This window comes from Brassica rapa, chromosome A01, assembly GCF_000309985.2.
Source record: "Brassica rapa cultivar Chiifu-401-42 chromosome A01, CAAS_Brap_v3.01, whole genome shotgun sequence".
Classification (NCBI taxonomy): Eukaryota; Viridiplantae; Streptophyta; class Magnoliopsida; order Brassicales; family Brassicaceae; genus Brassica; species Brassica rapa.
In genome coordinates, this window is record NC_024795.2 from 2095410 (window position 1) to 2223669 (window position 128260).

Consider the following 128260-nt stretch of genomic DNA (forward strand, 5'->3'; position numbering starts at 1 on the left):
TTAATGTAGTATTTCCTTTTTTTATGTTGTATGTTTACATATTATTTATTATTTTCAAAATTATATATAATGTTTTTTTTACAAAATAGTAATGTTACATTATGGAGATAAGATGTCTTTTTTTTAGTGAAAAATGGTAGTCTTACATATGTTTAATGTAGTTTTTCTATTTTTTTATGTTGAAAGTTTACATATTATTTATTTAAAATAAAAATGTAAAATGGTAATCGTACATATGTTTAATGTAGTATTTCCATTTTTTATGTTGTATGTTTACATATATTTATTATTTTCCAAATTATATATAATGTTTTTTTTTATGAAATGGTAATGTTATATTATGGAGATAAGCCGTATCTTACATATGTTTAATGTAATATTTTCATTTTTTGTATTGTATGTTTACATATTATTTATTATTTTCAAAATTATATATAATGTCGTTTTTACAAAATAGTAATGTTACATTATGGAGATAAGATGTCTTTTTTTTAGTGAAAAATGGTAGTCTTACATATGTTTAATGTAGTTTTTCCATTTTTTTTATGCTGTATGTTTACATATTATTTATAATTTTCGAAAATTAGTAATATTAAAATGTAAAACTATATTTTATGCCACGTGTCATCTTTCGGGAGAAGTTTTTTTTGCTGATGTGGACGCTCTATGGAGCTTCAAAAGGTCCCTTTCTTTTTTTATGTTGTATGTTTACATATTATTTATTATTTTCAAAATTATATATAATGTTTTTTTTACAAAATAGTAATGTTACATTATGGAGATAAGATGTCTTTTTTTTAGTGAAAAATGGTAGTCTTACATATGTTTAATGTAGTTTTTCTATTTTTTTATGTTGAAAGTTTACATATTATTTATTTAAAATAAAAATGTAAATGGTAATCGTACATATGTTTAATGTAGTATTTCCATTTTTATGTTGTATGTTTACATATATTTATTATTTTCCAAATTATATATAATGTTTTTTTTTATGAAATGGTAATGTTATATTATGGAGATAAGCCGTATCTTACATATGTTTAATGTAATATTTTCATTTTTTGTATTGTATGTTTACATATTATTTATTATTTTCAAAATTATATATAATGTCGTTTTTACAAAATAGTAATGTTACATTATGGAGATAAGATGTCTTTTTTTTAGTGAAAAATGGTAGTCTTACATATGTTTAATGTAGTTTTTCCATTTTTTTATGATGTATGTTTACATATTATTTATAATTTTCGAAAATTAGTAATATTAAAATGTAAAACTATATTTTATGCCACGTGTCATCTTTCGGGAGAAGTTTTTTTTGCTGATGTGGACGCTCTATGGAGCTTCAAAAGGTCCCTTTTATTAGTAAGGATTTCAAAATTATATATAATGTTTTTTTTACAAAATAGTAATGTTACATTATGGAGATAAGATGTCTTTTTTTTAGTGAAAAATGGTAGTCTTACATATGTTTAATGTAGTTTTTCTATTTTTTTATGTTGAAAGTTTACATATTATTTATTTAAAATAAAAATATAAAATGGTAATCGTACATATGTTTAATGTAGTATTTCCATTTTTTATGTTGTATGTTTACATATATTTATTATTTTCCAAATTATATATAATGTTTTTTTTATGAAATGGTAATGTTATATTATGGAGATAAGCCGTATCTTACATATGTTTAATGTAATATTTTCATTTTTTGTATTGTATGTTTACATATTATTTATTATTTTCAAAATTATATATAATGTCGTTTTTACAAAATAGTAATGTTACATTATGGAGATAAGATGTCTTTTTTTTAGTGAAAAATGGTAGTCTTACATATGTTTAATGTAGTTTTTCCATTTTTTTATGCTGTATGTTTACATATTATTTATAATTTTCTAAAATTAGTAATATTACAATGTAAAACTATATTTTATGCCACGTGTCATCTTTCGGGAGAAGTTTTTTTTGCTGATGTGGACGCTCTATGGAGCTTCAAAAGGTCCCTTTTATTAGTAAGGATTATCAGCAATCAATCTTATTCAGGCAATCAATATCTGATACTTGATTTTAAAATATGCTTAATTTGATGACAAAAAAACTTATATATACTTAATTCATATTCTTTAGAAAGATTACAACTGTTTTATTTTTGCCAACTATTAGAACTATTTCTTACAGCTTTGAAAAATACTTACGAATTCTTAATTAATTTATATCAGCAAACTTCTGTCAGCTTCGTATCAGTTACTTATATATTTTGTAACTTATTAACAGGATCACAGACATATATATATTTCAAATATATATTGTGGTAGAATTAGATATGTTAAAAAAAGTTAACAAAAATTAAGTTCTCAAAAACAAAACACTTTGAAGTTTATGGTTGTAAGAAAACATTTTTTTTTTTTGGCAACGATTTTTTTGTAAGAAAACATTTTTTTTATATATTTTGTAAGAAAACATTATAAAACGATTTAACTATTTAAAAGAGAAGTTAACTATATTATAATAGGTTGTCTACTCCATTCAGAACACATATATATATCTCAACCCAAAAAGTAAAGTTATGTATAATTTGCACAATTGTCTTTATCATAAAAAGTTGTAAGAATGACATTGCTAGCTATTAAAGTAGAATTTGACTTTGGATGTTCGTCACTTCTATCATAAACAATCTTCTCAGGTGACTTAGGCTCGTGGTATACTTTTATAATTTTGTCAACAGGTTCATGGTATATGATATTTGTTTTATAGTTGACATTTTTCTTTTGATGTTAACAGATACATAAAATGGTTATTTTCTTTTGAATTCAAATATTTTAAAATTTATATGTATTATTACATATATAGTAGAAGAAGTCATAGTCTTCTTTTCTCATGTCCTACAGTTTGATTATTTAAAATGTAAATAGCAGTTAAAATTATATAAAATTGGTTGATCATATCATATATTCCTGTCAGTTCTATAATTTGTTATTGTCTCATAATTTTACACAAAAGCCACAAACAACGACTGTTTCTCCTTCTGTACTCTCTCCTATATGGGTTTTTTCTCCTTTCAAAGCTAATAGTTTATTGAAATGACACCAAATTAAAAACCTTTCAGATTCTTAAAAAGTTTTTAGATAATAATATATTTTATTTAATCCTTATGATCCTACTTTCTTCTTAGTGTACATATTTTTTAAACTGATGCGTTGCATGATTTATGAATGAATGTAGGATACCAAAAAAAAATACTCATTCAATCAAATATAGAGTCCACGGACGTACCAATTCGATTCATGGACTCGTGAGTGCATCCTACACTCCTAGTGGATCTTACTGACTTATAAAGCCCACATCTCATTCCTGGCCCATATATTATTTTTTTCCGGTTGCAACTTGTCATTAACATTCAGTGTACCGTACACCCAAAACACAGGATCGCAACCGCCTCGCGAACAAAGCCTCTCCCGGAAGCTTTAACTGAATCATCAGTAACAAACTACTTTACGAGCAAGGGCATATCCGTCATATCGTATCAACTTCCCGCTTCTTCCCCTCTTCCTCTTCTTCCACACTCACTTCCCGAGACGAAGATACAGAGAGAGAGAGAGAGAGATCGAAGATGATGAGGTTTATCATCACTTGCTTAGTCATCGCTCTCAGCGTCTACGTCGCGTACCACGGCCTCGAATACGACCACGGCTTCATCCGTCTAACGACACGCTCTCCGGGAAACCGCACCGGCGTCAAGGCTCCCGAGAAATCTCCCTTCGACGATAACGACGATCTCATGACCTGGTACATGGAAGACGATTCCGATCATCAATCTTACTCGCTCCACTACGACTTCTACCAAGACTCTTGCCCCACCGCCGAGCGAATCATCACCATAGGCATCAGAGAGGTCTACGCCGCTAAACCTAGCGTAGCTCCGTCGCTAATCCGCCTCCTCTTCCACGATTGCTTCATCGAGGTCAGATCTTTTGATTAAAACTCTTCGATTTAGTAATTACGATAGATCTATGCGTAGAATCGATTGATTTTGGAGTTTGTTGAAGTTGGAACTAAGGGAATCGTATTCGTTATATTAGGGATGCGATGCTTCGGTGCTACTAGACGCAGATGAATCTCTTACTTCCGAGAAAGAAGCGTCTCCGAATCAGTCTTTGAAAGGCTTCGATGTGATTGAATGGATCAAGTCTGAGCTGGAGAAGGTCTGCCCTGGAGTTGTTTCATGCGCAGACGTACTAGTTTTAGCTGCTAGAGAAGCCGTTCTTATGGTAAACTCTCTCTTTTGGTTTGATACATGTGTTCATATAAATCTCTGTAAATCTTGAATCTGTGTCTTTGGAAAACTCTTAAGGCTGGTGGACCGTTTTATCCGCTGGAGACTGGAAGGAGAGACAGTGTAGTTGCCTTTAAGGAGATCGCAGAACGTGAGCTTCCTTCACCACAAGCTAGTATCTCGGTGATTCTTGCTAGGTTTGGTACTAGAGGATTCAACGAGAGAGAAACCGTCAGCTTATTTGGTATCTCTCTCTCTCTCTCTCTCTCTCTAGCTCTACATTGATAGTATTGTGTAGTCCTCTTTGTGAGATGATCGTTTCTGATGCAGGAGCACATAGCATAGGCATTACGCACTGCACATTCTTTGAGGACAGGCTATACAACTTCTCAGGAACCGGGAAGCCTGACCCTGAACTCGATACAGGGTTCCAGCAAGAACTGAAAACCAACTGTCCCTACTCTGCCTTGGCGCCATCCCCTAGCACCGGCGTAGGACCGTCCATCCCTGCATCAGATTACGGTGGCGTGAGCTCGGCAGGGGGGAGCGATGGAGTGGTAGACTTGAGCTACAACAACGAAGGAGGCGAGATGAATTTCGGAACACGCTACTACAGGAGACTGATGCAGAAGAAAGGGTTGATGTACGCTGATCAGCAACTGACGGGAAGAGAAGAGACTGAGATGTGGGTGAGAGCATACGCTTCTGATACGCAGCTGTTCCGACGTGACTTTGCCATGTCCATGATGAAGCTATCGAATTATCATGTCTTGACTGGTCCTCTAGGTCAAGTCAGAACCACCTGCTCCAAAGTCCTGCCAAAGATCTGAACGATTGATTCTCTCTCTCTCTCACTTTATTTCCATCTTTTACAGTTTTATATCTTCTGGAATCAACTATGAGCTTGTGACATTCATTGTGTATATTGCAACAGCAACATTTACAGTGGTTTGACAATACAATATGATTGTGTATTGTTGTTCAATAGGAAATTTGTGTAACGCAGCTAAACTCATTAGTCCCCAAGTAAATAAGCCTTTTAGTTTGGCCCATATATATTAAGCTCACCAATTTCTAGCTAGGCTCACTAGGTTTGCTTTGCCCTATAATGGGTAACATAATGGAGTGGAGTGAAACGTAATTGAAGAGTTGATCATCATGGAGTGAAACCAAAAACCTTCAGAGAATCTAAATATGTCATGGTGTCATGGACCTCATGGTGGACTCCCAGAATGAAGAAGATGTCTCATTCTTGCATGGACCATTGCAACTTTAATGTAAGTCATCCACTGGTAAAGAACTTGTCCACCAGTTTGTGCTTGGAGGTAACTAATGGGTCAGCGTCGGGTGGTTAGAGTTTGTGTATTTAATGCTTAACCATTAAAAGTGACCTGATCTATAAGATTATCATGATTAAATTAAAATTTGAAAAGACATCTAACTTACCAGAATTCGTCATGTAGTTCTTCTTATGGATTTTGTGAAAATAGTACTTCAATGCCTAAAACTTATAGACTATTGGATTGTATTGTATTCTAAAAATACATTATAAAGGAACATTTCTATATACAATGCAGAATCATGAAAAATGCCTTTATTCAATTAAATGTCTAATTACGTGTTTTCTAAATTGGAGTTTGATTTCACTAAATCGTGTCTCTCCAAGTCATAAGATTGATTATGATCGGATCTTATCGATCCAACCAATGAGCAAAAAAAAAAGAAGTCCACACCTGAACTCTAACATTTCTGATTCCTATACAACTTAAATTTCTTGTTATCAAGCTAAAACTATACACACACACACACAAAAGAGATTAAACTCTACAACTCTTGGAAACACACACAAAACACACAAATGTGAAAGGAAGTGAAAAAAAGCGAAGAGAACACATGGAAGGACGGGAACATCGAAGTCGGGAGCATAGGAATTATCAGCAAAGGGATCAGAAGGTGACACATTTAAGAGCCTAACTTTGCAGAAGTGTGTAGTTGGTCGAAGTGCGTGTTCTTGCACGTGCGCACATGTGTGAATTTGTTGAACCTTGCGTATTTCTTTTTTTCGTGCACACGTGCCCACATGCATGCCTGATTTTGCTAGCTATTATAGAGTTTCCTTAAGTTATATCAATCAAATCTATTTTTTTGTTCTTATTTTCTTATTTGAACTTACATGGCATGTGTGCAAAGCACGGATATCACTTGCAAGAAAAATATCTGAGAATTTAATCTTTATAATAAAATTTTATATTCAAATCTACTCAAAGCTTAATTATAGTATAATGACACCAGGACCCCCTTATTATAAGATTAAACTCTCAGAAAAGTGCCATAATTAGGAGGTTTAGGTAATAATTAAATTAGCTAGTACGAAAAGGAATAGAAAATGAAAAACAAAGACAAAATGTGAGGGCATGTGATATCATAAAAGCGTAGTCAATAGACCGCGGATCTTCTTTGTCACCACTTGTCTGTCGAAGTCGCTTTGACCCATGCACCATCTAATTACTTCCACTAATACTACAAATTAACATAAATAAATCCAATTATAAACATATAATGTATGATTAATGGGCATTTATCTCTGCTAGTCCAGTTTTGGGAGAATATGTCACGTGCAAACTTTCTATTAGTATATTTTTAATAAATCAAGTATTGAATTTTCACTCTAGCTAATCAGATATACGTCGGTCGTTTATTTTTTGATGTCGCTGAAATTTATAAATAAGCAGGTTGGGTTTTGAATTTTGATCAAATGAAAAATGTATGGCCACGAACGTTGCATGTCATTCCCATGTTACATACTGCCAATGTAAGAAAAGAGTAACAAATTAAGTATGACAGAATTTATTTATACAAATTTGAATCGAGTTCACATGATGCGAATTTGCAAAGGTTGAGTGTGCCTAAATATCGCCGACTTATCCATTAGATTTTATTAATGTTATTTCGTTCATATATGTTGCTGTAATAACGACAAAACAAGAGCCAAAAATTATTAGACCAACCTAAGGTTTGAAAATTAATAGGCGGAAGAAGTAGGAGAGGCTGATAATAAGTTAAAATAAGATATAACTTCGTATAAGACCAATAAACTGAATAAAATTAAGTAGAGATAGAAAGATAAATACATATAATGTACATGCATGTGTATAAATTGAGTAGATTCTTCACGCATTGTTTTTCTCTCTAAACCTTTCTCAACAACACTATCTCTTTCTTGTCACAGCAGTTCAATCTCAAGAACGAAAAGAAGAAGAAAATGTCGGGTTCGTCGGAATGGAGTAGTGGATGCGAATCAGGATGGACTCTGTACTTAGACCATTCTGTTTCTTCTTCTCCAAGCTCTTCTTGGTTACGAGACTCCAATGGGTTTGATAACAGAAGAAGAAGCAAAGACTCATGGAGCCAAAATTATGTGCATCAAGAAGAAGAGGAAGATTTATCAATGATTTCAGATGCATCTTCTGGCCCAAGGAATATTTGTGAGGAAGGTTCTGTCAAAATCTTAAACAATGTTAGTCCTAAGATACAGAGCAAGAGAGAAAACAAAAGAAGAGATTATGAGAAAATGAACTCTCTGCTTGATGACACTGCTAGTTCTCATGTAAGTCTTTTTTTCAAAGAAAAATCTGTAAACCCATGTGAAATAATAGTCCATTAGTTATATATCACTCTTTCCTCCAAGGACAAAGATCAATCTACTTTCTTTTTTTTTGTAGTATGTATATATTAAATCCGTAGCCACATTTACATCACATATATTTCCAGGATTAGTTGGCCTTAGCAATGATATAAACAAAGTATTTATATGTATGATCTTGATAGCTTCTGTTTTGTATATTCTTGTAGATGTTGGAGAAAAGTAGTGTGGGTGGTAATAAGATAGAGCAAACCTTTCCAGAAAGTACATTGGATTATTCACAAGGCTTCTCAGCAACTCACTTTCAGGTTTCTCTCTCTCTCTTCACTCAGTGAGATTCTGTTTAAGCACACGTGACTTGTCTCAAGAGACTCAAGAGACTCACTACATGTGTTCGTTTGCTTAAACAAATAGGACAAAACAGCATTCCAAGATCACTATGGTTATTTGCATACGGAAATTCTAAATAACCAGTTAGGTAATATATATACTTGTTTACTCTTTACTCTTTACTCTTATGAAGCGTATATATTCCAATCTGACTAAAACGTTATCCTTGTTTACTCTTTACTCTCGTGAAGCTTTTATGGATTCAAGTAATGATTAAACTGAATCTTATAGTCCTTACGAAAGAAGTGCTATAAAAGAAAACCACAAGTGAAGGTATCGGAACGTCTAAAGATAGGCCCTCAAATCTCCAATGGATCTGAATCTTTTATCTTGTGATTTGTAATATCGTCACAAACGAGTTTTTCTCTCTTCCAATTGCAATTTTCTGTCAGTGTAATGTAGCAGTATTTTCCCTCCTTTTACTGCGGATCATTTTCAGCTCAAACAAACAGTTACTAACAATATAATATATATAGATAGCTTAACTTAGTAGCTTATAGACTGAATATTATGCAGCAGAATATTGATAACACGAGGTTCACGTTGAGTGTACAGTAACATGCGCGTATACTCATTGATCAAACCTAATTTGAATCGGTAAATTCTCAACTTAAAGGAATAAGAGTCTCCTTTTCAAAAGCATTTTTACTGAAAAAATTAAATCAGATGTGTCTTTAATTACAAAAACATACTTTACCACACCACAAAGCTAACCATAACTAGAACTATTAGAAATATGTGATGCAATATAGGGAAAATACTTTGGTGGCACAGAAAAAAAGCAATAAAAGAACGAAAAAAAGTCAAGAAATGTAATAGATTTAGTGCCAAGAAAGAAAGACGTGGGAACAAAAGTCCGGGAAGTCGAGGTATACGTGGGACACATGGCGCAGGCTAATCTACTTTCGTCCCATAGTGACCTAGCTGGATAATCACTTATGTTTGCTCTTGAGTCATAGTTTTTTTTTTTTTTTTTTTTTTTTTTTTTTTTTTTGCTAACCGAGTATCCTGGCCCCACCGAGGTGGTCCAGACTAGAGACCGAAGTGAGCAAGGACGCTGCCAGGGCGTCACCATGTGGCTCACCGTGTAACGGTCTTCGGTCTCGGATGCTGCAGCCCATATGTAAATTCCGCAGTGGCCAAGGCTCGAACCCAGGGGCGGGCACTCCAGCTGGAGTTCCTATACCACTAGACCAAAGCAACTTGGTTTCTTGAGTCATAGTTATATTACGTTTTATCTAAATCTGAAGAACCATTATAAAACATAAATAAATAGCTTAAGGAAAAAATAAATTTAAATCTCTTCAAGAAACGCCGCCGAATCTTGTTATCTGGTCGTTGAACGAATGCATCCCTCTTAGACACAACTCTAAGACTCGAAGAGTTATAGATTCGATAAAACTAATTCTGAAGAGCTTTACAGTTTTTTACTTTTAAAGATTCAGTTACTTTAGAGTTCTGAGTGAGTTTGGAAGTGTCAACCGGCACAAGATTGGATGGGCCTGATTGCATTATGGTTCATCTGAACTTTGCCCAAACTAAAATCATGAAAAGTATACAATTCAACATAATTTTAGAATATTTTGGGAATTTTTTTTGAGTGAGAAAGAAAATTAGTTTTTTTTTAACACTGAAAGAAAATTAGTTATATATATTATGTTGCAGGTTATAAGGTTATGTATAAAGAATATAATAACTTTAAATTTTGACGACATTTTATATTGCCATTTAAATCTATCAGCTGAATGAAATTTGAATATTTGTCATGAACAAAATATGTATTTGTCTATTTGTTGACGTCTTTAAATAATTAGAAAATCCCACTATATAAAAGGGACTAATTTTGGATGTTATAAAGGATACCACATGGGCGAAATATTCTCAACCATTCATTCTGCCACGTCACGTCGACAGTGGGTCCTCCGTGTTTTATTGTTTTTCGAGTGGGTTTACGGTGTGTTTTGTTTTGTTTTGATTTGGGCTTTCACATGTTATTGGTTGGCCCAATCTCTAAATGGAATGACGTAAGTGATGCGTTGTTTTTACCGATTCCTCTTCTCGCTAGCACATTAATTAGTGAACCCTGTTTCTTAAAAAAGGTTTAACCATGTTAATCGTACATCTTTCATGGGAATAACCTCAATCATGAGGCGTTTAGGTGAGAGGAAACGACGAGATAGCGATTTCTTTAGGTTACACCGTGATTGGAAAACCCTAGCTTAGATCCTCTAGACTCAATCCAAGCCTAAAGGTTCGTCTCTTCACCTTCTCCTTAGATCTGCTTCATAATCATCTTTCTCGATTCGCCGATGCTTTGAATGGTTGACACTAGGCAGATTTTTGTAGATTTTCGATTCGTTGCACCGTTTCTCAATACCAATTGAGATTCGTGTTCTAATATTGCTGAAATCGATTACGAGGTCTCTTATCAAAGGTTGTGCAGAACCCAAGAAAGTTTAGATCACTGACAGTGACCTAGGGGATTCGTTTGAGATGTCAAGCTTTCACGTGGGAGGAAAGGTAGTGGACAAGGTCGACTTGTGTAGGAAGAAACACTGGGCGTGGCCTTTGGATGTTTGGCCGTTTGCTATCCTCTATGCTACGTGGTTGGCTACAATCGTGCCTAACGTAGATTTCATCGATGCTATGATCGGTTTTGGTGATCTTCTTGCTTCTCACATCTTAGTCTTTCTTTTCTCTATGTGGTCTGTGGATTTCAAGTGTTTTATCCAGTTTAGCAAGGTAAATCATCACTCTTATGCCTGCTATTTGTTTACTTGAGTTAAAGGCTTATGATGGCCATGTGTTTGTGTATTGATTCACAGGTTAACAGTATCATCCAGGCAGATGCGTTTAAAGTCACCCTAGCCAAGTTTTCTGGTTCTAAAAAAGTTGTGCCTCTTCATTTTCGTAGCCAAGTAAGCTCATTTGAGATTTTAGATTCAGTTGTTAGGCTGCCACTAAATAGTCTCGGTGACTGGTTTGGATTGTAAACTAGATTTAGACTACTTTAATGACTGAATATATGTAAAGTTCAGTGTTTACCTCCAACGAATGAACACACAGTCTCTGCAAAAATTAATAATGAATATATACCGTATACTATTTGAATCCTCTTTATCCTAGAATGCTTGAGGTTATTTCAGTACTCTTACTTATGATGTTTTATCAGTTAAGCCCTTTGATGTTTGCAGATGACTGGTTCGTCATCCTCAGAAGACATGGAATAAATTTTTTTTGACTTCAGAAAGCAGCGTTTTATGTACTCAAAAGAGTTAGGAGCCTTTTCCAAGCTTCCTTACCCCACAAAGAAAACATTTGGTCATTATCTAAAATATACTGGCCATGGTACATAAGATAAAGTTGCAACAGCCACTGAGAAGTGGGGAAGGAACGTGTAAGACAACTTATCACTTTTATATACATGTTTTTATTATAAGTTCATTTTATGGTCGACAATTGATGTTTTTATTGGCAATTCTTTTTTGCATGTCTCTTAATTTCTGCAATCAGTTTGTCTTTTTTTTTTTGTGTCTAACTAACTTTTCTTTTCCAAACATTTCTCTTTCTGAATATATCCAATCCAGAGCATGGTTGTTCTTTTTTCTTAATAAAATGTTGGATCCGTCAAAGCCGGATCCGGATCCAGATCCAGATATTTTAATTTTTTAGTCCGGATATCTAGATCCGTAAGTTTTATTAATAACTATTTCAAAAATAATAATATCTATATATAAAAATTAATTTTATTTAATATATTTCATTTTTAATAGTATATATAAATTTTATGTAAATTATGTAATATTATACATAAAAAAATTTAAAAAATTATATATTTTTTATTTTTAAATTATTGTTAATATTTTATATATATTAATATTATTTTTTATTTATTTTAAGGATCCAGATCTTTATCTGGTGGATCCATAATTTAACTATCCTTATCCGGATTCGGGGTTCTCGGATATCCGGATGTCGGATATCCTTCTAAAAATTGTAATATCCGGCGGATATCTGATCCGTCCTAGGCAGATTCAAAATTGAAAATCTGTTTTGTAATTACACAATGTGTTAAATGGAAAAATATTAAAATTTCATATTTTATTTTCAAATCAAACAAAAACATAAAAAACAAAAACATAAAAAATAAATAATCAGAAAACAGGTTAAATAGATATGTAAACATTTACAAAATTTAATAAAATATTAAAATAAAACAATTAACATATTAAGTCAAAAAATCAAAATCAAAATTTTAAATAAAAATATATAATCCGCGCGTAGCGCGGAAACGGACCTAGTTTCTTTAATTTCTTTTGATTAGAAGCTTTATTCGTATGAACATTTGATATTATCAGCTGCTGCATTATCTCTCATTAATCCTTTAAATTTTTCCATATTTAGAAATATTCATTACAAAAAATACCACTTTTTGGTAATCTTGTTTTCTTGTTTTTTCTTTAAATTCGTTTTGTGTGTTAATCATGGCGAGGGACGTCGATATCATGCCTTAATTAGCCCCCATATTGGTCTATATGGTTGTAAGTTGCATCTATTTTCTCTTCAATGTAGGTAGGTTCGAAGAGAGAATACTTTAATAATTCAAGGCAAGCTAAAGTATCTGCTTAACCATGCGATCTCAAGTTAAAATCCCTGTTAATTTTCAGAACCACACTTGGTACGTAAATTCGTCTAAACTCTTTGATTTTTAATTGGATATCACAAACTGTCATCACTGGATTACCATCACCTCGTTGAGTCAACTTTGATGAAGTGAAAAAAAAAACTTTGATGAAGTGAAGAAGTTCATAATATATATATACAGTCTGCATGTATATGGTTTCGTATATGCGATTTGTTGACACTTGCCCAACTTAAAGCTTGTGATTGAAAAAAGAAGAAGGTGGGTGCTCACATTGATTTCACTTTTAAGCCTAATATGTGAAATCTTAGGACTCTTAATATGTCATTGTTGTTGTCCTTCGTCTAATTTTCTCTCATCTATATGTACAATTTTACAGACATACATTAATTTGCCGACGAAATCTACCGCAGACTATTTTTATACTTTAATATAAGGTGAAAATTCAGACTTTTTGTATTAATTTATATGTGCATCTCCAATTATTACACTGGACTCATACCTTAAAAAGTTTCATTAGTTAAGATTATATATTAAAAGAATCATTTAGTGGGGAATTAATAGAAACTTGGCCAGGGAAAAATACAAAACCACTATGATCACAAAGCATTATTAAAAAAGGGAAAAAAATTGTAAAACATCATTTAAAATCTTTGGTTTAAAACAGCAGTTAATATAATATATGAGTATGATTTTATCTCTTTGGTTGTAGGGAGTTTAAAAACGCATATTGTCATAATATATAGTCTTCCAACTTAAAGTATGAGTTGAAAATATGTATATGTTCGGAACAAAATGTTTTGGAAATCTAGTTCCGTTGGTTTAATGAATATAACAACTTTAATTGGATACGAGGTTTTTTCTTCCCGAAGACTTTATTATATCCAAATAAAGTCGTTAATTATACTGAAAATAACATATCCGAGAAATATGTTAAGGTTCTATGAATATACAATGAAGCCTTCTTTGGTTTGGACTTGTAGTGCTTTTGATGACTCTGTCGTGTAGCCTCTTCATCCTTCTACAGTCTATATGTATCTCTAGGCTGGACTCTTCACCACATACCACTCCAATACCCGTCTACGTACGTCAAATTGATACCAGCATGTATGTAAGAAGAGTAAAGAGTTGGAAACAATAGTTATTTGCAAGAGGACTGTTGACAGCTAATACTAAGTAGTTGGGAGAAAGCAAAAAATGTAGGTGATCACATTGATTACACTTTGTATAGCTTGAAATTATAAATCGGACTCTCATGTGATCTTGTTGTTGTACTCGGTTGAATTCTTTCTCTCGCTCATACGTACATACAAACATAAATTATGTCGACAGAAACGGAGATCGTGAGTGTTCTTCAGTACCTTGACAACAAATCCATATTGGTCATTGGAGCTGCTGGGTTCTTAGCAAATAGTACTCTCTCTCTCCATTTTCTCTGTCTCTCTATACATTCATATACATATACATATGTATAAATCCTTTTCTCTTAGCAAATTGCTGCTTGGTTGTGTTGGTTTGCTAAGATTTGGCCACCCAAGATTAGCAAAGCAGAAAAAGTTGTAGATAAAAAATTTTTTTTGGATAAAAAAAAGTTGGTAGATAATTAATACTCGGACATTATCATATGATGTTAGACACGAACCTTATAACATATTATAAGTTTTCAAATATAGACTGCAGCATGCATGCGTGACTTAGACAATGAAGTTCACGCATTGTAAATACTCGTAGGCTTTTACCGATCACCATTTAAGATATCGTAAATATTTAATCAGTAATCAGTAAGTAATTTGTGGGATGATGTCCAAACAAGACTGCGTATATCTCCGTATTCAGTACAAGATGCGTCTTATATTCAGTAACAGACAAGTACTTTTCTAGCTAGACTATCTTCAAACTCGCTCTTAAATTTGTTAATCTAAAATAAGGTTATTTAAATTCAAATGCAGTTTTCGTGGAGAAGATATTAAGGGTGGCACCTAACGTGAAGAAACTCTATCTTCTTCTAAGAGCATCAACTGACAAATCTGCTACCCAGAGGTTTAAAGACGAGGTTTGTCCCTTCATACTAGGTTTGAAATGTCTGAGTTGCTATAGGTTTATTGTTTATTAAAAAAAACTATTTAACCACTCGATCAAGTTTTACAATTACAAAAGATCTTAACAATTAGGTAAGTTTGTACCCCCCCCCCCCCCCCCCCCCCCCCCAAAGAAAAAAAAAAGGAACTTATTTGGTTTTTAAACTTTTTATTAACTACATACATAATTTTTTTTATAATTTCTCTAACAAAACTAAACCCTAACCGTAACCCATATATAGTAAAAAAACAAAACCCTAACCCATTTGTCAAGAAAATAAAATATAAGATGTGATTGGTGGTAGGTGTAGATGATGTCCACTACCCCATTTATTTATACAACCCCAAATTAACATCAATCAAACGTTACTAAAAATTTTAAATCCACAGCTTTTAAATTAACTTATTGTACAAGTGCTTTCTACAATCAAATATCTAGAGCTTATTTTTTTTTCGAGCTTTCCACGATAAATAAATATCTAAAACCTATGAACTACTTTTCATTTTTGAGCATAATTTTTTGAGCTTTCCACAATAAATAATTAAATACATATTAATTTAATTAAGTTACATTCAAAAAGTATTTAATTTTATAAACAATGCAACCACATATATAAACTTATATAATTACTTTATAAAAAATAAAACCCATGTGTACTACTAATATATTTCTTAAAAGATTATTATAACTATCATTTGAAAATATATTTTATTTCTTCAATAAAATAATATGAATTACTATAATATAAATTTTAATTTGTATCTTTTAAAATCTTTGCTAATATATGTATACTATATTAATATACAATTAAATATATTATTTTGTATTTAAATTAATCAAAATTCTACACTCAAATTCTACAGCAATAAAATTTACAGCCATAGCAAAAATCTACAAAAAAAAAAAATCTACAACAATTTCTTTAAACCTAAAGTTGTTACTAGTCAGGCCCATAGATAATCATTAACTTAACAAAATTTAATAGTTATTTTTAAATAGTTATACGCAATTTTCAACTGAATGTTTTCATAAATAGCTTTTAATCTATTATTATATAAATTCTATAGTTTAAGTTTGAATAACAAATGAACTAGTATATATGTATATATATTATTTAAATACAGAAATTCATCTAAGATTAATAAAGCTAACACAATATAATTATTAAGAAGGTACTCTTTATATAAATAAATTATTTTAACTACCTATTACACATATATTATACTCGTATAAAAAAAATTATAATATTTTTCTTAAAAGCGCGTATGGACCGCCATCAATTGATGCTGATATAGCTTTTGAGGTGTTGAAAATCATTGCAGATTTTGGGGAAGGACTTGTACAGGGTACTGAAGGAGAAGTATGGTCCAAATCTAAATCAACTTAAATCTGAGAAAGTTACTGTTGTCAATGGGGACGTTTCCCTTGAGGATCTGGGTCTTCAAGACACTGACTTGGAACATGAGATGATCCACCAAGTTGATGCCATTGTTAATTTAGCTGCAACTACTAAATTTGATGAAAGGTACTGATTTTGATATCTTTTTTTGTTTGGTCGGCTAACTATATCTAACTACTGAGTTATTCAACCACCATATACACTTATACAGTACCAAACAAAATGTAAAGACTGGTTTTAGATCGGTAATACAACCCCTCAGCAATAGATTTTTGATTTCTTGTAAACTAAATATGTTATCAGTCCATTTAAAACCAACAACATATTAGCGCGACATCAACTATATATAGACCGTTTTTCAAAAAAAAAAAAACTATATATAGACTGATGATTTTTTTTAAAACGTGTATAGACCAATGAAAACAAGTTGCAACAGTAAAAAGTATATATAGACTATGGCATGTGTTCAGACAAGTCAGTAATTATAATTGATATATTTAGAGTACTAAAGGAATGTTATATCAACCGCAGATACGATATAGCACTTGGTATCAACACACTGGGTGTCCTCAATGTCTTGAATTTCGCCAAGAGATGTGCAAAGATTAATATCTTTGTTCAAGTATCAACAGGTATATACAAAAACAAAACTCTGGTGTCAGTGACTGTGAAATAAATTGTGTTTATTAGGTAGCAAATGATAGTATATTTTACGTACAAGGGTTTCTTCCATGTCACCTAATCTTTCAAGTGAACATAAGGTTCTAATAGCAACCATAATGGTGGTCTGTAATATAAGGTTTCTAAATAATTAAGATGATAAAATTATTGAAATCTCTTAAAATCTAAGAAACTTTCTCAATAGTTTCTTATTTACTATTGCGTTTGCTCTAATCTGTCCATTTTCCTGATCCGTATCTTAAGGAAAAGGACCCTAATTATATACGCTTACAATCTTTTATATTCTACTACCAATTCTTCAAAAGCGGATGCTTTAGAAGAGTATCAAACGATTAAGACATTTTGAGTTTATAGCAAGAAATAAAAGTGGTCACGTGGAAGATTAAATGGGATGGAACATTATATGGAAACAGAACAATAATGTAACATAGCTTAGATTATCACGATATTGACATGTAACTAATAACTACCAAGTACGTACCAAAAAAACTAATAATAACTACCCAGTACGAACCCCACAGTAGATATAAATATAATATGGTTTCTTCTTTCCTTCTTTTTTTTTTTTTGAGCAACACTCTTTCCTTCTTTAATAGAAGATCTACCAACATAAAACAGATAACTAATTAAACAACTCTCATATATATATTTGGAACACTAACAAATCTCATATATATTGCCAATTTATTGACTTTTTTTGTGCATATTGCCAATTTATTGACATTGATCACTGTTTACAAAGTAATCTGGTTTTACTGGATAATTTTTTATTTTTTTTAACTGATAAATTGAGAACATGGTGCGTGTTTTACTGGATAATTAAAACCACCAACTAACAACATTTATAATATAGCTTACGTGTGCGGGGAAAAATCTGGTTTGATAATGGAAACACCATACCGTATGGGTGAGACGTTGAATGGAACCACCGGCCTAGACATCAACCATGAGAAGAAATTGGTCGAGGAGAAACTTGACCAGCTCCGTGTCACTGAAGCCTCTCCTGAAACCATCACTCAAACCATGAAAGATATGGGACTCACCAGGTTCTATTCCCAAATATGTGTTGCAATAAAATGCCAATTGGTGTTAATCTTTGAAATGATTAATGACTAGTCTAAATAATATGATAGGGCAAGAACGTATGGATGGCCAAACACTTACGTTTTCACAAAAGCAATGGGAGAGATGATTGTAGGGGCAAAAAGGGGAAATTTACCACTTGTGTTGATTCGTCCGACAATTATTACTAGCACTATCAAAGAACCATTCCCTGGCTGGACCGAAGGCATCAGGTTAGAACACAGAGTTTCATTACAACATATTAAAAATATATATACGTTGTTTTGTATTTTTTTTGTACATGTTCTTAATCAAATCACAGTTGCAACTAGTAAAGCAACTTTAAAAGCTGAAAATATATCTTAAAACATTTAGATTTATATTCATAATAAATAGGACAAGTATATTAAAGCTTTTGTAAATAATTAAATGATTGTGATATTAGGCTACTTATGATTGTACCACTCTTTAATGTACAGGACCATTGATAGTCTAGGTGTCGGATATGGTAAAGGCAGACTCACATGCTTCCTTGGTGATCTTAATGCTGTTTCCGATGTGGTACGTACTTTCGTTCACATTCATCTTGTTCTACACTGTGCATTAACATTTCCTCGGATAGCATATACATATAAATTATTATCAACACAGTACAATACCACTATCTCAATAATCCATAAAAATGAATCAAATGTGCTCAAGGATTTCTCACACGTACATATGCTTTATTCTTTTTAACTAGCGTTCTACATCTTCTCTTCACATTAATTTTTAACTCTAGGATGAAAAATAAAAAAGAGCTTAAAAAATAGCATTACTTATCATCATTTAATGTTTTTATAAATTTATGAATCAGATGCCAGCAGATATGGTAGTAAATTCGATGTTAGTGTCGATGGCTGTTCAAGCTGGAAAACAGAAAGAAACTATTTATCATGTGGGTTCCTCGCTAAGAAATCCCTTGAAGAATAAGAAACTTCCTGAGATAGCATACCATTGTTTTACTACCAGACCATGGACTAACAAAGAAGGGAAGCTGGTTCGTGTAAGGAATATCGAGATTCTAAGCTCTATGGCTAGTTTCCACAGATACATGGCCATACATTACTTGATCCCACTAAAGGTACTAATTTTTTTAGATTTTGAATAAGCGAAAACTGGGTTCCTAATCACGTATATATGTTTCTTTTTGGTTTACTACAGGGACTTGCATTATTAAACATTGTATTATGCAAGCTTTTGGACAAAAGTTTGAAGGATTTTCATAGGAAGATAAACTTTGCATTCCGGCTCGTTGAACTTTACCAGCCCTACCTCTTTTTCAATGGAGTGTAAGTAACTTAATTATCAGTTTCTCTCTATGTTATTTGTTCTCTAATCTAATGTGGTTTGGGATCTAAAACAAATGTTGCGCAGATTTGATGATACAAACACGGAAAAGCTGCAAGGAATTGTGTTGAAGACAGAAGCCGAAACCGAGATGTTCTATTTTGATCCAACAGTTATCAATTGGGACGACTATTTTGTGGATATACATGTTCCTGGACTGGTTAAGTACGTTTTCTAATGATGTCATTTGTGTAACCTTTGTTTTATCATGTTCCAACGAGTATAAAATGTGTGAAAAATATAGTACTCGTTGATCTGTTTTTATTCGGCTATGTTTTCAAACTTGGGATGTTGCTCTTTTAAAATTTTAATTTCAGCATTTGCATATCTATAATGGAACTATAATTTTTCAATAAAATTTTATATGACGTCTTATGTTCTCTATATGAGTTAATAGTATCCATTATCCAATATTGAAAATAAGCACTCCTTCCATTTTATAATAATAATAATCTGAAAGGCGAATAACCTCTTTGACATGATGTTCTTCGCAACTTCATCATTGACAAAACACCTACCAGCAGGCATGTACCATTAGCCAACGATCAAGTAGCCAGCATGATGGTATATATATAAATGTTTTAGCAGGCATGTATTTTTTTACTATCATACATAATTCATAAGGCAATTTTTTCAAATAGTTTTTTTTTTTTAAGTTTTTGTCACAAAAAACATTCAAGAAAGAAAATGACTAAAATAACCCTGAAATCTTTAATTTTAATTTTAATTTTTAAAATTTTGAAATTTTATTCCTAAAAAACTTACCCATTAACTCTAAATCTTAGATTAGCTAACTCTAAGATAACAATATACTTTTACCTTTTAATAAAACTTGTTTTGATCATTTTTTTTATTGATGATTATTTTTGTGAAAATAAACTAAAAATAACTATTTTTAAGAATTTTTTTTTAATTTTTCATATGCATATATATTGAATAATACCGTTGTTATTAGTTTCACATCTAGGTGATATATGTTTTAATGATATACAGTACGAATATATATATTATAAACAAAAATAATTTTTTAAACGAAAATATATTATTATTTTGCATAATCAATAATTCAATAATAGACCGTGGAGTTCAATTATTCTTACAAAACAGAGAAACAAAAGCTGAGCGGTCTGGTCTGATGCGCAGCGTAACTTAACGTAACGAACGATGCCATCTTCCGCACCAATCTCATCGCCGTCTTCTCTCGCTCTCCTCTCAACCAAAACTCGATCTCCACTCTCCTTCTTCCTCCTCACTCCCCCCAAACCCCTAATCTTCTCCTCCACAACCAGAACCCCCGATCTTCCTTCTTCCCTTTTCGCTTCCCGGCGACCTCGCGATTTCATCAACGTTTAGATTCGATTCTTGTCTTCGTCTACTTTGTATATATGCATACACGATCTGAAACTGGTTCTGGGTTTTGAAACAGGGGAGGGATGAGTTCGTCGACGGTGCGCGGAGCTGGAACCGGAAGATCAGACCGGAGTACGGGTTCGACGACGAGGATTACGAAGACGAGCACGAGGAGGAGGAAGAAGAAGATAGAAGCTTGGATCTTTTACTTAGGTTCGTGGAGAATGTCTTCAGAAAGGTTTCAAAGAGAGCGAGGAGAGCCGTTAGAACAATCTTGCCTGTTTCCATCTCCACGAAGCTCGTAAAGTCTCGACCTTTCGAATTTAAATTGATGATTCTTTGTTGAGGATTTAATCAAAGGGACAACCTTTGTGCTGTTTTGTTCAATGTAGGTGGGTTTCTCAGTGAATGGTGTACTTATACTTGCGTTTTTGTGGATCTTGAAGGCCTTTCTCGAGGTGATGTACTCTAAAGATCCATGCTTTAGTCTTGTTGGAAGTTAACTAGGAGTGGATTGTTTTGTTGCCTTACAATTGATTGATGTATCTTCGTTATCGGTGTTGTTGAACACATGAGCTAATGTGCATATTCATCAGTGTTATATTACTTGACATAAGCAAAACGTTGAAAGCTTTTTTTTTTAATGTTGGATTGGCTTTTTTTTTTATTAATGTAATTTCTCATGGTTAAATGCAGGTAGCTTGCACACTTGGGACTATTGTATTTACGAGCATTCTACTTATACGGGGGCTTTGGGCTGGTGTAGCATACGTACAAGAAAGCCGCAACAACAGGATCAACGAACTCGCTGATGACCCTCGTGCTTGGAACGGGGTGCAACCAGCTTCTTGATTATAATTCGCTTTATGCTTCAGCAGAATCTCAAGTTTCTAGACTTTCGAGAGCCAAGATGGGCTAAGGTTCTCCGAAGGCAATAAAATCACAGCTGAGTTCTGAATCAGAAAGCAGTTACAGTGGATGGATGTTCATTTGCTATATGTGGTGATTTAGTAATTAAAAGAACAAAATGTAATATTTGTAGCATTTTACTAAGTCAGCTATGGAAGCTTGGCATGTAGCATTTCTTGGTTTTCTAAATAAATAAACGAATATATAGATCTCACCATTTACCTAAGTTTACTTTCAAGTTTTGTACATAATCAGATTTTGAATGGTTTTGTATAATATATAGTTTTGGGGTCAAATTTTTGTATAATACCTAAACAAGACTTTTAACTTCAATCAGTCGTAGGTTTAGTCACACTTGTTTGATTGATTTCTTTTCTCAAGTCTGGAAGAATGATTCAACAAAGAGAGTGCAGTCCTTGCTTTACTCCACTCGATCGACACCAAGTCAAAGCTCGCTGTAGCAAACAGTCCTCGATCGTCTGGTTTGTCCAACAGCATTCAGAACATTGGAAGGTGCTCTCCAATACTTAACTTCCACCTGTCCAGACATTTCATATGCAGCTCCCTGATCTATGAGAAAGCATATTTCAATACTTAGCAAACCCCTACCACTACAGTTTGCTGACATCTTCATGAATTACGCTCTAGCCTGAGTGTGCCTTAACCTCCCACTCTCCCACTACAAAAAGGGTGTAGATTGTATTCATATACGACAATCTCTAAGACTTTGTATATATTGTCTTTTTTGTTCTGTGGTTGTATACTAGGGCTCTGGTTGTATAGTTAAGATACAATTTGTTTATATGTACTATTTAGTCCTATAAATAATACATACGGCTCATGGAGTTTTCATAAGCCTATATGTTCTATGGGCGGTTATGTTCATTTTGTATAAATTAATGAAACAGGGTATGCATATAATTATATATACAACTACTTTTTCGCTTTGACTTAAACAATTTAGTTCATGTAAAAAACAATTTAGTTCAGATTCGGCTTGATTTATATGCCAGCTCCCAAGACTACAAATCTTTGCCTTCTATTGGATTTTTTGTTAGCTTTATATTATATATTTTAATCGTCACATGCTAGAGCATAATTCATGGGAATGACATCAAACTGTGAAAAGAAGAGTCAAGAGTTGTATATATATTATACTATTGGATTGGATTTGCTGTTAGCTTTATAGAATACATTTTAATCGTGTTATACGCCTAACTAGTCGGTTCTAATTAAGCTTTATAAAACTCACTATCTTTTTTTTTGTTAAAAAACTCACTATCTTAATAAGTACTTTTGGGTTTACCTTGAATATAACCCATTTTTCAGGAAGGATTTTTGAGCGAGAGACCTCGTAAGGGAGAAATGATAGAGATAATCTATAGAACGTTTTGTTATTAACTTATTATTAAAGAGTTTTGACAATAGAGAGATGTGAAGTTTATAAAGTTGATGTTAAAAGCGGAGGATATGTTATCTAGTGCACTTACAGATTACAATACATAGAGGCAGATATATTATTTTCACCTAAAACAAAAACCAACTAAACATCCACAAAAGGCTAAAAGTCGACAATAATGCCAAAAGATTAGTGGATGTATGAAATTCCACTAAGATGCATTTTGAAGTTTTGATGTTCTTATGTACCTTTTATTCCCACTTAGTGGTACACATATATACAATAGACAGAGACAACACAACACAATGCATATTATCAATAAATATCTTATTAATTTGTATACTTATACGTACCAGGTGGTGTATTTATCTTCTACCTCCAAAATAAATACATGATATTAAAAAAATATACACGCATGGGATTTAATTATATATGTCGGGCAGCATCGTCAACTTAGTATGGATCTCAAAACTGAGCTCTCAGAAACAATTTAAAACAAGAAGATACACACGATGTATAGTGGTTCAACTTGAGAGTTATATTTTAACATTGCGGTGGACTTCACTAAGACCAACTCCGTTAGGTGAACAATACTCATCTAGCGAATAAGCATAGATGCATGTTTTCCATGTGACGTTGTCCTTTATACTTCTACGGGGAAGTTCTAATTGACGTATATGTACAAATATTCGATTCACCAAAAATAGAGAACTAGACTCTTGTATGGAAGTCAACTGTCAGATGTAGGATAAAAGCATATGCATTACTTTGTAAGTAACGATCAATCTCATATTTTTTTTTTGATCGAACAATCTCATATAAATTTGACGGCACATCATATCCTCGCAAAACATGAACAGATCTCTATCTCCGACAAGAGAGATAAGTCAACTCCGTATATGATTCTATACAATTAGTTAGTCGTCAGCACCTGATAAGTCACGTCAATATGTATATCTATCTATAACATCAAGTATCGTATTCTATCTGCACCATATGCAAATGAATTCTAGAATCACATGTTTTACAGAAATAAATATTTTAATAAGTATTGTGGATGATACTAATTAATTACACTATAAATTTTCTAAACGTGAAAAGGGCTTACTACTAATGAGGTAATGATTATGTGATTTAATATTGGGTTAATCTATCTAAACTTAAAGGAAGATTCTAAGAGAAACAAGAGAGACTCTTCAGCCTAACTAAGAGAAGAGCATATTCGCTCGCATATTGCTTATTGTTACATATTCTTGTAAAGTAATTTACATTTATCCCATGATTTAATTATTATATATGTCAACATATCATATAAGTTGGAAATCAATAGACTTAACCTTTTTTATTTATCATTTTTAATTAGATGTGATTCTAAGACCTGATCCACCAGAAAAGACATTCAAGTTATCTGTTAAGACATTTTACAACATTTGTTTTTCCATTTCATAAGATACTAATTGTGCTTATCCTAACTTTTGTGTGCCAATAAACAAATGGACACACATCAAAATCCTTTTTAATGATTTCAGTTGTGGGCACGTATTATTATAATCAAATATGCATGCGGGTGCGAACTAAGTAGACTAACAACACATAATTAAACAAACAAGCTTTTTCTTTAAACAAACAAACTTGTCCAAATGTTTTCAGCGTTTTCTAAAATCAAAGAAGAAGGCTCGTCAAATCAAGGACCGTGGAACCTATGGGGGAGAGCATTATTAAGTGTAAGATACATAATATAAAAATATTTAAAATAGAGATATATAAATAAATATTAGATAAAAATGAGACAACTAATTATTATCTAAAGCAAAACAAATATGACAGTGTGGCACTTGCCACATCCCCATTCCACTTGCGTCCGCCCCTGGTAAAGCCCTAGCTAATGGCCTTCAACTCTAGACGTCTAGCCTGCTCAAGGAGCCATCGCAGTCCATGTGGAACTCATGGCAACTCTTTTTCACTAAGAAAACCAGCCGTATAAATATAAATAGAAACAACTAATTATCTACCCATTTAATAAAAGGGCCACAGGTTATCCGTTCTCAAATTATGTGGCTAACGAATTTGCGACAAACTAACGCAAAAGATATAAAATAGAATTACTCAACAGCCAGCAGAAATCAAACACGGACACTCAACATCTTCTCCAGAAGTTTTATATATTGTTGTAATTAATGTAGAAAATTAATTAATAAATTTCATGTGCTAACCGTATATATCTTCCATGTCATAGTGATCTATATCCATTATCACATACTATATAGGTTTTCACATATTTTGTGACTACCTAATCATTTAGCCAGACGTTACAAATTTGTGATTGAGTTTGTTAGTCGCCAAAAAACAGTAGGCCAGTTCATATTATCAAAAAAAGCAAAAAGAGAAAACGATATGATTTGTCACTTTAACACATGCTAGCAAAATACTTTTGGAACATATAATATGCATTTGATGTAGAGACTACGTGGAACTCATTGACAAAAAAAAAATTAGGTGGAATTCGAAAAAGGTTATAAAAAATAGAATAATACGTGGAAAAGTATTGTTGATTTTTGAAAACCTCTGACAGCGTCAGTGTATTCTATAATAAATTATGTCGACAAAAAAATTGGAAAATAAATTATAATCACATTTTTTCTGCAATTCTTTCAATCTCTGTTCTGCTATAAATATTTGATTCCGAGTCCAATCTCTACCTCAACATCATTCTCACAAATCTCATTTCTCTCGAAGTTGTGACCTTTACGGTAATAAAGCTTCGGACTTATCTCTCTAGCTCCCCTCCTTCCCCTCCTCTCTGGTCGTTTCGTTTAGGGAAGTGCCAATTCTTACCCTTCTTCTTACCCATCTCTCTATCTATTATTAATGTTTGGGACTCTCGCTTCCGGAGATATCGAAACCGCCAGATTGAGGCGTAATTTGGGGGTAACACGCAATTTAGGGTTTTCCTGCGGTGGATTTGAGGACCTGGGTATGAGATTGGAAGGCGACAACATGAAGCCACAAGGAGAAGGTGACGAAGAAGAAGATGAAGAAACGGCGTCGTTTGAGATTCAGCAGCATCCGTTTCAGCAGACGCAGAAGCTTGTTGTTGGGTATGCTCTCACTTCCAAGAAGAAGAAGAGTTTCTTGCAGCCCAAGCTTGAACTCATGGCTAGGTAATGAACACACACAACACAAATGTTGTTTCCTTTTTTCCTGAGACGACTGTTCTTATGTTTGGTGTATAAAACAGAACCGACAGTTTCTTTTCAAAATTTCAAAAGGATGGACTTTGACATTTTCGGATTTTCCCCTAGATTTGGTTACTATTGTTTTGGTTGGCTTTGCCTAATTCTATTGTGGAGGCCACTAGCTTATTGTCTTGTCATTAGCCCATGTGTTTTGTCCTTTGCTTAGACTCACACTTAGTATGCTTGTGGTATCAGGAACCTTTGTTACTATTGGAATATTCCTTGAATATATCCTTCTGGATTAGTCTCTGTTGAAGTTTTGACATTTAAAAAATAATATACTTGAGATGTTTTGCCTTTTCTATGGCTTGGAAATCTTCTTCACCCACATGGGTGATTTAGTTAATACAATGACTTGGTTCAACTTATAATATCATGTTTTAGAATCTCTCAAACAAGGATTTTTAATAGTTGAGGGAGAAATATTTTCTTAATGTCTTCAGTTTGACGTCTGGTCTAATATTTTTGCTTCTTTCTAATCAACCACATAGCTTTCATCCCTTTTTATTTTGTCAGCAAAGTTTTTGAACAAAGCGCTAACAGTACTACTTTTGTGTCTGTTTTAGGAGAAAAGGCATTTGCTTTGTCGCCATCGATTTGAACCGTCCACTTTCTGAACAAGGACCATTTGATGTTGTTTTGCATAAGGTTGGTGAAAAACTATAGGAATGCTTTTAACTGAGCCTTTTATTTATCAGCATTTCTGCTGGAAATCTAATGGGTTATATGATTATGTACTTGCAGTTACTGGGAAAAGAGTGGCAAGAGGTTATTGAGGTTAGGAGAATTGTCTGCCTTTTGGTTTGAGAGCACTTAAATTATTATTAACCTTTCATGTGAAGCTGGAACAATACATTTTGAGTCTAGTGTCTGCAAACACAAGATCTTTTTCGACAATCTCTCATGTTTTGCCTGACTTTGTTTGTAGGATTATCAGCAGACACACCCGGAAGTGACTGTGCTTGATCCTCCAAGTTCAATCCAGCGTATATATAACCGACAATCGATGCTTCAGGGCATGGCGGATTTGAAGCTCTCTGATTGCAGCGGTAATGATTCTCATTTGTTCTTTTGACACTCAAATCAAGGACTTCATTAAATTTATCTATAAATCCTTGTAGGCAGCATGTTTGTTCCAAAGCAAATGGTTGTCTTGAAAGATTCAGCCTCTAGTGCCGATAAAGTTGTGGAAGCTGGTCTTAAATTTCCACTAGGTACAACAACTTAACACACCTTTTGCCACTAAATGTTCTTATATGTTATATGATGATAATGATTACAAGCAAAGGATATGAATGGATCAAACTTACTTATTTCGCCTTTTGTCCCAGTTGCGAAGCCACTCTGGATCGATGGAACTGCAAAGTCACACCAGTTGTTCTTAGCTTATGATAGGCGCTCGCTTGCAGAACTTGATCCGCCTTTAGTCTTGCAAGAGTTTGTTAACCATGGTACTATTTGGTTTTAAGTTACACTTTAACATAATGTTGAATGCATCTTAAATTCATTATTTTTGCTGCTTGAAGGTGGAGTTATGTTCAAGGTTTTTGTGGTTGGTGATATCATAAAAGTTGTGAGACGGTTCTCTCTGCCAAATATAAGTAACTGCGACAAAGCCAAAGTTGAAGGCGCCTTCAAATTCCCGAGGGTTTCATCTTCTGCTGCTTCAGCGGATAACGCAGACTTGGACCCTAGTGTTGCTGAGCTGCCTCCAAAGTCTTTCCTCGAGGCCCTTGTGAAAGAGCTACGAACCTTACTGGTATAATAAACTTGCTTCCTTCCTCACCTTCTTCTCCTGCAAGTCTGTTTCTTATTGGTTGCTGCTTTGTTTTGAATAGGGACTTCGGCTTTTCAACATAGACATGATCAGAGAACATGGGAGCAAGAACGTGTTTTATGTTATCGACGTCAATTACTTTCCTGGCAAGTTTTGTTGTTTGTATTCTGAAGCTTTTGTGTAGTTTGAATATTATGAGCTTATGAGTCTTTGAAAATCTATTTGCAGGTTATGGAAAGATGCCAGATTACGAGCAAGTGTTTGTAGACTTCTTCCAAAACCTGGCGCAGGCCAGACATAAGAAGAGACATTGTAAATGAAGAAAGCTTGGAGGAGAGGTATCAGACTGATGTTGGTGGTGGTGATAAGAATAATATGACTAATTATGGATTTGTATAGAATTAGCTCTCCCTTTTTGGAAGGCTCTATCAGATAACAAGTTTTTGATTAGTGTTTCTGAAGTTTTTTTTTTATATATAATTTATAGACAAGTTGCATTGTAGTACTCATTTCAATCAAAATCCTCAGTTTCGGTTTAGCTATATAAACCAAACCAATTTATCACCTGATTAATAGAATTAGCTCTTACCGATAACAAGTTTTTGATTAGTGATCCTGAAGTTGTTTTTTTACTCTTTCTGTATCATATTAAGTGATGCTTAAAGTTTTTGCATAAAAATTAAGAAAATACAAAATTTAAATAATTTATCTTGGTTATATAATTAGTCATAAATTTTAAATGACATTAAATTCTATTTGGAAGAATCAGATAAGTAATAAAAGGGAGATATCCTCCTCAACCAAGCTGTCCACGTAGGCAATTTTAATCAACCAATTAGAGAGGGTGTTTTTGCCATGTCAAATATGTGTTGATTTTCTTGGGCTTCGACTATGTCAAATATGTGTTGATTTTCTTGGGCTTCGACTTACCGTGATTTTTAAAACATTCGAACCTAGCCCATTAGACCATAGACAGACCCAGCCAGCGACCAAACCATTTCGACCTCTCCCTTACGCGTCTCTCAAATCCTATTAACCTAAATCGAATCTTCGTCCCTTTGTCGATTCTTCATCTCCTTTGTCGATTCCTAATCCCTTTTGCTTTTCCTCTTCTTCTTCTTTGATCCGTTTCACGATCTGACCCTAAACAATCAATACAACTCCACTTCGTTCTCTCTTTACTCTCATTTATGGATTCGTTTTGCTTTTCTCCTTCAGATTTTGTTTATATAACTCTTAATCCGCATTTTCTCCTTCTTTTGTTTATACAACTCTTGATACGAGTCTTATTCCGATTAAGCTTAGTTGCAATGAGTTCCAACGGAAGTTCCATCTCCGAGAAACCAAAAGGCGTCGAGTCTGACTCCTCTCCTGGACCGATCAAACCCATCGGAACACCCCATGTCTCATCCAACCACTCAATAGGCGATCTCCACTCGAAGCGAGACAAAGGCGAAGCGTCGGTCACTTCCGGTCTGACCAAACTCAGCGGCAAAACTGCTGTCTCTTCCGGCGTCTTGATCGGCGTACCTATGTCGAAGAACCCCAATGGTAAGAACCCTTATCGTTTCATTATGAGATTATAATGTCCGTCTGATTACCAGTATAAAAAAAATAGAGAATCTGAAGCTATGAGGTTTAAAACAATGAGATGAGCAAAATAATTGTTTTTAGTAGATAAGGGTAAATAGAAACGCATGTGAAATTGTGGATTTTTAGTTCCCTTTTTTGATGATGGTAACGTTCGTATTCCTATGCAGGTGCGATCATTCACAGCACGAAGGCTGGTGTCTCCTCAGGTGTTAGAGGCAAATCTGCTGTCTCTTCCCGCGTTAAGGGAAAAGCTATTGTCTCGGCCGAAGTGGTGGCTTTCAAAGATGTGAAATACGGACCTCATGACGGCGAGTTGAGGTTCCGGTTGATCCATTTTTGGGAAGCTCGAAATGTTGTGTCAAAGGTGCTTATCGGTCTCGAGATGCTTCTCATCGACCAAGAGGTATAACCCAAAATCTTGATTACAGTTTAGTTTAGAAATTGAAACTTATCGTTCTAGACTTTACTTTGGCAGAGACTTTATGATTAGAAAATAATTTATGATTTTGGTTTCTTGGTCTCACTTTGGCAGTTTAGTTTTGCTAATAAAAAAAGAGAACATATTCCATTAAAACTTTGACTGATGAACATTTTAGATAATTTACAGCAAGTGTTTGCTTTTATTGATAGTACAGTAACTATAACTTTGTTGTTGATGCGTTTCTATGATTTCCTGTCTAGCATTTCTGATTTAATTTCTTTACTGATGATAACAGGAGACTGTCATCCAGGGTTTCATCCCAGCTGGGAGGATAGACACTTATTTGCCACACATGAGAGCTGGTGGCCTTTACAGACTCAACAGTTTTTTCGGTTCTCACAACAAGATTTTGTATCGTGTTGCGGAACCAAGTTTCACCATCACATTCTCATCGACTTCTGTCCTCTCTGATCTAACGGACAGTCCGGTTTGTTTCCTTGAGGACCGGTTCCGGATCCATGGATATGAGGAGTTCGATGCTGCCTGCGACTTGAGAGGGGATCTTTATGGTAAGCTCCCCATGTTATATAATGTGTTTAAATCGATCAAGTATGTTCAGCATTCTTTGTCTAGGATAATGTTTTGATCAACACTTACAATTCTAGGCTACATTTTTGGGTTTATGATATATAAAGCATTGAGTTTGTTTATTTTATCTTGCAGATTATGTTGGCCACATCAAGCTTGTGAATGGACAGGTTCTAAGTGATAGTCTCATGCTAGATGATGCCGAGATAGCTTCATCTCGCCGCGTCTTGCTCCATGTTCAAACACATGAGTAAGCTAATCTATTTTTTCCATATTCATATGTTGTCTCTCTTAACACATGTGTTTTGTATGTTATAGTGGTCCGGTGATGAAGTTATACCTATGGGACAAGGCTGCCTCGGATTTTAGTGAGAAATTTAAAGCATCTGGAGGAACCGCACGTGTTGTTTTGGTCACTACTTTAAACCCGAAACGATTTGGAGGTCCGTATTATCAACCTTTTTAATTTTTAAGCAGGACACAAGAGGGTCAAGAAGCCTTATCTGGTTAGGTTAGCTTTGGTAGTAGAGCTGCTTTTGGACATATACATATACATATGAGTAACCGCTAGGTTCCGAGATAGCAAATATTAGACATATATATATTTATACATCTCATTTACATTATAACTTTGCATATGTATTATAACAATGGATCTGTTATAGGTACCCTCGCTCTCTCTTCTATGACGCCATCACGTGTTTTCTTGGACAAAGATGTTCAAATAACCGAAGAGTATCTCACTTGGTAAGCATTCTATATTTAAATTTTGGCCGTTGTATTCCACATTGTATTTGATGTTTGGGTGTTGGCTTCAGGATGAACGCGAACTTATCTGTTGCCAACAGAGTTAACGCAGACGTTGTCACTAAGACTGAGACAATGACCATAGGCGAGCTCTTATTCTATATTCAGCAGGAAGATGCCAAGGTTATACAATATCAATGATTAACGCCTTCAATATGATAGTCTTAATCTCTTAATTAATTGTTTCGCATCTTGCAGGTTGCTTGGTTTGAGTGCATAGCAACTGTTGCTGATGTGGTGCACGGTTCATCCTGGTATTACATAGGATGTGGTGTGTGCCACACTAAGGCAACCAAAGGGCCTACCACCCTTATGTGTAAAAAATGTGGGAAACCCGACATTGTTGGTGTTCCACAGTAAGTGACTCAGCTGTACTTATTCTTATACTTTAATGCACTCATTATAACTCTGCACATGACACAGGTACCTGGCCAAGATCTCTGTGTATGATAATGAGGATCAGGCGTCTTTTGTGCTCCTCGGTGATGCTGGACATGAGTTATCCGGAAGAAAAGCTTCAGAGTTGGTTGCAAGTTATTTCGAGGTAATTACAACCCTGTGTGCTTATGTTATTTGAATCTATATTCTCCAAGATAGCTAGATATATATAGTGACAGTTGTTTAATGTATATTAGGCTAATGAGAATGTAGGAGATGACCACTTGGTTCCGGTACCTCAGGCTCTTATCGATACCATTGGACAGACTCGAAAATTCATTGTGAAAGTATCAGATCACAATTTGACAGGCAAGACCCAAGCTTTGACTGTGACAAAGGTTCTCACCCCAGAAGATCAAGAAGCTGAAGCCCAAGGAACTCTGCAGAATGGAGTTGCTGATGGTGAACCTTCCACATGCGTTGGGATTGTGAAGAGGGCTGCTGATAAGGTCGAGGCAGAAGACCCCAAGCGAGCCAGATGTGGCTAGGATGTGTTGAATCGTGGTTTTATGATTACTAAGACTCTATGCTTTGTTTTTTTTTAATCTCAGACTTTGTGTTTGCAACATTGAACTATCTTTCTTATTGTCTCTGCATAATGTTTTTACCTTAAGTTTGATGTTTGAGTATCTTAGTTTTGTTGGATTTGAAGCTTTTACGAATTTGGTTGTTTTAAGTCTTGCAGTTTACATTTACAAATGCATTCACGAATAGATTTTTTAAGAAAAAATTGTGTTCTAATCATTAAAGGTTTTGGTTTTGAGCAACCACGTAGCATCATGCAAATTTAACATGGCTTAGACTGTTGGTCTAGGAGGTTCAACTGATTCCATTATTAGGTTCATATTTTTTTTACAGCAAGATACTTAAGGACCTCAAGAAAGAGTTTGGTTGCAATGGTACACTGATTGTAAACACAATAATTGCATATAAATAAATATATTATCAATTCAAATATCACTAGAATAAATTATTTACATATGTTCAGAATATTTAATATTAAATCAAACATATAGGGTTTTTTATCAAAGAAAAAATATTTTATCACATAAAAACAATTTAAAAATACTCATGCATTTGAAATATTTAGTAAAAAAATGAAATTATATCAATTTTTACATATCACAAAAATATTTATTATAATAAAATTATACTTTTATTGTGTAAGAATATTAAAAACACTTATGTATATATACAATTATATACAATATATATAAGGAGATATATCTCTTTTGTTTTTAAAAATTATGATGTAAACTATTATTTTGGACAACACAATATAAATTATTTTTATATAATGATGATTACCAAATAACAATTCATTATAAATTACGATAGTATAATAACAAACCTAATTATTTATTTAAGATATGAATATTTTATAACAAAATATAAATTATTTTAAGACAATGATAATTCTCAAATCAATAAAATTTCTTTTTAATTAATTGTTAATTATATACTAACAGATCTATTTATTTATTAAGGATAATAAATCTTTAAGCTGATTTAAATTTAAGTATGAGAGTTCAGAGGTAAAAAATCACTTTACAAATTACAATATAAATTATTAAAATAAATATAAATTAATTAATTAAATAAAAACTTAATTATACCCAAATAATCCGCGCGTAGCGCGGATAAAAGATCTAGTAACAAGATAAAAAAAAAATTATACACTACTAAAATTGATACTGAGGGAGTAAAATTTTAGAGGAGTTGCATTGTACTCAAATCCAATCAAAATCCTCAATTTCGGTTTAGCTAAACCCAACAAAACCGATTTAGTTGGTTTGATCAATTGATTTTTTCAACTCTTCCTGTTCGTCTCTGAAAGGCTCAAACCTTTGCCTACCATCTCATCGGCTCAAAGATGTCTCTCTTACTCCGAACTTTACCTCTCCGACACGCTTCATTTTCTCTTTTCCTCTCCGCCACGGCCATATCCGCCTCAAACGCCGCCGTTTCATTCCTCCTACCCAAACCGAGAAGCCTACCGCGAAGAAGAGCCTTCTGCAATTCAGCTGCCGCGGCCGCCTCAGCTGACGCCGTTGTAGTGAAGTCGAATCCTTCTCCTCCCTCTGTTCTCAAATGGGTTTCGCGCACTGGGCTTTGCGGTGAGCTAACAGTAGACGATGTTGGTAAAAGAGTCCACCTTTGCGGATGGGTCGCTCTTCACCGAGTCCATGGAGGTCTCACTTTCCTTAATCTTCGAGATCATACCGGCATTGTCCAGGTCTTCTCAATCTCAGCTAAAGTTTTCAACTTTAGTGTTAGGACAACGATAGATTAGTGTTTAGAACTTGATTCTTAATTTGATTAGTTAATGGTTTTAACTTGTTCTTTGGTCCGAAATGATTAAACTTGATTTGAACCTGTTCAACTTATTCACCTAGTTTGTGTAATGCAAGTATGGATGTTTGAGGAGTTTTATGCTAAGTTGATGTTTGAAAGTTTTATAATTTTTAGGTTAGGACGCTTCCGGATGAGTTTCCTGAGGCTCATGGCTTGATCAATGACATGAGGCTTGAGTACGTTGTTTCGGTGGAAGGTAATGTTCGTGCTAGGCCAAGTGAGTCCATCAACAAGAAGATGAAAACTGGAGCCCTTGAGGTATGCTTTCTCTTCTCATTCAGCTTAGCCGTATGTTTTGGTTTTCCAGAAAGTTGATAAGTGTAGTGTGTTGGTTGCATTAGGTAGTTGCAGAGCATGTTGAAATATTGAATCATGTGAGGTCAAAGCTTCCCTTCCTAGTTACTACTTCAGACGAGACAAAAGACTCAATTAAAGAAGACATTCGCTTAAGGTGATATATTAGCTCCTCGAATTGAATCTGTAAGTGCTTACTGATGGTATTGGCTGTTTGTTTGTCTGATGTTAGATTCCGATGTCTTGATCTACGCCGTCAGCAAATGAAGAATAATATTGTTCTTCGCCATAACGTGGTGAAGCTGATTAGGAGGTATCTAGAAGACATGCATGGGTTTATTGAGGTATAGGCTCAGCTAAAGTTTTCTTTGTGTATTTAAGGTTTTGGATCTTACCCAGTTTTTTATTTTTAAATCTGGGTTTGTTGTTTGTGTTAGATTGAAACTCCAATACTCTCTAGATCAACTCCTGAAGGCGCACGAGACTATCTGGTTCCCTCAAGAATTCAGGTGAACTTACTTCTTTTCATCTTGATTTATTTACCCTTCAGAGAGTATAAGCTTTCATCATAGCTTATAGATCTGATTCTGTCAAATATCTCTTTCGAAGTCAGGAACATTCTATGCTTTGCCACAAAGTCCGCAGCTCTTCAAACAAATGTTGATGGTCTCTGGTTTTGACAAATATTACCAGATAGCAAGGTATGTATATGACCTTTGGCTCTTAAGCTTGGCTCAGAATGAGACCGTTCATCAAACTTCATTTACCATAAAAAAATGGACTGTTCATGCAAATGAGTTCTCTCTCTTGCCTTCTGTTTTGGTTGATCAGATGTTTTAGAGATGAAGATCTAAGAGCTGATAGGCAACCTGAATTCACTCAGCTTGATATGGAAATGGCTTTCATCCCTATGGAGGACATGCTGAAGCTGAATGAAGATCTTATCCGTAAGGTCAGGGTATCTTGTGTGACAGTGATGCAAGAATGTTGTCTAGAAATATGTGTACAAACTTGTTACTTCCTGATGTGTTGTATGTTCTGTGATTCTGTTCATCATTTCTATGTGGATCTCTTTACTTTGATATTAGTTTGATGTGCATTTCTTTATAGTTTGATCTTCTTGTGCAGGTCTTTTCAGAGATTAAAGGTATCCAGCTACCTAATCCATTTCCAAGATTGACGTATGCTGATGCAATGGATCGATATGGTTCAGATAGACCAGATACAAGATTTGATCTTGAGTTGAAAGATGTAATATTATCTGCATCTTGCTTATTTCGTTAATGTTACAAATACAGAAGCTTTGAAGTATATTTTAAAGTGTGAATTCTGAAACCGCAGGTGTCAAATGTTTTCACAGAATCGTCCTTCAGAGTTTTCACGGAGGCCATTGAAAGTGGTGGAATCATTAAGGTGTTATGTGTGCCATTGGGTGCTCAAAAGTATTCAAACTCGGCTCTAAAAAAAGGAGATGTTTACAATGAAGCAATGAAATCTGGAGCCAAGGGTCTGCCTTTCTTGAAGGTGTTGGATAATGGTAAGTAGATATATCATGCCTATTTTTTTTCTCTGTCATACTTTGTACATTCAGCTCTGATGAGGTTTTAAACTTATGACGCAGGCGATCTCGAGGGAGTTGCAGCATTAGTGTCTAGTTTAGACTCGGAGAGTAAAACAAACTTTGTGAGACAATGTGGAGCAAAGCCTGGTGATCTTATTTTATTCGGAGTGGGTCCTGCTACTTCTGTTAACAAAACCCTAGACAGGCTAAGACTCTTTGTAGCCCATGACATGGATTTGGTCGACCATGTAAGTTTCTCAACTAGCCAGTCACTTCTTTTTTTTCCTCTTGATGACAGTAAATCAGATTAATTCCATTTCTTGTTTATTATATAGTCCAAACACTCCATTCTATGGGTAACAGACTTCCCAATGTTTGAGTGGAATGAACCAGAGCAGAGGCTTGAGGCGTTACATCATCCATTCACAGCTCCAAGGCCTGAAGATATGGATGACTTACCTTCTGCACGAGCTCTTGCCTATGACATGGTCTATAATGGCGTCGAGGTACATAAACAGCTTAGCCATTTTCTTGAACAATGTTTGGTAGATCTTTTGATATACTGTCTCGATGTATGCTAGATTGGTGGAGGAAGTTTAAGGATATATAAGCGGGATGTCCAAGAAAAGGTTTTGGAGATCATTGGCATCTCAGCTGAAGAGGTGAGAATCACTTTGTTTGATTATTACAGAAAAGCCTTTTCTCATGCTGTTTTCTACAAACAGGCTGAAGCAAAGTTTGGCTATCTTCTGGAGGCTCTTGACATGGGTGCTCCTCCTCATGGTATGTCAATAACTTGATGATTATGATGATGCTGAACAAGATTGTTCAAGCATGGTTGATGAGCATTTGGTATATTGTTTGCAGGTGGAATTGCTTATGGATTAGATAGGATGGTAATGATGCTGGCAGGTGCGAGTTCCATAAGGGATGTAATAGCTTTCCCAAAGACAACCACTGCGCAATGTGCCCTAACCAGAACTCCCTCGGAAGTCGATCCAAAGCAGCTCCAAGATCTCTCCATCCGCACCAACTAATAGCGATCTCATCACAAGCATCATTTATGTCTTTAATGCTCTGAGAAGAGGAGTAAGTAGAGATGTGGTAGTGGTATATCTCTTGTTAAAGCTCTTTGTCCACATCTTCAAGGTGGTTATTGATTTTACAGAAATTTGTATGAATATCACTTTTTGAAACGATATTTGCAGAAGTGATTTGCAAAATTCCCACTTGAATAAGTGATTATAGAAAACAAAATATATATTTTTACCCACAATAGCATTTTTAAGTTGCTAATTCTTTATGTTCCGTAAGAGATGTGGTAGACTATGCAAAATTTATTGCAGATTACAGGAAATCCAGGTTTCAAGTCCCGGAGAGAGCGGTTTATTAAACAATTATGTAGACTACAGAGGAAATGCTTGCAAGGGATCTTCAACATGGTGCAAGTACATCTGGTCAGGCGTGGATCTTCATAGGACTGCTCAGGTGATGCAGTTAGGCGTAGGTCTTCATAAGGCAGATAGTATTGTCGGTTGTCGAATCGTCTATGTAATATTTCATATATCATAATTGTAAGATCATAATAAATCAGCGAAAAAAAAAGAGATGTGAATCTTGGTCAGATGATAATGTCTTCCGAGTTTCTACAGCTTCATACATGATATATATAGCAAATGTGTATAATGAAAAGAAAAATATGTAAAAAAACGAATTTAATTAGTTTGCAAACGTAAGATAAGAATCTGGATCAATTTGTTTTACTGTGAAAAAAAAAATCTCTATCAAATTAAAAATTATCGTCTATATATCCAAATTATGTTTTATATTTGATTGAATTAGGTATGATGGTTGACTGTCGTCAATTGTGGCTATTTATAACCGGTATAGATGATTAATTCAAATCTTAGTCTTAACTCAAATTGGAATCAATAAACTTAACAAGTCCAGTTTGATTTTCAAAACACTGTTTGCAACCCCCAATTATTTTGCTTTCTGATCTTAATTTCTGGTGATGGAGGATTTCACCAACACGTGGAGTCTCTGAGATCATATGGCATGGTAGTCACATTCTTTAAGCCGGCTTCACTTACCAACTACGCCATGTCAGTCTGACACAGTCTTTAGGAGATTATTAATTTTAGTGGTCACGAATGATAAAAATTTCAAGAATACAATGAGATATTTACGTTATCATGGTTATAAGGTGCACACTAGTACAACTATATATTATTGACAAACAAACAAAATTCATTCATCATGTACAACCGATGCAATGTGACTACATCAATCAAAATAAAATAAACATATTAGAAACTCCAAGTTTCAGTTTTAATATGTTTATATGTTACTATGTACAATAACAAATTAAGAAACCTAAAACAATAACTATTGTAATATTTCCATTCTTTTTAATAGTTACTAGATCGCAAGATTTGTTTTTTTTTCCTAGAAAACCATATTCAAAAGTAATACAAAGACATTAACTTTTATTTTATAGAATTATGTTATCTAATTAAATGAATAATTGGAACAAACATTATATTGTTTATGATATGGAGATGCTTTGTTGATTATGGAATGAAGTAAACAATTAATAATTGTAAAAAAAAATAGTTTAACAAATTATAAGGTAGTAAGCAAATTAATTGAGTGTTTTAAACAATGTTTTGAAAATTAAACCGGAGTTGTTAGTCAGAAAAAACCAGATTTGAATTAGTTTACTGATCCAAGTTGAGCTAAGACTAAGATTTGAATTAAACCATCTTTACCGCTTAAAAATGGTCACAACTGACGACGTTCAACCATAAAACCTAGTTCAATCAAATACAAATCATAATTTGATTAATTTGGATATATAGATGATAATTTTAATTTGATCCAGATTTTTTTTTTTTGTAAAAAGAATTGATCCAAATTCTTGTCTTATGTTTGCAAACTAATTAAATTCGTTTTTTAACATTATTTTTCCTTTTCAATATACACATTTGCTATATATTATCATATCACATACATAACAAAATAACTTTACATAATAAAATGTGGTTATTTAAATAGCTAACGCAATACTTTTCATTACATATTACATTTTGTTTCCTTTTCATTATACACATTTGATATTTACTATTATTCTATAGCTTTAGACATGATTGTTGCTGTTTCAGACAGTGCATACAAGAAGATACCAGTTCCCACGTAGCTGGCAAATCGTTGGGCTCTTCTACTGTTAATATGAAGCTTAGTTTTCCGTGGGACAAGTGAAAGCAAATCCATAGCCAAACTTGAAGATGAATATACAATTTTTGAAACTAAGTAGCAGAGACAGACACTGATGTTTTTAGTTTTTACTATGACAGCTGAAAAAAACAGAAAACATTCACATTAACTTATCCATTTTCTTTCTCCATTTACTCTGCAGCCATCGCTTCTTCTTCATCTTCTTCTTCTTTCCCTTCTATACTTATATCCGGCAGAGTTTGTGGATCAGTGAGAGCTTCTCTCTCTTCTTGCAACATTGTGCTTTCAGGAGTATCATCTGCTTCCTCCGTTTGCTCTGTTGCAAAATGGTTTGAACTTTCTTTCTCTTCTGTTTCCTCATCACCTTCAGACGTTGAACTCTCCTTCACCACCTCAGTTGTGTTGGACCCAGAGATGTTTTCAACTAGAGAAGACTCTGAAGTTGAGTTCCTGAACTCATCTTGAATGGAAGATGTGTTGGTAATGTTTGCAGAAACAGTGATGTTGGCATCAGTTTCATTACGGGTTTGCTCAAGTTCGACGACATTCTGTAGATCAGAGGATCCTGAAGGTGGTGCACCATCTTCTGTTTTGTCATGTTCTTGGCTACGTTCTTGCATGGTTCTTGTTTCATTCTGCACAAACCCTGAAGCTTCAAGAACTGCTTCTGTCGAATTACCATTAACTGTTTCACCTCTCAGTTCAGTTACAGCATTAACTGTTTTCTCCGCAGAATCTTTGCTTTCAGCTTCTCCTAACTTCAAGACAGGCTCCTTCTGAACCTCAACCTCATTTGTAGTGGTATTGGAACTGTTCTCCTGAGCTGGTCCTGTTGAATTTCCATAACTTTCATTCAACTTCTCAGTGTTCAGTATCCGAGACTCATGAGACACTGCGCTGGAAGCATCATCAGCCTTGTAATGCTCCTCGCGTGCCTCATTAGTCTCTGCTTCTTTCTCCTTCTCTTCTTGAAGCAATTCATCATCCTTACTTTGATCTTGTTCATCAATATCATCTTCTTCTTCATGTTTGTTTTCTTCCTCATCCTCTTCAACTACTTCCTCTCCTAGCTTGTTCTTATCTTCTTCTTCTTCATCCTCCTCATCTTCTTTCTCCTCTTCCTCATGAGTACTACTATTCTCTACTCTACTCTTGCTCTCTTTCTCTTCTTCTTCTTCATCCTCCTCCTCTTCTTCCACACGCTTCTCTTTCTCGTTCTGCTTATGATAACCGGGAAGAAGATCTTTTCTCCCAAGCTTCACCATCCCTTCTTCATTCTCTAACAACACCGTCGATTTCTTGACATCTCCCTCATAGAGTTCCTTCTTCTTGTCATGAGAATACTTCACTTGATAGATTAGCCAGATGCAAACTCCAAGCAGAACACATATCTGCACAACATGCTTCCCTTTGATACCTCTGCTCCCTCTTTGGCTTCTGCTAGATGATTGTTTCTTCATCTTCAACAAACACTCTTAATCTTCTTCTCACACAGTCTATACAAATACCATACTCAGATTCTTTAAACCTGTGACAATAAAGGAACAGCCTTTACAGAATAAGACAAGCAAATCACCTAAATGAACATCACAAGATGTGACATGCAAAAGAAAAAGACCAATTGATTGCAACCATGATGCAAGTTAGTAACAGAGTTACAGAGAATAAACCAAAGTACATAACTTTGAAAAACTAACCAGGAGAATAAAGCTGAGAATCTAGCAAGTTGTAGGAGAATGGTTAAAAGGAACATCAACTAAAACTTGATCTTGAAAAGTCAAATCAAGAACCCAAAACAGCTTAAAGTTGTATATAATCAAACCAAGAAGATAGAACCCACAAAGAGTATGAATGCAGGAAAAGAATCAGATTCGGAGACAGCAGAAAGTAAAAATTGAAGCTTTGTAAGGAAGAGAGTACCTCAGAGTTTGAGAGATAGTTTTACCTGAGAAAGAGATTGAGCTTTGGTTAAATCTACAGAGAGAGTTTATTAGGAAGGGAACAAAGAGAGAATCTTTGAAGAAGGAAAGAGTGTGAAGGACAGAGGTTAAGGCCCAGACACCCAGACAACGCAAAGAGAGTGAAGCGATGACTATTGTCTGCTCTCTCTCATTTTTTAATTATTTTTGGACTAATTTTGGATTTATGAGAATCTTATATTTAATATTATCTTTAATAACTGAGTTTATCTTAAAAAGAAACAGTTTTCAACACACAACCTTTGTCTAATAAAATCATTTATTCATATCTGGAAAAGAATAATATGAAATAAAATCATTTAATCATATCTTTTAGAATTGTGAAATGAAACTCCAGTGGTGATGTAATGTAACTGTAGATATGGTTTAAACACACAACATTTGTCTAAAGGAACAAATTATAAGAAGAAAAACAAATATTTTCAAAAGAAAATACAGCTTCTGGCATTTAAAAACTGAAGTGTGTGATGCTTATTCAAATTAATCGTATATAATGATGATTATTACAAATTAATCGATTAAGATGGTTTGTAAGAAAATGCTTCTAGCATTAAGAAACTTAATGCGTGTATCGGTGTATGAGTCATTCTTGAAATGGTCAAAGTTGTCTAGAGATCGGATCAAGACTACATTAGTCTAAGAAATATAAAGTATGTGTTTTCTTTGTTGAGAGCTATTAGTCTATTTATTACACATTTGATATCGGCTAATATATTAAACATGTATAAATATTTGATTTAGTGCTTAACCAAGGATTACTTCTTCGCAAACCATATGATTAAGGCAGAGTTACACCTTGAAATTAATCAAGACCTATGCCTATCTTAGATCGGCCTACCGAAACCAAAAATTAGGAAATATCCGCGACAAACTCCTCTATACATTGTCTGCACATTCACCATTTATTGTAAGCTTCTCACGTTATCATTTGATCATGCACTCAAATTTTGATTTTATACAAATTTTTAACTCCATCTTTGTAGGAAAACAAATATGTCTTCTCATGTACTGAAGTAAGAAAAATGTTACACAACAATCTTAACACACATTCATCAATTGAACTTGAAATCAATATGGTTTAGTCCCAATATAATTGCCTGCGGGGTCATAGTTACACACAATAATACTTGCACCATTACCACACACACCCTTACCACAACCGAGCCGAGCAGATCCACGCCACACGACCTGCGTGTAGTGTCCACAAGCCGAGTCGTGGCACGAGTTTGAGTAATAATCATAATACGACTTTTCATTTATCCACATTGCAACAGCCTGAGCCGGTGACATGTCTCCACTTCCCATTGCAAGGTTCTCTCCATATGGTCCAGAGGAATGCTCGAGGCTGCATGGACCGGATGCTAGTTGATTTGCGTAGTCCTGAGCCACAGTGGCTAGGCCAAAGTCCCATCTTAGAGGCTTGACTCTGACCATGGCTCGGGCTACGTTGTGTGGTCTGAGATAGCTGTCTGGAGAGTCATGGGACTGCGGATACTGATAATATTGTGCGAAAGAAACATCGATTTGGGTCAAGTAGATGGTGAGAAGTAGGAGAACCAAGGCTTCTATAGAGACCTTACGAAACATTTTAATGATTTTTGTGTTGTATGTCTTGTAAAAAATATCAACTATAATTATTGCGAGATGACTCTCTGGTGTGTGTTGTGATGGATATTTATAGTTTCTTTTACACTATACTGTATACTACTACATATATAGAAATGATAATTTAGAGGCCTAGTTGGTGTCACGTTTTCAAGTAAATATGACTAGCGCATATATTTAAACAGTTTTCAACACTGTGAAATGATGTACGCACGTTATTTAGGGTTAGGTGTACAAAAAAAATGGTGGCATGTTCGTAGAGTTGATAGTGATGACTTTCTCTGTCGGCTAAAGGATGATGGAACAATATCTTTAAAATTATTCATTTCCGCTGTGGATTGGATAGTACAAGAGAAAAACTAAGGGTGGTGGAACAATACTTATAATTCAACGGTTTAGACATATATATATCTAAAATGCAAAATGAGAAAAAAAATAATGGTTCAAACGAATATATTATATCTAGAAGATATGATCCCGCAGACCAGAAATTTTTGATATATATATATATATATATCATACAAACAATTCTATTATTCTATAACATACGTTTTTCCCATCTTTCAAAAAAGTATGTGAACTTGATTACAAGTTACAACAACGGTTTCTATGTCAATCTAACTGTTTCGTTAGATATACTAAATAGCTGCTGGGAAAAAGTCGCTACTTTTTATCAGTCTTCGTTGTTATATAGTAGAAACCATATTACAAAGTTAAGCTAAAGGTTTGGAAAGGATATGACAAAGATCAGCTAGAGGTTTGAAAGTGGTTGGCATATTTATTCTCTCATAACCCTGTCACGAAGAAGTGTCCAAATTATTATAAGAAAATAGAACAAAAACTGTCATTTTTTAATATTACAGTCTATGAATTATATGGCAGTCTCCTTGCCAAAGCAGCCGGATGACGTGCCTTTACAGACGATGTCAAAGTAAAAATATTAATTATTGCAAATAAACGTTGTCCCGTCTGGCTCATGTTATCTAAAATTCACATTATTTCTCTATAGTTTTATCTTCCGAATATCCACAATGAATTACAAATCACTTTAATATGAATTAGTTAGCATATTAATTTACATGTAACACTGTTATTTCTCCATTCATCGGAATAGTTTGTACATGCGCAGATGAAGAAGTATATATATATAGGTTTAATTAGATAATTCAACCTTTGTTTTTTGAATATATAAGTTTTTTTTGATCAACTAATATATAAGTATATTTATAGCTAACTCTTTAGTGATTTTAAGGGAATTTTCCTTTTAGTAGTTAAGATAACCTTTAAGTAGTTTTGATTGACTTTTTTTTGAACACATATTTTTTTTTTTTAAAATAGGTGTAACACGAGAACTTTCCAAAAGGTCACCCATATACGTTCGGTCAATCACGCTTAACTCCAGAATTCTGATGAGATCTAGTGCATTCGCGGAGTTTTGATTGACTAAGTACATATATCATAGAGATATATCTACGCTATATTTACAAGTAAAATGATATTTTTAATATTGAGCAAACATAAGAAAATTAACATTTGTGTTTGACATTTTTACACTTAATTATCTTGCAATTTACAAGAGAATTAAAAAATAAAATTCGTTGTTAAAAGAAATTCCGAGTTTTTCTTCATTAAATACAACATTATAATATTGTATATAAAAATACCCTAAATATATGTTTACGTATAAAAAAAGAAAAAAAAGTTTACGTATAAAACAGAACAAAAAGAAGATTTATACATATAGCAAACAAAGCAAGTGCCGTAGCATTGCATTTTATTATTTCATTATAAAAGTCCAGGTATATATATGGTACAAACGAGAACCGGACCGGACAAACCAATCATTATTAGCTGACAACAGAAAATTGGTATGGATAAACAACATAGAAACAGTACAGTACATACATGTGTATAACATATATTTCGAAACATACTCAAATGATGGTTTTAATTTTTGTTTCTCCGTAAGGCCACTCACCAACCCAGTTACCGGGAGGATCATAGTTGCAAGTAATAAAGGTATTACCATTGTTACATCTCACTTTTGCACATCCCAACTTCACCGAGTTTTCCCACACAACCTGCGTATAGTGGCCGCACACTTTGTTCCAAGCACATGTGTTGGAACCATAATCGTAGTCAAATTGCTCCTTCACCCACATTTCAACTGCTTCGACGCCTGACAGGTTACCGCTGCTCCAAGCGATGTTCTCTCCATAGGGCCCACCACTCGAGTGTTCCATGGAACAGCCGACGCTTTTACGCTGGTTCGCATGGTTACGGGCATAAGCAGCCACCTGGTTGTCCCACCTTAAAGGACCCACCCCAACCTCGGCTCGGGCTTGGTTATGAGCTGCCAAAAAGTCTTGTGGCCTGTCTTGGGCTCTTAGTGGAACAATAGACAGTAGGAAAATGGTTGCTGCTAAGATTATGTTTTGAGATGGGTTAAAGATTTTCATCTTTTTCGTTTCTGATGTTTAGAGTTTTACAGTTTTGGATGATTTTAAAGTGAGGATTGTAGCCGAGTTATATAGTAGTTGGCATGGAACCTTGTTGAACCTTTTTTTTTATTTCCCGAAACACACTTGTAGTTTTTATATTGTTATTTTTTCTTGCAAAGAAATAAATACAAAATTTTAGGAAATTAAAGTTCGAAAAGTACGCGTCTGCGGTCTAACATAGTTGGCCAATTGATTAAGAACATATATGACATATTCAAGAGTTCAAGGTAATTGGTCATTAATCTCTCTAGTCTCTAGAACATGTGTTCACATATTAACTGTAGTGGATAATGAAACTCGAATTTGAATGCATTGATCCTTCGCATTCTACGATGACTAGTTGAATAATATCACTAACTATGTACAAATACTCAAGTCTAAAATATACTGATTATACATTTCCGGATATTCTAGCATATACTTTATAGATAGCAAAAAAACCTATGTTTAAGATGTGGTGATGTATTTAAAAATATAAAAAAAATGGTGAAGTGAGGATGAAAAGACGATTATTTAGAACATGTGGGTAGAAGGACGAACGTCAAGACGGTATCATATGTTGATCATTCGAATTTTTTTACTAATACTTCAGAGAAATAAGGAAATTCTTAAATTATATGTACCACATATAGTTGTTAGAGTTTCACATCGCTGCATTTTTGTATCTTCTCATCAATGGCGGCCAAACAATCTAGATGATACAATAGCCATCACGATATTTAAATTAATCTGTGATTATTTCAGTTCATCAACTCTCCTTTTATCAACTTTCTGGTGGTGACGTTACAGAAGCCAAGACGCAAAAGCGTAAATTTTTTCTTAAGACGGTACTCCACAATTAATATTCTCTTCTTTTTTTTTTCTATACAAGGTCACGATGATTAAAATTTTAAGCTCGATTTGAAAAAATACATAGAGGCAACCGAAAATATAGATTAAAAAAAGAACATTCGAGCCCTTGGTACTATCCCATGTTTTTCTAGTCCATATTGTAATATAGTAAATGCTTCAACAACGTTCATTTTCAATGCGCTATGAAAATATAGCGAGGACTTCTGCTTTAAAAGGCAGAGAGAGGATCACAGACACATATGGACCATGCACGTTCGCATCAACGCATGCATGCACGATCTTGATAGATGATGGTCATATATATAGTAAGTCTTACAGCCCCAAATATTACCAGGAGGGATCATAGCTGCAAGCCTGCAAATGATGAAGGTTCGACCAACCATTGGTACTTAGAGCATCATTAACCCACAAACCCATTTGGGTCTCTTAATGAATATTTTAATAATTAAATGTAATTAAAAACTTTAGTTAAGAGACACATTGATTTTTTCACTCCAATGCTAGTTTCTTTTTTTAGGGTTTCTTAAAAACAAAAATTTTAACATTGCAAATCAAATCAGTATACAAACTCTTTACATCGCAAATCCAACACTACATCAACCTTACAAGAGTTTAGTTGAGTATATAATAAGAATCAGGGAGGAGCATGATTTCTCGTTTTAGAGTATATAAGACCAATGGATACTATTAAACTCAGAAAAAAGAGACCGAGTGAAGAGAGAAGTAGTGTACTTGAGCGAGTTTGAATGGGTGAGCTTCTTCTCCCCTCGGGCTTGCATGATTGCTTTCTTCAACTCAGTAGGCACACGTTCATCTGATTTAAAATAAAGCTGAGCGATTTCCAACCATCCCTTGCTAGCAGCATAATGAAGAGCAGTGCCACCACCATTGTTTTTTGACATTCACATCAGCACCTGAACACAGACAAAAAAAAAACAAATCCATCATCAAACGTTAATGAGTAGAAGAACAACAAACTTTAACATAGAATTTATATGCAACAAATCTATCGAACTAAAGTGGGTGAGACAAGATCACAAAACTTATTTAAAGGAAGCTAACAAGATTGCAACACAAACCTCTAGTCAATAAGATTTCAACGAGCTCCGCATTGCCTATGCTAGCAGCAGAATGTAGAGGAGCCCATCCTTCATCATCCTTACTATTGATTACAGTCTTTGATTCATCTACACTTGATAGCAACTTCACTATCTGCAAATCCCACAACCATACGCTTTTAATATATGACTTTTTCTCTTTGTAAAACCCAAATCGCTAACAAACTTGCAACAACACAATCCATAATGCTTTTGTCTAACTATAGATTTTAGTACCAAATCGCTAACACAACTTGCAACAACACAATCCATAATGCTTTTGTCTAACTATAATTTTAGTACTTGAGGTAAAGGAAGCAAACCTGCGAATGACCGAACGAAGCTGAGACAAGGAGGAGGGAGCGGCTGTCTTCGTTTCGGAAACACAGAGATTTCGCGACCGTCTTCCTCCGCCCGTAGATTCACTTCCCACGACTCATTCGGATGTCCACACAAACACAAATTCTCCTTCTCTACACAAACAAACAAAAAAAAAATCAAATCTCCCAAACAAAAAAGACCAAAACTTTCTTGTCCTGAATGCTAAACCAGACTTACCCGGATCGCATTGAGAGTAGAAATCATCAACATCTGCAAATTCGAAAAGAAGCTCTAAGGAATTCGGGAAATTGGAGAGAAATCAATTAAACCCTAAAAGATGAGAAAATGATAACCTGGGAGGATTTACAGAGGAAAGGAGATGAAGAGATTACACCAGAAAAGTCCTACTCCTGCCATGGCTTCTTCTTCTTTCTTCCTTCTTCACGATAGAGAGAGCGAGAAGAGACGTCTCTTCTTTTGCTTGATTAAGAGACGTAGTTTCAAGTAATTGCTATTTTTCTTTTTTTTTTAATTCTAAAAACACTAAGAGACGGGCTTAAAAGACCCCGTTAATGGTGCTCTTACACCTGACTTTGGCACACCGCACACCTCACTCGGCCGGGCTTATAAACGGGCTGGGCCTTAATGGACCAAACAAATCCTGCCACAATATCCATATAATATTGCCACTGTCAGTAAGGCCCTAACTCATCAGTTTTCCTTGTTGTCACGAATGAAATATATTATGATACTCTCTCTGTTCCTAAATGATTCATATTCTAGAGAAAACTTTTATTTTAAAAAAAATATATTTTATATTTTTAATGTAAATTTTGTTAATTAATAATGAGAATTTGTGAAACTCAAGAACATTAGCTGCATTTTTTAAAATTTTATTAGTTTTAAAATATAAGAAATATAAAATTACAAAAAACTATATATTTGTAGCTAAGTTTTAATATGTTTTATTAAAAAATGTGAAAATTTTAAAACATGAATATTTTAAAAAAAGGAAATGCACGACTCTCGTAAAATAAACAATGAGATACTATATTGTATGGGAACCTTTTTTTTTTTTTTGTATGGGAACTTGAGTATCCTTTTCGCTCAATAATTTAAAAGACACTTGCCGACCTAATAAGTGGCTAATAATGAGAAGCTTTCTTTGAATCATATAAACTGCCGATACAACTTTTGATGATAATAATGAATTATAAAAAAATAATTTAAGAAAAAAAAGAAGCTAAATTATGGTACTATACTACATCATACAGTATACTACACGTTCAGATTTACAACGACGACATACCCAGAAAAGCGTTTGGTAGTGGGAGAATCCGTATCGGATCAAAATACTGTCCGTAGCGGGAAAAAAACAGCATTAGCTAATGCTGCTGCGTCAGCAACAAACAATAAAAAAGGACTTCTCTTACAAACAATTAAATTTCCTAAAACACCCTTCCTCATTTAAGGTACGTCGCGCTCACACAAAGGGTACGATTGTCATTAAACATCTTAGTGCCAGGCCCCTATACTATATTGGCATATGCAGAGTATCTCCACCGCACGAGCTCTTTGGTTTCTATCATCTCCTTGCTTCGATTTCGCCTTATTTTAATCTGAGCTTCCACAACTTTAGCCATTATTTAATTGAGTTTCGTTATTCTGATTTTGAAATCTCTGTCCTTGAAAAAGAAAAAAAGTTTAATTTTTTTGGAGAAGGTGATGAAGAGAGGTCTGTGAGTGTGAGCTAGGGTTTAGAGAGCTGTTGTAAAGATGGCGGCGGAGCTTGTGTGTTGCGAGGCGAACTTCTTCATACACATAGCTGTGATAGCGTTTCTCGTCTTGTTCGCTGGGCTCATGTCTGGTTTGACATTGGGTCTTATGTCCTTGAGTCTCGTTGATCTCGAGGTTCTTGCTAAATCCGGTACTCCTCAGCATCGCAAATACGCTGGTAAAAAGCTTCTTACTTTTCTCCTTTTGATGCTTAAAGTTTGATTCTTTTTTTTTTTTACTCGTATGGGTTTTGCAGATAGTTAATAAAGTTTGATACTTTTCACCAATTGAAGTTTTTTTATTTAGTTTTACTATTAGATCAATACAAGAACACCCTTTTAACGGTTTTACTATCAGTGATCGCAGCTGCTGTTACTAGCATCATGAAAAATCTTATGTTAATGATGGGAAGTGTTTTCCTTTTTTTATTTCTGCAGAAAAGATATTACCAGTGGTGAAGAATCAGCATCTGTTGCTTGTCACTTTACTTGTATGCAATGCAGCTGCTATGGAGGTAATGTTTAAAATATTATATTATCCTTTGTTGTGTGTTTATACGTCTTGAGGAATGTTTGATGCTAATAATGATTTTTAATCATTTCAGACGCTTCCTATTTTTCTTGATGCACTTGTCACGGCATGGGGTGCCATTTTGATCTCAGTTACATTGATTCTTCTCTTTGGTGAGGTAAAGATTGGCCTCTCTTGTTATAAATAATCAATTTTCTGAGAATTTTTCAGTCATATTCATGTATCTAAGATGTTAACATTCATTGTTCGCTTTACTTCAAGTGCAGATTATACCTCAGTCTATTTGTTCACGTTATGGTTTGGCCATCGGTGCAACAGTGGCTCCCTTTGTCCGTGTCCTAGTCTTTGTCTGCTTACCTGTTGCGTGGCCGATTAGCAAGGTAAGTAAATTCACTTCACCTATCTCTTCAGGAGTCAGTGCCTCATCCATCATTATACTAAGTTTTTTTTTTGTCCTTTGAATGATCCAGCTTCTGGACTTTCTATTGGGTCATCGTCGTGCAGCGCTTTTCCGAAGAGCTGAGCTGAAAACACTTGTGGACTTTCATGGAAACGAGGTATGCAAATTGATCCCATCTTTAAGATGGTCAAGTTTATTATGTATCCCTTGTATGTCATGTTGTTCGTTTCTTTCAGGCTGGGAAGGGCGGAGAGTTGACTCATGACGAAACGACAATCATTGCAGGAGCTCTTGAACTCTCTGAGAAAATGGTCAAGGATGCAATGACACCAATCTCTGATATATTTGTTATTGATATCAATGCCAAACTAGACAGGTCTTGTTCTGTGATTCCTAGGAGAACTATCATGTGAGAGATACACTTGCCTTGAGTCTTTATTCTTCTCATTTTTCCTTTGTTATAGGGATTTGATGAACTTGATTCTTGAGAAAGGGCATAGCAGAGTTCCAGTTTATTATGAGCAGCCAACAAACATCATTGGCCTTGTTCTGGTGACTTTCAATCTTATGCATTAGTTCCACATTTTAAATCACATACACAAATACTTTCCCTGCTTCTAACCATTCGTATATTTTAATCATTAGGTAAAGAACTTACTGACTATCAATCCAGATGATGAAACACCTGTCAAGAGTGTCACAATAAGAAGGATTCCAAGGTGAAGTATCCGAACCTAAACTATTAATCCCACTGAGTATGATACAAAAAGGCTGATGTCTTGCTTTTTGTTTAGAGTACCAGAAACCTTGCCTTTATACGACATATTGAATGAGTTCCAGAAAGGACTCAGCCACATGGCTGTTGTGGTGAGGCAGTGCGACAAAATTCACCCCTTACCTTCTAAAGATGCTAAAGACGGTAAGCTGTTTACATTAGTTGGATACAAATAAATGGTCTTGCTGAGTTTCAAGTTTGAGAATCTTTGCTTTTGTGTCTTAACAGAGAGGGTTAAGGAAGTACAAGTGGATGTGGATGGTGAAGGAACTCCTCAAGAGAGAATGTTAAGGACTAAGAGATCGCTTCAGAAGTGGAAGAGCTTTCCAAATCGTGCAAGTTCGTTTAAGAGAAGTAAAACCAAGAAGTGGTCAAAGGACAATGACGCAGACATCTTGCATTTGAATGGCAATCCGCTGCCTAAACTAGCCGAGGAAGAAGAAGCTGTTGGAATCATTACTATGGAAGATGTTATTGAGGAACTTCTGCAGGTAAAGTGATGTTGCCATAAGTTTTACCAAATCAAATATTAAAAAGTCTTTCTTCACTTGACTGATTTATAATTTTGGGTTTGTGGTTTATAGGAGGAGATCTTCGACGAAACAGATCACCATTTTGAAGACTCGTGACAATGTATGATCACTGATACTGAATGGTCATGTCCTTGTTTTCAGCCTGAGTACTTTGTTACTTGTCATGCGGCTGTATCAATGTAGGAACTAAAAATGTTTGTAATCGCGGTTTTAGAAAGTAATACAATGGTTTTATGTTATCAGTGTGATCAGAGTGATGAAGGGGTTAAAACGGAAAAAAAGTTTATGTATTGAACATACATTATCGTAGGAGTAAACAATCTCTGTATCCATCTCTTGTATAACATCCACTTTCTCTCCCATTCAACCAACATTAACATTCTTTCCCATCTCACTCTTCTGAACGTGTGCAATAGCTTTTGTACGGAGAAGAAGACCTAGTCCCTATCATGTTTTCTCTTTTTCTTTTCTCTCCTCTTCTCCTTCCTATCTCTTTTCTCCTCTTTTGACTTGTGCCTCTTACTAAGTTTCTGCTTACGCTCTTTTCTTTTTCTATGAGTACGCTCATGAGCTTCATCATCGGAAGAAGAAGAAGAATCTGTGTGATGTCTCAATATAGGCCGTTTCTCTGGCTGTGAAACTAACTTGCATTCTCCTCCTGTATCAGAAGTTCTTGACGGTTTCGGCACAGGAAGACAAGGGAATGGTTCATCCATCTTAGGACCAACAGAGCCTCTGCCACGCTTGACCCTATCATAGACCATAATCACAACTTTTATCAAACAAGAGCTCATTCAAATTCGTTTCATGATTATAGAGGTAATAAACAGACACCATCTACAATCTAGATCGAGTGTAAAGGACATACCTTGATTGGAGAAAAGTCTCAACCTCGACATCTCCCAACCCTTTTCCATCATCACCATCACGTTGGCATCTTCTGTTTCTGCTCTGGCTTGACGATGATGAAGAAGAGCCAGCAACATTCTCATCAACTGAAGTGCATCTCTTACCAAAACTCCTCCTATCGCCCTCTTCACTTTGGCCACTGCCACAGCTCTCTTCTCTTGATTTTCTTTTGAGCCTCTCATCAAACTCAACCTCTGCGCGTCGAAGCCTCCACATCTCATCGGTCTCTACAGCTTTGTTTGCTGCATGGCGCAAAGGAAGTAACCACATAAGAGAACGAACTAAACAAATATGAACTCTAGTGTTAAAACAAAAGGGAGTATACCTTGTTGAACACCAAGAACAGTAGCGGTGAGAAACCTAGAGTTAGGTCGATGCCTAACATTAGGCTTCTCAAGATACGCTCGGACTCCTTCCTTCTCAGCTTGTCTCCTCAACTCCGCTGCTTCTCTTAACAGAATCGAAGCTATCCGATTCTCAGTTTCCAGATCCATCTAAAAGAAAGTTGAGACCTTTAAATCTCCCAAACCAAGAGAAGTGATTAAACAAACAAAGGAAGGATTTTTCAATCAAATTCGACCACTAAGAATCATAAAGCTTTCGAATTTATGTTCTTACGACTCGAAATCAACGAGAAGACAATCCAAAATTGGCTCCACAGAGAAGGGAGAAGCAGTAATTTAGATGGAAGAGGAGATTGCTTACTCAGATATATCAAGCTTCGCACAATCGTTTGATTCCTCGGCGTTCTCGCAGCAGGCGCAGAGAGAAAAGGTTAATTCGTCGGTTTTAAATCTCAGGCGAAGAAGAACAATTGAAATTCGAGAATTTTCTCGTAAACCGAACCAAACCGGAACGATTGGAGTAAACCGGGTTGCTTTCCCCCCTCGGACCAAACCGAAGAAGAACCCTAGTGGCTAGTGTTGTTAATCAAGTCTTACATAACATAACCCACAACAAATTTTCTGTGTAAAACCATTTTGAGCTCAGCGTGAAAAAATGTCGTCAATTTCTTCAATGATCTCTTCTTCGTATTCATCCTCTTTCTTAGCCTCTTCAAGTTTTAATCGCAGGTGCGTTGACTTATTTTTTCTAGGAGGATGCATATGAGTTACACGCTCACACTTCTAGTAACCAATGTTGGATTATGTTTTTGAACAATGCAATTTGCTAGCGATGATATTAACTGATACAAACAGTGGATAGATGACCCAAAGGTGATACAGTAAGTAACTATAGTTACTTTAGGCTTTACTCTCCAAGTAACCATAGTTTGGTTAGGTGTCTTATCTATATACTATTAAGCCTTATGTAAGCGGGAAGAGATGTTTATCACGGAAGAGAGAATGATGATGAGAGTTGGGGTGGTAGTAAGAGACAGAGTCTGTAATCTGTTTTCTTTTTCTCATTCAACAATAACATTTGTCATCATTTCTCTTGTGTTTGCTTTATTGCTTATTTGTCCATCTTTACAGAACTCGAAATGCTTGCTTACCCATGGCCAAACGGGTCAACACGTGCAAATGCGTTGCAACCCCGCAAGATAAGATCGGTAATACTTGTTGCTCTTTGAACACATAACTCTTTATCTTGTTTTTTTTTTTTTGTTTTTTTGCTGTAATGATTAGTAAGATCAGGTATCTCAGCTGTTATATCTGTTGCTTCTAAATGTTGTCTTACTTTGTTTGTAGAATATAAGACAAATGTGTCTCGGAATTCAAACATGTCTAAACTTCAGGCTGGATACCTCTTCCCGGAGGTTTGTATGATTGTATCTGTTTCTGTCTTGTTTACTTTGTGATACTTGTTTGCAATATGATGGTAATACTTGAGGGAATGGCTTCTATTTCAGTATAACTCTTTCTGCTTGATGCATTGTTCCCTCTTTTTAATAAAGAAAAATGTTGGTGTGTACCAAGTACGATTTGTTAAAAAGTTTGCAGTGATCTGACATTTTGAATAAGCCACCTGTGCAATGCGTTATATTATCCTCTTTGTCTCTCTCTCTATATATGATGCTCCTCTCTTTTTGGAATTGCAAACAGATTGCAAGAAGAAGGTCTGCACACTTGCTGAAGTACCCAGATGCGCAAATCATAAGTCTTGGAATAGGTGACACAACTGAGCCCATTCCAGAAGTGATGGGGCTGTTTGTTTTACCATTTGTCATCTCCATCCAAATGATTCATTTGTATGATCTATTCAGATGATCCATTCTCATTTTTGTGATTGTTTGTTTGTCCAGCCACATGGCTCATCTAGATGAATCATCTAAATGGATCTTATGTTTGTTTCTTTATTTTCATTTCCATTCAAATGAGTTTAGTAAACAAATTATCAAAATACCCTTGTGTTAGTTTAATCATATGTTTGATATTAATTTTAACTATATTACATTTCATTATTTAGTTTAATATATTTACATTAGAATTATTTCAAAATTAACAATTTTTTTTGCGGTTTGGCAGGAAAAAAAGTGTTTTTCGGTTTTAGCAAGAAATACGTTTTTCGGTTTCGGTGGAAAAACAAGATTTTTCAGTTCTGGCGGGAAAATACATATTTTCGGTTTTGGCGAGAACACGTTTTTGCAGTTTTGGCGGAAAAAACGTTTTTGGCGGAAAAAAGCGTTTTTGCGGTTTTGGAGGGAAACATGTTTTTGCGATTTTCGCGGGAAAACGAATTTTTCGGTTTTGGCGAGAAAACGAGATTTTTCATTATTGGCGGGAAAACACGTTTTGCGGTTTTGGCGGGAAAACGTGTTTTTGGCGGGAAAACACGTTTTTGGCGGGAAAATGTGTTTTTGCTGTTTTGGCGGGAAACGGGTTTTTGCGGTTTTGGCGAGAAAACATGTTTTTGCGGTTTTGAAGGGAAAACGCGTTTTTGCAGTTTTGGTGAAAAAACACGTTTTTTGCAGAAAAACGCGTTTTTGCGGTTTTTGCGGGGAAACACGTTTTTTGCGGAAAAACGCGTTTTTTGCGGTTTTTGCGGGGAAACACGTTTTTTGCGGGAAAACGCGTTTTTGCGGTTTTCGCGAGAAAATGAGATTTTTCGGTTTTGGCGAGAAAACGAGATTTTTCGGTTTTGGCGGGAAAACGAGATTTTTCGGTTTTGGCGGGAGAACGAGATTTTTGGGTTTAGCGGGAAAACACGTTTTTTTTTGTTTTGGCGGAAAATACGTTTTTGCAATTTTGGCGGGAAAATGTGTTTTTGTGTTTTGGCGGAAAATGTGTTTTGGGGTGTTAGCGTGAAAACATGTTTTTTTGTGATTTTGGAATAAAAACACGTTTTTCGGTTTTTGCGGAAAAGCACGTTTTTGCAATTTTGGCGGGAAATTGCATTTTTGGGATTTTGGCATGAAAATATAGTTTTTAGGTTTTCACGGGAAAACATGTTTTTATAGTTTTGTCAGTTTTCGTATGTGACAAAAATGATATTATTTTTAGGTTTGTAATTTGTGAATTACATTAGAAGCATAATAGACATTATACCATTTTGAATGAACCATCTCCATTCAAATGATCCAAATTGGTTCAGCTGAATGGACTTTAAAATTAAGCCTAAATTTCCAAAAGTCATCCAGATGATCCATATGAATGAGTTGTACTTTTAGTGACTAAACAAACAAAACTCTCATCTTCATCCAAATGACTCATCCAGATGGAGAAACAAACGGACCCGATCACTTCTGCAATGGCAAATGTACCTCCTTCTTAACCCTATCTCAATGTATCTTTAACTGATTTTGACTAATACTGCGCTAGTATGCATAATGTTTCACATTTGACAAAATAAATACTTTTCCCATATATATATATTTTTTGTTTGAAGAACAATGAGAACATGATATAAATTGTTCTGGTAGGATAGTTTTTTTTTTTTTTTTTAATACTATTATAGAGATTGATGATTGTTTTCTCTGGCAGAAAGCGCATGAGTTGTCCACAGTAGAGGGATATAGTGGTTATGGTGCTGAACAAGGTGCAAAGGTCAGTGCCCACCACTCTCTAATTATTATGTGCTTTTGCAAGTCACTTTAGTTTATTGTGGACTGATGCTAAACTCAAGAGAAGATGGTTTTAGATCTGTTTCGTATTTTAGCATCGTTTCATCCAAGCTAAACCTTGTTTCACACATTTGAACAGCCACTGAGAGCTGCGCTTGCCAAAACATACTACAATGGCCTTGGCATAGGTGAAGATGACATCTTTGTTTCTGATGGTGCCAAATGTGATATCTCACGTCTCCAGGTTTGCTTAATTTGCCCACTGTTCATCAGTAGCTGATGCAAGATCAAGAAAACTGAGCATCTGTTACTTGCTTCCACTTGTTGCAGGTTATGTTTGGTTCCAATGTCACAGTTGCCGTTCAAGATCCTTCATATCCGGTATTTTGATGGAAAACCAAACTGCAGTTTTAGTCTTGTCTACTTTCCTTCAGTAATTTTTTTAACTGTGCTGCAGGCTTATGTGGACTCCAGTGTTATAATGGGTCAGACAGGACAATTTAACACAGATGTACAAAAGTATGGGAACATCGAGTACATGAGATGCACTCCAGAGAACGGCTTCTTCCCAGACTTATCCACTGTTGGTAGGACGGACATAATCTTCTTCTGTTCCCCAAATAACCCCACCGGTGCAGCTGCCACGAGGGAGCAACTGACTCAGTTAGTAGAGTTTGCAAAGAAGAACGGATCAATCATAGTGTATGATTCCGCATATGCAATGTACATGTCTGATGACAACCCACGCTCCATTTTCGAAATCCCTGGAGCAGAAGAGGTAATAGAATGATGATGATTGATTATAACTTTCCAAAGAAGTATATTTTATTCAATGTTCTAAAAATCGCTAGGCAGTGGTTAGGCGTCTTATAGAGAATTATTGTTTAGGCGGGTGCCTAGACCGATTTTTAGAACACTGGTTTTATTTAACAACCTAACTGCTTGGCAGGTGGCAATGGAGACAGCTTCCTTCAGTAAATACGCTGGTTTCACTGGAGTTAGACTTGGTTGGACCGTCATACCGAAACAGCTGCTCTATTCAGACGGCTTCCCTGTAGCAAAAGACTTCAATAGAATTGTCTGCACTTGTTTCAACGGCGCCTCTAATCTCTCCCAAGCTGGTGCTCTTGCTTGCCTTACACCACAAGGACTTGAGGTTAGAGAGAGATTTCAAAAACTTAAAAACCCATTTCTTCCGATACAAGTAATATGACTTGGGTCTTTTTTGCAGGCAATGCACAAGGTGGTTGGGTTCTACAAAGAGAACACGAACATAATCATAGACACATTCACTTCTCTTGGGTATGATGTGTATGGAGGAAAGAATGCGCCTTACGTTTGGGTTCACTTCCCGAACCAAAGCTCGTGGGATGTGTTTGCTGAGATTCTGGAGAAGACTCATGTGGTTACGACTCCAGGGAGCGGGTTTGGACCTGGAGGTGAAGGGTTTGTTCGTGTTAGCGCCTTTGGTCACAGAGAGAACATCTTGGAGGCATGTCGGAGATTCAAGCAGCTTTACAAATGATTAAGATTCTTGTAATCATTCATTCATCACCGTTATCCTCTTAAATGACTTTGACTATGATTGAAATAATCTAATCTCCTTTGTTTTCTTGAATTGCAGACAATAAAGTTTGTTAGGTATCAAAAACTAAGCAATACATTTTCGAACGGTTTCATTATTGTGTAAATTACAGAACAGTGTGAGATTATGTGGAAGAAATTACATATGTTCATTTACAACAGATGAAGGAGAACTCAAGAAGAATCTCTCCATCAGGAGCAATTAAGTTCAATGGCTCGTTGGAACCTCTTGTCATACGTAGCAGGATCACCAAACAGCCAAAGCATAAACTTGGAACGAGAACTTTCAGAACTTTCTGATGAGCTTCTTGCCGGAAGATGACATCTAACCACCGGCAGAGAAGGTTCCGGCTGTGGCTGCAGATTATTGTTTGTTGTTGTTGTTGGTAACTGCTGAATCAGAGGAGGGGAGAGCATGAACATCGCAGCTAATGGTGCCATTTGGCGAGTCTAAAGTTATAGAAAATAGGAGGTTTTGAGTGCAGGAGATTGGTTGCATGTTTCATGCGTTAATATAGAGAAGAGAGGATAAAGAATGAAGGGAGTAGGTGTGCCGTGCGTTACATGGCACCCTAGTTGTTTCTTAAGAAAACTATATCCAAATATAACCATTCATTTCATGACACGTAGCACAACATAGTCAACTTGCGCCAAAGCCGTGAGTGCCAATGCTACAATAAGAAAGAAGAACTTGTGCGCCACTCTATGGTGGTGGACTTGGGACCATAAAATAAAGCTAAAAGATAACCCACTAAAATAAGATAAAACAAACTTCCATCGATGTCCAAACCATATAAAAATAATTGTGTAAGCAGATTACAAAATGACTAGTTTTTGTTCCTCTTTTTTATTAAATGAAGATCGAGTTAGACTTTTACTTTGTTTCATGAGTTTTCTTTTCAAACTGTATGGTCTGAAAAGAAAATAAAATGCCTAAAGAAAACTGATTTGTGAACAATTTTTTTGAGAATTGTGAACGAATGAAAACTTTGCAAAAAAAAAAAGCAAGCACGTTACTTAACCTTTTTTGCTTGCATCACACACTAGAATGTTCCACACCAAAGCATTGATTCCTATACTTTGACAGTGGTGGTGGTGTACTTTCAAGATTATTCTCAAAGGCTCCAATATTAAAGTCTTCTTACCCAAAGTATACATTATTGTTTTATTAGTACTCTACTGTGAGACTTATCTTTCAGGCTGTATTCGTTGGCAAATATAAATACACGTCGACATAGCCCCACATTTGCGCTCCAAAGATCGCAATCCGTGCTCTCTCTCTCCCTAGTTTTGTCTCTATTATTATTTTCCTCTGTTTCCATTTTTTGATAAGGTTCATCAGTTCCTCTAGAGTGATTTTGATCATTTAGCAAAAATATGAGCGAACCAAAGTATGCTTATCCTTACCCTGCACCGGGAAGTTACCCGCAAGGCCCGCCTCCTCCTGTGGGAGCACCGCCGCAGTATTATCCTCCACCACCACCACCTCCACCGCCAAGAAAGAAAGCTGGTTTTCTTGAAGGATTGTAAGTGTTCTGTGACTAATTTCGTTGGACTATTTTTGTTTCTATAATTAGCTTTAGCAAACTTTAATACAAGGTTTTGTAAATTTAAGATCTTATGGAATTTATGAATGCATGTTGCAATGTAGATATTATAGATCAGTGTGAGAGAAGTTTGTCTTAAACTTAAACTGGTGTGTTTATTGGTTGTGCAGTCTTGCGGCCATGTGTTGTTGCTGCTTTGTGGATGAATGCTGCTGCGACCCGACCATTATATGCTTTGATTAAACTTTTTAAAAATATATTAAATCTCTCTCTCTATGTATTTTTTTTTTTTTTTTATGATGGAGTTTATGTAATAAGTGTTGTATGAGTAGTATGATTACTTATCCCCTACTATACAAGCTGTGTGTTCTTTGGCAAAATATAAATAAACGACCATAAAAGCCCACACTAGCGCTGTAGAGACTGATTGATAATCCCTGTTATCTCTACTCTTAACTGAGTTTTAACTGATTAACTTTCTGGAGCTATCCTCTAAATATCTATCACAACTTTCTGAAGCTAAGTACAATTACTCGTTGTAACAACAGAAATTAACCTCCACAGAATACTCATATTCGTGCAGAGAATCTATTCTGATTCCTGATTCGTTTACAGGCAAACACATAAAGAAAATATGTCGGTGTGTTGTTGGCAAGTCTTTAACTCTCAACTAGAAACTAATAATCTAAACATACATTTTGCGTAAAGATACTAGGCCACGTAGCAGTTAGGTGGATAGGTTAATGCAACATATGCAGACCAGGGAACATGGAGAATGCAATTGCCAACCAACGCCATGTGTTAGGCTTCTAAACCAAAGAGTAAGCAATCGTCTCTTGGCTGTTAGCTAGTGAATTGATAGTAAAGACACTGATTTTTGGATCGTAAGAAAGTAAAAAATGTTGATCTAAAAACGTAATGTCTCACAAAATTATAGAAAGGAAAATGTTTCAAGTCTCGCTCCACAAAAAAATATATCGAAGAGTGAAATAATGTATCACTTATTAATGTGTAACCCAACCCCAAAGAAGACAAAAGAGTGAAAGGGTTTGCTTCCCATTGTTGTAGCAGGGAACTATATCAATCTTCTTCACTCTCTTAACAGACAAACCCAATGCAGACTCCAAAACCGGTGTCTTAACTTCCTATATAGATTCTTCATTTTTGCCAACACATAATTTAATAATACCAAACAAAACCTGATAGAGCCATTAAATGAATGAAATGCGTTGATCAACTTAAAACAAGCATAGATTCTTTGGATCATGTCATCAGAATCCATATCCGTTTTGGTGTTGATCTCCTGCTCTTCTGTTTCTTCTTCCAGTAGATGGAGATGCCGAGTATGGTGAACTGCTCGTGGAATACATCGACGAAGATGCTGGTAAGTCCAGATGTTTTGACACGCCTGTTGTATCGGTACCACCACTGCACACTGATTCTGCTTCCATAGGCAACTCGTCTAATGTCTGTTTGACAATCCAAACAACATGGTTATATAAACATTTTAAGTTTTTTTTTTTTTTTGCTGAACGAGTAAGGTCTAGTTGAGAACATACCCTGTAAGCTTGCTGAAGAATGTGGAGAGTTTCTCGAGTGCGTTTCCTCTTAACTGCTATCTCATCCGGCTCTTGCAGCATTTCTTCAAACAAGTTCTCCCTGCACCATATGTTACAAACTACCCATTAATAAGAGACTATCCAAACACAAATGATGAAGCCTCAAAACAAGCCATTATCACCTGTAAAGCTTCTTGATGAAGACATTGTGCAGCTCACGTTTTGTGTGGTTTACCTGAGTTCGACACACAAGTGGTATTAGTTTCAAATATCGAAGTACTGACATATGCTATGAGTTTGAGTTGCTGCAAGTAACTCTAGTACGAAACACATACCAGGAAATGCATGATTGCTTTTGGTACTGAGTCCTCAATATTCTTCCTCACAATGTCATAGTATGATTTAAGCAACAGCTTTGTTATCTGAATCTCGATATCTTCCTGTTCTGAATGGGTTTCGGATGGCCTCAAGACAGCTGGGGGCTTTAGGAAAGCAAAGCAAACAGCATAGTGAAATAAGTAAAACATGCATGGGCAATATGTATCATCTAAGACGGCACAGAAGACACACCTCCTTTAGATAGATCATCGATAAGTTCTGAGACATATCCTCAACAGCTTCATTGAATGGTTTGTTTAAGAAGTTCTCTTTGGTCACTGCCCGATTCTGATTCTCGCCCCCTCGGAAAATTGAAGGGATACCCCACCTTGAATCATTCGTATTTGCTATCAAGTATCCAATAAAACCACAGTTAATCTCTAGCTCTTAAACACATAGATACATCACACAGCCAAAAATCTTCTGAAACATGCTAAATTATCTCTTGCATGCAATAGAAAATGAAGACTAATTAGAACTTTACCAGGTGGTGCAGCTTTTTCAGCATCTGCAGATACAACTCCCTGGGAACATGTCATGGAGAAAGTATCAAATAACAACTATTTTGCTTGAAAATTTCTAACAGCCTCATGGGCGCGTTTATTGATTAAGTAATGACATACCTGATCAGGGACAATTCCATTAGCTTGCCTGCCGAGAAATGATCGAGATTTCACCTGGCTTGCTGAAGAAGAAGAAGAAGTTCTCTCAGGCTCCACCGGATCCTGCTACATCATATAAAACGTATAAGAAACACTACAGAGCAAATAGGAAACACAAAAAACCATTTTTTATGTGTTGCTCAAAGTACTTAAGAGACCTTTGGTCGTGCCACAGGATGGGGAACCCTAGAAGACTTCACGTTATGCATCGCAGCCTCCACGGCCTTGGTTCCGCCAATAAAATTTGGATGAGAAGTGTTTATGTAATCCATCTGCAAACAGCACTCAAGATATTAACATCACCATCAAGGCAATTATGACAACCAGCACAAACAGTCGTCAAAAGATCAATCTGTGCTCCATACACACAGTACACAATCTCAACTGGTAAACTATTCATGGGTAAATGACTGTAAATTATCACAGGGATCTCTAATTCATTAAACAGACCTCCATATCAATGATATCACCGATCATTGCTTCTGAGGGTTCAAGACCTTCTCGCAGGAAATCCCCGATAACCTCATCCATGCGCTTTCTCAGAACAGGGAAGCGTTGTAACTCATTCATCATACATTTATGGCTAATCTGTAGATAATTTCATATTTATGAATAGAAAGAAATTAACATTTTTATTATTATTTAGCAATAACCAAAAGAAAACCTCACCTTTACGAGCTCATCAAAAATGAACCTAGCGCACTGAAGGCTAGGATCTAACAAACGAGATATCTGTCTCCTAACAAGAACTTCAAATGGAACCTATGCAGAAATGATTGGTATCAAAGGATTGTAATTAATATCCTGAGAATTAGAAAAGGTGAGAAAACACATGTATGCTTGGAAGTCCTAAACATGCTAAGAAACCTACATCTGGAACAAATAATGCGGATCTAGGACCAGTTGCATTCTGGATTGCAGTCCGAATATCATCATCTGTCAAGTCTTCACACGGATCAACCTCCTGAAGAAGCAATGTGAAGGAAGTCCATCAGTCTAAACTCACAAGAATTGATTGGAAAATATATATATAATTTGTGCAAGCGAACCTCCAAACTCTTAACAAAGATGGACTGGAAAATATAGTGAATTCTTGCTCCTCCAGAGAGCTCGGAGGTAGACATTTCTTCACTTTTTCCTTCCAGCAATGAAGAGTATGCTGTTTGAAAAAGTAACAATGAGACTCGCTATGAACCAAACAAAGCATAAAACAAAATTTCATCTTCAGATATTTACCTTCACAATATTTTGAAAGAAAATTGAGGAGAAGAGCTCCTTGACCAGCCTAAAGATTTCAAGAACAATAAACGAAGAGAATAGGATAAGTTTCACTACTCGAAGCAAGTCATAAAGAAATGACAAAGTAGCATAATAAGAAATGTGTATAAACAAGTTAACGACCCAGTGGCCAGAAATCTTGTCCGGAAATAAGAACACTTTCAATGTTAATTCTACCACTAAAAAAACAGTGACATTGCTAACAATAAAGTGGAACAAATGGTAGTTACCAGAGTCAAAAACATTGTCACTGCCAACAATGAATGCGGGAAATAAGCAACGAACTGGACATAAAAACTTACCGTGGATTCTGTAATTTCACCATAGCTCTGATGTTCCTTAGCTGTGGCAACCAAAGCATTACTTATACGTGACTTCAGATCAGGAAGCAGAACCTTGATATGTTGAACAAGGATCTAGACAAAAATGCAACAGAAAGGCTAGCTTCAATTAGTGATGTTCTAAAGTTATAAGTATCAACTGAGAAAGGAAAAAAAAACTAGCCAATAACAACAAAATAATTAGTACATAGATCAACTTTCATAATAAACAATGATCCTGATTGTCAGAGATGAGGCAAAAAAAAATCATGCAAAGCCCATTTCTCCAGACTAGGGTAATTACGTATAAACATAGTAAGTAACTCTAAGAGGTGAATAATGCATATAAAACTCAACAACATCTTCCATAAAAAAAACACTACTCCAGAACTGCAGAAAATACCTGATTTAACTTCTTCGCTAGCTGAGGGATACCCAAACGATCAGTCAGACCATGATAAGCCTGTGTAGTATAAAAGAAAAAAATATATATAATCAGGACAAACCGCAAGAGTATCAGGAAGGGACTCGTCAAAATGATGCAACTTACTGGACGACTCCGGAAGAATTTCTCTTCGGCGCTAAGTGCTTCCTTGACAGAACGGTTAAGCAAAATATCCTGTTTATAAGAAGTAAAGACCAAATAAAATTTACTAAAAAAAAGGAAATAAAATCATCATCCACATTGAAATGATTTGGTTGAATCTATGAAATCAAGTATAAATAAAGGTGAACAGTAAAACGTAAGACATAAGCACAAGACCACAACTTTACCTCCTGGCAACGGTTTACAACTCCCACATAACCAAGTCGTAAAGGAACAACTTTTCCAAGAAGTAAATTACGAGCATCAGTACCTCTGTCCATGATATCCAACTGAAAACACACAGAACAACGACTTTAAAACACATGAATTATACTACATGATAGAGGCAAAATAAACAAGTTTAGACAGGGAATATTCACCTTTGTGATAACACCTATTGTTCTATGACCTGGAGACAGTTAAGATTAGCAACATCAGATACTACACACTCTAAAGCAATCATTTTCTTTTCTCCTCACTGGACTTGTTTAGTACAACTTACCATCAGGATCAGCGTTTCCTGCAATCTGAAGAGCATCAGAGTTCGCCAAATCCGAATTAGCGGGAGTAACAGCCAGTATCAAGCAGCTAGGCTGCTTGATGTAAGACAAGATCATGGTTCTAATACGCGCTTCAATATCAGTCGGCTGGTCACCCACAGGCACCTTAGTGATACCAGGGAGATCCACAAGCGTGATATCCAACACATTAGGCGAAAAAATCTTCAAACGAATCTGCTTATCCGACACACCTTTGTTCTCTCCCACCAATCTATTCGTCTCAGCCTACAAAAAACGTTGACTTTCCACATTTATACCACAAAAGATGTTGACTTTATACATTTAGACCACAAAAGATGTTGACTTTCTACATTTAAACCACAAAAGATGTTGACTTTCTACATTTAGACCAATGAAAGTAACAATTAGGGTAATCAATTCAAGAAACCTCAATTTCGCGACGAATCTCAGCGAAGTCGTAGATACGGTTGTTAGGGAGGTGAAGGAACTCTCCCCACTCGTCATCGGATCCGCCGCTGGCTTTGCTTTTGGTCTGGAGGAGCTGGAGGACGAGGGGGCGGCGAGTGCAGATGTCGTTGCCGCGGGGGAGAAAGTCTCTGCCGACGAGGGCTTCGAGGACGCTGGACTTGCCGCTGCTCTGGCTCCCGACGACGGCGACCTGAGGAAGCTCGATCGAAGACTGGCTCCCGAGCTGGGCGAAGATGTCTTGGAGCTTGTTGACGATGGGGATCACGGAGGATCCTAAAGGCGCCGCTTTGCTGGCGGCGGAAGAAGTCTCGTTGGTTGCTTCTTCGGAAGACATCGATGGATCGGATTTGAATTGAAGAGAGATTAGGGTTTTTGGGTGAAGAGTCGATTTCGTGCTTAGTGTTATTGGGAGAAGACAGATCCTTCCTCCTCTCGATTTTTCGAGGCACGGATGAATGATAAAGATCAAGACTTGTTATTCTTTTTTTTTAATACTAATATATCTCGAGTTTTTTACTTTATCATCAAGCTCTTAATTTTATTTTTGATCTTAATTAAAAATATATTTTACTTGGGCTAGAGTTTGGAAAACGTGAAGAAGTCGCATTTCGCTCTCTAGGTTAGTTAACTAATCAAAAACTAGGTGTTTTGTCCGGACTCGGGCTTAACATTTTTATAATTTTTGAAAAGTTATTTGTACACTATATTCATAATTTTAGTAAAAAATTTATTTAATTAATTCAATATTCTATTTTTAATTATATAATTAAGAATTTTATTTGATTAATATTTAGTTATATAATTTATGTTTTTAACTTTTACTAAAAGACTTTTTCAGATAACAATACAATATATACAGAAATTATCTTTTTTTTAAATTATATTTTCAAATTTTGGATAATTATTACTATTATTAATTTTAATCAATTATCTAATCAAATAAATTAATATTTCGTTTTTATTTTTTAACTTAGTTATATATTTTATTCATTAAGGGTATAAACGATATTAACCAGTCTAACTTTTAAGTGAGAGCTCGATTCCAAAAACTTACTTTGCAAATAATAGTATAGATTAAGTAGGTCTAAAATGAACATTATTTAATTTTTGATAAAGTTGCAAGCTTTTTGAAATGTTAGGGGGTATTTTTCAATTTATATAAACATAAGTGAGATGTGGGGTCGGTTTAGTCCTTTTTTAACAGGATAGGAGGAGAAGAAACAATTATCATCAGATCAGATTCAGACATAAGTGTTGGTCTAGAGGTGAGAGGAGGAGAAGACAGATCATCATCATCATCATCATCTGTCATCGAGCTTAAAGGTCTCTGCTTTGAATCCCAAAAGAATGAACGTAGAGGAGGAGATTCAGAAACTTGAGGAAGAGATCCATCGTCTTGGTTCTCTCCAGCCTGATGGCTCTTACAAGGTCTTCTTTGCTCTTCTTAGATCGTTTTCAATCCATTTGCTTTTCTCATTTAAAGATCCTCAATTGATCTTTTTTTTTTCATTGCTTCTTGCGATCAGATCTAAAAGATTGTTCATCCTGTTTCATGTGAATGTTATTGGTTGATAAGATCTTGAGGATTTATTTGGTTTTTGTTTGTTTGTTTTTTTTTTGTGTTGGGTTTAGGTGACGTTTGGTGTGTTGTTCAATGACGATCGATGTGCCAACATCTTTGAAGCTTTGGTTGGGACTTTGAGAGCTGCCAAGAAGCGCAAAATAGTGGCGTTCCCTGGAGAACTCTTGCTCCAAGGTGTTCATGACAAGGTTGAGATCACTCTCCGACCATCTCCACCTCCACCTCAAGCTGCTGTCGCCGCCGCAACCACTTCCTAAGCTCCCCGTTTCCGATTTGTTTCGTTTTATCCTCTTATTTATCTGTGTAATGAAAATGATGAACTCTGAAGATCTCAATGATTGCTTTTGCTTCTCACTCTCCCTCTCTTCAATTCACGATATAAAGGTATTAATATTATTTGAGAAATGAGAACTGAAAAATATAAAAGGAAATGGTGGAGAACCTTTGCTTCTTCCATCTTCCTCGTTCCAAAAACGACGTCGTCTCCAGCATCGAAGCGCTTGATGGCGACATTCTTGAGTCGCTGCGTCTCCCATCTAAGGCTATCACCGGAGGAGGAGGATAAGAACAGCGGCAGGATCAGAGATACGGCGAGGGTAACACAGTCTTTTGGCGGGAGTGAGTCTGGAAGGCGTGGCGGGGGATCTTTATGTGCTTATCCAATGACACTGTGACACGTGGAGTGATGCTGTTATTAACAAACCAAAACGCACCGTTTTGTCTTTTGGTGTGAGTGAGTCTAGATGACGTGGTGGGAGCTTTTGTGCTTGTCCAATCAAAATCGGAGACGTGGAGTGATGCTGTTACTTTATTACTATTAACCAACTAAAACGCCGCCGTTTTGCATGTATTTTTATTTAAAGAATATAAATAGCAAAGCAGTTATCCCAAAAAGGAAACGAAAGAGAGAAGAAACGTGATCGGGAGGTGAACGAACCACACTTTCTCCAGTGATCTCTATTTCAGCCGAATACGGTGGATCTTCGCCGGAGCATCTCCCGGGGAAATCGGTTTCATATGGAGAGAGCCGATGAAGAAACCGGCGAGCCTTCCGGAGGAGCCGCCATAAGATCGAGGCTCAGTAACAGAGCCGATCCTTTCCTCGTTGTTTGCAGGTGTTTCAGCTTCGTTACCTCTCTTATCGCCATCCTCTGCGTCGTCGTTAACGTCCTCGCCGCTATTCGCTCCTTCCGAGATAGCCACGATGTAAATCATAACCTCCCTCTCTCTCTCTCTTTCTCACTCTTTGATGATCTTTGTCGTCTGAAGCTTGTTTTTAATCATTTTTAGCTGTTCGATGGAATATTCCGGTGTTATGCTGTGGTGATTGCTTGTTTTGTGGTTCTCGCCGAGACTGAATGGGGTTTCATCCTCAAATTTTCTAAGGTTAGTCTCTCTGTAGTATATGCTTCCTCTCGTCAGTACTTACTTAATCTATACACAGGTTCTTGAGTACTGGGCTGGGAGAGGAATGCTTCAGATTTTGTAAGTTGTGGTTTATTTCATAATTCTTTTTATTTGGAGTGTTTGCTTCAGCCAATTCAAGGCCACGTGTCAAGATTTAGTGTGTCATCATACCTGAATCAGCTTTTCTTGATTTGAAACTTACAGTTCCAAGATGATGCTGAGAGAATTTGGGATAATTTCTTGGTTGTTTTAAGATTTTTTTTTTTATGTTTGTGTTTGTTTGATTTGGTTATTTCAGTGTTGCTGTGATGACAAGAGCGTTCCCTGACTATCTAGCTCAGAAGAAGGATCTTCTGCTTCTACAGAATATCGCTAGCTACATGCTCCTTGCTTGTGGTCTTATCTATGTCATCTCTGTACGTTTTTCACATTCTTTGGCTCTCTCCTTTTGCCTTACTCTTGTAGCTTTTTCATTTTAGTTTGGGCTTGTATCTTCGAATTTGTGTATCTTATTGTCTGTTGTAGTCAATCTCGTTTGTGTTCTTAGCCGTCAGTTAATCTCTGATCATTGTCTGAACTTCAGGGAGTTCTATGCATCGGCTTTCTGAAGCGTGCTCGACAGCAGAAGGAAATTTCAAGAGAACAAGCTGTCAAGGATCTTGAGGCAAGTATTGATTGTTTAAATTTGCATCGAGGCTCATTTGCATCATCATGGCATTATATTCATCAGATAGCGCTTCTAAATCATTGAATCTTGTTTGTTGCAGGAGATAGACCGACGCAGGGAAGAGCTGGAACAATTGCTCCTGATGCATCGCGGTAGAGACGATGTGTGAATAACAACTATAGCTTCATTTGAATGGACGACATCTGTTTCTTTCTTTCTTTCTTTTTTGTAGTAAAGGATTGTGTGAGCTCTCTGTTTTCGCATCCTCTCACTTTGATAAAATCTGCTTTGTCTATCGAGAAACGAACCTTTGATGCTTAACGTATTAGATTACTTGCTTTATACATGTATGAGTTAAAATAACATTGGCAACGTAACAACTCTAACAACTCAAAAGCATCGCATGAGATTGGCGATATTCATCTTCTGTAAATAGTCTTTGGCTTCTTGGCCATCACATTACATCTTGAACTAGAGAAGTTTTCTTTGTTGTGAAGTTCGTCGCTTGCGGCTGAGCTTCCCTCATCATCCGACAGCACAAGAAGAATGTTGTTACAGCAAGAACGAGCAGCTAAACCTCTGCTCTTACTTTTGTGGACTCCCTTTTCAATCAATGCTGAAGCAGATTTGATTTCTCTGGTTTTATGAATATTTTTGGATGCTCCAGTGAACAGAATCAATTCATCATCGTCTTCTTCTTTCATCTCAACTTCACATGAATCTTGGGAATCAGGAACGTATTCTACTACAGCGTCTTCATCATCAGTGTCCTCTATATAGAGCATGCACTCCCCTTTTCGCAATGTTTCCATCTCTTGACAGATAGATTCCTCTGTGTCCATTGGCAAATGGATTTCTTCTTTCTCACCACTTTCTTGAACTTCTTCCTGGTTTGTGAGAAAGTATAGAATCGCTATCAACATAATATAATTAGCATTGAAAACTAAATTGCAGAGAAAGTAAAAGGAATTACCACTATAGGCGACATAAAGGACTTTCGGCGCTTGGAAGCCTCAGGGAGGTCATAACCTCTCGTGTAAAAAACTTCTTTGCTGAGAATCTGATCTGCCGAGCAATTCTTTGTCTGAGGAATGTATGGGACGATTGCTGAGGAACCATGAAATGGTTTTCTCCATTTACAGATCTCAGTCACATTCTTGCTTTCGTTTTCTTCATCATTCTCGTTGGAAACTCGGCAATGAGGTGGTTTGCTTTTGGAATTAGCTGGAATAATACTTGGATCATGACCTTTGTGGAGATTGTAAAGCAACTCTAAGATGTATGCACGCTTAAGTGAAGCTTCCTTGGCAGGAAACCATTTCCTAGTTAGCTGAAAAGGAGCAGAAAAAAAAATTAAAACGTCCCCTTCAAATCACTGTTTCATGCTGATTTTATTTTATCAGTAAGTTCAGAAAGTCAGATGCAACTTCATCAAATCCAAAAGGAGATGAAAAAAAGACAACTTACAAAATTTCCCGATGTTGTGATAAGCGAAGGATTGAATTTAGCAGGAGCTTGAGCCACAAAAAGTTCCAAATAGTGGAGCAAAAAGAGGCCACAGTCAAACGAATTCTCTTGTTGCGGGAGCTGAATTTGTTAAACGAAGAAATATCATCAGAAAACCAGTGAAGAAAATTCCACAACGAAAATATCGAATGACATTAGAATAGTAACATGTTTCTCAAAGAAAGCCATCTATCAATCTTCCCGACATCTTCATCTCTGGCACGCATACAACCAGGGGTACTATGTAAACAATGATAATCTAGAACCAGAGCTTTAAGCAATCATGAAAGTTATATTAGTTTGAGCCTTCTATCTATGCTCAAGATAATATCATTCTCGTTAGAAGCAATACCTCAAGAGAAAGGAGCTGCATATTTGATGCCCTTGATAAATCCATTGTTGTGTTTCCTTGCCTCGCTTTCCACTCTTCACGTAGGTAACTATGATCACATGATTGACATTTAGGTCACTCATTCTGTACAACAGATATTCATGATAAAATCTATGCATCTGACTTCGTAAGTCTTCAAGTAAAATGGATGGAAAATTTATGAAGAATTCTCAAGTAAATAAACCAATAATGAACTGCAAACACAGAACGAGTGACTTCCTATGAATAAGTTGGCTCTAGCCCCCTATGCATAAGGTTTACTCAATACTATCTCCGGAGACTAGTTTCAAATGTATTGTGGAATAGTATGCCAGTGAATTTAATGAAACGTTGTAGAGCTTACCTCGGAAATATGTTTACGAGACCACCCTTGTGGCTTCCTTTAATTGAGTCCAGATGCAAGATGCAGGGAACCCTTGATGGGTTTTCGACTTCATCATCAGCAGAGTGATAATTTAGTTTTAGGCTATTATCAAACGAGCATAAGAACATAACATAGGGAGTTAACCTTACCAGAAGAAGAAACCAATTCACCTGGATGACAGATGATAATCAGACTCCAGTGAAAACTGCAATCATAGGCAAGGTAAATCATCATATAAGCGGCAAGAACTAATTAGCCATGTGTGTGAATTATGTTTTCACCTGAAATTTATAGGAATAAATATATAATCTTTTTCGAAGAGTTCCACATTCTTAGTCCACTTCTGCACACGCTGGTATGCTTCTCTTCCTCCAAACGAGCTAGGTGAACCTTTGTCTAAGTTAGCTAGCTTACGGAAAAAGAAACAATTGAAAAAGTGGAATCTGCCCCGTTCCTCTGGTGGAATTCGACTCTTAAGGTACCTGCAAGTATTAAACCAACTTAACAAGCTGCACCCAACTAATTTATGCATTGAAAAGGTAAATATATATGATAGCAAATATAATACGACAAGGTTTTTAATTATAATATAAACATCTAACATCAACATGCTACAGTTTTGTATATTTTAAACAAACGAGAAGAGAATTTGCTTTTGACATGCAAAAATGATGCACCTAGTCTTGCCATTTTGGCTTGTATGCCTTCTATGCTCCACGAGTACAGATTTTATTACGTCATAGTGTTAAGACAGTATGGAAAGATAGTAACTCACTTGATATAAAAATCAATGATTGTATCGTTAATGAAACGTCTTGGCTTCAGAAGCTCAATGTCTTGCTTCCGAACTACTACAGCATCTGGTTCTCCTTGAGGGTAAACGAGATTTTCAAATGAACCAGCGAGACTGAAGATCAAAATATAAAACAGTCAAAAGGTAAGATAAAACTAAACGGGGCTCAATATCTAAATTAATTTAAGGCACCAAGCATTACGATGTCATGCATATACATGTTGCGTATATATTTCAGATAACTAGAAGGGAATCAGAAACACATTCATCATATAACATGCCTTCAAAAACTAATAGAACAATCTTCCATAATTCTATACACATCTATCTCAGGTCACCAATACCAACATTAAGTCATAAAATAACATATAAGAAGTTAGAGGTGTACATCACCAAGTTATCATATTACATTTACCAAAATTCAAATTTATAAACCACGAGTACATTATAGTTCATACTTACTTGGTGAGTGATGTTTCCAAATTGTGTCCACTACAAGCACTTTCCTCGCTTTCTCTGTCAACATTCAACAACAATAAACTAAAAGTCAGAACCTGCCATATGTTTTTCCTGTCTTAGTAACTTTTCTCTCTCATTATCTTTCTCCCTAAACCTTTTATAGGATTAAACCTTGGTCCTTTTTACATCGTCAAAAGCCCTTTTCATGAAAGGATTTTTACAATTGAAAATTTCCAAGAATCTATCTAGCTGACGAGGAAACAACTAAACGTAAGAGATTTTTTTTAATATTCACTGTGTCATCAATTCAGTTCAAGATGTGTAGAAAGAGAAAAGCACATACTTCAGGACTTGAGCAAAAGACCAATTGACTCAAATGCCACCAACGTTTATAATGTACAAACTGCAATGAAGATGCAAACACAATGGTGCGATAATGATGACTTACGTTATGGTATCAAACCAAATATCCTTGTATCTCGAGTCCAACAATTTGATGGTTTCTACTTCTTTAGACCATTTAGCGTCATAAAGGGAAAACTTTAGGAGATCAATGCCTGTCAAGCATGGGTGCGGGTGTTAGTTAGACTGGCGCTAACGTTGTAAATATCAAAACTACCAAATAGAGAGATATGATGTGTAGGCGCTCTTATTAAGCTAACAATTTCCAACTTTAAGAAACCCCCTCCCACTGAAACACCACTAACATGAACAAATATGAACTTATGGTAAACCTGAAATCTCTTTCGCATTGTCAACTCCGTTAGGGTCCCTGGACTTCAGAAGGACGTTTACCACGGCAGTCTCAAGCTGAAAATTTACAACTCAGGTATCATAAGAAAACCCATCAACCCATAAATGAACATATATCAGAAATCACCTCTGAACACCACTGAGACTCAATTCTGACGATATCTTCTATTGCCCACCGACAACTAAATGTCCCTTTAGTTGCATTTACTGATGAACTTTCAACACTCATACAGTTGCGCGAAAATGTTAACTTCGAGTTAGTACAGTATGCATCTCCATATATAATAAAATCAGGGATTATGAGAACTTGTGAATTCTCGGAATCCTGAAAATACAAAAATATAAAAAGCATGAGATATTTTCTGGATATAAACACACATCCATAACTCTTGAGACAGACAGCAAATCAAAAAGTTTTCAGAGGAAGAAAAGACTACGTTTCCTTCACTATCTCTAACAAAAGTGCATACTCGAAAAGACTTACAACTTCACGTGAACCAGAAGTAACACTTGTGGCTTCTTCTCCATTTGAGGCTGAAATAATTCAGAAAGCTTCTTTAGAGCAAGCAACTTCGAGGGAAGAAACAACAAAGAAAACTGAAACTATATTATAGCTAATAACCATCATCATTTTCCGACAGAGATGATGACGATGATGAACTAATTCCAATCCTTCCACGGGAGTCATCGGAGGCTACATCAATCAGGTCACACTGCAATATATTGTAAAACAAAAATCAGAAATTTTCTGAACATTCTTATTCCTTATGGTAACTCTTTCAAGGCTCACAGTTTTATATCCGCTGGGTTCACACCTTGACCGTTCTTCTTTTGCTGGGACTGCATAAACCAAACTTAGTTTAGCCAAGTTAGATGACAAACTCATATAAATTCAAGAAACTACGAATAAACTCTTACTGTTATCTTCAACATCAATAACTATGTGGTCCAGTGCTTTTCCCTCGCTCTGTGTGTCCTTGGCGACTGCAACTGAAAGATGATACACACGAGAATAAGATCAGCATTCACTTGTGTTACCATGTAAAAACTTGATGATCTAAGCATCATGATCACTATAGTATACATCATAGAGAAGTGAACAACTCTTGGATCAACGATTCGTTTCGTTTCCCAGACGCTAACAAACGCAAAATTCAAGTAAATTAAGAAACCACTTTGATCTTCCGATTTTTATAGAGCCTAAAGCAAAATCGATTCCACAATTCGATAGAAAACTGAGAGACGAGAGACGACTTACAGAGACGAAGGAAGTCGTACTTATCGATGGCGCGCGGGGTTTTACTAGTTCCAGGGGAATCGAACTTTCGGAGGAGTTTCTTCGACATCTCTTCGACGTGTTCGTCTTCGTCGGTGTAATCGAATACTCCGATCTGCTCGCGCTTACCGCGGGAGTGAACAGGCGGCTGAGTCGTCATCGCGCTGCTGCTCGAGTTCCAACGGAAGGAGACGAGAAGGGTCGAGACGTGTATTTGAATTTGCGTTTCGAGTACCAGCAACAGCAATTGATTAAGAGCATCGTACCGGCATTGATAAACCGGTCTGACCCGTTAAACCATGTGTGTCTATGCAGAAACAAACATTTTAATTTTCACATTAAAAAACTGGATAAGATGCGGAAACAATATTTTCACTGAGCCGTAATTACTATGTTGACAAAAAAAATAAAAATAAAAAACGGAACTAATAGCAACAAAATGGTAACAATATATTAACTATTTTCTATTTTTAATGATGAAACCATTAGTTATCAAATGATATGAGACTTGGATGTGTATAGACTCACAAATTGACAAATATTAAACATATTTATATAAAATTTAGAAAGTAAATAAACATGCGCTTTCAAAACGCAAATCAAAATCTAGTTACTATTGTAACTAAGAAAATTAATTTGGATTTTTACCAACAAAAATCAATTATAACGGATTAGATTATATATTCAAACTAATAGCAACAAAATGGTAACAATATATTAACTGTTTTCTATTTTTAATGATGAAACCATTAGTTATATCTATAATAAGAAAAAATCAGTCAAATGATATGACATTGTACTTGTTATCTCTTTTGAGTTTGCTCTTATATAAACCCAAAGACTAATAGGAAAAAAAAAGAAAACAATCAAACAAAACACACACACAACAGTTAATTGTCTAACACAATGGCCTCATCTAGATTATTTTTAGCTGCTTCTCTTCTCATGGCTCTCATGTTCTCTTCCATGATCACTTCAAGCCGCGCCACAAAACAGCTTACCAAGAAACAAACGTTAAAACCGAAGTTTTTTGGACATCCTTTTCCTAAACCCGGTTTTCCTCAGTTTCCAAGACCCGGTTTCCCAGCAAATCCAATGCCATTCCCTCAATTCCCAAAACCCGGTTTTCCTCAACTCCCAGCCCCAGGGCAAGGTTTCCCAAACAACCCCATGCCTTTCCCTCAGTTTCCGAAACCCGGTTTTCCAAGCAATCCAACACCCGGTTTTCCTCAATTTCCCGGTTTTGGTTTCCGAAAATTCCCTCAGTTTCCAAAACCCGGTTCACCTTCTTTCCCTCCAGCAACGCCAACCATCTCCACTCCGCCCTCTATCCCGGTTACTCCAACTTTGAGCAATTGAAACTTCTCCTCCAAGCTTATATGATTTAAATATTGTAACTGTTGTAACCATGCTCTTCCTCATGTGTGAAGGATTATATCATCAACATAAGCTAACTGATCATGGATTGGTGGCTTTAATATGTGGTGAGTATTAACTGTATTTGTAACTATATAAGAAGTAAATGATAAATTGCAACTATATAATAACTGTATTGAGTATTGACTGTATGCCTCTGATACCACTACAATGGACACAAAAATTAAAAAAAAAAAAACATGAATGATCAAATAAACGTAAGTCTCTGAAGGGATCTCCCAAAGTTTAAACCTCAATGAGAGGTATAGCATTACGAAATGATATTTTCAACACACAACTGCAGCAAATTAAACAAACAATGTTTCCATTCCAAGAAAGTGTTCTCTGATGTCTATGAAGATGGAATGGTCATCAGTCATCACCAAACAGACCGGTTTTTAACAGCAATCCCACTGCCTCTGCTTCCTTCATAATCGACAGTCCATTTCTCAAATGTACAGTTTACAAAATCATAGTACCCACCATGGAGGGACAGTGACCCTTTCCGCACTTTCTCTTCTATCCACGGATAACCAAGGAGTCTTTCTAATGAATGGTTTATCGATGTCTGCATTCGTTATACATTCTATATTAGTTCATCCAATCTACAGAAGATACATATAAGCTACACTGTTTAACAAAAAAATACATCACCTTTTCACAATGTTGACACTGATGATCAAAATGGAGGTTTGAAGCAACAGCTTTTGTGCTTTCCTTTGCCTTCTTCCCCACAATCACCCAGTTATGTATGAAACTTCTGCTTACAGGAAAATTCAATATGGCAAAGATCAGCAACTGAGAAATATTTTTTTTCTTCCAAAAGAGTGATTAAAGAGGTGATCAAAAGAAACCTGGAATCTACTTCTTCCATGCCCATTAAAGCTTGAATCCCTCCACAGCGGCTATGACCAATTACTAAAATGTTCTCCACCTACAAGTTTGATATATCAATCACAGAGACAAAATAATTATAATGATTCAACATATAAAATGTGACAGATGCACATGTTTTATTAAAAGGGAGTTTATGTATCTATATACAACTGTGAGAGATAAGAACCATACTTCAAGAGTATTCACAGAGAACTGGAGAGCAGCTTTTGTCTCAGTAGGTCCAGACTGCAACATGCAAATGCAAATTAGATCAAATGTGGAAAAAAAAAATGTGGCGGTCTGCAGTGCACTAGACTGTACCTCATATGGAGGTACTAAATTTGCAATGTTACGAACGGTGAATGCTTCACCGGGTTGAAATCCCAGGACGGCTGAAGGACAGACCCTGGAGTCTGCACAAGCAATCACTAGAAACTGTTGCTCAAAGTGTTAGCAACAATTCCACAAGAAGATATCTCAAAGCCAATCCATGAACAGTGAACTTCTAAAGCTACCTTTGGAGCTTGAGCATCTGCTAGCTTTTTGTAGTGTTCTAAGTTATCCCTGTTCAAATGAGTATATCATCATTGGATGAAGGTAACAGAAAGCCAACTGAAGATATAGTTTCACCTCCACTTACATGTACTTGAGCCTCTTGAAGGCGAGGAACCGCTGTTTCATGTCGTCAAACACGTCAGTGTTATTATTATCTCTATCAATATTAGCCTCATAAGTGCAGTCATTAGCTTCCTGAGTCAGTCCAGGTGTCTTTCCTGACGCCATCATTTGCAAGTTAATACCTTTCTTTCTGCAAACATAAACACCACAACAGAAGCTAAACCTTCGAGAATTTTGAATAAAACAGTACATCTTCACAGTGGTTTTGCCGTTCGAATCATCACAAAACCAATCTTCTTACACAACCTAATAGACTAATACGATGTACTGACAAAACGCATCGAAGTAGTGTTTTTTTCATAGATAATGTCCTAATCCCCAACTGAAAATTCACTAAATCACATAAATTACCTGAAAGAAACTGGAATCCTCAATTGGGTTTTCTCAAAGTCCTTTACTTTGTCCTTGTAACCGAAGATCTGAATCAAAATCCGACAGGATACACAAACCCACGATTAGATTCCGACGAAGGAAGAGAGTGCGAGAGAAAAGGGAGAGACTTTGACACATACCGATTGTTGGGTTTGGAGATTAAGGAGAGACGTGGAAGAAGAAGAAGGATCATGGGAGATAGAGGATGCCATGAGGTAATTCGAATCTGGGACAACAAGGGACACAAAGCATCTGAAGAGCATTCATTTTGAGAGAGAGAAGAGGGCGTTGACGTGGATGCAGCACCATTGCTCCAACAAAGACGGAGAAACCAAAGTCTTTTTTTGTGTCGTGTCAGCTTTTTAAGTCAAAATGCATTAATTACATTGATGGAGAATTGATTAAGGATTGAACATAATTCATAATTTGACTTAAGCATAGGGTAATAAAATGTTACATAGAAACACACCACTCACATAGCCTCATAAACAGTCTAGTTTAGTTTGGTTCACTGGTTTTAGAATCAGTGTACAAAGTTTTCCACGCATAACCGAATTAGCTAGAAGAAACAAGTTGTTTCTCTCTGTGCTTCTGGACAAGTGCTTCCAGCTTCTTTGCTTTCTCTTCTCCATCTTTGAAATGTACTCTTCTTCCATGTCCTTTTTATACAAACTCTCCATCAGAATACAACAATCTCCATTTAAGTAAAGCAGATACAGGACATGTAGTAAAATTGCACTAACCCGGTATCACCCAATTGAAATCCAGCTTGATCAATCTTTCTACGCTCTCGAGCTGGAGAGGCACTGCCAGAGACCAAGAATGATTATCATTTGTAAACAGATATATTCAAAAACATTTACCCAAAGAAGTTCAATAGATTGGTCTTTACATGAACAATGGTTGTACATCTCTATAATGCTCATTCCAGATTCGTACATAGTTAGATGGTCTCCAGTGAATAATGCCTTGAGAGGTTTATGGAACAAGCACACTGATCCCTGTAATTTTATAAAAAAGCTCTTACATACCAAGATCATAGTGAAATTCCTTTTAACAAAAATTGAACACTTGTTTATATGTATGTTCTTGCAGGTGGACAGACTTACTTCAGTGTGACCAGGAGTGTGTATAAGCTCGACATCTTCATAGAGTTTCCATGGTCCACTTCCTTCCAGCTTTAACTCCACATCAGTGGTCGAAGGTTGGACCTAACAAGATCCCATTATTGTCACTAAAGCTGTATATTCAGTAACAAAGTTGTTTCTCTAGCCAATTTTCTAACATTCATCCAAACACAGTCTTCTCATATTTTCCACAGAACATATAATCAGCCAAAGATCATTGTAACTCCGCAAGCTTTTTCTCATAGGATCTAGATGTTGAGAATATTGTCAAGAACGAATTTGTTAGAACAAGAGAGGTGCTATAAATTCAAGTACATACATCTTCAGAATGCAGAATTCTGGTACACTTGAATCGATCTGCCCATTTCTTGTGATCCGCAACATCATCCCTGAACAATGAAGTAGCTTATCCTTGTAAGAGAGATTACAAGAGAAAACATGGAATTTTTCATTTTGGTGTTATTAACTCTACCTGTGTGTCAAAAACATGTAGCGAACACCACCCATCTTCTCAATCTTCCCAGCAAGTTTCTCTACGTACCTGGGACTGCAGCAAACGTCAAAACCAGAAAATATCAGTTCCGTCTTAAGTAAATTTACAGAACGAATTATATGAAGAACAGAATTGCATCTACAATGTATAAGAATCTGTGATGCCTCCAAAGATACCTATCAACAAGTATATTCCCCTCAGGATGAAGTATCAAGTATGAAGTTGCTCCGAAAGATTTCTTGGAATGAAACCCACAATGAAAAACCCCCTGAGCATAATACAAATCTCAAAATTTATCAGCCCTCCAGCGAAAGCAGAAAGCCAAACAGAGGGAAACATATAAGAGCAGTGTAGTATTAAAGTATGAGTTCTCAATGGAGCTTAGTCAGTTAAAAACTTAAGATTATTGTATCCACATTCCATAGCTATTCAAAACCTGGAGACAAACTATTTCTTAATATTTCCGAGGTTTTACAATTATCTACGAAGAGTTAGCAGCTTGAAAATAATCATCCTAAGAAAAAGAAGCAAAAGGGATGAGAAACTACAGGTAGTTTGTCTTTGTCCAATGAAAGTGGAAATGTCTCTTGAGCTTCCCCGATGTCAGTAGGTGGAGTTTCAGTGCGAATAGAGCCCGTCGGACAAGACAATAATGCCTGAAAGAAACAAGAGACCATGACAACCTCTGAGAATTTAGTTCAGAAGTCATCTAAAAATGGAAAGTAAAATAAAGTGAACTATCATCAAGAGCAAAAACATACAAGATTCAAAAAATCATCAATGAATTATCATCAGAGACAAAAGTATAAAACTGAGAAATAAGACGGCACCTGAAGAGCGTTCATCCTTTCTTCCTTACAGGTTGGTTGTTTAATAACCGCAGACATGTTGTCCACTCTGGTGAACACTTCCTGTGAAGATAAAGTAAAACAAAAGGCGCCTATGAACTGGCTGAACAAATGTAAATGAACAAGTGAATTTCTGCTCTCGCAGCTGCTTGGGACTTGCCAACTAACAACTATAACACGAACATTTCTGTTCTAGTGTACATGTTATTGGCAGACAAGACAAGAGTTGTGAACAACAAGCCAGGCTAACCAAAACTCAGCGTTAGTATTAGCCTTCTTCGAGATCAAGACAAAGACACCTACTTCCTGTTAATCTTTTACCAACCGCTTGTGTTACACAACGATCACAATGTGTTACACACGAGTTCGAGAGAAAGAATAAGATAGACGTTTCAGGCTTATAAACTTTTCTGAAAATACTTTTGTATTATTGAGATTCGGTTATGTGTTTACAACAGATGATTGATCTTTATATAGAGATCGAATCAATACAAGTATAAGAGACACAACTCTTTATACTAAAGGACACAACTTGAAGAGTTACAACTCTTTGTGTAATAACATAAATAACTAACTTATGTAAATGTATTAAGGAGAGATTAGATTATAGTTTAACACTCCTCCTTAATCATATCTCGACTTGACTCCAAGCTGCTTCCTTAGATCTTCAAATCTTGAACCGCCCAATGCCTTTGTGAGAATGTCTGCGAGTTGATCATCCCCTTTGCAATACTTCAGTTCAATGATTCCCTTTTGCTCAGCTTCCCTCACGAAATGGTACTTGATCTCTATGTGCTTCGTCCTTCTGTGTTGCACCGGATTCTTCCCAATTGCTATTGCTGATTTGTTGTCACATAAGATCGGAATGCCTCCTTCAAACTTCTGACCAAAGTCTTCAAATAGTCTTTGTAACCACACTGCTTGATTTGCTGCTGCACACACGGCTATGTACTCTGCCTCAGCCGTTGATTGCGCCACTGTTTGTTGCTTGCTTGACTGCCAACAAAACATGGCTGATCCAAGAGTAAACACATAACCTGAAGTGCTTTTCTTGTCTTCCTTAGAACCACCCCAATCGCTGTCTGTGTAGCCTACAAGTCTTGGTTCTTTCACGCTTGTGAAGTATACTCCAAAGTTTGATGTTCCTTTGACATATCTTAACACCCTCTTGGCTTCTTGGTAGTGCTTCATGCGAGGTGATGACATGTATCTTGAGAGATAGGCGCTTGCATACATCACATCAGGTCTTGATGCACACAAGTACAAAAGCCCTCCAATGATGCTTCTATACTTAGTCGGATCTCCATACTCCTTGTCATCCTCAACTCCTTTTCCTTGTGGTGTAAGTGGGTTGCTTACACTCTTGCTGTCTCGCATCCCAAACTTGTCTACAAGTTTGTTTGCATACTTTTCTTGTGAAAGAAATATGCCTCCATCGTCTTGAATTACTTCCATTCCAAGAAAGTAGTTCAACAATCCAAGATCCACCATCTCGAATTCTTTCTTCATGTTCTCCTTGAATGTGTTGATGCTCTGAATGTTGCTTCCTGTGATGATTATATCATCCACATATAGACTCACGATCAACACATCTCCTCCTTGCTTCTTGATGTATAAGGCCGCATCATTCATACTCCTCTCAAAACCGTTTTGAAGAAAGTATGAATCTATCCTTCCATACCATGCCCTTGGGGCTTGCTTTAAACCATATAAAGCTTTGTGTAGCCTTAACACTTTGTGTTCCTTCCCGTGTGTCACATACCCAGGCGGTTGTGTGACATACACTTCTTCCTTGAGGTCGCCATTGAGAAAGGCTGACTTCACATCCATCTGATACAATTGCCACTTCATCTGAGCCGCATAGGCAAGTATGGCTCGTATTGTATCATGTCTTGAGACAGGGGCAAACGTCTCAAGGTAGTCAACACCATACTCTTGAGAGAACCCTCTTGCAACTAGCCGCGCCTTGTGCTTGATGTGATTGCTGTTTGCATCGGTCTTGATCTTGTAGATCCACTTCACACTTATCACATTCTTCTTCTTTGGCTTGTCCACTAGTTCCCACGTCTTGTTCTTCTCAATCATGGCTATCTCCTCATTCATTGCTTCTCTCCATTCCTTGGTACCACACGCTTCATCATAAGTGTATGGTTCTTCATTTGCATGAAGACAAGCTTCTATAGCTTGAGCCGCTTCATCAAGCTCTACTCTCGGTGCCCTTTCCATGATATCAACCATGGACCTGAACTTCCTTGGTGCCTCAGAAGTTTCTTCATCTCCACTACTAGTATCATGATCATCATTTTGAAAAGAAATAGGGCTGAAAGTACCTCCAAATTGTTCCTCAGGACTGGATGCACCTTCGGTTTGTTCCTCAGGACTGGATGCACCTTCGGTTTGATCCTCAGGCGAGTGAGAGTCTTCCATAGACAACTCCAATGTCTTCCTCACTTCTTCTTGCCTTTTCCAATCCCACTTCTTTCCTTCTTCAAACTCGACATCTCTTGATACTTCAATCTTCTCATTCTCCAAAATGAGAACTCTATAGCCTTTGGATTGGTTGCTATATCCAACAAAGACTCCACGCTTTGCCTTGACGTCTAGCTTCCTCCTCTTTTGATTTGGGATATGTATGTAGCATATGCTACCAAACATTCTCATGTGTGACACATCTGGCTTGTGTCCACACCACTTCTCTATAGGAGTGACATCTTCTTCTATTGCCTTTGATGGCAGACGGTTTTGAAGATATGAGGCAGTGTATACCGCTTCTGCCCATAACTTGAGCGGTAAGTCTTGTTCTGCCAACATAGATCTAGCCATCTCCACCAAGGTCCTATTCATGCGCTCCGCTGCACCATTTTGTTGCGGTGAATAAGGCAAGGTGACTTGCTTATTGATTCCTTCTTCTTCACAGAACCGGTTGAATTCTCGTGAAGTGAACTCACCACCTCCATCTGATCTCAGTGTCTTGATGGTACAATCCGACTGCTTCTCCACCATTGCTTTGAACTTCTTGAACAGTGAGAATGTCTCTGACTTTTGCTTCATGAAGTATACCCAACACATGTGAGTATGATCATCCAAGAATAGCAAAAAGTATCGGCTTCCATCAACAGACTGGTGCTGCATCGGCCCACATACATCCGTATGTACAATCTCAAGCTTCTCTCTTGTCTTAGTTTGAGATTCCTTTGGGAAGCTTTTGCGTGATTGCTTTCCAAGTCTACACGCCTCACATGCTTCCTTCTTGACTTTAAACTTTGGTAATCCCTTTACCAAGTCTTTGTCTTGCATTTGTTGCAACCTTTTGTCGCCTACATGACCAAGTCTCTTGTGCCATGTCTCCATCTTTCCTTGCTCACTAGCGCTCAAGGCCTCTTCTACCTGAGCCGAACTCATCCTGATTCGATAGCTTTTGTGAGTCATTGGGATATCCATTATCCTCCTTCCTTTTGCATCATCTATGATGCATCTCTTCTCTTGGAAACTCACCCGGTATCCGCTTGAAACAATTTGTGGAACACTCAACAAATTTTTCGCCAAACCCGGAACCAAGAATACATTTCTGATGGTCTTCTTGCCACCTTTAGTCATGACGGTAATGTCTCCTTTACCGGCTGTCATGACTGTGCTTCCATTTCCAATCTTTATTGGAACCTTGATACTCCTATCAAGCTTTGAGAAGTAACTCTCCTCCTTTGTCATATGATTAGTTGCTCCACTGTCTACTAACCAGACATCTTCCATCACTGTTGTTGCTGCTTCGCTCGCACTGAACAACATGTGATCTTCATTTGAATCTTCTTCGAGACTCACATGTGCCTTCTCTTTCTTCTTTGAGTAGCACTGATTTGCAAAGTGGCCTAACTTGCCACAATTGTAACACTCCTTGTTACTTCTGTGATCCTTCTTTGGATCTTCCTTCTTCTGTTTCCTCCAACACTCGCTCTCATTGTGGTTGTTTCTCTTGCAGAAACCGCACCACTTCTTGCCTCCTTGGCGCTTTGAGTTGTCTTGTGTAACACCAGAATTTTTGTGTTTAACACGAGCATCGAATGCTCCTTCACTGGTGCTTTCTTCTCTTGCAGCCAGCCTTGCTTCATGAGCCTTCAAAATCCCGATCAACTCTGTCATCTTTGTTGAAGTCAAATCGCTTGTTTGCTCCAACACACTGACTATGCTATCGAACTTGGCTGGGAGAGAGATGAGTATCTTTTGTATGAGTTGAACATCTGACTTCTGTTCACCATGATAAGTTAATTGATTTGCCAATTCAACTATCTTATCTGTGAAGACCTTAATGTCTTCATTCTCATACATCTTCAGATTCTCATACTCCCTTCGCAATGTTTGAAGTTTAATCAAACGAACTTGAGGAGAGCCTTCATACTCCTCCTTCAATGCATCCCACGCCTCTTTGGATGTTGATGCTGCTGCAATCCGTGAGAATATATGATCCGATACAGCAGTTTGCAAGATTTGCAAAGCCAATGTATCGTTCATCATCGCTTCTTCTCTAAGCGATCTTGCCCTTGCTGTTTCAGGGGTTTCATCCACTTGTGCTGGTGGGGCTGCTACGCCTTCTTCAACCACAGACCATAACTTCCTGGTCTTGAGAATGGTTGTCATCTTGATGCTCCAGAAGTCGTACTTCTCTCCATCAAATATGGGGATTACTTGATTCTTCATCGTTTCGAATGATTCCGAAATCGTATGACAAAATCCTCTAGCCTCCTTTTCTCCACGCCAAGTGTTTCTCTTACTAGTGCTTTTTTCTTTGTCCTCTCAAACGTAAAGCTCTGATACCATGTTAATCTTTTACCAACCGCTTGTGTTACACAACGATCACAATGTGTTACACACGAGTTCGAGAGAAAGAATAAGATAGACGTTTCAGGCTTATAAACTTTTCTGAAAATACTTTTGTATTATTGAGATTCGGTTATGTGTTTACAACAGATGATTGATCTTTATATAGAGATCGAATCAATACAAGTATAAGAGACACAACTCTTTATACTAAAGGACACAACTTGAAGAGTTACAACTCTTTGTGTAATAACATAAATAACTAACTTATGTAAATGTATTAAGGAGAGATTAGATTATAGTTTAACACTTCCCCATACCCAACTTCGAAAAATCTCCAGCAACTTCACACTACCAATTTAACTGACCCCAACCTCTTAAATCATGACAAGTATATGGAACTGTTCATCAATATTCATAGGACCACCAAAGGACCCACAAGTCCTGAGCTTTCTACAAGTTTCGAAGAATTAAATCTTACCGGAACCATCCAACGACAAGTATCGCAATCAATACAAGTACTGTCTGCAGAGAGAGAATGAGACCGTTATTGATCTCTCTTTGTTTCGATTAGCAGCCAACAAAAGAAACAAACTTTACTTACCAACATAAATATCCCCTTCTACGTTCTGAGTGCGTCGTCTAGAGTTCCCATAGCTACTCACTTGAGCTGCTCTAATAGATCCAAACGCTCTCCTTCCCGTTGAAACCAAAGAGGAAACTTTCGATGAAAAGATCTGTTCTTTTGATCCAAACTGATACGAGAACGACGAAATCACGGAGGACGAAGCACAAGCCATGACTGTTAGTGGTAGCGACTCTCGTTTCCTCTCGCTCTGATCTTAGCTAAAAGTGTAGAAGAAAGAGACGTAGACGCAAAGCTTACTTCATCTCCAGCTTCACAGTGTGGAAAATATTATTTAAATCTAACTTTGACTGGAGACGACGACCCGGTTTAATTACTATTGATTTATTTTGGTTTGTTTATATTCAAACCGGTCTCTAATTGAACCACGATGCGACACGTGAAAGCTTCAGGTAGGCATGGGCGTTCGGTGGTCCGTTTGGTTTCGGTTTCGGTCCAGGTAATTCGGATTTTCAGATTTTCGGTGTTATACTCATAAGTACCATTCGGTTTTTACTAATTATCGAATCGGATTCGGTTCGGTTCCTTTCAAGTTCTGTTCGGATCGGATTTAACCAATGTTTAAAATCGTACAAAAATATATTTTTAAAAACTTTGAAAATTGGCCATAAAAATTTCAACATAACTAATTATTTACAAATCTAATTAAAAATTAGTTAAAATATCTAAATTAACTAAACAATATTCAAAATAACAAATAAAACAAACTACAAAAATATTTTGAATACTCTAAAATATCTAAATCACCTTAATATATATAAAAACATTATACATATTTAACTAATTTCGAATATCTTCGGATTCTAATTCGGATTTTGGTTCGGTTCGGGTTATAATCAAAGTTCAAAGTATTAAGCTCATAAGTCCCATTCGGATATTTTTGTAAAACAGTTCAGATTCGGTTTCGGGATTTCCAGTTCGAGTTAAGGTTGGTATTTTGGGTTGAGTTAAAAACGCCCTGGCCTAGCTTCAGGTCTATTCTTTGATTCGGTTTTGTTTATAACTAAACCGGTCTTTAATTGAACCACGATACGACACGTGTAAGCTTCTTCCTCATCCGAGCCAGGTCCTCTCTCTCTCTCTCTCTCCCAATCTCCATCTCTGATCAGATAACGAATCTGAATCACAACAGATCTAACCTTCCCGCGTCACTGATCCTTTTCTCTTTCTCCCGATGTTTAGCGTGGAAGAAGGAAGCAGCGGAGGAGACGGCGGGTCCGAGATGGACGACGAGATAACCGGAGACGGCTCCACGTCCTCCTTGTCGCGTTGGGTCTTCGACGAGAAGAACGATTACGACGAAGACTACGACGACGACGACGACGGGTACGACGAGCGCCAGCACGGCGACGTGGATTCCGACGAGGAGGACGACAATGTGGAGCAGCGTTTGATCCGTACCAGCCCCGCCGTTGACTCGTTCGACGTGGACGCGCTCGAGATCCCTGGAGCTCAGAAGAACGACATCGAGGTCTGTGAGTGCCTTCTCTGTGTGATCTGATTATACGTAAGCTTAACCCAAGTGTTTAATTAACTTTGAAGGACTCAAGCTTAGGGAGGAAGCTCGTACTTGCTTTGCAGACCTTAGGGGTTGTATTTGGTGATATTGGAACTAGTCCGTTGTACACGTTCAGTGTCATGTTCAACAGATCTCCAATCAACGACAAGGAAGATGTAATCGGAGCCTTGTCGTTGGTTATCTACACTTTGTTATTGCTCCCTCTTGTAAAGTATGTGTTTTTTGTTCTTTGGGCTAATGACGATGGTGAAGGTATATTCTCTTTTTATTCCACTATCTTGTTGAAGGATACGACTTAATATGTGGTAATGAATTGCAGGTGGTACTTTTGCTTTGTATTCGTTGATCTGTAGGCACGCGAACGTTAGCCTTATCCCGAATCAGCTTCCATCAGATGCTCGCATATCGGGATTTGGTTTGAAGGTTCCGTCTCCGGAACTTGAGAGATCTTTGATAATAAAGGAAAAACTTGAGGCGTCAATGGTGTTGAAAAAGCTTCTTCTGATTTTGGTTCTTGCCGGCACTGCTATGGTGATTGCTGATGCTGTTGTTACGCCTGCAATGTCAGGTATAGGAAAAAAGGGTTTTGTAAGACCTTGTAATGTAGTCAGATGTGTATGAAGTAACATGTGATCTTCCTCTAACTATAACCTCTTTTTGGACGCAGTAATGTCTGCTATTGGTGGTCTGAAGGTTGGAGTTGGTGCTATAAAACAAGGTAACTTGTAATGTAGTTGACGGCCATCAGCTTGTGACTAAGAAATATGAAACGTTCTCGTGTCTGGTCATTAATTAGAAACATAAATCTTCTCGTTACGAGTGATTAGTCACCACTTTTCTGAATAAATTTTAATTGTGGCTCCATTTGCAGATCAGGTGCTCGTGATATCAGTCAGCTTTCTTGTGATCTTGTTCAGTGTACAGAAATATGGAGCCAGCAAATTGGGGCTTGCTTTGGGTCCAGCTTTACTTCTCTGGTTCTTCTGTCTTGCGGGAATTGGGATTTACAACCTTGCTAAATATGACAGCAGTGTCTTTAGAGCTTTTAATCCTGCACACATCTATTTCTTTTTCAAGAGAAACTCTGTTAATGCGTGGTATGCGCTTGGGGGCTGTGTTCTATGTGCAACTGGTAAATTTCTATTTCATATTTGGGGAATAGACTTTTAGAAGCATAAAATATATTGACTGAATTTCTTCTAAATGTTAAGTCTCATATTATACATGCGGATCTTGTCTCAGGTTCGGAGGCCATGTTTGCAGATCTTAGCTATTTTTCCGTTCACTCGATCCAGGTAGTTTAAAGAGATAGAGACTCATTTTTGCTTCTGTTCATCTGAAACTTTTGATTCAGTGTTAGTATTTATATGCAGCTTACTTTCACCCTTCTGGTGTTACCTTGCCTCTTGTTGGGTTATTTGGGTCAAGCCGCATACCTTTCTGAAAATTTCAGCCATGCTGAGAATGCTTTCTTTTCGTCAGTTCCAAGTAAGATCCGTTAGATTCCCACAGTACGTCAAAGATAAACAAGAGTATTCCTTCATTTGCTGGCTTGATTATTCGGCTCATTTCAAATTTCTAACTGTTTATCACTCTTTGTTTTTTTCAGGTTTCATATTCTGGCCCGTCTTTCTCATTTCTAATATTGCTGCCCTAATTGCCAGTCGTGCAATGACAACTGCCACATTTACATGCATCAAGCAATCAATAGCACTTGGCTGTTTCCCCCGTCTTAAAATCATTCACACTTCAAAGAAATTCATCGGACAGATATATATACCGGTTCTAAACTGGTTCCTTTTGGTGGTGTGCCTGATCGTTATCTGCTCTATCTCAAACATCTTCATGATTGGAAACGCATATGGTAATATTCCCTTCTCATAGCATCTGGTTTGCGGCAAAATTGGAAAATTTGTTTGAAACCCATTTTAGTTACGTCACAACGTATTGAAAACTAAGTTTATGCATTTAATCCTGAACATATTGTTGCCTTTGGTTTTGGATTTTGTATCTCCAGGCATTGCAGAGCTGGGGATTATGATGACTACAACAATTTTGGTGACCCTTATCATGCTTCTTATCTGGCAGACAAACATCATAGTCGTGTGCTTGTTTGCAATTGTTGCCCTAGGAGTCGAACTGATGTTCTTTTCATCAGTTTTATCAAGTGTGGCTGACGGAAGTTGGATAATCCTTGTTTTTGCTGCAATCATGTTTTTCATCATGTACGTTTGGAACTACGGGAGTAAACTGAAGTACGAAACCGAAGTCCAGAAAAAACTACCAATGGACCTACTGCGAGAACTGGGTAGTAATCTTGGTACAATTAGAGCACCCGGTATTGGTCTTCTTTATAATGAGCTAGCGAAAGGAGTTCCAGCTATATTTGGTCATTTCTTAACCACACTACCTGCGATCCATTCCATGGTCATCTTTGTGTGTATAAAGTATGTCCCTGTTCCAAGCGTGCCTCAGTCTGAGAGGTTTCTTTTCAGACGTGTCTGCCCAAGAAGCTATCATTTATTCCGCTGTGTTGCCAGGTAAACAAAGCTTAGTGATTTTCATGTGGGAAGTAATTTGTTTTTATAATATTTCCTTTCTCGTGTTTAAAACAGGTACGGATACAAAGATGTGCGGAAGGAAAACCACCAGGCGTTTGAGCAAATTTTGATTGAGAGTCTAGAGAAATTTATAAGGAAGGAAGCGCAGGAGCGTTCACTTGAGAGTGACGGAGACAATAATACGGATTCAGAGGATGACACGACTCTGTCCAGAGTTTTGATAGCACCCAATGGAAGTGTGTATTCGCTTGGAGTGCCTCTCTTGGCAGAGCACTTAGAGACATACATGCGACCCTCGGAGAAAAGGAGCAGCATGGATTTTGGCGCAGGTCCTTCAAATGAAACACCAGCGCTGGATGCGGAACAGAGTTTAGAGAAAGAACTGTCGTTTATACACAAAGCGAAAGAGTCAGGGGTAGTGTATCTACTGGGACATGGGGATATAAGAGCTACGAAGGATTCTTGGTTTCTGAAGAAGCTGGTAATAAATTACATGTATGCTTTCTTGAGGAAGAACAGCAGGAGAGGGATAACAAACCTAAGCGTTCCGCATTCTCATTTGATGCAAGTTGGAATGACTTATATGGTGTAAACCGGTTTCTGTGAGGATCTGCAAGCACACCGATCAAGCAAATCTCATGGAGTAGTCGAAGAGCACGAAAGAACACAAACCAACTCGGGTGAGAGATTTTTTCTTTTTACACACTGTTTCATAAATGTTTTTTGGTTATAAAAGTATAGGAGAAACGAGATGATTATTTTTTTTGTTTTGAGGGTTGAGATATGATTATGTGCTTGTTCTTTTATTGATTGATTTGTCCTGGCTCTTACTGGGTATTGTATTTGGAGTTGTATAATAAAGGAGCTTTGGCAAAGAGTTTTCCTTTTGGGGCTGTATGATTCTTCATTCCCCAATTAGTTTTTGCTTATTCACTATATTTGTACAAAAATCACATTCCAGTGGTCTCAAGGGCAGTGACTTAAACACAAAAGCCAGTGAGAGTGTCTTGAATGTGTTATTGTGTCTATAAGTTACAAGTTAAAAGCAATGGTCCTCAAATTATTATCTTTGTTTTGGACCTTTGGTCCTCTTACAAGCTCAAATAATTAAAATGAAGAAAAGTAGAGAAGGAAAAAGAGATCTATCTCTGCAAAAAATAGCCTCAATATAGCTGAATCCTCGGTTTAAGAGCTTTCCTTCAACCTTGTATTCTCATGTGGTGATTGCTTTGTTCCTTCTTTTGGTTCCCATTTGACATTTGTGTCTTCTCGGTTCGAGAAGAATCTGTACCTCAGAAGTAAAGAATTAGTCATGACACCGAGAGAGCTCACACCCATGAGAGCCCCCGCCATTGATGGAGTCAACATGGTTCCAGTCAATGGCAGCAACACTCCAGCTGCAACTGGGATCCCTACCTGTATATGTTTTTAAAAACAAGAGACATTCACTCATTAGAAATTCGCAACCAAGAAGAGCAAAATATGAAAATGCAGAACAACTTACAATGTTGTATCCGAATGCCCACCAAAGATTTTGCTTTACAGTCTTCATGGTTTGCCGGCTTAGCTCCAATGCATCAAGCAACTGCGTAGAAATCATGTAACACCTAACTACATGTGTCCAAACTCATGAAAAAAGTGAATAAACGTATAAGAGTTGTGGGATTAATATAACAAACCTGTGTTAACCGATTGCCCATCAGGACAACGGGAGACACCTCACTGGCCGCTCCTGCACCACCACCCATGGCTACTCCAACATCAGATGATGCCAGAGCAGCAGCATCGTTTATTCCATCTCCCACCATTGCAACGATGTTCTTATTCTTCTGAAGTTCATTGATAAACTTCTTTTTCTCTGCTGGTTTAACTCCTGATATAACCTGCATAATAAGTTCGGATCAGGTACTGTGTTTTGGCACTTTCACTATCATCAGTTCCTATGCAATTTTTAAGGAGCTAAGGTGATTTTCAGGAGCTCAATCCATGGAGAGAAGAACATACCCTGTCTTGAGGAATACCAACAACAGATGCTACATAGTTTGCAGCACTCTTCTTGTCACCAGACAACATGTACACATCAATCCCCTGTCGAGTCAAATTCTCAACAACTTGTGCAGCATCTTCCCTGATCTTATCTTCAAAGCGAATGACTGCAGCAAGTGTATTATCCACCCCAATATACACAACAGACTGGTTGTTGGATTCATTCTCTTCAGATGCATTCAATAAGTTCCCAGTGGCTCCATGTCTGCATTGAGCAAAGCGTGAATTCAAAAGTGAAGGTTATGTCAATTAACGACTAATACAAATGAATGAACAGATTATACCTCTGAACCCACTCTAGTGTCCCAACTGCAACCCTCTTGTTGTTGACGATAGCAACGGCGCCAGACCCTGGTTCCTCAGTAAACGTTCCATCCTCTGCCTGCAGTGATGGAGTTCATTAATTTCATCAAACAAGGGAAGCATATATCATTTAACAGTCCCACCTTCATGATTTGACAATTATGAGCCCGGGCTGCTTTAACAATCGCTTTCCCAACAGGGTGAGTAGTGTTTGACTCAACAGCAGCAGCTAACGTCAGAACATCAACTTCTGACCAAGTATCATTCAAATTATGCCTGCGTAAGAACCATGAGATGTCACATCAGATGTTTATCATTCAATTTTAGAGAGAGCAAAGAGCCTAACCTTGAATCTTCAGGAATAATAACTTCAGTCACAACAGGGTGTCCCTTTGTCAGTGTCCCAGTTTTGTCAAAGACAACAGTATCAACGGAGGAAAACTTTTCAAGAATATCACCACCGCGAAGAAGTAAGCCTCTTCTTGCTCCTAATGACGTACCAACCTAAAGCATATATCAAGCTATTCAACATCTTACCTCTGTCTCATCCATAACAGAAAAAAGGTTTTTGTTCAGTTAGAAAAATTACCAGCATTGCAGTTGGTGTGGCCAACCCAAGGGCACATGGACAAGCCACAACCTAAATCCAGATAAAGGTCTGTGAGACAGCATGATTACTAAAAGAGGAGAACGGTGATCATAATACTTTATGTTATACAAAAATGTTATACCAGAACGCTGCAAGATAGTTGGAGGGCCAAAGAGATTGGGCTCCCGTTATGCAAGGCAGAGGGAAGAATATGTCCACCAAATAGATTCCAGAATGTAAATGTAGCCGCAGAGATTGCCATCACTCCATACGTGAAACGCCCCGCGACCTGTAATTGCCAAAAAAACAAAAACAAATATTAGTCCTGAAATGACCCTAGGAATTTATATAGAAAGGTAAAAAGGAAAGAGAAAAGAGACCTTGTCAACCAACTGTTGTACGGGTGCTTCTCTGCTTTGAGCCTCTTCAACCATACGAACAATGTCCCCAACTGCAGTTTCACCCCCTGATCTATGCACTTCGACAGTAAGAGTTCCATTCAGGTTTATAGATCCTGCGGCGACTTGACTCTAGCCCAAGAGAATTTTTTAACAACAAAACATTAGTTACATTACATCCATAAGTTAGTACCAAGAGCAGAATAGTTGTCTAATGTTAATGATATGTATAATATGTGCAAAAAGACAACAACAAAAAAAAGTCAAAATGATATTATTCTTTGTCATCTAGTTCATGCTAACATATTAAATATAGATAAGTATAGCGTAGAAAATTACCCCTGCTTCTTTTGTCACTGGCAATGGTTCACCTGTGAAGCTTGACTCATCAATAGCGCTTCTACCTGACTTGACAATACCATCTGCTGGAACTCGATCCTGCGTGAGATAGGCAAAAGCATGATTATGCGTCAACGACACTTTGCGTTAGCAGGGAAACAAAATTTCTAAAGTTGTAGCATGCCATTAAACATGGGAAATAACATCATACAATGCATGAGTAAATGAAAATTATTTTCTTCTTACTCCTGGTAGTATGACGACTAGATCGCCGACAGAGAGACTATTACAAGGAACCTCAACAGTTGAGTCACCATCAAGCAGAAGGCGAGCCTTTGAAGGCAAAACACTCAGAAGGCCAGTCATATCACTGGTGGCTTTTATTTTGGCTCTCTGTTCAAGATTCCTTCCCAGTAACACAAAAGCTATTAACATCACTGGTTCCTCAAAAAATGTCTTCCATCCCTGGATGATGTCAAAACAGCTTTATAATATCAGCCACCAACCACAAGGAGCAGTAAGTTTTGAAACTCCAACAAGAATAGTTACTTACCAATTTTGGAATCAAGGCTGCCAAGGCGCTAACACTAAATGATGACATAGCCCCGAGACCAACTAGCGTGTTCATGTTGGGAGAACCTTTTAAAAGGCTTTTGAAACCATCAAGTATTAGCTGACGGCCGGGACCAAGCAAGGTAAGCAAACATAAAGAGACATGGAACCCCGTTGAATGGACTGCGTGAAGCCAGGGAGCCTTCACACCAAGAAAGTGAGTTACATGGCCAACTAGGCATACAGCACAAAGAGCCCATGAAACAGCAAGCTCGCGTCCTGTAATCCAGACAAGAGACTATACGATCAAACATCAACATCCAAAAATAGCATATCAGTTTAGGGGAAACATTCATACCACTTTGTTTTAAGCGAGCCTGCTTGTCTTTTGTCTTAGTTTCAAAAACTTTGAAGAAATTCTCTGTCACCAAATCTGGAACAAAGAAACATACTTAGTACTCATACCAAGAACGACAGCAATAATCTAAGACAGGAGATAGCAAAAGAAGCTAAAAACAGTACAAGATCACAACTACAGAGTTATCTAATACTAGTTGAGATAAAAGAAAACAAAATCTTAATACACCATCAAGCACATACTGAATCATCATTATTCAAATGAGACTGAAGCCTCTCACCTCGAGGAGTAGACTGAAAGCCGCAATTGGTGAGATGATTGGCAAGAGTCTCGCCTAAAGTCTTTTGCCAGTCAGGTACACTTTTGGCTTCAGGTACAGGCCACACTATCGCTGTCTCCGTGGTGAGATTAACACTAGCAGTAGCAACTTGTGGCTATACAACAAAGAGAAAGAAAACAAAATAATCAGACAAAGCAAGTTCTAAAGAAACATAAACAACATGAGTTTTGGTCTTAAAGGCAGCTTACTTGGCTTTCCAGTATTTTCTTCACACTTGCTGAACAACCACCACATGTCATCCCCTTCAATCAAGTACAACATCAACGTTGTTAAACACAACAGTCTTGAAGTGAATTTGAGTTCATCAAGAGAGATAGGAGGAACTTACTCCGACATCGAGGATAATGATGTCTGAAGACGGAACAGAGACGCCACCACCCACTTTCGACTTTAAATCACCACTCTCCGATCCTCCTCCTCCTCCTCCTCCTCCACCACCACCGCTTCCACCGTTATACCCTCCAAATCCACCACCACCACTAGAGATACTCCTGAAAGACGGAGACGAGCTGGACAAGCACTGCAAACGGCGCCGTATCACCGGCAAAACAGCAGCTCCCAAGGTTCTATAACAAACCGAACTCGACGAGACGATTCGGCTCGCGCGAAAGCAACCAAGACTACGCGAAGCGGGAGAGGAGCGAGCTAGTAACAGAGGACGGAGATGCCTAGCGCCGGAGAAGTGGCGGTGGAGAGCTTTGGAGATAGTGAGGAGAGGCAACGAAGGAGCCATCGCCGTGATGGTTGAGAAAGCGGCGAATGTAGACTCCATTGGAGGTGGCTCCTCTGAGCCTCTAGTTTATCTTTTGTTGTGATGTCGGGTCTGAAAATCGATTACAGCTTTAGGTGGCGATTGGTTTTCCCGCTACCACCCGCAAACGCAGCTTTTGCGGTCGGTAGCGGTTGTCGGCGGTTTGCAACAATCACTCAAATCGCCTTAAACCGCTTCAAACCGCTCAGAATCTCATAAATTCAAAAGCTGGCTCCAGCTAGCGTTTGCGGTTGCGGTTGCGGGCGGTTGCGGGAGGGTAAATTTTTTTTCTTTTTTTTTAAAACAATATATATACAAAGAAAAAATATTTAATAAAAATTTAAAATTGAAATTATGAAAATATTAAAATATATCTATTTTATTTTAATTAATATTATAAAATTTTATAATAAAAACAATTTCAATAAATTTTCAAAAATTAAAATTATAACTTTCTAAATATAAATTTTATATTTATTATAATTTTATGATTTTTGATATTTTTATAATTATATTAAATGTAAATATTGTTAATTTATTATTTGACTGTTACCGCATTTGGTAGTTAACCAGTCATAAGTCACCCGCAAACGCACCAATTTTTAACCGCAGTACCAGTCGTATAAATCTCTTAAAACCGCTAGAAACCGCAACCGTCCGCATCCACAAACTCCCGCAACCGCAACCGCAACCGCTGCGTTTGAACCAGTCAGGCCCTTAATGGGTTTGTCTAAAGTTTATGTCTTTTTGAGTCAAAATCTTACAACAGAATGAACAGACTTTTCGTGGTAAAGATTGACTCTTTCTTGCAGCCAGCCAGACTAGTTATATGGGTATTGGGTTTGGTTCGGATTGATTCTTTGTTTCTTCGATTTTAAAAGTTTAAGATTTATTTGGAAAATTAAAAAAATTGGTTCGGTTTAGATTTGATTATTTCGGTTTTTAATTTAGTTTGGGTAGTAAAATTAAAAACCGATTAATATTCAAAATAATTTTAGTTCCATTCAAATTTGGATTCAATTCCAGTTTTTTTGGTTAATTCTAGTAAAAAAAATTAAATTCAAAAGTTTTCAAATTAAATCTCAGATTTTTATGATTTCAGATAAAAAAATTTAAACGATCGGATAAATTTTACTATTTCAGACAAAAATAATCATTATAGTTCATTTTTAAATATTTCAATTTGTAAATAATTTTTGTAACTTATTTTACTATTTTAAAACTAAAATATAATTAATATTTTTTATGTATGTAAATTATATCACAAAAATTCAAACCCATTTAGTTTTTAGTTCAGTTTTAATTTTCCGATTCTAAAAATATAAGATAAGTCGACAAAAAAAAAACTCTGAAACTTTAACTGATTTACCAACCGGTTTATCAAAGCATAACCAAACACAAAAGCATAACCAAACACAAAAAAAAAAAAAAAAAAAAAAAAAAAACCAAGTGTTTTACTTCACTAGTCCACAAGCCAAACTTAACAGAGCCACTCTATACACATCATCATATCATAATTAGGATAAAGGGCATTGTCCTCTTGTGTCCTCTATAATCCAATAGACGACAGAAGGCTCCCTGAACTGAGTCTTCTCTTACGCAGACGCTCAGCGATGACGAAGGCAAGCTCCAGGGACTGAGAAGCGTTGAGCCTCGGGTCACAGTGAGTGTGGTAACGCGAGCTTAGATCGTTGTAAGTGATGGTGCGCGACCCTCCAACGCATTCCGTCACGTTCTGACCCGTCATCTCTAGGTGGACCCCACCAGGGAAGCTTCCTTCTTGATCATGCACGTCGAAGAAGGCTCTCAACTCGGCCTGAGATAATAAAATCAATAAGTGCAAAGAACATACGAGCTGAAATGTTTTAATGTATGTAAAAGATTTATTTACCCTGATTGCATCGAAAGAACGAGTTTTAAGCCCACTTGGAGCCATGATGGTGTTGCCGTGCATTGGATCACTAACCCAAGTCACAATCTGACCGGCTCCACGTACTGCTCTGATCAAATGAGGAAGCTTCACCCTCATATTCTCAGCTCCCATTCTCACTATAACTGTGATCCTTCCAGGCTTGTTCTGTGGGTTTAGTATCTCTATCAGCTCCACCAGTTCACTAGGAACCATCTTATCACTCGCCTGAGTCAACAAAAATACACAATCAAGATGAGGAAACTAAACATATATTAAGAAAATAAATCCATATTTTCCGTGATTATTAATTTTCAATAACTTTTAGCCAATAGTAATTCAATGCAGTCAATTAATTTTCTCAAAGTTTATAATCTTTTTAGAAAACATTAAAAAATCTATCTTTGTGAAAGAAAACTTTTTTCTTAAACATCCATCTTAATGGAACGGAGAGATTTTATATTAATTAAGTACCTTGATTCCAAGGGGGTTAGCGATTCCCCTCAAGAACTCAACATGAGCACCGTCGAGTTGGCGAGTTCGTTCCCCAACCCAAACCATGTGAGCAGAGCAGTCATAGTAAAGCCCAGACGTTGAGTCTTCTCTTGTGAGCACTTGCTCATAAGGCAGGAGCAAACACTCGTGAGACGTCCAAAACTCAGTAGTGGTCATGATCGGGTGTGCATTGGTAAGTCCAGCTGCGTCCATGAATCCTAAAGCCTCATCAACTCTATTAGCCAATTCACGGTACCTGTTCCATCATAACAACAACAAAAACAGCTTCTGACTTAAGCAAAGCTTGTCTCCAAATGATTTAACACAAGTTTATAAGAGCTTGAGCAAACCTGTCGCCCTGTTCACTGTGTTGGCTGAAATCAAGATTCCATTCGCTAACTCTCTCCATTGCTGCATAACCACCAGTAGCAAATGCTCTCAGGAGATTCAAGGTACCCACAGATTGTGTATACGCTCTGACCATCCTATGAGGATCAGGAATCCTAGATTTCTCATCGAAAGCATCTCCGTTTATGTTATCTCCTCTGTAACTAGGCAGCTTCACACCATTTTTCTCCTCGAACGGGTCTGATCTCGGCTTCGCAAACTGACCCGCCATTCTCCCCACCTGAACACACAAAACCCATCAAACAAACATAAACTTCTCCACAAACAAATCAACACACACACACACAAGACTAAAAACAAAGCAGAGTTGAGTGAAAAATCAAACCTTTATAACTAGCATCTGACCACACACACACAGAAGACTCAAAACAAAACATAGGTGAGTGAAAAATCAAACCTTTATAACTAGCATCTAACCACACACACACACAAAACAGAGTAGAGTGAAAAATCAAACCTTTATAATTAGCATTTGACCACACACACACACATGACTTAAAACAAAACAGAGTTGAGTGAAAAAATCGAACCTTTATATAACTGGTATCTAACAACACAAACAAGACTCAAAACAGAACAGAGTTTGAATGAAAAACTGAACCTTTATAACTAGCATCTAACCACACACACACACACATACAAAACAGAACAGAGTGAAAAATCAAACCTTTATAATTAGCATCTGACCACACACACACAAGACTTAAAACAAAACAGAGTTGAGTGAAAAAATCGAACCTTTATAACTGGTATCTAACAACACATACAAGACTCAAAACAGAACAGAGTTTGAATGAAAAACTGAACCTTTATAACTAGCATCTGACCACACACAAAACTCAAAAACAAAACAGAGTAGAGTGAAACAATCATACCTTTATAACTAGCATCTGACCACACACACACAAGACTCAAGAACAGAACAGAGTTGAGTGAAAAATCAAACCTTTATAACTAGCATCTGACCACACACACACAAGTCTCAAAAACAAAACAGAGTTGAGTGAAAAATCATACCTTTATAACTAGCATCTGACCACACACACACACAAGACTCAAAAACAAAACAGAGTAGAGTGAAAAAAATCAAACCTTTATAACAGGCATCTGACCACCGAACATGAGAACAACGCCCATCTGAAGAAGAACCCTAAAGGTATCCCTAATGTTATCAGCGTTGAACTCCTTGAAACTCTCAGCGCAATCACCTCCCTGGAGCATAAAGGCTTGACCCATAGCGGCTTGACCAAGCTTCTCCTCGAGCTTCCTCGCCTCTCCAGCGAAGACGATGGGAGGGTAAGAGGAAAGCGTCTTCAGAACAGAGTCGAGATCCTTCTGATCCGGATACTCCGGCAATTGCAAGGCCTTCATCGATTTCCAGCTGTCTACGCTCCATTTAGCCGGACGGCCTGGAGATTTCTCGGGGTCGGTTGAGTGGACGGCGAAGACGGGGGAGAAAGAGATCAGACGGCGAGGAGGGGGGCGGTGAGGGAGGAACGATTTGGTTGGGAGGGGAGAATAAACGTTGAGAGTCGTCATCATCTCTGCTTTGAGAGGAGGATAGAGCGAAAGAAAAAGGTGAGATTTTTAATGACGATAGAAAAGTAAACACATCTGTTTTATATGAAACAATATTCTTATGATATTACCCTGTAATCTAGGAAGATCTTAATTACCTGTAACTAACTCTCCTTTATACGTAAGTGTATCAACGATGAATAAAATAACGAAGTCTTAAGATATCTTCTGTATATTAATTTTGAATCATTCCCACATATTTTCGTAGCTGCATGTCATCAACGAAAATAATTTAAGAATTGTTAAAAAAATAAGTTGGTCCATATAAATATATATTAGATTTTTTATTAAAGTAAATATCGAATTAATTAGTAGTGTACAAAATAATATTTTTGTATTTTCTTAAATAAAAGCTACGGAATTATCTAATATGGTTAACATATATATGACAATTAATGGTTATGAATAATATATATTTGATAACATTTTTTCTAACCTCTCACTTTTTGTTTAATTTTATACTATTAAAAAAATAAACAATCACATTAAGCATATAATAAAAAAAATTATATTTCTTCTTATATGTTATATTTTGATTTTTTTTAAAACGACCATAAATTACTAAAAATGGTAAAAATCTCACATTTAAAATTTTGTGATCAAAGTTTTGACTTTTTTTTAGCAAGATACAAATTATCATATATCGTAGGGGTAGATGTTCAGATACACGTTCATGTACGTATCGGGTATTTCAGTATAAAGTTATAGAATCCATTCGGGTATTTTTACATTTCGAGCCGAGTTCGGATATTTTGGGTTGGGTTCGGATATTTAAATTTTGAAAAAAAAATAAATAAATTATTCATTGTTTAAGTTTTTTGTATTTAAAATATATTTTAACTTAACCGGTTTTCTAATTTTTAAAAGACTAAACTATTAGTAGGTTAGAAATATATTAATTTAGTTGTTTTAAAAATTTTAGATGCAACTTTTGTCAATGCAAAAAAAAGAGTTTGATATGTATTTTAAGTGAGTAGCAAATGATTTTGTCTATAATTATATGTATATTATCAAATTATGAGCAATGAGCATCATTAATATAAATATTTTGAATAAAATGAGAGAAGTAAACTAGAATTATCAAGTTAAATATACGTATGTTTGGTTATTTTCGCATATTCATTCGGGTTCGAATATTACCAGTTCGGATTCAGATATTACTCGAACTCGTGAAATAAGTAATTTGTTTTGTTCTTCTTGAATTATATGATTTTTAGATCGAGCTGGTGAATATATACTTAACAGAAATTTATATTTCGAGTTTGCATGTATATTTTATAACAACTTGATATATTAGATTTGAACACTAACTTGTTAATATAGTTTTCCGGTGATTTTGTTCTTCAAAATTTTGAGTCTTAGTTATGTATCTAAAGTGAAAATAATTTTTACAGATGTCTATTTTTTTTAAATTGACATTTATGTAATTCACCAAATTCATAGAAGAAGTTAAAAAAAAAAAACTTAACTCATACGAAAGCAAAATTTTATAGAGGTAAAAAATGAAATCACTTATGAGTTAATAGTAAACAAATTGAGAGCAAGAAACCTAATCTTATTTTGTCATTATACAATCGATGTTGCCTATTTGTTTATGGTGATTTGTGTCAGCTGCAAAACTTAATTTCATTTTGTGCATATAAAATCTTAAAAATAATTAAAATGATATGTAATATGCTAACTATTCAACAACAATGATATATTTAAGAGATCAACATTTATATTCGTCATTATATAATCGATAAAAATTGTAATGTTGCAAAATGTTAAAACTATTTAATAAATAAAAATTATTATAAAAACTCACTTATCATCTAGGCTTTCATTATTATGTAAGAAAAGTATTTGCCACGTGTCGTGCGTGTAGCGAACACATCTGTGTGAGACAGAGGGTCACCACTGGGTTATTATCTTCTTCATCGTCTCTCTCTAAAGCATCATGTGACTGTTACAAAACTTTAATGTTATAGTGTTAATGGCAGATCCTTTGATGGTTCTTTCTCTTCAACCTCATCCGTTTCTGATCTTCTCTTCTTCTCTTAACCGTCGATGGGGTTTGTCTCGGAGTGGGATTAGATTCTCTGTTTCCGAGTTTCGGTTGAGAACTTCTCAACTACAATTGTCTAATTCTACTTCACCTTCACAGTCTTCTTCTTCTTCTACTGCTCCGGAGAAGCTTGATCTCGTGTCTAGCACTCGTAAGCCTTGCTTCCTCTTCTTCCTTTGTTCTTTCCTACTCTCTCAGGACTCAGTCTAGTGTCTTCGAGACTCTTTTTGTTTATAAAGTTTGGTTCTTTTGAAGTGTCTGAAGCCTCAACTTCTAGATTATCAAACATATGTAGTTTCAAAACATCTGAGGATGATTTTTTAAATTTTATAATGAATTTTATAATTATACTTGTTTGGATCTGTAGAGTTAAAGGATGGAAGCCATGTCTTCAGATTCGGAGATGCAACTGAAGTTGAGAGGTATCTTGAGAGTGAAGAAAAAGCGAGATGCTTTGAGCTAGAGAAGAAGCAACGTGGCAAGATAGCAGAAGAAGGAGTGAAAGATGGACATGCATTGGTAGATCTAGATCCTGTTTCTGAACTGGAGTCTCCCAAGGAAAAATCTGCTGTGAAGAGAAAAACGGTGAAGTCTAGTACTGAAACAGTTTCTGAGAAAGAGGAGAAAGCTGTGCATGCGAGTCTCAGCAGTGTGATCAAAATTAAGGATCGTAAAAGAGTTCGTTCTCCTGTTAAGAAAAAGAAAGAAACGTCGAGTACAGTGGATGTTTTGGGGAGTGGAGATGAAGTTGAAGCTAAAGTTGCTAACTCTATAGTTAGTGTAGCAGAAGCTATTCCTACTAGCTCTACTGAAGAAAAAACCAATGAGAATGTGGAGCCACTTTCTTCTGAAGTTATGGAGAAAGTCTCAGTGAATGAAATAAGAGACTGTGAGACAAATGGTTACAATCAACTCACTGAGAGTCGAGTGGAGGAGCAAGCAGGACCAGGATCATCTAGTTCAGAACATGACTCACAGTTGAATGATCTCAAGGAAGTTATTAAGGTTTCTACCGTTGAACTTGATGAGAATTTGGAAGAGATGGAAAACCTGATGAAGACTTTCGAAGCTGAGGAAAATCTTGTCGTTGAACCAACAGCTACAGTTGCTGTGTCTACTGATGAACTAGTTGTTGTGTCTCCTGAGGAGAATCATGTCGTTGAACCAACAGCTACAGTTGCTTTGTCTCCTGATGAACTAGTTGATGTGTCTCCTGAGGAGAATCTTGTCGTTGAACCAACAGCTACAGTTGCTGTGTCTACTGATGAACTAGTTGTTGTGTCTCCTGAGGAAGATCTTGTCGTTGAACCAACAGCTACAGTTGCTGTGACTCCTGATGAACTAGTTGATGTGCCTCCTGAGGAGAATCTTGTCGTTGAACCAACAGCTACAGTTGCTGTGTCTCCTGATGAACTAGTTGTTACGTCTCCTGATGAACTAATTTCAACTTCGGAAGCAACAAATCACAGCGTTGAGGAGATTGCTGAAACGCCTGTAATTGATACGTCTGAAGTGGTGAGTCCTAAGTCTAAACCATTAAGCAGTTTAAAATTTATAGAAGGAAACAGACATAAGAGACTGTCTTTCAACAGCCATCACTCTAATTAGTTTTCATTCTTATAAGGCAAATGATGAAGAAAATGTGGCTTCAACCATAGAAGGTGAAGTAGTTGTGATTGACAGTAAAAATGATAATGGTAGCATATCTAAAACTGTCAACGACACAAATGATGAAGATCTCCAACTTCCTGAACCTGAAACAGCCGGTCTTCAACCCATTGAAGTGGCTTCAGACAGGTTAGTAAGTGATATATTTTACTTTTGTGTTTATGAATGCTTAATGTACTATACTATTTGTCTTGCATTGATCAATATTTAATCTACATATTCATTCCTGGGTGGTAAGAATCATATGTTTTTGATGTACTTGGATCTTTGACATCTAACACAGGGAAGAGCTTGTGTCCAAATCATTTTACTTGGAATCTGGTTCTGCTTCACTCCAAAACCCCAATAAGGTACCTGTGATTCCTTCTGTTTTCAGTTTACTTGTCTTCTACATGTACAAGTAGTTGCGTTACTATCACCTTATGCATTTCATTAATTCATTAAAAATCTCCTTTAAAAAATCTTACAATTTTAGAGAATTTTTGAATATGATTTGACCCTATAGCGTATTAATATTATTGTTAGCACAGCACAATAAAGAAACAGTAGCTCTAAATTTTTAAGTACTTAACACTAAACTATATGGCTAGTAATGTAAAAGTAATGATGTCCAGGCATTGGCAGGTCGGGAAGATGCTTATTTTATCTCTGACAACAACAACTGGCTAGGTGTTGCAGACGGAGTCTCTCAGTGGTCTTTTGAAGGTACGTTTAAAGTTTTCTTTACTTAGTTTCAAAAACACTCACTTGTTAGCTGCTTCTTATCCAGTGTATGTATGCTTGGTTCATCTTTCAGGAATCAGTGAGGGTATGTATGCTCAAGAACTTATGAGCAACTGTGAAAAGATTATCTCTGATGAAACTGCAGAGATATGTGATGATCCAGTTCATGTTCTTCATAGAAGTGTTAATGAGACTAAATCATCTGGATCATCCACAGCCTTGATTGCTCATCTTAGCAATAATGTGAGACTTGGTTACATTGGCATTCTTTTTGGGTAATTAAAGCAGTGTGTCAAGACTAGATTGAGTATGTGATCATGTAAACTTACTTTGTAGGAACTCCACATTGCCAATATTGGAGACTCAGGATTCATGGTTGTCAGGAACAGAACAGTATTGCAGAAGTCGTCTCCAATGTTTCATCATTTTTGTTTTCCCTTGCACATCACACGAGGCGATGATATCCTAAAACTTGCAGAGGTACGAGTTGCTTATTACTTCAAGCAATGTCAATCATGTTTCCAAGTAGCAGACATACACACTCTTGAATAGTTTATTTAAATATATGCTGTCTTCTTTCACACAAACTACAGGTTTACCATGTGAATCTAGAAGAGGGTGATGTTGTCATTACAGCATCTGATGGGCTCTTTGACAACTTGTATGAGAAAGAGATTGTTTCAATAGTTTGCAGGTTACTGGAACAGGGTTTGGAACCTCAGGTGCTCAATGTTACATTATTACATCAATGGTTGTTGAATTGTGTTGATTAATATATTTTTCTTTGTAGCAGAGAATAGCAGAGTTGGTGGCTGCAAAGGCACAAGAGGTGGGGCGATCTGAGACGGAGAGAACGCCGTTTGGAGACGCAGCTAAAGAAGAAGGACATGATGGATACAGAGGTGGTAAACTTGATGCTGTTACTGTCATCGTTTCACTTGTAAAAACTGTCTCTATCTAAAGTATATGCATCTTCCTCTCCCACTGTATATAAAGAGAGAGATAATATGATGCACATCACCTTGGTTGGTTTCTCTATTCTTTAGTTAAGCGATGTACAATCATGTAAAGACTGATTACAACTAAGTGGGTGGAATAGAACATGATCCAGTGAACATAGGCACATAGCTGGCTGGCTGTTTCATGCTTCCGGTTAACGCTGGGAGCCGAACTGAACCGTTCTAAAAACGATTTTCTGTTTGGTAATTGCTTACTTTGAAAAAGAAAAAAAAAAGTAATTCTCTCAAATCGCCTAAAATAACATAAAAAAGAGAAAAAGATCAAAATAGCATTAAATCAAGATAAAATGCTATTTTGGTCATTTTAGTTTTTGAGTACTATTTTTGTGATATAAATTTAGAAAGGTGCTATTTTGGAGATTTGCCCTAAAAAAATCAAAATAGCTTTTTTTTTATTTAAAAAATTTTAATGTTTATTTTTTATTTTTTAAAATTTGAAAATTTATTTTCATCATTTTTTTATTTGAGTACTATTTTTGTGACAAAAACTTAAAAATAGTTATCCTAAAAAAAATTTCAAAAAAATTTCAAAAAAATTGATTGCTTTGATTTTTTTTTTTAAAGATAACTATACCCAAACCATACTAAAAAAAACGAACCAAACTAATCAAATTCAAACCAAATCAACTGAAACTATCCGAAAATTAACTGAATTTATCAGAAATTTTAAGCAAATGTAAACCAAAATCAAACACTAACCGAATCACGAATCAAATTTTATTTGGGATAATTTCGGTTAGTTTTATGTTTAACCAAACTAACCGAAACCGAACAACCCAACTTACTGAACTACCCAACCCAAACTAACCGAACAACCCAACTAACAATCTCAAGCGCAACAAACATTGGGCCGGGTCCAGATATTGAAGCCCTAAAACCAACACTTCACTCACTCTCCTCTCTCTCTCTCTCTCTCTCTCTCTCTCTCTCTGGGAGCCCTTTCAGACAAGACAGCAAAGATGAAGTCTTTACTGAGAAACGCCACAACCTTAAACCCTAACACCAAACTAACAACAACAAAGCTCCTCCCTTTAATCCACCAAACCCTCACCAAACCCTTCTCCCAATCCACCACCATCCCCACGAAACAAGACCGAGTCCGCGACCACGCCTACGACAACTACATGGAAGTCGAGAAAAAAATCCGCAAAGTCGTCAAGTTCCACTCCCTCATCCTCTCTCAGCCCCAACACACCATCCCAATCTCCCTCCTCGACACTCTAGCTCGCCGCCTCGGCCTCGGTTTCAAGCAGCACGAGCCTGGCGCTTTCCTCCTCAAGTTCCCTCACGTCTTCGAAGTCTACGAGCACCCTGTCCAGAGAATCCTCTACTGTAGGTTAACCCGCAAGGCTCTTGATCAGATCCGTGATGAGCAAGAAGCTGTGGTTGCTCAGATACCAGACGCTGTCACTAGGCTGAGGAAACTCATTATGATGTCCAACACTGGTCGGATCCGTTTAGAACATGTTAGAATCGCGAGAAGCGAGTTTGGTCTCCCTGAAGACTTTGAGTATTCTGTGATTCTGAAACATCCTGAGTTCTTTAAGCTCATTGATGGAGAGGAGACTAGAGATAAGTATATAGAGATTGTTGATAGAGAAGAGAGTTTATCTCGTTGCGCTATAGAGAGAGTTAGAGAGTTTGAGTATAGAACTAAAGGAATAGACGCAGAGGATGTTAGATTCTCCTTCCTCGTGAACTTCCCTCCAGGTTTCAAGATTAGTAAGTACTTCCGCATCGCTGTCTGGAAATGGCAGAGGCTTCCTTACTGGTCTCCCTACGAGGACATCTCCGGTTACGACCTGAGATCCTTGGAGGCGCAGAAGAGGCTGGAGAAGAGAGCTGTAGCTTGTATCCACGAGCTGTTGTCTTTAACTGTTGAGAAAAAGATAACTCTCGAGAGGATTGCTCATTTCAGGAACGTGATGTGTTTGCCTAAGAGGCTGAAGGAGTTTCTTCTCCAGCATCAGGGGATATTCTATATTTCGACTCGTGGCAACTACGGGAAGCTTCATACTGTGTTTCTGAGAGAGGCGTATAAGAGAGGGGAGCTTGTGGAGCCGAATGAGGTTTATTTGGCTAGGAGGAAGTTGGCTGAGCTTGTGATGATGAGTCCTAGGAAGGCTAAGGTTGATGGTGAGCTTGTTAGGTACAGGAATGGATTTGATGATGATGAAGATGATAGTGAATGAGATTGTGGAGGGTCACTCATTGTTATGTGTTGATTTGAATTGAAGATAGATGCCAAACAAGATAAGCTTACTTGATCTGCAAGATATACTTTGGGCTATTATCTTTCTCATCAGCAGAATATTCTTTAACTCAGATTCATAAAAACAATCTGGAATATTTGTTTCTTGAGTCCTATGGTTTAAGCTAAGAATCCTCTTACCTGTCTACTTATGTCAAGTAAAAAAAATATTCTTTCTTTGTTTATTTATGCAGAAAAAGTCCTTTTAGGAATTCAATATAAAGACAATTTTTTCTTGTAATAAATATCTTCAATGTCTTTGGTCTCTGTCGTTTTCCATCTTCATCATCAGCATCACGTGATTGGCTAATACAAAACTTATTCTATCTTTATTTTTTATTTCACCTCACTAACCGTGAAGAATGGTGAAAATGAATGTTCGTTGTATGATTCTGTTGATGGTGATGTCTCTGGGGCTCTCGTCGGCAGTTGATTTCAGATGGAGGAAAGGTGGGGGGTTCTCTGGTAGATTCACCAGAGGAGCTGGCGGCTCTTCAGTTGTGTTCCCAGTTCATGGAAACGTCTATCCTCTTGGGTAACTTCACAAACTTATTGCTTATGGTCTCTCATTACAGAAGCTCCTATGAGGTTTGATTCTTTTTGTTTCTTTGGTTTTGGAACAGGTATTATAACGTTACCATCAACATAGGACAACCACCAAGACCTTATTATCTTGATCTTGACACTGGTAGTGATCTCACTTGGCTCCAATGTGATGCTCCTTGTGTTCGTTGCTTGGAGGCACCTCATCCACTTTATCAGCCTAGCAACGATTTAATCCCTTGCAGTGATCCATTATGCAAGGCGATGCATATGAATGGTAACCATAGATACGAGGCTCAAGAGCAATGTGACTATGAGGTTGAGTATGCTGATGGAGGGTCTTCTCTCGGTGTACTCGTTAGAGATGTCTTCTCGTTGAATTATACAGAAGGTCTCCGTCTCACTCCACGTCTTGCTCTCGGGTATATATAATATATCTTTGGACCGACAGTTTTTTTTTTTTTTTAGTTTAAGGAGTTAGTTTTCCCTCATTGGAGTATTTTTGTTTTGTTTGTAACAGATGTGGATACGATCAAATCCCAGGGGCATCGAGTCATCATCCTCTAGATGGAGTGTTGGGGCTTGGTAGGGGGAAAGTAAGCATTTTATCACAGCTTCATAGCCAAGGTCATGTCAAGAATGTTATCGGTCATTGCTTAAGCAGCTTAGGTGGTGGGATTCTGTTTTTTGGAGACGATCTTTATGATTCTTCAAGGGTCTCTTGGACACCTATGTCCCGTGAAAACTCGTAATTTTAACCTCTTCTCTTTGTTAACTATATTGCTCTCTTCTTGCTGTAATAGCATTTGTTTTCTCTATCAGAAAACACTACTCTCCTGCGATGGGAGGGGAGCTTTTGTTCGGGGGAAGAACAACTGGGTTGAAGAATCTGTTGACAATATTTGATAGTGGCAGTTCTTACACTTATTTTAACTCCAAGGCGTACCAGGCAGTCACATACTTGGTAAGGAACTTGTAAAAACACCTTAGAATGTGAAGAGAGAAAACACTCAATGATTATTGTTCTTCTGTTGGTAGTTGAAGAGAGAGCTAAGTGGGAAACCGTTGAAAGAAGCAAGGGATGATCACACGCTGCCTCTGTGTTGGCAAGGACGTAGGCCGTTCATGAGCATAGAAGAAGTGAAGAAGTATTTCAAGCCTCTAGCTTTAAGCTTCAAAACCGGGTGGAGATCAAAAACTCTGTTTGAAATACCCCCAGAAGCTTATCTCATCATCTCTGTAAGCAAAATCTTCTCTTAGCAGTCTCTGACTTTTTTTAAGTACAATGCTAAAGTATTGGTTGAAATGTTGCAGAGGAAGGGAAATGTATGTTTAGGAATCTTGAATGGCACAGAGATAGGTCTCCAGAACATGAACCTCATCGGCGATATATCAATGCAAGATCAGATGATAATCTATGACAATGAGAAACAATCCATTGGGTGGATCCCAGCTGATTGTGATGAACTTGCTTCACTACAAGCTTCTGCTGCTCAAGTTTATGAATATTGAGAATAATGCTATAATACACAGTTTATAAAATCCTTGGTAAAGAAAAACTGAGATGTAATAGATAAAAACTTCATTGTTGTAGTTGTATCATATTTTACCAAACTGAGATGTAATAGATAACTTTTCTCATCTGAATTGGATTGTTGTTTATAATTCATTTTGTGTGTCTAAACTTTTACTTTTTTTCATTGAATTTATCAAACTTGAAAGATACAAAGTGAGATTTTGGGGTGATACACAAACCACTGAGTATGCCCTATCAGAGAGATTTAAGACTTAACTAACAAACAGCCAAAACATTAACAAAACTAATGTAAAAGACCAAAAATATCTGATCACTCCAAGACACATCTATCCTCCGTGAGATCAATGTAAAGAGTTCTTCAAAACAAACACAAAAGGTAGAGACTTTATCAATCTAAATGTGTGTCTTAAAGTTATAGTTTGTCAAAAGTAACTAATTAAAAAGGCTAATATGAGCAATAGCCAATAGATGCCAAATTGGTTTAAACATGTGTGGTTGGTTCGGTTAACCAATTTAATGGTTTAGTTGAACCCGGTTAAGTAGCTCAAAAACTTCCACACTATCTCCGGCGAATTCACTTTGCTCAACTTCTCTCTCTCTCTCTAAGCTTCAATGGCTTTCTCATTCTCCTTAACTTCGCCTTCACCAAGCTCCACTCTTTCCTATTCCAACACCCACCAGTTCCCGAACCCGTCTTCTTCATTTCCCGTCTCGTTGTCCGTCTCTTCCCCCAGCAACACTCGCCGCCATCTTCGTCTCTCCATCACCTCCGCGTTGAATCCACAGACGAAGAAAGCTTCAACGGGTAGTGGTGGGACCAACAAGAAACGGAAGAAGAAGGGTAAAAGTTCGAATCTTAAGGAGAATTGGGAAGTGAGAGAAGCAGATGATGTGCTTGAGGAAGATTATGATGATGATGATGGTTCTCTAGCGAACTCTCCTCCTACCATACCTAAGCCACCTGCTGGGTTCGTTATTGATGAAACTGGTAGAGTTCTTATGGCCTCTAAGAAGCGAATCGCCACTGTGGTGAGTCACAAAGCTTCACTCTTTGGTAGTTATGTGTAAGGAAAGTAGAAATTTTTAAGTGGTTTTTGTTGTTGTGAATGAGACAGGTTGATCCGACAAATAACAGCCCTTTGGATTGTGTAATAAGAAGAGTGTTTACTAGTAGTAAAGGAGAGGATTGTATGCTTCTTTGCCCTGTTGATACGTGAGTAAATGCTCTGTGTTTACTTCTTCTCCTATCATGTTAGCAACTTTGTTATATTGATTCGTTTCTTGCTTCAGGCCAGTTCAGATTTTGAAGAGCACAAACATAGATGGATGGTCAGCTGTAAGTTTTCTCCTTCATTCACTTCCATTTTTTGCTTCAGAAGAGAGATACCTTTTGTATAAGAGTCATTTTCTAGATTTAAATAGCTTTGTTTTTTATTATCTGGATGTTTCCAACTTTTGTAGGTTAGTGATGAAGAGGTTGAATCTCTTCTTCCTGCTGCTGCTTATGCTCTTGCAAAGATCCATATGCATCTTGTACACAGCGGGTAGGAGGACCGTGACCGGTTTCATGAATAATTCAAGCTTTAGTTTCCTATGCTTCTTTGTGTCTGATACCATCTTATGGGTTTATCACTTGTAAATCAGATTCTGTTACACTGCAAGGGGAGGCTTTTGCTACACTGAAGATAATGTCTTTGATTTTCGCACAGGCAACAAGCTCTTTCTTTTCACATATATGCATGACTACAAGTCTTCTGATTAATATTACCTAGCGTCTGCTCTATATGAGCACACACTAAATGATCCTGGCTTCATATTTACTGTGAATATATAGATTATCATGCTTTTATTATTTGATTGAATGTCAGTTAAACTATAGAGTTGCGAGATTACAACGGATAATAGGTAGAAAACCTTGGAACTTGCATGGTCCTGTGAACTTGCATCTTTAGTAAAAAGTCTGTGGTTATCTCATGTTTTGTTCTTGTTATCTACGTCCTTCTAAGTGAGAGGTGTTTTAACGGGTCTGCTCATATGCTTATATAGCTTATTGTTGTGTGTCCTACTTTGCTCATGTCACTAAATGTGTAGAAACATCAACTATTTGCAGATGATGGCCAAGATGTTGAAGGTTTGCCAACTGAAGGGGTTGAGATTACATGTTTTCATCTGGTATACCATTGCTTTTCGCATTGTTATTGATAATTTGTGGTGTCTTTTAAGATGTTGAGATGTCTAAACATGAATTGTGAAATCAGGATGGATCACACTATATGGTGTACACGCCTTCAGATCCACTTCTCTTTGTTGCTGCTAAGGTAAGCTTGTAAACTTTAGTTGCTTTTAAAAACTTTTACCAAGCTGTATCATTTTTCATGTAAAGAATGTGAAACAAGAGTGATAAAATGTCAACTCCATCTATGCAGGATCCGAATGGGCTGCTGCAAATTGCTGATGATGTAAGTGAACCTCTCTGCTATGTACTTACAGAGTCTTTTGGGTTACTAAAAAGGTGTTGAGCAAAAGCTGCACTACTAGATGTTGACATTCTGTGATTTCAAAAATTGATCCAAGTATTTGATAGGCCTTAGCAAACATAGTGTGATGTTTCTAGTAAAATTAGAGAGCAAAAGGAAACAGTACTAGGTTCTTGGTTCTTGGTTACTTTTGGTTCTCTGGTTTTAGAAGGGAGAATTGCTTCTTATCTAACACATGTATGCCAATGGGGTTACAGGAGCTCCTAGACGACCCAGCTGTGATCAGCGCCATAGACGAGGAAACTGAATTCAATGCATTGGTGGTACGTACATACACATCATCAAACATATTTAATTGTTTTAAGAAAAAAAGAATGTGATGTTGAATGTGGTAAACTGATTGTTTTGGGCAGGAGGAAGAGGCGGCTCTTCTGGAATCATTGCTTGGGGAAGAAATTTAAAAGCTTTTCATAGGGAGACCTACTTAGCTTTCTTTCTTTCTTTTTATGTTCCATATCAATGCTATTCCTTATGATGTTTTCCTGTTTATCATTAAAAAAATGTTTTTCTATTGCAAATCTTTATCTTTGGGAATGGAATGTTAATTGAGTTCCCATCATTTGTATGCAAAAGTCGATGTACAGAGACGTATGGTTCAAACACCAAAGCTAAAAACTCCATTGATTAGCTCTGCCTCAGATGGAGATATACTCATTTTCACTTTGCAGTTAATACGCATTTTCACTTTTTTTTTTTTTTTTTTTTTGTCGACAACTGTTGTGAGATAGTGTATATCTAGAGATGAGATAAGTATGTAATTAGAGATAAGTACGTATAGTTGGAGATAAGTACGGATATTAGTGTTGAGCCTTATCGGCAACTGGTTGTAAGTATATATGAGGACGTTCAGCCTCTGAATCAATACACAGAAATATTCACCATAACTTGATTTACATGGTATCAGAGCAATAGATCCATTCAACGATTTATTGTAATTTTTCTTTGAGTTGTTACGTAAAACTCAAGTCATGAGTGAAGAGAAGGCAATAGTTACCGGCGTGTCCGGAGATAAGAAGGTGTGTTCTCCTTATTCGTTATTCTCATCGGATAATCCAGGAGCGTTGATAACTTCGGTGCAGCTGAAGGGTGAAAATTATAATGAGTGGGCAACGGAGATGATGAATGCACTCCAAGCCAAGAGGAAGTTGGGTTTTGTCGATGGTTCGTTGAAGAAACCACCAGAGGGACACGCTGATTTGGAGAGTTGGTTAAGCGTGAACTCAATGATTGTGGGTTGGTTGAGAACGTCGATTGAACCACGCGTTAGGTCTACGGTGACGTTCATCACCGATGCTTATAAACTGTGGGAGAATCTCAAGGAGAGGTTTTCGGTGGGAAACAAAGTAAGGATACATCAGTTGATGACAAAATTGGCTTCGTGTAGGCAAGATGGTCAGCCGGTGATCGACTACTACGGTCGATTGGCTAAGATGTGGGAGGAGCTGCAAACGTACAGACCATCTCCGGCGTGTACGTGTGATGCAGCAGCAGCATATGAAAAGGAAAGAGAAGATGAAAGAGTCCACCAGTTTGTGATGGGACTTGACGAATCAAGATTTGGTCACGTTGTAACAGCTATCATAGAGGCTGATGTTCTACCAGATCTTGGCAAAGTGTACAATAAGGTCATTCGAGAAGAGGATCGACTGAACTCAGCTAAGAGTCGTGAACAACAGCAGGAGGCAGTCGGTTTTGTTACTCGAAGAGAAGGGAGTGGTGGAGATGCAGGGCGTAGTGGTTCACGTGATGAGTACACGTCTCAGTCTTCACAAAACAGAGGAAAAGACAGGAATTGCTCAAACTGTGGGAGAAGTGGCCATGATAAGAGTAATTGCTGGCAACTTATCGGGTACCCTGAGTGGTTTACAGAAAGAGGAGGTAGAGGAACGCGCGGTGTTAGCAGAGGTGGAGGTCGCGGTGGTTCGTCACGTGGAAGAAGTCAAGCTAATGTGGCCTACGCCACAAATGCGAATCCAGGGGGAGAACGATCTGCTAGTGATCTCACACCTGAGCAGTGGCGTGCGATTACGGAAATATTGAATGACAAGTCATCTACCTCTGATAAGATGTCCGGTAAGAATATGGGAGATGTGATCCTTGATACTGGGGCTTCACATCATATGACAGGAGACATAAGTCTTCTGGTTAATCTCAGAGACACTTCACCGTGTAAAATTGGTTTTGCGGATGGAAGTAACACGATCTCTGTGAAGATTGGTGTGCTTCCCCTTTCAGATCGCATTGCTTTATATGACGTTTTATACGTACCAGACTTAAATTGTTCTTTGATCTCAGTGTCAAAACTTCTGAAACATTCGAATTGTTTCGCGTTCTTCACTGACACTTTGTGTATTTTACAGGACCGGTGTTCGAGGACGCTGATTGGAGCAGGTGAAGAACGTGACGGGATATACTATTTTACGGATGTCAAAGCTGCTCGAGTAAACAAGGCTGTGAAGGTAGAAGACGCGGCTCTGTGGCATCAGCGGTTGGGACATCCTGCGTTTTCGGTTTTATCTTCTTTGAGTATGTTATCTGGTGTTGGTGTTTCTGAAAGTTCAATTGCTTGTGAAGTCTGTTTCCAGGCTAAACAAACTAGAGAGCAGTTTCCTACAAGTTCTAATAAAAGTACTGAGTGTTTTGAGTTAATTCACCTCGACGTATGGGGGCCTTATCGAGTAAAATCCTCCATTGGAGCTTCTTATTTCTTAACAGTCTTAGATGATTACTCGCGAACAGTATGGACGTTTTTACTTCTTGAAAAATCTGAAGTGAAACGGATTGTTCAAGAGTTTGTTGCATATGCTGAAACACAGTTTGGAAAACTGATCAAAACAATTAGGAGCGATAATGGAACTGAGTTCACTTGCTTGTCGCCATTTTTCAAAACCAAGGGGATCATACATCAAACTTCTTGTGTGGGGACGCCACAGCAGAACGGAAGAGTGGAAAGAAAGCATCGACATCTCTTGAATGTGGCTCGAGCTTTATTGTTTCAGGCAAGCATGCCAGTGAAGTTTTGGGGCGAGGCAGTGCTTACAGCGGCACATGTGATCAACCTCACTCCAACTAGAGTACTAAATGGGAAGTCTCCCAGTGAGTTATTATTTGGCGCGGCTCCGTCGTATTCAGAACTAAGAGTATTTGGTTCATTGTGTTTTGCGCATAAACAAGTGAGAGACAAGAATAAGTTTACTTCTCGGAGCAGGAGGAGTTTGTTTGTTGGTTACCCGTACGGAAAGAAGGGTTGGAAGCTGTATGATTTGGACACGAACGAGTTCTTTGTGTCAAGAGATGTGACTTTCCGAGAAGACGAGTTTCCTTTTAATACTATCACATCTGAGAAGTGTGTGAGGCCGGAGGTTGTTGAGTTTGATGAGTCAGAGTTACAAATGAATGATGGCAGTGATAAGGAAGACATGAGGAGTAGTGAAGTAGTCGCTGAAGACAGGGGGAGTAGTGTTGTAGTCACTGGTCCAGTCGATGTGTTGGCTGATCCTGCGATAATGAAAATTGGACCTGAAATAGGACCTACTAAGGAAGTGGTTTCAGATACATCTTTGGTCTCTAAAGAAGTTGTGAGCTCGGAGACAGTAGTTTCAGAGACAGTAACAGAACAGATTGAAGAGTTGGGAAGAGGACAGCGAGTGAAGATACCTTCTGTGAAGTTGGCTGACTACGTTACTTACAAGACCGTTTGCGGCGAAAATAGTATCCCTCACGTTCTCTCCTACAGCGTCTTCTTCGACCCGGTTCCAGGTAATACACTATATCCTCTGACTGAGTATATCTCGGATGAACGTTTCTCTGCAGAACACAAGGCGTTTCTTGCTTCGGTCTGTGGGGAGAGCGAGCCAAAGAATTTTAAAGAAGCTATGCTTGATGAGCGATGGAACAAGTCAGTCTATAAAGAGATAACAGCGCTTGAGGTGGCTAATACATGGAGTGTGGTTGACTTGCCACCAGGGCGTGTGGCTTTGGGGACTATGTGGGTGTTTAAAATCAAGTATAATGCAGATGGGACAGTGGAGAGACTTAAATCAAGGTTGGTGGTACTTGGAAATCGCCAAAAGGAGGGGTGTGATTATGATGAGACATTTGCGCCAGTGGCGAAAATGACAACAATTCGCAGTCTTTTGAAAATAGTGGCTGCAAACAATTGGGAAGTACATCAGATGGATGTGCACAATGCCTTCCTACATGGTGATCTCCGTGAAGAAGTGTACATCAAGCTTCCGCAAGGCATTGGAAATTCTGATCCAAGAAAAGTTTGTAGGTTGCATAAGTCACTCTATGGACTGAAACAGGCTCCTAGGTGTTGGTTTGAAAAGCTCACGACAGCACTTACAAACGCAGGGTTTGAACAGTCTTACTCGGACTATTCTCTGTTTGTTTATTCTCGCGATGAAGTGGAGATAAGAGTATTGATTTATGTAGATGATCTTATAGTATGTGGGAACAATGGTGAAGCGATTCAGAGGTTCAAGAAGTATCTTGGTGATCGGTTTCGTATGAAGGACTTAGGAAAGCTTAAATATTTCCTCGGAATTGAGATTGCTCGTAGCAAAGAAGGGTTCGTGCTGACTCAGAGAAAGTATGCATTGGATATAGTAAAAGAAACCGGGCTTCTAGGGTCCAAACCGGCTGATACACCAATGGAACAGAATCATCAGTTGGCGTCTGATAAGAGTCCATTTGTCTCTGACCCAGCGAGATATAGAAGGCTGGTTGGGCGCCTTATATATTTGTCCAATACCAGGCCAGATATTTCCTATTCAGTTCACATTTTATCGCAGTTTATGAAGAAACCACGGGAGAGACAGTTTGAAGCAGCTTTGCGTGTTGTGAGGTTTCTGAAAGGATCTGCTGGACAGGGGATTTTGCTCAAATCTGATTCAGACTTGCAACTGTCCATTTACTGCGACGCGGATTGGGCTGCTTGCCCGCTAACAAGACGTTCTCTAACGGCGTATGTCGCCATGATAGGAGGCTCGCCGGTGTCCTGGAAGACTAAGAAACAGAATGTGGTGTCTCACTCCTCAGCTGAAGCAGAGTATCGAGCTATGTCCATTGCCACTCGAGAAGTCACGTGGTTGAGACAACTGCTTACAGACTTGGGATTCAAGCCAAGAACTCCAGCTCGTCTATTTTGTGACAGTAAGTCAGCTTTATATATTGCTTCAAATCCTGTTTTCCATGAACGGACAAAGCATGTGGAAATTGATTGTCATCGAGTTCGGGATGCACTTAAGGCGGGAGTTATCACGGCGGCTTATATAGGCACTAAAGAGATGCTTGCTGATGTTCTAACAAAGGCTTTGGGAAAGTTTCAGTTTACAAAACTTATGTCCAAGTTGGGCATTTGTAATCCGCATGCTCCCACTTGAGGGGGAGTGTTGTGAGATAGTGTATATCTAGAGATGAGATAAGTATGTAATTAGAGATAAGTACGTATAGTTGGAGATAAGTACGGATATTAGTGTTGAGCCTTATCGGCAACTGGTTGTAAGTATATATGAGGACGTTCAGCCTCTGAATCAATACACAGAAATATTCACCATAACTTGATTTACAACAACCCATCTAAGCTAGATCAAGTGGAGAGCAGACGAACCGATCCTCCGAAGAGCATCTCCATCTGTCTGGATCTGATCTATATGGGAAAAAATATAACCTCTGGTTCTTGCATCTTTTGCTAACCCGTCTGCCCGGCCATTCTGGCTTCGAGGAATATGAGTCAGTCTCACATCCTCGAAGTCATCCTGTAACCTCTGGAACACCTCGATCTCTGTCGCGAAAGCTGGCCAGTCCATCGGGTTTGTAGTCATATCCACTAAGTCCGAGCAGTCCGTCTCAAACCGTACAGAAGTAATCCTTCTGTCTCTCATACATGAGGCTGCCCAAAGTAACCCTTCCATCTCAGCATGTAAAGCTGAGAGGCTCCTGTTACACGCCCGTAGTCCGATGTATTCTAAGCCCATTTGATCCTTAAGACTCCACCCTAAGCCACTAACACTGCCATTATTGATCCACGATGCATCAATTTGGCAAGTAGGAATTTGGGGTATCCAAGGGGGCACTGTCTCAACCTCTGTAGTAGGGGGATCGTCATGATCCTCGTCTGCTTCCTCCTTTTCGTTAGCCTTCCTCCAACATTCTGCCTCAAGAGACGCATGTTGGAGGGTGTCAATTGGAGATGCGTCTTTCCCATTGAAGAGTTTGTCGTTTCTCGCCTTCCAAATGTACCAACAGATCCATGGAAAGGTATCGAATTGTGGTCTCAGAGGAGCCACCTCTTTTCTCTTCCAAAACAGGAAATTCATGTTTTGATATATGGATGTACTCGGGAAGTAACCCGGAATGGACGGGTAGTCCGATAAAGCCCAAATCTGAAGAGCTGGTGGGCATTCAAAAAGAAGATGATTAATCGACTCCACTGGGCCAGCACATCTAGGACAACTCCTATCGGTGCCCAGGTGTCTGTACATGAGTCTCTCTGCCGTTGCTACACAGCCCGAGATAGCCTGCCACAAAAAATGTTTCATCTTACTCGGGGCCTTTATCTTCCAAGCATGGCTTTGAAGGCTCGTGTAACTTGGTTCTACAGCCCCTTCCTGTGAAGGACTCAACTTGCTCGATCGAAGTAGATCATAGCCGGTTTTAACTGAATAAATTCCAGATTTTGTATGGTTCCAAACATATCGATCCGGAGCACGAGAGAGAGAAGGTTTCAGCCCAAGTATCAAAGGGATATCGTCTGGGTGAAAGAAATCCCGTAGAAGTTTTATATCCCACTCTTTGGTATCATTCCTAATGAAGGACTGAACAAGGAGTTGGGGTAGCATGTATACAATGTGATCAGCGGGCCTAGGTGGTCGAGCCACTACATCTGGAACCCAAGACTCACTCCAAACCCTTGTATCCTGGCCCGTGCCAATTGTTTTCCGTAAACCCGATATGAGTAGAGGTTTTGCTGCCATGATACTACGCCATCCATATGATGGTGAGTATGTACGCCGATCTTCTAATGGAGAAGTGTGATTATAGTACCGTCCTTTCAAAACACGTGCTAATAAGGAGTCCGGAAAATGAATTAGTCTCCACAATTGTTTTGCAAGAAGGGCGATATTGAAGTCATGGAGATCTCGAAATCCTAGTCCCCCCAAATCTTTGGGGGTACAGATCTCGTCCCATGCAATCCAATGTAAGCCTCTGCTGTTCTGGTTTGAGCTCCACCAAAAATTAGATGTTGTGCTCCTTAGTTTATCGGTAATGCCATGGGGAAGCAAGTAACACGACATCACAAAGGTCGGAACTGCTTGAGCCACAGATTTGACTTGAACTTCTTTCCCTCCTTTAGAGAGGAGTCTCGATGACCAATTGTTGACACGACCATTAAACCGATCTTGTACAAAGGAGAACACTCTCATTTTTGAGCCACCGATTTGTTCTGGTAATCCAAGGTACATCCCCATGCCGCCTTCTGAAGAGAATCCTAAGGCATCTTTTATATCTTGCTTCCGAGAACTCTCCACTCGGTTTCCAAAAATTATTGATGATTTTGACGCATTTAGTCGTTGTCCAGAAGCTTTCCCATAAATATCTAGAATATCCATGATCTCCTTGCATTGGCTTAAATCCGCTTTACAAAAGAAAAGACTGTCATCTGCGAAAAGAAGATGAGAGATCCTTGGGCTCGCCCTAGCAACACGAATTCCTAAAATTTTCTTTTCCGCTTCCGCTCCATTCAAAAGTGAGATCAAAGCCTCCGTACACAAGATGAATAAAAAAGGGGAGAGTGGGTCTCCTTGCCTCAACCCTCTCTTTGGTAGGATTCGCCCTCTTGGTTGCCCATTGACTAAGACTTGATATGTGACCGACGTGACACAACACATAATGAGGTCAACCAGTCTTTCATCAAAGCCCATCTTCAGCATCAAAGTTGCTAAGAAGCTCCATTCCACTCTATCGTAAGCTTTACTCATATCTGTTTTAATAGCCATGAAGTCTTCCCTACATCGCTGGTTCGTCCGTAGGGCGTGAAAGTTTTCTTGTGCTATCAGGATGTTATCAGTAATCAAACGTTTTGCCACAAAGGCCGATTGTGTCTCCGAGATCAAATGCGGAATAACTCTCTTTAGTCTCTTGCAAAGAAGCTTAGATATAATCTTGTAGCTAACATTACAAAGACTGATAGGTCTAAATTCAGTCATGTCTCGAGGTTTCTTCTTTTTTGGGATGAGGCATATATTCGTCTGGTTCAATAATGGATCAAAACTGCCTGTCGCAAAGAAGTCTCGGACAAGTCTAATAATGTCTTGCCGCATTTCCCGCCAGAATCTCTGAAATAATTTACTAGTCATGCCATCTGGACCGGGAGCTTTATCTGGATTGATATCGAAGAGAGCTTTTCTAATTTCTTGTTCCGACGGTTCCTCTAAAAGTAACCTATTGTCGGTACTTGACACCTTTCCTGAGATGAAGCGGAGGGAAGCGTCTAGTTCTGTTGGTAAAGAAGTAGAGAAGAGATCTCGAAAGTATTGAACAGCCACGTTCTCCACCCCAATTTCACTCTCGACCAGCTTCCCATGTTTATCTTTGATACTAATTATCCGATTCTGGGCTCTTCGTTGTTTTGTAGTGGCATGATGAAATTTTGTGTTCCTGTCCCCATCTTTGTGCCATTGATCCCTGCTTTTCTGTTCCCAAAAAGTATTTTCTTCTCGATATGCCAAAATCAGTTGCCTTCGCAAAACTCCTAATTCTTCTGTTGTAGTGAATTCATCATCTTGCGCCAAATCTATCTTATCTTAAATAATTTTCACTTAAATAATTTGTTTTTATTCTTCGGTGGGAAGTGTGGCCGTAAAAAGCCTATCCATCCCTTTGTTTTCTTTTCTAATCTTCTTGCGGCTGCGTACCAACAACCATCTGAGCTTAACTGAGAGAAACAATCAGTGTTCATGACGCTTACCGTCCGGCCTCTATCTGTTCCTCGTAATTCTCTTGTTCCTCTTTATCAGCTAGTGTTTCTGTCTGGGTTGATGTGGTGATGCTGTTTTGTCTGCTCCTCATTTACGTTTCAACTAAAGGACTGATGAGCTTCCCATGTTCTCAATCTTTCTCTGTACTGGAAGTGACATTTTTATTGTTTTTAGGAAGTGGTGAAGTTTCTGGGATCAGAGGTTTTAATTTGCGGAATGGATTGAGTTTGTGGAGAAAACATCTTGTGAAGCACAACAAGGGAGCTTACATTTGTTGCTCATTTAGTACAGAGAAGGATCCTCTGTTACCTTCTGTCCAGCAGTTAACCGATGCTCGTGTCATCTATAGTGTATCTGCTGCACTGGGTCATAACAAGGTATCTTTCTCTTTAAATTACTGTATTTGCTTTATGTCCTTTTCTTTCACATTCTTTAAACTATTATTTTCCTGACAGGACTCGCATCCGGAATGCAGCGCAAGAGTTCCTGCTATTGTTACAGCTCTTGAGAAGAATGAGCTCACTCGTAAGGTGATTTAATCTCTTGACATTCATTTATCTTTTAAGGCAAATCTCAATAAGATGCAGATCAGTATGTATTAGGCCTGGGCGTTCGGTGGACCGTTCGGTCTCGGTCCGGATAATTCGGATTTTCGGATTTTTGGTGTTTTGTTCAGAAGTACCATTCGGGTTTTACTAATTATCGGATCGGTTTCGGTTCGGTTCCTTTCGGGTTCGGTTCGGATCGGATGTAACCAATGTTTAAAATCATCCAAATTTTTTTTTTTAAACCTTAAAAATTGACAATTTTTTTTTTTTCAAAATATTTAAATTGTTTACAAATCTAATTAAAAATTAGTTAAACTATCTAAATTAACTAAAAAGTATTCAAAATAACAATTAAAACAAACTAAAAAAATATTTTGAATATCCTAAAATATCTAAATCATCTTAAATATATAAAAACGTTAACATATTTAACTAATTTCGGATATCTTCGGATCCTAGTTCGGATGTCGGTTCGGTTCGGATTATAACCAAACACCAAAGTACTAAGTTCATAAATCCCGTTCGGATATTTTTGTATAACAGTTCGGATTCGGTTTCAGTTTTTCCGGTTCGGGTCTAGGTAGGTACTTCGGGTTGAGTTAAAAACGCTCAGGCCGTATGTATATGTATATATAAATATCTATGAATCACAATTCTTGTGGAAAGTTAAGTTAGCTTGAAATTTTCTCATGTAGTATTGTATTTCAGTTCCGTGGCTCGGAGATTCTTGAACTTGCAAATTTCAAGAATGCGACTATAGAAGACATTGCAAATGTTCACGAAAAAGCTTATGTCTTAGGCCTGGAGAAGGTTATTCACTTTCCTCATGTTATATTATTAAGCATCTATCTATTGACAAACTTTTTATTCCATAAGCAACCAGTAATAGACGCCTAATATAGCAAAGAAAGTAGGTTTGCAGATAATAAAGAATATGAGTTTGAGTTTATCTGACCATTTACAAATTTATTCTTAGTTCAGGCAATGGGTGAAGCTTCAGATTCAGGACTAATTTTCATTGAAGGTTCTGGACCAACATACGCCACTTCAACGGTAAGTGCTTTGTGCTCATCCCTTTACATCTCCAAAAGAATCATTTTCCCTGTCTAAATCTCTTCCCTCTGTCCCCAGACATTCCAAGATTCACTTATCGCAGCAGGAGCTGGAATGGCTTTAGTTGATTCAGTGGTGATGTCTCATCTTTCACCATGTTAGCCTTGCTTTTAACTGCTTCGGATTCATTAATATTGGAAATGGTTATAGATCTCTTAGCAACTTGATATGACTATACGTTTCAGGTCACAGCATCAAGAAACAGCTTCGACCCTCCAACTGGCTTTGCATTGATAAGACCTCCAGGACACCACGCTGTGCCAAAAGGCCCTATGGGTTTCTGCGTTTTTGGTAATGTAGCAATCGCAGCTCGTCATGCTCAACGAGCACATGGTCTGACACGCGTCTTCATTATTGACTTCGATGTTCACCATGGAAATGGCACAAACGATGCGTTTTCTGAGGATCCTGATATATTCTTTTTGTCAACGCATCAGGTAAGTACGGTCTACTTGTTATTTTTAGTTCAAGAAGTCGTTATGTTATGTTATGTTATGTAAAAATGTGCAGGATGGAAGCTATCCTGGAACAGGGAAGATGAGTGACATAGGCAAAGGAAAAGGTGAAGGCACCACCCTGAACTTACCTTTACCTGGAGGATCAGGTGATATTGCAATGAGAACTGCTTTTGAAGAAATCATTGTTCCATGTGTTCAACGTTTCAAGCCAGATCTTATTCTTGTTTCTGCCGGGTGAGTAGAGAAACTGATTTGTTTATGTTACCAATATTTTTAAAACCGGACCGATCCGGATGATTGGACATGTTCGACATGAACCGGTTATATAGTCGGATTGGATATAATAACTGGTTTAATTAGTAACGGAACCAGACGTAGCTGGATCGAATTTCAAAATTATTAAATAAAATAAAATATTAAAACTATCAAAAATTCATAAACCAATCATATGAAGTAATGTTTTATATTTGGTATTTATATATATTTTAATTGTATATTATATTTACTGCTATTAATTTTAAATATATATTAAAAATATATTGAATTAGGTTATTGAACCATGTTTAACCTGGTAGAACAGTATTAGTATTAAACCGTGATGCAAATATTTATTTGGTTCAGCTTCCGGTCTTTTAAACGTTAAAACCTTGGTTTAAACCATCTCATTTGTCTCTCTATCTGTGGTTAGGTATGATGCTCATGTCCTGGATCCACTAGCGAATCTACAGTTCACAACCGGAACATACTACTCATTGGCTAAAGATATAAAACAATTAGCTAAAGAAGTATGCGGAGGGCGTTGTGTGTTCTTCCTGGAAGGAGGATACAATCTTGAGTCACTTTCAGCATCAGTAGCAGACTCGTTTCGAGCTTTGCTTGGGGAAGAAAGCTTGGCATCAGAGTTCGATAATCCAGCTTACTTGTATGATGAACCGATGAGGAAAGTGCGAGATGCAATTGAGAGAGCCAAAAGCATTCATTGTTTATGAAGAGTATTTGCTTCAAACTGTCTACAGATGTTGTGATTAGATAAGTAATATGAATGTGTCAAATTAACCTAACGTTCTTGTAAATAGTATTATCAAACTTCCACGTTTACCTATGGATCGAAGAAAATATCTCACTGCTTGTAAATTATAATATCAAAACATCCACGTTTACCTATAGATGCCAAGAAAATGTCTCACTGCGCCGACCAACGGGTATTAAACGAATAATTAATAGAATATAAAACGTGGGAAGAAGTAGAACTCTGTTGTTTACGTTATCTACGGTGTTCATGCAAATCGAAATTAATTGCATGCTAGTGTTGGCTGCTTCATCTCAAAACCAAACCTACACGTGGAAAGCTACCACCATTGATGACATGTCACGTGTCCAATTCACCGACTTATTCCGCCCTAACATGCCATGTTGCGTGACAGAGCTTCTTATCTCTTCTTTATACGTCCCCACATCGTACTTACTACTTAAATACTATATAAAAGATGCGATATCTTTTAAATGATTCATTTTTCTGAATCAAAAGTTAGTACAATACCAAAACTCTTGAGAGATTCATCAGTTATTTTTTTCAGTTTTGTCTAATGAAAATGGAAGTAGGCAAGAGGATGGAGATGTTAGAGAGGAAGTCGTCGATAGAGACAGAGCCCATGACATTGCATCTCGATCAAATAGAACATGCTCGAGAGGAGGCATTGTTTGTGATGAAAACAAAGACATTTCAAGAAGCTATGGATATTTTCACAAAGGTAGTTATTAACTCTTTTTCGTTTTTTTTTTTTGTTTCTTCTACTTTGTGATATTTATTAATGGGACTGGAAACATGTAGGAGTCGCAAGAGGGGTCAAGGGCTGATGAGGAGAAAAGAGGAAGATGTTTAGATTTGAAGGATTATGATGATGAAGACGAGAGACTAATCTTTCTAGATCCTATTGGTTGGGACATTGTTTCAGCTCCTTTTTAATTATCCAAAAAACGTTTTTTTTTTTGCTATGTTTAGTTTCATCTCTTTATTAGTTTTCATCTACTCTTAAATATTTCTTGTAAATATTTGTATACTTGAAGATGTTTTGTTGATGTATACACTGTAAATTTTACAATCTTTTTCTATTTGAGCACAATCATCATGTTGTGGAATTGAAAAACCAAGATCATCTGGTGCTTAATTAATCTGTTTGTTAAAAATCTAGATCATTTATAATGAAGTTATTTCATTACAAGTGACACATGTTTTGTAATGAAAACCTACGTTGCACGGAAGCTTCATCGGACGTCCGCTTCCCGCTTCGGAACAGGAATCGGAATCGGAACCTTGTGGAAGCTTGCGGAATCTCGCTTCCAAAACGCTTCTAAAATATTCTCTTTAAAAACATGTTGGAAGCTTATGATTCCGTTTTGGCATCACGCTTCTGTTTTTTTTTTAAATACAATGTATATCAATAAAATATAAAACCATAGTTTTAATCTATATAAAATAAAAATAATAATAGTAATGAATATTGAATTATAAATATATAAATATCAAAAATAATACTATAAATTATCTTTATGCATTGAGATTTTTTATTAAAGCTATAGCACATATTGAAACATATTGTGTCAATTATTTATGAAGTATTAAAAATAACTAATATAATATTTTTTGTAAACATAATTTATGTGTATTTTTACAGTTTTAATATAAAATCATTTCAAAATTATTATAAATGAATAAATGTTTTATTTCAAATTTAAATCATATAATTTTAGTCCTAATTTTTTAAAAAAATTACATATACATATATATATATATATATATATTTATATATGGATATACGCTTCCAACACGTACCCGCTTCCTAATATTTTAAAAAATCTCGCTTTTGCGCTTCCTTACGCTTCCGCTTCCACGTACCCGCTTCCGTTTCCATGTAACATAGATGAAAACACGTTTAGAAAATCTTGAATGCTGAGAAGTTTAATGTCAAAATTAAATTAAACCGGATCGAACCAAACCGAATGTTACTAATCAGTAATCAGCCTACCGGTTCGATAAACCTTCTTCTGTGATGACTGATGAGGTTGAGAGGAAGAAGGAGGAAGCTGCAACTTCAAATCTTCTCGAGCAACGACGATGAACGCCAACTGTTTATTCTCACCTCCTCCTCCTCGTCTCTTCCCTCTTCGCTCTACATCGAGTGTTCCTCCTTCTGTTTATCGTAGAACCGGAGTTGTCTCCGATGATGTCGCCGTCGAGTGTCGGAATCTCTGTTTCTCCGCCATTACAAGACCGGGGATCTCCGTCCCCATTCTCCGTGACTGCTCCTTTCGGATTCCTTCAGGGCAGTTATGGATGATTCTTGGTCCCAATGGCTGTGGCAAATCCACCCTTCTCAAGGTCTTTCTCCACTCCCTTTCGTTATCCTTAAGTCGTCTTAGAGTCGTGAAGCTCTTATAGTCACATGGGTCAGGGGAAAGGTCTAATCTTTCGATGCTGTGGGACTTGTATCTTCTTCATTAACTCTGGCTTTGGAACGTTTGCAGATTTTAGCAGGTGTAGTGAATCCAACTAGTGGCAATGTCTTTGTGGAAAAGCCCAAGAATTTTGTGTTTCAGAATCCTGATCATCAGGTTATGTTTCTTTCTCTCCTCACAATGCTTATAATCTATTTGGTTTTGATGTTTAAAGGATCTTACTTTTATTGTGAATTATTCTTTCCGAATCCAAACCTTTAGTTTTGTTTGCAAAGAAAATCAATGTTCTTTTTTTTTTGTTAATGGCACAATTTGTAATAATTTTATTATCCTAAGCAATCTGTTTTTGTTTCCCACTGCTAAGACAGATCAGTTAGTAACAGTTGCCTTTTCATGTGTGTTTAGTCTGAAATGTTCTCTTTTTTTTTCATGGCAGGTAGTGATGCCTACTGTAGAAGCTGATGTAGCGTTTGGTCTTGGCAAGTATCCTGACATGAGTCTAGAAGAAGTTAAGTCTAGAGTGGTTACAGCTTTGGATGCTGTTGGTATGCGTGATTATATGCAGGTCGGATTTATGTATAGTTGAATAAACAGAAGATTTGTTTATCCTAATTCTATTTTTTTATGATAAATTAGAGTCTGGTTTTTGTTTCCAGAGACCGATTCAAACTCTCAGTGGTGGTCAGAAACAAAGAGTAGCCATTGCTGGTGCTTTAGCTGAAGCTTGCAAAGTGCTGTTGTTGGATGAGCTCACTACCTTCCTAGATGAGTCTGACCAGGTACGCGTTTTATTTATCTCTAATAAAATTGTTAATGAAACGCTAGTGGTCATATGATTGCTGAGCTACTTTGATGTGTTGTATGATAGACATTTGAAGTGAGTATCTTTTATATTTCAACAGAACTATTAATCTTCCCTTCATCGATGCTTATTGTTACAGTTGGGTGTGATCAAAGCTGTGAAAGAGTTAATAAATGCAAAGAAAGGAGGAGGAGACGTGACGGCCTTATGGGTGACACATCGGTTAGAGGAGCTGGAGTATGCGGATGGAGCTG

At 37.0% G+C, this 128260-nt stretch overlaps 31 protein-coding genes and 1 long non-coding RNA gene across 51 annotated transcripts in view; 20 read left to right on the forward strand and 12 right to left on the reverse strand.

Moving 5' to 3' along the window:
* The first annotated feature begins 1938 nt into the window (after positions 1-1938).
* LOC103843977 (putative Peroxidase 48) lies at positions 1939-5258 on the forward strand. Of its 2 annotated transcripts, none has more exons than XM_033280931.1 (4): positions 1939-3961; positions 4080-4268; positions 4352-4517; positions 4619-5258. In XM_033280931.1, the coding sequence occupies exons 1-4, from the start codon at positions 3611-3613 to the stop codon at positions 5101-5103; spliced, it is 1191 nt and encodes a 396-aa protein (XP_033136822.1). In that variant the 5' UTR covers positions 1939-3610; the 3' UTR covers positions 5104-5258. The 2 variants fall into 2 exon arrangements, with proteins under 2 accessions (XP_033136822.1, XP_009119029.1); XM_009120781.3 differs by having other exon boundaries at positions 1960-3961; positions 4604-5258.
* Positions 5259-6374: 1116 nt separating this feature from the next.
* LOC103844069 lies at positions 6375-9079 on the forward strand. 2 transcript variants are annotated; one of them, XM_009120876.3, is made up of 4 exons: positions 6375-7880; positions 8126-8224; positions 8331-8394; positions 8498-9079. In XM_009120876.3, exons 1-4 carry the CDS (start codon positions 7536-7538, stop codon positions 8521-8523), a joined length of 534 nt encoding a protein of 177 aa, XP_009119124.1. In that variant the 5' UTR covers positions 6375-7535; the 3' UTR covers positions 8524-9079. The 2 variants fall into 2 exon arrangements, with proteins under 2 accessions (XP_009119124.1, XP_033136839.1); XM_033280948.1 differs by having other exon boundaries at positions 8331-9079.
* Positions 9080-10150: 1071 nt separating this feature from the next.
* LOC103844358 (inositol-tetrakisphosphate 1-kinase 2) lies at positions 10151-28786 on the forward strand. Of its 2 annotated transcripts, XM_033280939.1 has the most exons (10): positions 10151-10167; positions 26048-26377; positions 27019-27100; positions 27197-27229; positions 27381-27501; positions 27574-27666; positions 27784-27903; positions 27979-28211; positions 28291-28375; positions 28458-28786. In XM_033280939.1, exons 2-10 carry the CDS (start codon positions 26085-26087, stop codon positions 28547-28549), a joined length of 1152 nt encoding a protein of 383 aa, XP_033136830.1. In that variant the 5' UTR covers positions 10151-10167; positions 26048-26084; the 3' UTR covers positions 28550-28786. The 2 variants fall into 2 exon arrangements, with proteins under 2 accessions (XP_033136830.1, XP_009119433.1); XM_009121185.3 differs by lacking the exon at positions 10151-10167 and having other exon boundaries at positions 25843-26377.
* Positions 14115-19938, forward strand: LOC103844166 (fatty acyl-CoA reductase 3). Its single transcript, XM_009120982.3, has 10 exons — positions 14115-14361; positions 14898-15001; positions 16350-16552; positions 16958-17058; positions 17961-18153; positions 18241-18402; positions 18649-18730; positions 19026-19292; positions 19373-19500; positions 19586-19938. Exons 1-10 carry the CDS (start codon positions 14271-14273, stop codon positions 19734-19736), a joined length of 1482 nt encoding a protein of 493 aa, XP_009119230.1. The 5' UTR covers positions 14115-14270; the 3' UTR covers positions 19737-19938.
* LOC103844261 (protein SHORT HYPOCOTYL IN WHITE LIGHT 1) lies at positions 20641-22113 on the forward strand. The gene is made up of 4 exons (XM_009121093.3): positions 20641-20905; positions 20985-21209; positions 21301-21366; positions 21605-22113. Exons 1-4 carry the CDS (start codon positions 20723-20725, stop codon positions 21758-21760), a joined length of 630 nt encoding a protein of 209 aa, XP_009119341.1. The 5' UTR covers positions 20641-20722; the 3' UTR covers positions 21761-22113.
* Positions 28787-30199: 1413 nt separating the features above from the next.
* On the forward strand, positions 30200-32721 carry LOC103844443. Its single transcript, XM_033280909.1, has 9 exons — positions 30200-30225; positions 30539-30812; positions 30967-31081; positions 31150-31274; positions 31497-31578; positions 31650-31761; positions 31837-31994; positions 32062-32182; positions 32274-32721. The coding sequence occupies exons 1-9, from the start codon at positions 30205-30207 to the stop codon at positions 32562-32564; spliced, it is 1299 nt and encodes a 432-aa protein (XP_033136800.1). The 5' UTR covers positions 30200-30204; the 3' UTR covers positions 32565-32721.
* A 1150-nt stretch (positions 32722-33871) lies between these two features.
* On the forward strand, positions 33872-37562 carry LOC103844519 (aspartate--tRNA ligase, chloroplastic/mitochondrial). Of its 2 annotated transcripts, XM_009121347.3 has the most exons (14): positions 33950-34312; positions 34546-34689; positions 34773-34882; positions 34958-35069; positions 35163-35234; positions 35335-35426; positions 35557-35677; positions 35854-35976; positions 36067-36262; positions 36347-36534; positions 36622-36792; positions 36868-36948; positions 37012-37069; positions 37154-37562. In XM_009121347.3, the coding sequence occupies exons 1-14, from the start codon at positions 33950-33952 to the stop codon at positions 37321-37323; spliced, it is 2001 nt and encodes a 666-aa protein (XP_009119595.2). In that variant the 3' UTR covers positions 37324-37562. The 2 variants fall into 2 exon arrangements, with proteins under 2 accessions (XP_033136768.1, XP_009119595.2); XM_033280877.1 differs by having other exon boundaries at positions 33872-34312; positions 36868-37069.
* A 1934-nt stretch (positions 37563-39496) lies between these two features.
* On the reverse strand, positions 39497-41651 carry LOC103844614 (cilia- and flagella-associated protein 251). Of its 4 annotated transcripts, none has more exons than XM_033280917.1 (2): positions 41221-41429; positions 39497-41051 (listed from the first exon to the last, which is right to left on the reverse strand). In XM_033280917.1, the coding sequence occupies exon 2, from the start codon at positions 40981-40983 to the stop codon at positions 39694-39696; it is 1290 nt and encodes a 429-aa protein (XP_033136808.1). In that variant the 5' UTR covers positions 40984-41051; positions 41221-41429; the 3' UTR covers positions 39497-39693. The 4 variants fall into 4 exon arrangements, with proteins under 4 accessions (XP_033136808.1, XP_033136807.1, XP_009119695.1 ...); XM_033280916.1 differs by lacking the exon at positions 41221-41429 and adding an exon at positions 41473-41651 and having other exon boundaries at positions 39536-41057; XM_009121447.3 differs by lacking the exon at positions 41221-41429 and adding an exon at positions 41469-41642 and having other exon boundaries at positions 39536-41051.
* A 179-nt stretch (positions 41652-41830) lies between these two features.
* Positions 41831-44608, reverse strand: LOC103844765 (pathogenesis-related protein 1). The gene has a single exon (XM_033280956.1). The coding sequence runs from the start codon at positions 43087-43089 to the stop codon at positions 42571-42573; it is 519 nt and encodes a 172-aa protein (XP_033136847.1). The 5' UTR covers positions 43090-44608; the 3' UTR covers positions 41831-42570.
* A 240-nt stretch (positions 44609-44848) lies between these two features.
* Positions 44849-46922, reverse strand: LOC103844852 (pathogenesis-related protein 1). The gene has a single exon (XM_009121709.2). The coding sequence runs from the start codon at positions 45564-45566 to the stop codon at positions 45042-45044; it is 525 nt and encodes a 174-aa protein (XP_009119957.1). The 5' UTR covers positions 45567-46922; the 3' UTR covers positions 44849-45041.
* Positions 46923-47093: 171 nt separating this feature from the next.
* Positions 47094-48475, reverse strand: LOC103845007. The gene is made up of 5 exons (XR_628434.3): positions 48232-48475; positions 48116-48148; positions 47881-48030; positions 47540-47672; positions 47094-47374 (listed from the first exon to the last, which is right to left on the reverse strand). It is a non-coding gene; the product is annotated as an uncharacterized LOC103845007 (long non-coding RNA).
* Positions 48476-49427: 952 nt separating this feature from the next.
* LOC103845161 (DUF21 domain-containing protein At4g33700) lies at positions 49428-52225 on the forward strand. 2 transcript variants are annotated; one of them, XM_009122026.3, is made up of 11 exons: positions 49430-49832; positions 50092-50168; positions 50259-50342; positions 50452-50565; positions 50656-50742; positions 50822-50961; positions 51050-51137; positions 51231-51304; positions 51380-51504; positions 51589-51851; positions 51945-52225. In XM_009122026.3, exons 1-11 carry the CDS (start codon positions 49655-49657, stop codon positions 51987-51989), a joined length of 1275 nt encoding a protein of 424 aa, XP_009120274.1. In that variant the 5' UTR covers positions 49430-49654; the 3' UTR covers positions 51990-52225. The 2 variants fall into 2 exon arrangements, 1 of the variants encoding a protein (XP_009120274.1); XR_004451774.1 differs by lacking the exon at positions 51945-52225 and having other exon boundaries at positions 49428-49832; positions 51388-51504; positions 51589-51654.
* Positions 52159-53690, reverse strand: LOC103845070 (protein FAM133). The gene is made up of 4 exons (XM_009121931.3): positions 53508-53690; positions 53128-53296; positions 52762-53044; positions 52159-52643 (listed from the first exon to the last, which is right to left on the reverse strand). The coding sequence occupies exons 2-4, from the start codon at positions 53294-53296 to the stop codon at positions 52331-52333; spliced, it is 765 nt and encodes a 254-aa protein (XP_009120179.1). The 5' UTR covers positions 53508-53690; the 3' UTR covers positions 52159-52330.
* On the forward strand, positions 53684-60342 carry LOC103854764 (LL-diaminopimelate aminotransferase, chloroplastic). 7 transcript variants are annotated; one of them, XM_018654617.2, is made up of 12 exons: positions 53684-53875; positions 54278-54354; positions 54494-54561; positions 54848-54942; positions 56480-56501; positions 56726-56788; positions 56945-57049; positions 57136-57186; positions 57263-57583; positions 57755-57961; positions 58037-59915; positions 60107-60340. In XM_018654617.2, the coding sequence occupies exons 1-11, from the start codon at positions 53802-53804 to the stop codon at positions 58328-58330; spliced, it is 1377 nt and encodes a 458-aa protein (XP_018510133.2). In that variant the 5' UTR covers positions 53684-53801; the 3' UTR covers positions 58331-59915; positions 60107-60340. The 7 variants fall into 7 exon arrangements, with proteins under 7 accessions (XP_018510133.2, XP_033136782.1, XP_033136777.1 ...); XM_033280886.1 differs by lacking the exon at positions 53684-53875 and adding an exon at positions 53891-54172 and having other exon boundaries at positions 60107-60342; XM_018654619.2 differs by lacking the exon at positions 53684-53875 and adding an exon at positions 53892-54188 and having other exon boundaries at positions 60107-60342.
* Positions 58465-58882, reverse strand: LOC103845257. Its single transcript, XM_009122124.2, has one exon. The coding sequence runs from the start codon at positions 58828-58830 to the stop codon at positions 58582-58584; it is 249 nt and encodes an 82-aa protein (XP_009120372.1). The 5' UTR covers positions 58831-58882; the 3' UTR covers positions 58465-58581.
* A 484-nt stretch (positions 60343-60826) lies between the features above and the next one.
* Positions 60827-66197, reverse strand: LOC103845417 (dynamin-related protein 3A). Of its 2 annotated transcripts, none has more exons than XM_009122306.3 (20): positions 65668-66197; positions 65222-65504; positions 65100-65128; positions 64908-65009; positions 64684-64752; positions 64537-64596; positions 64116-64229; positions 63772-63820; positions 63585-63694; positions 63407-63499; positions 63205-63297; positions 62986-63123; positions 62694-62807; positions 62497-62601; positions 62358-62397; positions 62066-62220; positions 61831-61977; positions 61678-61730; positions 61496-61595; positions 60827-61405 (listed from the first exon to the last, which is right to left on the reverse strand). In XM_009122306.3, the coding sequence occupies exons 1-20, from the start codon at positions 66040-66042 to the stop codon at positions 61208-61210; spliced, it is 2427 nt and encodes an 808-aa protein (XP_009120554.1). In that variant the 5' UTR covers positions 66043-66197; the 3' UTR covers positions 60827-61207. The 2 variants fall into 2 exon arrangements, with proteins under 2 accessions (XP_009120554.1, XP_009120625.1); XM_009122377.3 differs by having other exon boundaries at positions 62497-62598; positions 65668-66196.
* A 698-nt stretch (positions 66198-66895) lies between these two features.
* On the forward strand, positions 66896-67646 carry LOC103845581 (costars family protein ST45-2). Its single transcript, XM_009122482.2, has 2 exons — positions 66896-67136; positions 67341-67646. The coding sequence occupies exons 1-2, from the start codon at positions 67056-67058 to the stop codon at positions 67545-67547; spliced, it is 288 nt and encodes a 95-aa protein (XP_009120730.1). The 5' UTR covers positions 66896-67055; the 3' UTR covers positions 67548-67646.
* A 529-nt stretch (positions 67647-68175) lies between these two features.
* On the forward strand, positions 68176-69727 carry LOC103845772. Its single transcript, XM_009122695.3, has 6 exons — positions 68176-68496; positions 68581-68676; positions 68735-68775; positions 68996-69113; positions 69281-69361; positions 69465-69727. The coding sequence occupies exons 1-6, from the start codon at positions 68308-68310 to the stop codon at positions 69531-69533; spliced, it is 594 nt and encodes a 197-aa protein (XP_009120943.1). The 5' UTR covers positions 68176-68307; the 3' UTR covers positions 69534-69727.
* Positions 69674-75125, reverse strand: LOC103845672 (probable ubiquitin-like-specific protease 2A). 2 transcript variants are annotated; one of them, XM_009122588.3, is made up of 17 exons: positions 74889-75125; positions 74549-74620; positions 74421-74470; positions 74253-74343; positions 74115-74164; positions 73758-73955; positions 73612-73687; positions 73326-73434; positions 72881-72934; positions 72401-72532; positions 71907-72107; positions 71775-71830; positions 71605-71692; positions 71223-71310; positions 70832-70951; positions 70338-70694; positions 69674-70251 (listed from the first exon to the last, which is right to left on the reverse strand). In XM_009122588.3, the coding sequence occupies exons 1-17, from the start codon at positions 75064-75066 to the stop codon at positions 69784-69786; spliced, it is 2388 nt and encodes a 795-aa protein (XP_009120836.1). In that variant the 5' UTR covers positions 75067-75125; the 3' UTR covers positions 69674-69783. The 2 variants fall into 2 exon arrangements, with proteins under 2 accessions (XP_009120836.1, XP_018511049.1); XM_018655533.2 differs by having other exon boundaries at positions 74253-74355.
* Positions 75126-75765: 640 nt separating this feature from the next.
* LOC103845868 (protein lifeguard 1) lies at positions 75766-76521 on the forward strand. The gene has a single exon (XM_018653269.2). The coding sequence runs from the start codon at positions 75813-75815 to the stop codon at positions 76263-76265; it is 453 nt and encodes a 150-aa protein (XP_018508785.1). The 5' UTR covers positions 75766-75812; the 3' UTR covers positions 76266-76521.
* Positions 76430-78590, reverse strand: LOC103845958 (beta carbonic anhydrase 5, chloroplastic). The gene is made up of 9 exons (XM_009122910.3): positions 78389-78590; positions 78228-78295; positions 77839-78006; positions 77714-77762; positions 77520-77633; positions 77391-77444; positions 77177-77256; positions 76977-77082; positions 76430-76890 (listed from the first exon to the last, which is right to left on the reverse strand). The coding sequence occupies exons 1-9, from the start codon at positions 78509-78511 to the stop codon at positions 76702-76704; spliced, it is 951 nt and encodes a 316-aa protein (XP_009121158.1). The 5' UTR covers positions 78512-78590; the 3' UTR covers positions 76430-76701.
* LOC103846052 lies at positions 78228-86439 on the reverse strand. The gene is made up of 12 exons (XM_009123006.3): positions 86133-86439; positions 86010-86053; positions 80699-80779; positions 80417-80524; positions 80045-80136; positions 79848-79922; positions 79695-79764; positions 79358-79459; positions 79141-79249; positions 78992-79054; positions 78389-78907; positions 78228-78295 (listed from the first exon to the last, which is right to left on the reverse strand). Exons 1-11 carry the CDS (start codon positions 86326-86328, stop codon positions 78804-78806), a joined length of 1044 nt encoding a protein of 347 aa, XP_009121254.1. The 5' UTR covers positions 86329-86439; the 3' UTR covers positions 78228-78295; positions 78389-78803.
* Positions 86440-87243: 804 nt separating this feature from the next.
* LOC103846140 (potassium transporter 13) lies at positions 87244-91131 on the forward strand. Its single transcript, XM_009123077.3, has 10 exons — positions 87244-87645; positions 87717-87945; positions 88013-88261; positions 88361-88411; positions 88565-88825; positions 88936-88988; positions 89067-89181; positions 89303-89557; positions 89711-90233; positions 90309-91131. Exons 1-10 carry the CDS (start codon positions 87349-87351, stop codon positions 90844-90846), a joined length of 2571 nt encoding a protein of 856 aa, XP_009121325.1. The 5' UTR covers positions 87244-87348; the 3' UTR covers positions 90847-91131.
* A 78-nt stretch (positions 91132-91209) lies between these two features.
* On the reverse strand, positions 91210-96898 carry LOC103846231 (copper-transporting ATPase PAA1, chloroplastic). 2 transcript variants are annotated; one of them, XM_009123145.3, is made up of 18 exons: positions 96652-96898; positions 95508-96024; positions 95368-95421; positions 95120-95273; positions 94840-94914; positions 94483-94760; positions 94176-94394; positions 93930-94028; positions 93573-93722; positions 93335-93481; positions 93193-93243; positions 92950-93107; positions 92747-92879; positions 92585-92682; positions 92259-92505; positions 91934-92137; positions 91759-91839; positions 91210-91670 (listed from the first exon to the last, which is right to left on the reverse strand). In XM_009123145.3, exons 2-18 carry the CDS (start codon positions 95949-95951, stop codon positions 91440-91442), a joined length of 2823 nt encoding a protein of 940 aa, XP_009121393.1. In that variant the 5' UTR covers positions 95952-96024; positions 96652-96898; the 3' UTR covers positions 91210-91439. The 2 variants fall into 2 exon arrangements, with proteins under 2 accessions (XP_009121393.1, XP_033148253.1); XM_033292362.1 differs by having other exon boundaries at positions 95508-96019; positions 96646-96663.
* Positions 96899-97267: 369 nt separating this feature from the next.
* LOC103846297 (phospho-2-dehydro-3-deoxyheptonate aldolase 2, chloroplastic) lies at positions 97268-100341 on the reverse strand. Its single transcript, XM_009123239.3, has 5 exons — positions 99835-100341; positions 98685-98962; positions 98314-98590; positions 97822-98067; positions 97268-97746 (listed from the first exon to the last, which is right to left on the reverse strand). The coding sequence occupies exons 1-5, from the start codon at positions 100282-100284 to the stop codon at positions 97480-97482; spliced, it is 1518 nt and encodes a 505-aa protein (XP_009121487.1). The 5' UTR covers positions 100285-100341; the 3' UTR covers positions 97268-97479.
* A 1863-nt stretch (positions 100342-102204) lies between these two features.
* LOC103846397 (probable protein phosphatase 2C 62) lies at positions 102205-105877 on the forward strand. Of its 3 annotated transcripts, XM_033292548.1 has the most exons (10): positions 102205-102518; positions 102735-103676; positions 103761-103882; positions 103992-104164; positions 104319-104385; positions 104650-104740; positions 104832-105001; positions 105095-105238; positions 105352-105480; positions 105549-105877. In XM_033292548.1, exons 1-10 carry the CDS (start codon positions 102296-102298, stop codon positions 105717-105719), a joined length of 2232 nt encoding a protein of 743 aa, XP_033148439.1. In that variant the 5' UTR covers positions 102205-102295; the 3' UTR covers positions 105720-105877. The 3 variants fall into 3 exon arrangements, with proteins under 3 accessions (XP_033148439.1, XP_009121595.2, XP_009121670.2); XM_009123347.3 differs by having other exon boundaries at positions 102209-102518; positions 102735-103882; XM_009123422.3 differs by having other exon boundaries at positions 102217-102518; positions 102735-103882; positions 105552-105875.
* A 374-nt stretch (positions 105878-106251) lies between these two features.
* Positions 106252-108269, forward strand: LOC103846652 (protein ROOT PRIMORDIUM DEFECTIVE 1). The gene has a single exon (XM_009123653.3). The coding sequence runs from the start codon at positions 106737-106739 to the stop codon at positions 107967-107969; it is 1233 nt and encodes a 410-aa protein (XP_009121901.1). The 5' UTR covers positions 106252-106736; the 3' UTR covers positions 107970-108269.
* On the forward strand, positions 108136-110240 carry LOC103846556 (aspartic proteinase Asp1). The gene is made up of 6 exons (XM_009123535.3): positions 108136-108563; positions 108652-108993; positions 109092-109319; positions 109394-109535; positions 109610-109810; positions 109886-110240. Exons 1-6 carry the CDS (start codon positions 108391-108393, stop codon positions 110081-110083), a joined length of 1284 nt encoding a protein of 427 aa, XP_009121783.1. The 5' UTR covers positions 108136-108390; the 3' UTR covers positions 110084-110240.
* Positions 110241-110660: 420 nt separating this feature from the next.
* Positions 110661-113272, forward strand: LOC103846741. Its single transcript, XM_009123767.2, has 10 exons — positions 110661-111137; positions 111224-111321; positions 111399-111444; positions 111570-111652; positions 111753-111817; positions 112219-112280; positions 112367-112426; positions 112535-112567; positions 112843-112908; positions 112999-113272. Exons 1-10 carry the CDS (start codon positions 110721-110723, stop codon positions 113044-113046), a joined length of 978 nt encoding a protein of 325 aa, XP_009122015.1. The 5' UTR covers positions 110661-110720; the 3' UTR covers positions 113047-113272.
* Positions 113273-121360: 8088 nt separating this feature from the next.
* On the forward strand, positions 121361-124851 carry LOC103846835 (histone deacetylase 14). Its single transcript, XM_009123871.3, has 9 exons — positions 121361-121642; positions 121804-122006; positions 122085-122159; positions 122886-122987; positions 123159-123230; positions 123309-123365; positions 123476-123727; positions 123801-123982; positions 124437-124851. Exons 1-9 carry the CDS (start codon positions 121609-121611, stop codon positions 124735-124737), a joined length of 1278 nt encoding a protein of 425 aa, XP_009122119.1. The 5' UTR covers positions 121361-121608; the 3' UTR covers positions 124738-124851.
* A 363-nt stretch (positions 124852-125214) lies between these two features.
* On the forward strand, positions 125215-126231 carry LOC103846936. Its single transcript, XM_009123985.3, has 2 exons — positions 125215-125499; positions 125580-126231. The coding sequence occupies exons 1-2, from the start codon at positions 125335-125337 to the stop codon at positions 125712-125714; spliced, it is 300 nt and encodes a 99-aa protein (XP_009122233.1). The 5' UTR covers positions 125215-125334; the 3' UTR covers positions 125715-126231.
* Positions 126232-126776: 545 nt separating this feature from the next.
* The window catches only part of LOC103847034 (ABC transporter I family member 10), a 1798-nt gene continuing 314 nt past the window's right edge, over positions 126777-128260 (forward strand). Inside the window, exons 1-5 of the mRNA XM_009124101.3 lie at positions 126777-127127; positions 127274-127360; positions 127641-127769; positions 127861-127983; positions 128146-128260. The exon at positions 128146-128260 is cut by the window's right edge and continues 314 nt beyond it. Coding sequence (XP_009122349.1) covers positions 126864-127127; positions 127274-127360; positions 127641-127769; positions 127861-127983; positions 128146-128260 — 718 coding nt within the window. The 5' untranslated portion in view covers positions 126777-126863. The remainder of the gene's footprint in view (positions 127128-127273; positions 127361-127640; positions 127770-127860; positions 127984-128145) is intronic.

Coding starts and splice junctions, on each gene's coding strand:
- LOC103845257 (XM_009122124.2), bottom strand. CDS start 58,830: ATGGCACCATTAGCTGCGATGTTCATGCTCTCCCCTCCTCTGATTCAG.
- LOC103844166 (XM_009120982.3), top strand. CDS start 14,271: ATGTCGACAGAAACGGAGATCGTGAGTGTTCTTCAGTACCTTGACAAC. Junction 16,553..16,957: donor ACTACTAAATTTGATGAAAG/GTACTGATTTTG, acceptor TATCAACCGCAG/ATACGATATAGCACTTGGTA. Junction 19,293..19,372: donor ATTACTTGATCCCACTAAAG/GTACTAATTTTT, acceptor GGTTTACTACAG/GGACTTGCATTATTAAACAT.
- LOC103844765 (XM_033280956.1), bottom strand. CDS start 43,089: ATGTTTCGTAAGGTCTCTATAGAAGCCTTGGTTCTCCTACTTCTCACC.
- LOC103844069 (XM_033280948.1), top strand. CDS start 7,536: ATGTCGGGTTCGTCGGAATGGAGTAGTGGATGCGAATCAGGATGGACT. Junction 7,881..8,125: donor ATGACACTGCTAGTTCTCAT/GTAAGTCTTTTT, acceptor ATATTCTTGTAG/ATGTTGGAGAAAAGTAGTGT. Junction 8,225..8,330: donor TCTCAGCAACTCACTTTCAG/GTTTCTCTCTCT, acceptor TTAAACAAATAG/GACAAAACAGCATTCCAAGA.
- LOC103844443 (XM_033280909.1), top strand. CDS start 30,205: ATGCTTCTCATCGACCAAGAG. Junction 30,226..30,538: donor TGCTTCTCATCGACCAAGAG/GTATAACCCAAA, acceptor TGATGATAACAG/GAGACTGTCATCCAGGGTTT. Junction 32,183..32,273: donor TGGTTGCAAGTTATTTCGAG/GTAATTACAACC, acceptor AATGTATATTAG/GCTAATGAGAATGTAGGAGA.
- LOC103846936 (XM_009123985.3), top strand. CDS start 125,335: ATGAAAATGGAAGTAGGCAAGAGGATGGAGATGTTAGAGAGGAAGTCG. Junction 125,500..125,579: donor CTATGGATATTTTCACAAAG/GTAGTTATTAAC, acceptor GGAAACATGTAG/GAGTCGCAAGAGGGGTCAAG.
- LOC103845958 (XM_009122910.3), bottom strand. CDS start 78,511: ATGCTCTTCAGATGCTTTGTGTCCCTTGTTGTCCCAGATTCGAATTAC. Junction 78,007..78,227: donor AGGATTCCAGTTTCTTTCAG/GTAATTTATGTG, acceptor TTATGTTTGCAG/AAAGAAAGGTATTAACTTGC. Junction 77,445..77,519: donor ATTTAGTACCTCCATATGAG/GTACAGTCTAGT, acceptor TGCATGTTGCAG/TCTGGACCTACTGAGACAAA.
- LOC103844261 (XM_009121093.3), top strand. CDS start 20,723: ATGCCATCTTCCGCACCAATCTCATCGCCGTCTTCTCTCGCTCTCCTC. Junction 21,210..21,300: donor TTTCCATCTCCACGAAGCTC/GTAAAGTCTCGA, acceptor TGTTCAATGTAG/GTGGGTTTCTCAGTGAATGG. Junction 21,367..21,604: donor TCTTGAAGGCCTTTCTCGAG/GTGATGTACTCT, acceptor GGTTAAATGCAG/GTAGCTTGCACACTTGGGAC.
- LOC103845868 (XM_018653269.2), top strand. CDS start 75,813: ATGGCCTCATCTAGATTATTTTTAGCTGCTTCTCTTCTCATGGCTCTC.
- LOC103846231 (XM_009123145.3), bottom strand. CDS start 95,951: ATGGAGTCTACATTCGCCGCTTTCTCAACCATCACGGCGATGGCTCCT. Junction 94,029..94,175: donor TAGTCGTCATACTACCAGGA/GTAAGAAGAAAA, acceptor TATCTCACGCAG/GATCGAGTTCCAGCAGATGG. Junction 91,840..91,933: donor TGGGCAATCGGTTAACACAG/GTTTGTTATATT, acceptor ATTTCTACGCAG/TTGCTTGATGCATTGGAGCT.
- LOC103846297 (XM_009123239.3), bottom strand. CDS start 100,284: ATGATGACGACTCTCAACGTTTATTCTCCCCTCCCAACCAAATCGTTC. Junction 98,963..99,834: donor GTCAGATGCCTGTTATAAAG/GTTTGATTTTTT, acceptor TTGTGTGTTCAG/GTGGGGAGAATGGCGGGTCA. Junction 97,747..97,821: donor GTTCTTTCGATGCAATCAGG/GTAAATAAATCT, acceptor TTATTATCTCAG/GCCGAGTTGAGAGCCTTCTT.
- LOC103843977 (XM_009120781.3), top strand. CDS start 3,611: ATGATGAGGTTTATCATCACTTGCTTAGTCATCGCTCTCAGCGTCTAC. Junction 3,962..4,079: donor TCCACGATTGCTTCATCGAG/GTCAGATCTTTT, acceptor TCGTTATATTAG/GGATGCGATGCTTCGGTGCT. Junction 4,269..4,351: donor CTAGAGAAGCCGTTCTTATG/GTAAACTCTCTC, acceptor AAAACTCTTAAG/GCTGGTGGACCGTTTTATCC.
- LOC103845070 (XM_009121931.3), bottom strand. CDS start 53,296: ATGGATCTGGAAACTGAGAATCGGATAGCTTCGATTCTGTTAAGAGAA. Junction 53,045..53,127: donor TGTTCTTGGTGTTCAACAAG/GTATACTCCCTT, acceptor TGCGCCATGCAG/CAAACAAAGCTGTAGAGACC. Junction 52,644..52,761: donor GAGACTTTTCTCCAATCAAG/GTATGTCCTTTA, acceptor GGTCTATGATAG/GGTCAAGCGTGGCAGAGGCT.
- LOC103854764 (XM_018654617.2), top strand. CDS start 53,802: ATGTCGTCAATTTCTTCAATGATCTCTTCTTCGTATTCATCCTCTTTC. Junction 57,050..57,135: donor GTGATATCTCACGTCTCCAG/GTTTGCTTAATT, acceptor CACTTGTTGCAG/GTTATGTTTGGTTCCAATGT. Junction 57,584..57,754: donor AAATCCCTGGAGCAGAAGAG/GTAATAGAATGA, acceptor ACTGCTTGGCAG/GTGGCAATGGAGACAGCTTC.
- LOC103846140 (XM_009123077.3), top strand. CDS start 87,349: ATGTTTAGCGTGGAAGAAGGAAGCAGCGGAGGAGACGGCGGGTCCGAG. Junction 88,412..88,564: donor AGTTGGTGCTATAAAACAAG/GTAACTTGTAAT, acceptor CTCCATTTGCAG/ATCAGGTGCTCGTGATATCA. Junction 89,558..89,710: donor CATGATTGGAAACGCATATG/GTAATATTCCCT, acceptor TTGTATCTCCAG/GCATTGCAGAGCTGGGGATT.
- LOC103846556 (XM_009123535.3), top strand. CDS start 108,391: ATGGTGAAAATGAATGTTCGTTGTATGATTCTGTTGATGGTGATGTCT. Junction 108,564..108,651: donor GGAAACGTCTATCCTCTTGG/GTAACTTCACAA, acceptor GTTTTGGAACAG/GTATTATAACGTTACCATCA. Junction 109,811..109,885: donor AAGCTTATCTCATCATCTCT/GTAAGCAAAATC, acceptor GAAATGTTGCAG/AGGAAGGGAAATGTATGTTT.
- LOC103845672 (XM_018655533.2), bottom strand. CDS start 75,066: ATGACGACTCAGCCGCCTGTTCACTCCCGCGGTAAGCGCGAGCAGATC. Junction 72,533..72,880: donor TTGGAAACATCACTCACCAA/GTAAGTATGAAC, acceptor TTTGATCTTCAG/TCTCGCTGGTTCATTTGAAA. Junction 71,693..71,774: donor TGAATTGGTTTCTTCTTCTG/GTAAGGTTAACT, acceptor CTGATGATGAAG/TCGAAAACCCATCAAGGGTT.
- LOC103844358 (XM_033280939.1), top strand. CDS start 26,085: ATGTTTGGGACTCTCGCTTCCGGAGATATCGAAACCGCCAGATTGAGG. Junction 27,101..27,196: donor TTGATGTTGTTTTGCATAAG/GTTGGTGAAAAA, acceptor ATGTACTTGCAG/TTACTGGGAAAAGAGTGGCA. Junction 27,667..27,783: donor TGGTCTTAAATTTCCACTAG/GTACAACAACTT, acceptor CTTTTGTCCCAG/TTGCGAAGCCACTCTGGATC.
- LOC103846741 (XM_009123767.2), top strand. CDS start 110,721: ATGGCTTTCTCATTCTCCTTAACTTCGCCTTCACCAAGCTCCACTCTT. Junction 111,445..111,569: donor ACATAGATGGATGGTCAGCT/GTAAGTTTTCTC, acceptor CAACTTTTGTAG/GTTAGTGATGAAGAGGTTGA. Junction 112,909..112,998: donor CTGAATTCAATGCATTGGTG/GTACGTACATAC, acceptor TGTTTTGGGCAG/GAGGAAGAGGCGGCTCTTCT.
- LOC103846652 (XM_009123653.3), top strand. CDS start 106,737: ATGAAGTCTTTACTGAGAAACGCCACAACCTTAAACCCTAACACCAAA.
- LOC103844519 (XM_033280877.1), top strand. CDS start 33,950: ATGTCTCTCTTACTCCGAACTTTACCTCTCCGACACGCTTCATTTTCT. Junction 35,070..35,162: donor ACATGCATGGGTTTATTGAG/GTATAGGCTCAG, acceptor TGTTTGTGTTAG/ATTGAAACTCCAATACTCTC. Junction 36,793..36,867: donor TGGTCTATAATGGCGTCGAG/GTACATAAACAG, acceptor GATGTATGCTAG/ATTGGTGGAGGAAGTTTAAG.
- LOC103844614 (XM_033280917.1), bottom strand. CDS start 40,983: ATGAAGAAACAATCATCTAGCAGAAGCCAAAGAGGGAGCAGAGGTATC.
- LOC103844852 (XM_009121709.2), bottom strand. CDS start 45,566: ATGAAAATCTTTAACCCATCTCAAAACATAATCTTAGCAGCAACCATT.
- LOC103845161 (XM_009122026.3), top strand. CDS start 49,655: ATGGCGGCGGAGCTTGTGTGTTGCGAGGCGAACTTCTTCATACACATA. Junction 49,833..50,091: donor TCAGCATCGCAAATACGCTG/GTAAAAAGCTTC, acceptor TTATTTCTGCAG/AAAAGATATTACCAGTGGTG. Junction 50,962..51,049: donor ATCAATGCCAAACTAGACAG/GTCTTGTTCTGT, acceptor CCTTTGTTATAG/GGATTTGATGAACTTGATTC.
- LOC103846397 (XM_009123347.3), top strand. CDS start 102,296: ATGGCAGATCCTTTGATGGTTCTTTCTCTTCAACCTCATCCGTTTCTG. Junction 103,883..103,991: donor TAATTGATACGTCTGAAGTG/GTGAGTCCTAAG, acceptor CATTCTTATAAG/GCAAATGATGAAGAAAATGT. Junction 105,002..105,094: donor TTGCTCATCTTAGCAATAAT/GTGAGACTTGGT, acceptor CTTACTTTGTAG/GAACTCCACATTGCCAATAT.
- LOC103845417 (XM_009122306.3), bottom strand. CDS start 66,042: ATGTCTTCCGAAGAAGCAACCAACGAGACTTCTTCCGCCGCCAGCAAA. Junction 63,298..63,406: donor CCGCATTATTTGTTCCAGAT/GTAGGTTTCTTA, acceptor ATTTCTGCATAG/GTTCCATTTGAAGTTCTTGT. Junction 61,596..61,677: donor TTCATCAAGAAGCTTTACAG/GTGATAATGGCT, acceptor CATATGGTGCAG/GGAGAACTTGTTTGAAGAAA.
- LOC103845772 (XM_009122695.3), top strand. CDS start 68,308: ATGGAGAGAGCCGATGAAGAAACCGGCGAGCCTTCCGGAGGAGCCGCC. Junction 68,776..68,995: donor AGAGGAATGCTTCAGATTTT/GTAAGTTGTGGT, acceptor TGGTTATTTCAG/TGTTGCTGTGATGACAAGAG. Junction 69,114..69,280: donor GTCTTATCTATGTCATCTCT/GTACGTTTTTCA, acceptor TCTGAACTTCAG/GGAGTTCTATGCATCGGCTT.
- LOC103846835 (XM_009123871.3), top strand. CDS start 121,609: ATGACGCTTACCGTCCGGCCTCTATCTGTTCCTC. Junction 121,643..121,803: donor CCGGCCTCTATCTGTTCCTC/GTAATTCTCTTG, acceptor TATTGTTTTTAG/GAAGTGGTGAAGTTTCTGGG. Junction 123,728..123,800: donor TCTTTTTGTCAACGCATCAG/GTAAGTACGGTC, acceptor AAAAATGTGCAG/GATGGAAGCTATCCTGGAAC.
- LOC103845581 (XM_009122482.2), top strand. CDS start 67,056: ATGAACGTAGAGGAGGAGATTCAGAAACTTGAGGAAGAGATCCATCGT. Junction 67,137..67,340: donor AGCCTGATGGCTCTTACAAG/GTCTTCTTTGCT, acceptor TGTTGGGTTTAG/GTGACGTTTGGTGTGTTGTT.
- LOC103846052 (XM_009123006.3), bottom strand. CDS start 86,328: ATGGCTTGTGCTTCGTCCTCCGTGATTTCGTCGTTCTCGTATCAGTTT. Junction 86,054..86,132: donor AGAAGGGGATATTTATGTTG/GTAAGTAAAGTT, acceptor CTCTCTCTGCAG/ACAGTACTTGTATTGATTGC. Junction 79,923..80,044: donor GGGAATATACTTGTTGATAG/GTATCTTTGGAG, acceptor CGTTTGCTGCAG/TCCCAGGTACGTAGAGAAAC.